Raw genomic sequence first — 121896 nt, forward strand, 5'->3', positions numbered from 1 at the left:
TCTCATATCTATAAAATAAAATATTCTTTCACAGTAAACAGTGTTGAATAGATCGGTCTTATTAGAGATTCATGGGCTCGGACATATGATTTTTGACTTCTGGGCTCGGTAGCTCGACACTTGATCCCAACGAGGCCTGTGTCTTATTGCGCTAGGGTCAATTCTGAGATGGGTTTGGATCCGTTCAGACGTAGCAATTTCACGGAAATCACACTACATAGTTGCAATAATGCTTTTGAACAAATAGCTTGATGAGGACCAAAAGTAAAAGTTATTACTATTATTCATGATGAAGATTAAAAACTATGATAAGTTTAAAGCAAGAACTAGACTCAAGAAGCTTACCCTACAGACAAGAATTGTTCTGGTAAGCATGTAATGTGATTATGACAATGTAATAGAAGCGTGATGCTTCAAAAAACAAAAAAACAAAAAAGGCAAGTATGGTGTTGAGTTCAAATAGTAAGTTTGAATTATATGTTTCCCATTGCAAGGTATGAGATGTATTTTGTTTAACAACAAAACAAGTAAGATCGTATGAAACTGTAAAGTTGCGTTTATCAGAATTAAGTGTTATGCTTAATGTTACAACATTTCAGACAACATACAGTAGAATATATAAGTTTGTAACACAAATTGTCTTCAAATAAAATGGTTGTCTCCATTAACCCATTTTACATAGTATGACAACACAATAGCTCGCAAGTCACTCTATTTGTCGTCTTTCTCATATGTTTAAGCGAAACGAAGGTGTTAGATTTCACAAGAGTTTGAATTTCCAGCGCTAGTACATTGATGGCGTCAATTGCTTGAGTAGAGTGAGAGTATGCATATACATATAAAACTATGTTGCAAGTAAAAATTCATACCATATATAATAGCAGTTAACTCCGCTCCTTTCACCGATCCTGAGTGCCTAATTATGCACACCTGGACTGAGCCTTGAGAATCTTGAACTACTCTCAAAAACAAAAATTTAATTATGAATTAGACATAATTAACCAGAAAAATATGTTTGAGTATGCTCAGTAAATTAATGACCGAAATTTCCACTTATATATGGAATTTTATGGCTCCTTGTAAATTCATTACTAACAATATATCTCCTAATCATGTAGTAAATTTACAAATTTATAATTTTGGTGTCTTTTGATTTATATAGAATAAGGTTCTTGTCATATTTTATGATAAAAAAACGTTACTCTTCGTCCGCATTTTTATAAATATAACAATAGCAATAATATATAGATTATACATAGATATAGATTAAAGGCTTCTAGTAATCTAATTTAAAGTATGTCTCTTGTAAGACGGTCTCACGAATCTTTATATATGAGACGGGTCAACCATACCGATATTCATAATAAAAAGCAATACTCTTAGCATAAAAAGTAATATTTTTTCATAGATGACCCAAATAAGATATATGTCTCCAAATTACGACCCGTGAGACCGTCTCACACAAATTTTTGTCTCTAATTTGAGAATACATAGATGTTATCTTCAGGACATTACCTCAAAAATCCATCTAAAAGTAAACGTTTATCAATATATATGTGATTATATTGAATCTCATATATATTATTAAATATTCATTTGACTCGTTCGTCCGAATCAAGAATTGAAACCCGACCCAATTACAATCCCACGTCAACCCTATTTCAAAAGAACTATACAGGCTTCGGCCCAATATGCGAATTCATCAAGTAAGCCCAATAATTAAAATGAAAGCAAGCCCGAACACAAGAAACTCCCGCCAATATCTGTTACCGGCTACACCCGGTCTATTCAACTCTCGCCGGTAACCACTATAAAAGCTACCAAGAACGCAACGAAATACCCCAAAAAACTGCGAGCATTTTCCCTTCGGTGCTATTTCCTAAAATCCCGTACGGTTCTTCTCATTCGAACCTTTCTACTCCTTCGAAATCTTGGTGCTTTCGCTCATCTCACTTCTCACCATCTGCTGTTCCATTAAGTTTTCGTTCCCTGCGGTTCCCTCTTAGTATTTGAGGAGCTCTAGCCCTTATGACTAAAGTGGAATCTCCAGTTTTGGTATAATGAGTGCGGTGAACATCACGAACGTGGCGGTGCTGGACAATCCGGCGTCGTTTTTGACCCCTTTCAGCTTCGAGATCTCCTACGAATGTGTCACGGCTCTCAAAGACGGTAATAATACCTCGATTAACCCTTCTTCGCGTTTCTTACTGCCTCGGCGGCCTGGTGATTTATCCGTAGATTTTTTGTTCTGTTAGTATTTAGGGTTTAGTTTGTTATTTCGGTATTGGGTTTCATGGCATTGGTGTTTCTGGAGCTTTTTGGATTAGAAATGAATTACCTTTCTTCTTGTAATTACGAATGTAACTGAAAATGGTGTAAACCTGTTTATAATTTATAAAGAAATTGCATTACGAGGGTTACGCAGGTAAATATTGTGTTCTAGGGTTTGTTCAAACCAAGTGCTCCTAATGAATTTTGAATTGAAATCACAGTTGTGGGTTGATGACTTTAGTCAGAGGTCTATGGAGCTTGAATTTTGGCTTGTAGACCCAATGGTTCACATTGAGAGTAAGAATGGGTGGATTGATGTTGAATTGATCCTTGGGGCAGTAATAATTCTCTTCCAGCATACGTCCTGCTGATGGGATACGTGCTAACCACCTTACCATGAATACTGTTTTGTGGTGATTTCAATTTATTTGACGGTGCAAAATTGAGATTGCTGCCTTTACTCCTTGGGGAATGAATTGCAAACAGAATCCGGCAGTGTGTACTACAGTACTCTTGTGCATTTAGATTTTTTTGAATGGCAAGAAAGCGGGTTTTGTGAGACTGAAAACTATATTTGGTTAATCCTGGATAGAGTAAGAGAATTTATTTCTTGTTTTATGCTAGGCAGTCGATCTTGAATATCATTTTGCTAGTCTTATCACTTATGGAGGTAAACAGAATGGCGGACTTCGTAGTTTTTTGTGTTACAGATTTACTGCTGTTTAAATTTATGTCTAGAGTGAGGGCCCAATGTGACCCCACACCTGTCCAGTTAATAATGACTTATGATTAGAAAATCGGGTCACAACTGCTGTTATTGGCGGCTTGTGAACAACTTTAACTTTCTATTTACTGCTGACCACGCTCCCATGTGGTACATGAAGACACTTGTATTTGTCCAAATTGATAGTAATACTAATATTGAGCTGCTTCTGTCTTTCACAAACTATGTACTACACGTGCACACACAATTAGGGTTTGTGAATGGCATTTCTCTTAGGTTGTGAGCGGGACATTAATCCAAGCGCAACCTAAGAGAATTTGGTTCTTGTTTTATGCTAGGCAATCAAACTTAAATATTATTTTACTAGTCTTATCAACTACGTAAGTAAACAGAATGGTGATTTTTTTTTATGTTGCGGAATCACCGATGTTTAAATTTATGTCTAGGGTGGGGGACCTATGTGACTCACGCCTGTTCAGTTAATATTAATATTTATGAGTTATGATAAGAAAATTGGGTCGTAACTGCTTTTATTGGCGGCTTGTGAACGACTTCAACTTTCTAGTTACTGTCGAGCACACTCCCATGTCGTACGTGAATGACACATATCTCCAATTTGGTGGTGATATTGAGCTGCTTGTCCCATTCGCGAACTATGTACTGCACATGCACAGACAATTATGGTGCATGAATGACATTTCTCTAAGTATGTGAGTGGGACATTACTGTTGGCTGTGATTTGATTCTGTTAATGCAATCGAGACTTGCATCATCCCCAGATTACCTGAAGTTGTGGTGGTATCCATAGCAGTCTAGTTTCTGACTAAATTTTTTGACAAACATGTAGATCGATGAAGAAAAATCATGGCACAGAAATCTGAACATGTGACAGGGACTTAGGAATTAATGTGTGGATCATGTGGTGAACATGGAAGGATCTCATCGTGTTTCTTTGTCAATTTGTTTTCATAGTCTATTGTGGTGGGAAATTTATATTATGAATTTATTACTTTATTCATTGCCTTGTGCTCCTTTTCTTGTGTTTCAATTATTAGCACAGAGAACCGTGTTTCATTTTTTCAGGGACTATGTTGGAGATGAAAATAATCTTCTCTTTTTTGTCCTCGAGGAAGAAAAATAGTAATAATTGCTTATGGATACAGTAATTAGCTTTCAGAACAATGAATCCTTTTTCATAAGGTAACATCTGTGGTTTGTTAGTTAGCCACATAAGGCAAAAATTTAGTGGATGGTATTGCAGTTGTGATTAGTTATCCAATCATAAAAAAATGATTTGTCAAAGTTACAAGTGTGCCTCTTCTCGATTCTCCTTTGTTCTGAAATAGGCGATGAATTTTCCATTGATAATTTGTCCAAACATTTTGAATTTATTTGATTAGATTTGTTTCATCAAGGCTAAAGCATAACAGGACATTCCTCTAGATTGAAGAACTAAATAATAGCCCATGACAACCTTAATGATTTAAATGTTTTTAATTCATGTGACAATCATTAGTACCAAGTGTTTTTCATGATTAGGATCACTCACAAAGGATTGAGGTACATGCATAGTACAATGATTACTTCACCCTATCATCTCCTTTTTAATTTTGTTTTCTTTACCTATGTAAGATTCTTTTCATGTCTTCAATTCCCATAAATATGCATACGTTCATGGTTCAACAGTACAATCCTAATCATCAAAAGATCTAACAGATTTGGAGTGGAAACTCATTTATGTCGGATCTGCCGAGGATGAAACATATGACCAGCTTTTAGAGAGTGTTCTTGTCGGCCCAGTCAATGTAGGAAACTATCGTTTTATTTTGCAGGTAAGGACATTTAACAATAATTTCAAAGATCCTCTACTTTTCTGTAGCTCACTAGGATCTTGCTCTTTTTTCGATACCAGGCAGACCCCCCAGACCCTTCCAAGATCCGTGAAGAAGACATAATAGGCGTGACAGTGCTTCTCTTGACCTGCTCTTATATGGGTCAAGAATTTGTTCGAGTGGGCTATTACGTCAATAACGATTATGATGATGAGCAGCTGCGAGAAGAGCCTCCCCAAAAAATCATGATTGACAGAGTCCAAAGAAATATACTCACTGACAAACCTAGAGTTACCAAATTTCCCATAAATTTTCACCCCGAAAATGGTGAAACTGGAGAACAATCCCCTGCACTTGATTCTACTGCTGCTGAAGCATACGAATTCGAAGAACAGAAGCGTCCTTCACCCGATCATGTCACCGATGTGCAAGTACCTGACGCATAAGTAAATTATTTTCCTGCATTTTGTGCTCCTATATTTGTTGTGTGCTGCGCTACGCTGCACAGCCATATTTGTTAGTGTTATACATTGTGAACTAGTTTCTTTCATGTGTCAACCGAGGATCTTTAATGAAGCAGCGGCTGCTATATAATCTCGATTTTTGGTGATATATTCTTTATGAGTGGCCGCTTGTTTTTTACAGCCACACCACGGTAACATGCTTGAATCTATTTGCGTCTTTTTTATTAGCTTGATCTTTCTAGTGCTAGGGATATGATTTTTTAAAATTTTAAATTTCATATATACTAGGGATGTGATATTTCCAAAACTAAAGCAACTTGATCTTTAATATAAATTCGTTTTTTTTTTTGGGGGTATTGTTATTTTAGCGGAATACGATAATCCCTACGAGTGGCATGCATGTTTCTGAATTCGCATGGTATTGGAGAAAATGCATATTTTATTGTAAATACTAATATGAGATTTGTACACAAGTTAATTTTGTAAGATGATTTTTCTACTCAATTCAGATATATTTTTCATGTTAAAAATATCATTTTTGATGTTATGTATAGAACAGATCGATATATAATATGAATATAGGTACGTGAAACCATTTGATACAATGTTTACTCCTATTTGATTTATGTTTCCGAGTTTACTATAACCACCAAATCATAAAAGTTTTGTAGCAGTTAATTATTTTAAAAATTTATTTTGTTCTTTTTGTATAATCAATTATCAAAGAATATGTCATTGAAAGGGGCGAAAAATTGAATTGAAAATAGCGATGATGCTAGGACAAGCAAATGCATAGTTTTTTAGAAAAGGGGGGATGCGTTACAATCATAACAATGATATTATTATTAATTTGTATGTTTTTATTGTCGCAGCACCTCTCGCGAGTTGAGTCGATGATGTCGGTGGGCCATCTCGGCGAACTGGCTCTCTCTGGTGCCGCCATCGTCACCTCTTTTACGAAAGTCTCCAGCCTCAGCCTGCTTTAAATGGCCTACTACGGTTTATGTTATCGTCGCTAATTAGCGACGGTTTGTCATGATTTTCATCTCAGCTAATCTACTTTCTTTGCTCGATTGCGTTCAATACTAATTGAAAGTTCCCTTAATTTGTGAAGATTAAAATTGTTAGAAAAGCTAGTAAATGTAAATGCAATATTATGAAGGAAGAATAAGCTGCAAGATTTTTCCATTGAGTTGGTATCTGATTTTAGTCACTTGAGCTGTTAAAAATCGGTATATCTTGATTTATTTCGGAAATTTTAGTTGTTTTTTCACTGAAGCCATCCTATAACTTGATCACAATAATACCGAATTTTGATTATTTAGTGACTAAAAGTCTGGAAAGAACTTACAAAGCAATTTTACTCTGGCATGAATAAAATTATTTACAATGACATGATTGCTTCGAAGTACAAAATGATTGTTTTAAATCTTGAACTTTCATTCAAACAGTTTGGGATGGCTAGTGCATTGGAGACTTTGTTTGGCCAAGCTTTTGGAGCAGAGCAATACCAAAAGCTTGGAACCTGTAAGCCAGGTTGTGCTTGGTTGCATTACTTCATTCCATATTCGATTGTGCTGCTTCAAGGTCCGTGCCCGACTTCCATTCTCATTGCATTCCCTTTCCCTTTTCCACCCCATCTCGAGTTTCGAATGAGCTAGGATCAGGATGTCCAGACAGGGCTCGATCATTTACCTGGTCAGCAATGGTTCTTTCACTATCCGAGGCCGTTATTGCTTGCTCGATTCTCCTTAGCTTCAGCCATGTCTTGGGGTATGCTTTCAGTAACGAATAGGAAGTCCTGGATTATCTCCAAGAAATCACTCCTTTTGTCCGTCTCTTGTTATTCATGGACTGCATACAAGCAGTACTTAAGCCAACTCTGCAATAATATAGATGGATTTCGATTCAAAATCAAACAATATTTCTGGAGAAATCTATATCCCACGTTCATAAACTAGCTAGTACTTAAAATCTACTTCGTTTTTCGTGTTCTAGGGGTGGCACGAGGAAGCGGGTGGCAGCATTTGGGGGGCGTATATGAATCTCGGGGCATATTATATCGCCGGACTTCCCACAGCAGCGGTTCTTGGTTTCGCCCTTCTGTTATTTATTCTAACATGCTCCACGGATAGGAAACGACAGGTTTCTGCTGAATCAGTATTCTTCAAATATTTTGATCCACGTTAAATTAATGTTCAAGAAATTTAAACGAGGACATAATTTGCAGGCATTATTGGCGAGAGAGAGGATATTTGAAGGCACAATGGCTGAAGCTGGAAGGAAATGAAAGGCTTAAATCCAGCCGGCCATTCGCCCCCATAAAACTTCAATGCTCTCTTCAAGAACAACCGTGTGTATCAAAGCTTCATTGTATTTATAAACTTATTACATCCATAAAATCTTTACACATGAAAAGTTTAAGTATTAAATTTTCAGTTGCTGATATGCAAAATTTTGCACGAGTTTTTTTTAAGATAAATCAAATTTTGTAATACAAGAAAACTAACGATAATGACAATTTTGTCTAATAACTGAATTCTTGCATTTATTATAAAAAAAATAAATTAAATTGTTAGGGTGTGTTTGGTTGAGTGGATTAAATAAGGATAGATTAATAGTCAAATATTTATCGTTAAAATTTTAAGATGTTTTAATAATCATTTTGACCCGGTTTAAGATCCAATTTTATTAATCAAATAGTTATCCATAAAATTGGATCTTAAACCGGGTCAAAATGATTATTAAAACAACTTAAAATTTTAACGATAAATATTTGACTATTAATCTATCTTATTTAGTCCACTCAACCAAACACACCATTAATGATTCATCAGATGTGGCGGATGTCGAACATTGATCCATATTTAATACTATTTTGTAGATAAAAACAAAAAAAAATTATTTGGTACACACATGAGCAGTTCTAGAACAAAAAAAAAAATGGATAACGAGGATTAAATCATAAATCCATAAAAAAAAAAAAAAAAAATCTATTTCACCAAACTGTAATTTCTCAAAGTTTATAGAATTTGGCCCAAACAAATATGACTGTTCCATTATCTAACCTAATGTAGCAGAGAATTATAACTAAGCATTAACACAGGAAAAATTACAATTTTGCTCTGGTAATTTATTTATTTTCTATTTTAGTTTTGCGGTATGGAAATCGCTGACGTGACGTACATCAGCATTTTAGTGAAAAAGGATTAAAAATAAAAGAAAGACCGGTTTATTTGGATTAAAACTGCAAATCGAAATTTTTTTGGACTAAAATGGAAAATGGACAAATTATATGACCAAGATTATATTTTTCCCGTTAACACGATACCGGAGAAACCCTATGAAGAGGGGCTTAAAGTGTGATGACAGAAGACTAGAAAGCACAAAGGAGTGAGGTGCCAACTTGGTGCACTTTCATCATCATCTGTGCTCTCTATCTTCTGTCAACAATCCCCAACCTCCCTTAAGATGCAAACATATATATACACACAGAAAATACTTACCATAATCTTGAAATATAGCAAAGAAATAAATATGCACATATTTTTCATAAATATTTTCACGTGACTCTAATTAGTCTACGAAAATCTTGATTACAATAGGATAAAGGGAAAGAAGGTGCATGATGACAGAAGCACAGAGAGCACAAAGAGAGAGATACAGTACTATATGTATTCTCCTCATCTGTGCTCTCTATCTTCTGTCAACACGTCACCGTCTCCTCTTCACCCTATCATCTCATGTAATGCACTCGAGATATGTTCGTTCTAGATCGAACTTAATTTAGTTCACCTGCACGACTCACGTTAAAGTAAAAAACTCGTTTAAAAATGTGTCATGCATGCATGCAAGTGCGTGAGCGAGGTATACGAAATGTTACAGTTTTGCCCTTGAACTCGAGGAAGTTGGACGAGTATTCCTCACCTACAAGACTCCGAACATATGGAAAAAAATGGGTTCTTTGCGAAAGAAGAAGAAGAGGGAACTAAAAGGATTTGAGAGAAAGTTTTGTATGATTTGAAGGCAACCTTAGAACATCTATATATAGTGCAAGAAGTACATTATACATTTGTATGCTTACAATAATGTCCAAGATTACTGGAAATAAAGGCGGCATTAAGGGGTTCTAAGCATCAGAACATACATTAAGCTTACTTAGTTTACATCTGATTAACAGAATTTTGTGAACATGGAATCAAAAGGTGATAGATCCAGAATTTGGATGAATAAAATAATGTTATTTACTGTTTGCATGCAAGAAAATTCTAAAATTCCATGCAGTAGGATTGGGAATAAGAACCTTAGAAACTAATAATTGGTGCAGGAAAGAATAACTTTCCTTCTGTAGCTGTAAGCTCCTAATTGAGCACAATTGACGTAATGGTAAGCCGACATATTCCAGCACCCAATAATTGTAATTTTATATTAATATTTATCTTATCATCTATGCATCTATATATGCACTTCCTTTTACATATAAAAATAAGGGAAAACCCATATAAAAATAAGGGAAAATTGCAGCTTATGTGATCTTATGTTTTTCTCTGTGATTTTAGTCTTTTATATCTTAAAATTGGATCTTGATTATATATCTTTCATTCGTTTGTGAATGTGATAGTGCAATGAAATGAATATTTTATTCTTTTATTATTTTGCTAAATTGATATTATCAATTTAAGATTTTGTCCTTTCTAAATTATCAAATCTTACTTGATTTAATTCTAAATGATAATATCTTGGTTTATTTATTTCTAGATTATGATATCTTACTTGATTTATTTCTAGATGATAAGAACTTGATTAATTTATATCTAGATATTATATTATTTGTTTTTAATATGATTTTTATCTCCAAGATATTTTATCCATGTTTAAAAGAGTGTTATCTCTAATGAAAATATTATTTCTATATTTTCTATGACTATTTTAAGGAATGAATTTTAGGTCAAGCAAAGGTGATATATATGAAGAACTTCATAGCCGCATGAGAGTTTTTGGAGAAGAGAGAATTGGACTAGAGAGATTTTCACATAGAAGAAATTATAACAGTCCAACATATATTTGCTCTGTAGTTTTTCTGTGATCTGTGATCACTTTTGCAGGAGCTTTTCGTGTGAGACTTTTGGTGTGAGCTTTTGAGAGGATCGGCTGAGGAGTTCTTGCATAGAAGAAAAAAATACAAGAGCCGAGCCTAATTTGATGAGACGTTTTTGTGTGATCGGGTGATCACTTTGCAGCACAGGAGAGCTGCTGGAGTTTTGCTGAACATACACAAGTTCAGTATTGAAGATTTTGTGTGAAGACTTTGTGTGATTGATTCACAGACCTACCGTATTGCTGATTGGTGTTGGCAACACTCAAGAACAACACCGACGCAGAGTGTTGATTGAAGAGTGTTCTTTTGTTTGGTTTTAAGCAACACGCTTTTTGTTTCATGCATCTAGTATTTACTTTGAGTGTTTGATGCATGTTAATTCCTTGGAGTGTTAAGAAATTTAGTTTTGTTAATCTTACTAGTATTGTTTTAGTGTAAACGATTTACATATTTTTCTAGTGAATTTTTTGCTATGAGGCATCGCACAAGTATTCGTACTTGTGCATCATTTAAATCTGGTCTTAATTTATTAAAGTTATATTTGTGTGTTAATAATTAATTTCCGCTGCATGTTGTGCCCTCGTGTTGAAAACACCAGAGCACAATACTAACTTCTGATACATACATTATAATATTTTAATTAATTTCATGTACATTTATGAGCAACATCCCTTTCATGCAAAAATTAAAGCAACATTACTATAAACTATTTTGAAAATAATTCCCCTTGTTCAGTTTTGAGTAATTATTTATATTATTGAAAATGCATGGGCTAGCTGCTACAATCGTCCAACTTTGACTAATATCAAGTATTAATTAACATCAAATCCAACGAACTTGAAAATAATATCTCTGGATTCTGGATTATGTTTAGTTTGACAATTTTCAAATGTATTTTTATTGTTTAGAGAAGTAAGATTATAAACTTCAAATATTTTAACATGTTTATATAATATTTCATGTTAATTAGGATTTCAAAACCACCCAATAATATTTGATTTATTGTTTCATTATAAACAATAAAATTATAATCAAAATCCATGGATTCCAAATCTATCTATCCAAGTTCACTCCTGGTTCGGTGGACCCTACCCTTGCGGGCAGTGCCCGCAGGGATCGATCCAAGGGCTCGGATTTTTCCGAGTCATTTTTTTTTTACAGGGAGGTGGGCCCGGATCACTCCTACCGTTATTGCCCGTGCAGGCAGTGCCTGCACGGGCAGGTTGAAACAAACCCAAAACTTCACTCCTAGAGATTTTTTTTTGACACATTTGAAAATATTTTGCTCTCGTCCTCACGGCGAAATTTTCAAAATTTTCGATGATGATGTAGATCTTTCATATCTAACAAGGAGATTCTCCCATATTTTGAAGCTTGAAATTTCATAATAATTTCGTCACGTTATATACAACACGAACATAAATAAAAACCCTTGCATGTTAACATGTAGTTTTCAAGAAAATGTAAAAAGAGTTGAACAATTTCGATTGATCTGAGTAACTACAATTTTCTTAGGTAACTTTTTAAGGAAAAAAACTTCTTTTTAGGGTTTATTGTAGCCAGCTTTTACTCATAATTTTAGAAAGAGTACATGGATTCTTTCTGGTCCTAAAAGTCTAGATTGGGAAAACATAGATTTATGCGATTTTGACAAGTCTCAAGCACCCAAACATGTAGTCAAAAATAATATCGAATTTTTTTTTTTTTTGAAATAAAATGACATAGTTAACAGGGAAAGGTTGATTAATTTGTTTTATTTGTATCAATTTTTTATTTGTTTCATGTTATTAGATCAAGTGGGAAAAAGAAGAGAGAGATGTGCGTGGTCCTAAACATGGGAAGAAAAAGTTCCCAATACACAAAATACCTTATCATCTAGCACAATTGGACTTGTGGGGATTCCACTTGTCATTCCCCCATAGCTTCATATATATCTATAAATTTAGAATCTTTGCAAGATATATGCATCATCACCTATTTAAATTATTGTTATTATTATTAGCGTAGGTCTTTTTCGAGACAGTCTCACGAATCTTTATCTGTGAGACGGGTGAACCTTACCGATTTTCACAATAAAAAGTAATGTTCTTAGTATAAAAAGTAATATTTTTTCATGGATGACCCAAATAAGATATATGTCCAACAAAATACGACCTGTGAGACCGTCTCACACAAGTTTTTATCTTATTATTAATATTGGTTTTTGAGTTTCAAGAAATTAATTAATCGATCATGCATGGTTTGGAGATAATAAAATTGGAGTTGTGAAGATGTATCTGATCTATTTGATGTGTCAAATCGATCTCATCAATTATTCTACTATTGAAAATGTAAGAAATATATAGTTGTTACATGATAAAAATTTTTTTTAACCCAATTTATAATTAAAAAAAATAGAGTTAATATATAAATTTTTATTCCTAAAATGGTATGTATAGCATAAAATAAGGCCCAAATAACATTAGACAAGGGGAATCTTAAGTAACATCTTTCCAATTAGTGACTTCACAAAGGTGTGGGGAATACAGCTAAATTCCAATGCAAAGATTTTGAAAAAGTATACATTTTAGCACATGATCGGCTGTGATAGCTTAAGACTTTCCTAAAAGGGACATTCACATAAGTTTGTTTTGGCCTGATATTTTATGCTTTTTCTTTTCTACTTTTGAATAATGTTAAATCCTCCTTCATTGCCATACTAATCCAAGTTTCTTATTATAAATGATGTTTAAATCTTTTGTTTTTGTATTTAGAATGTGAGAACATTATACAGGGTAGATCCAGAAATTTTGTCGAGGAAGACAAAGATCCGGAGCTGAGACGATCTCATGTGTAGTATTTTGTGAGACGAATATCTTATTTGGGTCATCCATGAAAAAGTATTATGCTAAGAGTATTATTTTTTATTGTGAATATCGGTAGGGTTGATCCGTCTCACAGATAAAGATTCGTGAGACCGTCTCACAAGAGATCTACTCAAAAGTTGATGGGTGGTTTTCTTTCGTTCACACAATTCTTTAGTGTACGTTACCATTCTATTTTGTGTTAATTACATAAAACTCTACTTAATGAGTACAATTTACATATTAAGTTACGACTTGACTCGTTCGATGTGATAATAAATTATCTCTTATATAAATAATGATTTGAAATATACATGTAACATAATTGTTTTTTTTAAGTCCAATTATTAGAGAAATCAAACCAAACGTTAGATATAACAAGAATAAATGTGTCTTAATCTTCGTACATGCTTAGTGTTTGCTTGCCATGGTGTTTTGGCTGACTTTGGTCTAAAAAGTGCTAGTTTTCCTATTTGACATAAATTCCATTCCAATGGGGACATATACCATTTTTGACTTCTTTTGGACTGCAAAAATATTCATTGGCATCGATCCATTTAAATCCATGAGTTTTCACTTCCCACTCAATCTCATCTTGTCTAATCTAGATCAAGAATAAATTTAAAGCATTTTTCTTCTAGATATGAACAATACTGATCATCTAAATTATTGAACTGCGAAAACTTGTGTGAGGCGGTTTCACGGGTCGTATTTTGTGAGACGAGTCTCTTATTTGGGTCATCCATGAAAAAATATTAATTTTTATGCTAAGAGTATTACTTTTTATTGTGAATATCGGTAGGATTGACCCGTCTTACAGATAAGATTCGTGAGACCGTCTCACACGAGACCTACTCATTATTTAAAAGTAAAATTTTGAAGTTAGTTTAAACAATATTTGACGTGGATTACATATTTCAGTCGAATCTAGTGAAAGATTTTTATCTTATATTTTTATCTTGTATATTTATTTATTCCGGTGTTTGGACCAATTTCTAGTTCATATGAAAATGACAAATTGCACACTATATTAATGGAGTTCGATGAGTCGATTGCTAAGCTATAACGATGAATTTTTATGATAATATAATTGAATTTATTTTATTTTTGTTAGAGAAGAGTTATTACTCTTTGATTACTTAATTTTGATGCTAATGACTTTTAAGTTTATTCACATGGGCTATCATCAGTGTCACCTTTCAAACTACCTCAAAAAGAATAATAATAAATAACAAGAAGAAAAAACTTCAAATAGGTCTTACCCATCGTTTTAAAATATATGTGTTTGTTTCTTTATAATTTTGATCATTTGTATTTTCAAAATTGAGTTTCGGTCATATACTTTTCTTTTTTTTTGACAATTTTGATCATTTTTTTTAATTTCACACATGAATGTCACGTCCGAATCAGGTTGTAATGACCCGACACCACTCACTCGTGATCATTACGCATAGGACTTCTACAGCCCAGGCAGTGGAGCTTTTACCTTCCCAGGATTCGAACTCACCTCCTGGATATATAGGTCTTGGCAAAGCAATCTTGGTACCAATTGAGCTATCAGCATGGGAAAGTCCGTGAGGAAAAAAACCCCAGTGAAAACCCAAGACGAGAAAAGGCCCCCGAGAGAGCCCAATATCGGGATAGCCCATTATCGTTACACAAGTCGACATCATATCGGAAACCTATAAATACACGTAAAAAAAAAGGGACCAAAATTACAAAATAATGAAATTAGTAGACAAAAATTGAAATCCGATAAATATATGATCAAAATTACTAAAAGACACACACATGTATATATACAAATCAAACTTGCAATTTATTTTTTGTTTTAATATATAAATACGACAACACCACTAAAGTTTACTATCTTTTCAAAAACAAATTGATTAGAAAAAAGTGCTGCTAAAACTTGCTGAGAGCTACAAATACCAAAGATCTTATTTGTTGAGTTAAGTTGAAATTTACAGTGAAACATTATCTAATAATAATTCAGTTTTTATTTTTAATACTTGAGAAACGAGGGAAAGTGATTTGTTAATATATTATTATTATTATTATTGTTGTTGTTGTTATTGTTGTTATTATTAATATTATTATTATTATTATTACTTAACTTTGTTGTCGAACAAATTATTAGTAAAAGTTTCACATACACAAAATAATTCGATGATTAAAAATACAGCTCCGCGGGCTATTCCAACTTATTCCTTAGTATTTAACAAGATGTAAACTTTTGAGCAAGTTTCTTGTGAGATGGTCTTACGAATCTTTATATGTGAGACGGATCAACCCTACCGATATTCACAATAAAAAGTAATACTCTTAATATAAAAAGTAATACTTTTTCATGGATTCATGACCCATGAATTACATTTGCTCTGTTTCACTGCCTAGAGCCTCCCAATTGGAGTGGCCTTTAAATTTTTTTTATATATTCTTAAAAAATATTTCTTCCATCATTAAATTGCTCAACTCAGATAGGTTAGGTTTATCAAATCGGGTGAATTATATATCGTGCCGTTTTATTTTTATTGAATGTAATTTTCTTGTCTATTTGTGCGTTGTTTTTAATTGATTTGGTTTTTGGTCTCGATATTCTACATGTTAAACTGATAACCGCTATTGGGAAAAGATTGATTCAATTCAAAATCATTGTAATGTTCTGTACATGAATTTATAATACGAGGGAGAAAACGTGTTCCCAAAGCTAAAAACGTAAAGCTAAAATAGCGATACACCAACTTGGGCTGGACACCAACTTTAGTATATGGGCTGCCCAACATATATTAATACAGCCCATATACTAACACCCCCCCTTCAAGCTTGGAATAAGTTGTGGACATCAAGCTTGGATAAGAGAAAATGATGTTGATCAGCACTTAAGCCTTTGGTGAAGATATCCGCGAGTTGCTGCGAAGAGGCAATATATGCTGTCTTGAAGCATCCATCTTTGATCTTGTCGCAGATGAGGTGACAATCGATGTCAATATGTTTGGTGCGTTCATGGAACATAGGATTAGCGGCAATGTGTAGAGCAGTATTGTTATCACAGTACAAGACAGTAGGACTAGTGAACTGCACCCCCATATCAGATAGCAAACCTTGGATCCAAATAATCTCACATGAGGTAGTGGCCATGGCTCTATATTCTGCCTCAGCTGAGGATCTGGAAACGACACTTTGTTTCTTTGTACGCCATGACACTAGGGAATCGCCCAATTTAATGCAAAAGCCAGTAAGTGAACGACGAGACATGGGACAAGATGCCCAATCCGAGTCACAATAGGCAGATAAGTGTAATGAACTGTTAGCAGACAAAAGAATGCCCATACCAGGAGTGCCTTTGAGATACTTGACAACGCGGATGGCAGCGTCCATATGAGATCGTTTGGGGGCATGCATAAATTGACTCAACCGTTGAACATCATAGCAGATGTCGGGCCTGGTAATGGTCAGATAAATCAATCTGCCAACTAAGCGCTTATAGGCGTCGAGATCATCAAGCATGCCATCCGAGGCATTGATTGATTGAGAAGTGAACAAAAGATCAAACTCATGAAAAGTAAGTTTGAGATGTTGTTCAGTAGGGGTATCAAATGATTTAGCTCCCAGAATTCCAGCTGCTAGCAATGAGATCCAAGGCATACTTACGCTGATTTAAAAATATCCCAGCGGTTGAGCGTGCTATTTCAATGCCCAAGAAATATTTCAATGGTCCAAGGTCCCGAAGCTCAAGCTTAGAATGTAAAAATGTCTTCAAAGTATTAATGGCATCTATGCTACTACCCGTAATGACGATATCATCAACGTAAACCACTAGAAGAGTGGTGGCATGATCATCATGATGAATGAATAAGGAATGATCATGGTGTGATTGTGCAAAACCAGCTTCACTCATTACAGCAGCGAATTTTTGATTCCATTGGCGGGAGGCCTGCTTCAATCCATAGAGTGACTTGCGCAGACGGCATACCTGGTTCTTCCCTTGAACATGATAGCCAGGGGGAAGGTGTATAAAAATCTCTTCATCCAAATCACCTTGAAGAAAAGCATTGGCAACATCCATTTGAAACAAATTCCAACCACGGATAGCAGCTGTACTCAACAAACAACGGATGGTAGTGATCTTAGCCGTAGGAGAGAATGTGTCATGAAAGTCAAGTCCCGCTTGTTGTGTATAGCCCTTAGCAACAAGACGCGCTTTAAACTTATCAACTTTCCCATTAGGTAAAAATTTCAGTTTGTATACCCATCGACACCCAATAGGCTTGGCATAAGGAGGTAAATCAACGACATCCCATGTATGGTTAGAGTCAAGAGCTGTGAGTTCTAAATCCATTGCATGCTTCCACCTAGGATCTGAGATTGCCTCGTGATAAGAACGTGGCTCAGTGATAGAAGAAATTTCTGTGAGAAAACTTTGATAGGATGAAGAAAATCGAGAGTAATTGATATGGTTGGAAATGGGGTATGTACAGGAAGTGGTGGGGACTTGAGACAAAGTAGGACAAGAAAAATCCTTTGTCCAACTTGGTGGTTTAGTAAACCGTGATGATCTTCGTAAGGGAGGAAAAGATGTATCAGCTGGGACGGTAATATTAGACAAGTTAAGGTCTTCTAGTGGAGAGCATTCAATAATCAGACTGGACTCAGGGAAAATGGAGCTGGGCTGAAAAGTTGTGGCAAATGGAAAAAAGGATTCATGAAACACAACATCTCTGGAAATAAAGAATCTTTGGGTGTCAAGGTCCATAACCTTGTATCCCTTTTGAAGAACAGAATATCCTAAGAATACGCAAGCCTTTGCTCGAGGTGAGAATTTGTGATTGACAGGTAGAGACGTCGCATAACATAGGCAACCAAATACTCTTAAGAAATCATAGGAAGGGAGCTTGCTAAAAATGACTTCAAAAGGAGTTTTGTTGGCAATAAGTGGGCTGGGAGTGCGGTTTATAAGATACACCGCAGTGAGAACACAATCTCCCCAGAAACGAAGAGGAATGGATGATTGGAAAAATAAAGCTCGGGCTAAATCGAGTATATGACGATGCTTTCTTTCAACCACCCCATTTTGTTGAAGAGTATATGGACATGAGCTTTGGTGCACAATCCCAAGTGACATAAACAATGAACCACATTCATGCTTAAAGAAATTAGAAGCATTATCCGTACGAATTGTTTTGATTTTGGAAGAAAATTGTGTGGTAACCATAGCAACAAACTGGCTTAAAACCCGAAGAATGTCCATCTTAGATTGCATAAGATAAATCCATGTTCCTCGAGAAAAATCATCCACAATTGTGAGGAAATATTTTTCTCCATTATAGGTTGGTGTTCTAAAAGGGCCCCAAATGTCCATATGGACTAATTCGAACAAACCAAACGATTTAGACAAACTAGCCTTAGGAAAACTTAACCGTGTTTGTTTCGACTTTGGACAAATCCCACAGTGAGACAAATCTAATCGCTTCGACAAAAAAGGTAACAAATGCATTCTAGATAAAGACATGTGTCCTAGTCTTTGATGCCACAAATCATGACTTACAGAAGTACAAGAAATGAAGGTGTTACACTGTGGTGTATTATGGTGGATGAAGGAAGGCTGGGACAATGCTGTAGAGAAGTAATAAAGTCCATGGCTCTCCTTACCAGTCCAAATTATCTTCCCACTTGTGCGGTCCTGAAATGTGCAACAATGGGGATAAAATGTGACACAATAGCTATAGGATTTAGTAAACTTGGAAACGGAGAGGAGGTTGTATCGAAAGTTAGGAACAAATAGCACGTCATGGACAAAAAGGTTTTCTTAAATAGCCACAGATCCTTTATAACTAACGAGGAGTTGATCACCATTTGGCAACCTCACGGAACTAGGAGAAGCACACAAAGACTTAACACCATGTAAGAGGGAATAATTACCAGTCATATGCTCATTAGCTCCTGTATCGATGATCCAATCTGCTTGAGTTTCCTCATTGACATGGCCGGCCATGTTAGCAATATTGGTGCTCAATGATGACATATTATTTACAGCATTAGAGTTTGAAGAATTCATGCTGGTACTGCCCAGTAACTTCAGTATTTCAGCATATTGAGCTGGTGTAAAATTAGATTTAGCCCCTGCAGTGGTTTGTGGCGGTGATTCATTATCATTTCCAGCAGCATTGTGAGCCATGGCACCAACTTTGGGCCTATCAAAATCTCTATTAGGACGCTTAAAATTTTCTTTCCCTTGCTGTGGTTTATGTAACCTGTGTCCTGGTGGATATCCTACCAATTTAAAGCAATTGGCTTTAACATGACCATTCCATCCACAGTGTTCACATATAAGCACATCTCTCCTTCGCTCATCACCCCGCCCCTGTCTTGAGTAGAAAACGGCAGCAGGGTGTTCAACTGAAGATAGCAAGCGATGAGATTCTTCTTGAGACAGCAAGGAAAAAGCCTGGCCAACTGTTGGTAGAGGCACCATCATCAAAATTTGGCTTCGAACATGCATATAACTATCATTAAGCCCCATCAAAAATTGCAATAAACGTTGTTGTTGATCATGCTCAACGTACTGTCGTGCTGCAGCGCATTCACATGATGGTAAGGTCACCAAAGAGCTATACTCATCCCACAGCTGTTTCAACTTACAAAAATACACCGAGATGGTTTTATTTCCTTGAGTCAATCGTCCAAGTTCTCGATGAAGAGAAAAGATCCTGGAGCCATTAATTTTGTCGAATTGTTCTTTTAAATCAGACCAAACCACAGAAGCATCACTGGAGTACACAATTCCACCAAATATATCTTTTGAAACCGAATTTATGATCCATGACAACACCAATGCATTACATCTTTCCCACTGATGTAATGTAACATGCCCGATAGCTGGACGTTTACACGTACCATCAATAAATGCTATCTAATTTTTAGCTCGGAGTGCTATCAGCATAGCGCGACTCCATACGCTATAATTTTCTACCCCTGTTAATTGCTCAGTAACAATAGTCATACCTGGAGCATCCGACGGGTGCAAGAACAATGGATAATTGAAATTCGTGTTTTCGCCATGAACACAGCTGCTCGGAGGAAATCAAATCACTCGAATTTACAAAGAGAAGAGGAAATACGCATCGACCTCAACCGATTGAGCACAAATTCAGCTGTGAACTTGAACTACGGACGGGGAATTTTCGGTGAAGATCACGACCAGAATTCCCGTTCTGTCTCTGATACCATGTTAAACTGATAACCGCTATTGGGAAAAGATTGATTCAATTCAAAATCATTGTAATGTTCTGTACATGGATTTATAATACGAGGGAGAAAACGTGTTCCCAAAGCTAAATACGTAAAACTAAAATAGCAATACACCAACTTGGGCTGGACACCAATTTTAGTATATGGGCTGCCCAACATATATTAATACAGCCCATATACTAACACTACAATCTTATAATTTTCTTATTTTGCTCGTGGATTAATTTTTACTCAATCCACCCATGGTTATTCATTACATATGTTAGTATTTAAATTATAATTGATTTTTTTTTACAAAAATCAATTATATATGCGTCCTTATTTTAATGATTTTTATTTTGTTTCTATTATATACATTTATGACTCGTGAAATTAATCATAAAGAGTTAATTCATTGAGTTTTTCTTAAGTTTATATATGTCATTTTTGTAATTTAATAATTTACCTAAGTATTTGTGATAATTATATGTATTTAATATGAGTTCTCATTTAATATTTATTTCTTTATCTATAAATTATTACGACACAGTAATATTAAGTGCCTAAAGCAAATTTATATGTCGCATCTGGTGCAGAGAAAGATCAGAGTACCATCTTCAGCTTCTATTGAAAGGTATTCAAATTTTGTTTTACATTATTCCGTGTTAATATTGTATCATTTTTCATATGTTAGTTTAATATGATCATATAAATAACATTTAATTATTTGACTATACCACCAAGAGTATCGAATAAGGAGATATTGGATAAACGGCTATTATGTTTTTCGCAGTGATAATAGCGTTGGAAGTGCAGCTCAACCATCAAAAACTGGATTTTCTCAAAAGTCACTTGTACATGGTCTTTAGCATATATCTATGTACACTGTAAAGTATTAATATTATTGAATTCAATGAAGAAGTGGAAGTGAAACTGTGAAACCACTGTTTTTGTCAATGTTTTATTACCTTAACTGTTGAGGGAAGTGTCTCCCAAATGATCGGCACGTGAGGGCCCGGTGACTGAGATGAGCCAAGGATGTGGAAAGGAGTTATTGACGGTTGCAACCACTCAACAATCAAGGAGTACCAGAAGTAAAGGAGGAAAAGCTTGAGTTGGGTCAATATATATATACATATCATAGTGGCTCTCGGAGAGAAAAAAAAAGAGAAGAGAGGTATTCAAGAGTGAACGGTCCTACAGTCATAAAGAGGGAAGAAGACTAAGTGTAGATACACGAGAATAGAGACTTGTATAAAGAAGTGTCTGTGAGAGTGTGTGAAAAGGGTTCCTCTGTAATTTCCATTCTTGTATCTTGGCTGTGATAAATAAAAAGCAACAGGTTGTTCTCCCGTGGACGTAAGCCGAAAGGCCGAACCACGTAATCTTCGGTGTATTCCAAGCTTTCTTGAATTGCTGCATGTGTGCTAGATATCGAAATCATCTTGAGTAAATTGTTAATTCTGGTTAAACAACAATTGGCGCCGTCTGTGGGAATTTGTGATTGACAGGTAGAGACGTCGCATAACATAGGCAACCAAATACTCTTAAGAAATCATAGGAAGGGAGCTTGCTAAAAATGACTTCAAAAGGAGTTTTGTTGGCAATAAGTGGGCTGGGAGTGCGGTTTATAAGATACACCGCAGTGAGAACACAATCTCCCCAGAAACGAAGAGGAATGGATGATTGGAAAAATAAAGCTCGGGCTAAATCGAGTATATGACGATGCTTTCTTTCAACCACCCCATTTTGTTGAGGAGTATATGGACATGAGCTTTGGTGCACAATCCCAAGTGACATAAACAATGAACCACATTCATGCTTAAAGAAATTAGAAGCATTATCCATACGAATTGTTTTGATTTTGGAAGAAAATTGTGTGGTAACCATAGCAACAAACTGGCTTAAAACCCGAAGAATGTCCATCTTAGATTGCATAAGATAAATCCATGTTCCTCGAGAAAAATCATCCACAATTGTGAGGAAATATTTTTCTCCATTATAGGTTGGTGTTCTAAAAGGGCCCCAAATGTCCATATGGACTAATTCGAACAAACCAAACGATTTAGACAAACTAGCCTTAGGAAAACTTAACCGTGTTTGTTTCGACTTTGGACAAATCCCACAGTGAGACAAATCTAATCGCTTCGACAAAAAAGGTAACAAATGCATTCTAGATAAAGACATGTGTCCTAGTCTTTGATGCCACAAATCATGACTTACAGAAGTACAAGAAATGAAGGTGTTGCACTGTGGTGTATTATGGTGGATGAAGGAAGGCTGGGACAATGCTGTAGAGAAGTAATAAAGTCCATGGCTCTCCTTACCAGTCCAAATTATCTTCCCACTTGTGCGGTCCTGAAATGTGCAACAATGGGGATAAAATGTGACACAACAGTTATAGGATTTAGTAAACTTGGAAACGAAGAGGAGGTTGTATCGAAAGTTAGGAACAAATAGCACGTCATGGACAAAAAGGTTTTCTGAAATAGCCACAGATCCTTTATCACTAACGAGGAGTTGATCACCATTTGGCAACCTCACGGAACTAGGAGAAGCACACAAAGACTTAACACCATGTAAGAGGGAATAATTACCAGTCATATGCTCATTAGCTCCTATATCGATGATCCAATCTGCTTGAGTTTCCTCATTGACATGGCCGGCCATGTTAGCAATATTGGTGCTCAATGATGACATATTATTTACAGCATTAGAGTTTGAAGAATTCATGCTGGTACTGTCCAGTAACTTCAGTATTTCAGCATATTGAGCTGGTGTAAAATTAGATTTAGCCCCTGCAGTGGTTTGTGGCGGTGATTCATTATCATTTCCAGCAGCATTGTGAGCCATGGCACCAACTTTGGGCCTATCAAAATCTCTATTAGGACGCTTAAAATTTTCTTTCCCTTGCTGTGGTTTATGTAACCTGTGTCCTGGTGGATATCCTACCAATTTAAAGCAATTGGCTTTAACATGACCATTCCATCCACAGTGTTCACATATAAGCACATCTCTCCTTCGCTCATCACCCCGCCCCTGTCTTGAGTAGAAAACGGCAGCAGGGTGTTCAACTGAAGATAGCAAGCGATGAGATTCTTCTTGAGACAGCAAGGAAAAAGCCTGGCCAACTGTTGGTAGAGGCACCATCATCAAAATTTGGCTTCGAACATGCATATAACTATCATTAAGCCCCATCAAAAATTGCAATAAACGTTGTTGTTGATCATGCTCAACGTACTGTCGTGCTGCAGCGCATTCACATGATGGTAAGGTCACCAAAGAGCTATACTCATCCCACAGCTGTTTCAACTTACAAAAATACACCGAGATGGTTTTATTTCCTTGAGTCATTCGTCCAAGTTCTCGATGAAGAGAAAAGATCCTGGAGCCATTAATTTTGTCGAATTGTTCTTTTAAATCAGACCAAACCACAGAAGCATCACTGGAGTACACAATTCCACCAAATATATCTTTTGAAACCGAATTTATGATCCATGACAACACCAATGCATTACATCTTTCCCACTGATGTAATGTAACATGCCCGATAGCTGGACGTTTACACGTACCATCAATAAATGCTATCTAATTTTTAGCTCGGAGTGCTATCAGCATAGCGCGACTCCATACGCTATAATTTTCTACCCCTGTTAATTGCTCAGTAACAATAGTCATACCTGGAGCATCCGACGGGTGCAAGAACAATGGATAATTGAAATTCGTGTTTTCGCCATGAACACAGCTGCTCGGAGGAAATCAAATCACTCGAATTTACAAAGAGAAGAGGAAATACGCATCGACCTCAACCGATTGAGCACAAATTCAGCTGTGAACTTGAACTACGGACGGGGAATTTTCGGTGAAGATCACGACCAGAATTCCCGTTCTGTCTCTGATACCATGTTAAACTGATAACCGCTATTGGGAAAAGATTGATTCAATTCAAAATCATTGTAATGTTCTGTACATGGATTTATAATACGAGGGAGAAAACGTGTTCCCAAAGCTAAATACGTAAAACTAAAATAGCGATACACCAACTTGGGCTGGACACCAATTTTAGTATATGGGCTGCCCAACATATATTAATACAGCCCATATACTAACACTACAATCTTATAATTTTCTTATTTTGCTCGTGGATTAATTTTTACTCAATCCACCCATGGTTATTCATTACATATGTTAGTATTTAAATTATAATTGATTTTTTTTTACAAAAATCAATTATATATGCGTCCTTATTTTAATGATTTTTATTTTGTTTCTATTATATACATTTATGACTCGTGAAATTAATCATAAAGAGTTAATTCATTGAGTTTTTCTTAAGTTTATATATGTCATTTTTGTAATTTAATAATTTACCTAAGTATTTGTGATAATTATATGTATTTAATATGAGTTCTCATTTAATATTTATTTCTTTATCTATAAATTATTACGACACAGTAATATTAAGTGCCTAAAGCAAATTTATATGTCGCATCTGGTGCAGAGAAAGATCAGAGTACCATCTTCAGCTTCTATTGAAAGGTATTCAAATTTTGTTTTACATTATTCCGTGTTAATATTGTATCCTTTTTCATATGTTAGTTTAATATGATCATATAAATAACATTTAATTATTTGACTATACCACCAAGAGTATCGAATAAGGAGATATTGGATAAACGGCGATTATGTTTTTCGCAGTGATAATAGCGTTGGAAGTGCAGCTCAACCATCAAAAACTGGATTTTCTCAAAAGTCACTTGTACATGGTCTTTAGCATATATCTATGTACACTGTAAAGTATTAATATTATTGAATTCAATGAAGAAGTGGAAGTGAAACTGTGAAACCACTGTTTTTGTCAATGTTTTATTACCTTAACTGTTGAGGGAAGTGTCTCCCAAATGATCGGCACGTGAGGGCCCGGTGACTGAGATGAGCCAAGGATGTGGAAAGGAGTTATTGACGGTTGCAACCACTCAACAACCAAGGAGTACCAGAAGTAAAGGAGGAAAAGCTTGAGTTGGGTCAATATATATATACATATCATAGTGGCTCTCGGAGAGAAAAAAAAAGAGAAGAGAGGTAGTCAAGAGTGAACGGTCCTACAGTCATAAAGAGGGAAGAAGACTAAGTGTAGATACACGAGAATAGAGACTTGTATAAAGAAGTGTCTGTGAGAGTGTGTGAAAAGGGTTCCTCTGTAATTTCCATTCTTGTATCTTGGCTGTGATAAATAAAAAGCAACAGGTTGTTCTCCCGTGGACGTAAGCCGAAAGGCCGAACCACGTAATCTTCGGTGTATTCCAAGCTTTCTTGAATTGCTGCATGTGTGCTAGATATCGAAATCATCTTGAGTAAATTGTTAATTCTGGTTAAACAACAATTGACGCCGTCTGTGGGAAGCGAAGCCACGACACGACACAAATAACAATCAAGAAGATGGGCTCTACGAAATTTGATATCGAGAAGTTCACAGGGAAGAATGATTTTGGCCTGTGGAGAATCAAAATGCGAGCAATCCTAATACAACAAGGACTGGAGGAAGCATTAAAAGGAACAGAAGCCATGATGGGTGATCCGAAAGAAAAGGTGCAAAATCTTGCAAAGGCACAAAGCGCAATCATTCTCTATCTTGGAGACAAACCCCTGCGTGAGGTCTCTTGGGAAGTATCAGCAGCAGCTATGTGGACCAAACTCGAATCACTCTACATGACTAAATCCCTTGCCAACAGGTTGTACATGAAACAAAAGTTATATTCATTCAAGATCACTGACGAGAAGAACATCTCTGAGCAGATTGATGAATTCATCAAAATCTTGGATGACTTGGAAAATATTGAAGTTAAATTGGAAGGAGAGGACAAGGCACTAATCTTGTTAAACTCTCTCCCAACTTCATATGAAAAATTCAAGGATGCACTTCTCTACGGCAGGGAGCAATCAATCTCATTGGAGGAAGTCCAATCAGCTATAAGGGCCAAAGAACTACAGAAGGGAATGAACTCTCATGGTCATGGGCAAGGAGAAAGTCTAAATACACGAGGGAGACCTGCTAAAAGACAGCAAAGGAGGAACACTTCACGATCAAGATCCAAGAGTCAAATCAAATATAGGTGTTTCTTATGTCACAAGGAAGGACATTTCAAAAGAAATTGTCCAGAAAGAAGAAAGAATCATCAAGGAAAAGGCTATGAAGATGGTGAAGCCTCTGTGACATCTGATGGATATGACACGGCAGAGGCATTGGCCATATCAGATCAAGGGACATCAACTGAATGGATTTTAGACTCTGGATGTACATTCCATATGTGTCCCACAAATTCATGGTTCGAAACTCTTCATGAAACAGATTTGGGAGTGGTCATCCTAGGGAACGACAGATCATGCAAAGTAAAAGGTATAAGCTCCATAAGACTTGGAATGGATGATGGCTCATATAAAATCTTACAGCAAGTCAGATATGTACCAGACCTCAAAAGGAATCTAATCTCCCTGGGTACACTTGAATCAAATGGTTGCTCCTTTAAATCAGAAAATGGAAAAATTAAAAGTACTCAAGGGATCATTGGTGATTATGAAGGCTGAAAGGAAGAACTCTCTGTACATCTTGCTGGGGAATACAGTCTTGGGAAGATCAGCTGTGGCAGAAGATAAGACTAATAGAACATGGCTTTGGCATAAAAGGCTAGGCCATGTAAGTGAAAGAGGTCTAATGGAACTATCTAAACAAAAACTACTTTGTGGAGACAGCATCAAAGGAATGGATACTTGTGAATTCTGTATACTAGGGAAAGCAAAGAGAGTGAACTTTGAGCCTGGCAAACACACTACCTCAAGGCCATTCGAGTATGTTCACTCGGACATTTGGGGCCCCTCAAGGACAGCCACTCATGCGGGAGGGAGGTATTTTATGTCAATCATAGATGATTACTCCCGAAGGCTATGGGTCTATGTACTCAAAACTAAGAATGAAGCATATACAAAGTTCAAGGAATGGCTAGTATTGTATGAAAATCAAATGGATACAAAACTGAAGCACCTTCGAACTGATAATGGATTAGAATTCTGCTCTGATATGTTTAATCAATTCTGTGCAAAGAAGGGTATCGTGAGGCATAAGACAGTTGCTGGGACACCCCAACAAAACAGGGTAGCTGAACGTATGAATAGAACTCTATTGGAAAGAACAAGATCCATGCTATTAGATGCAGGTCTACCAAAGGCCTTTTGGGGGGAAGCTGTGACTACAGCCTGTTACTTGATTAACAGGTGTCCTTCAAGTGCAGTAAACTTCAAGACCCCTATGGAGATGTGGAAAGGTGCCCCCATAGACTACTCAAATCTAAGGGTGTTTGGTTGCATGGCCTATGCTCACATCAAAAGAGACAAGCTTGAGCCTCGAGCAGTAAAATGCATCTTCATTGGATATCCTAATGCAGTGAAAGGATATAAGATGTGGAATCTAGAAGATAAAGGTCCCAGGTGCTTTATTTCGAGGGATATAATATTTGATGAAGGAAAAATGGGATATATCCAACATAAAGAAACATCAAATCCTTCAAGTGAACTTTCCTTGGAAACACAGATTGAGGTGGAGAATTCTGAAAATACAAATGAAGTTCCTCAAGATTCTACGAATACTGATCATGGAGAAGATCCAATACAGACTGAATTAATCACTGGTAAAGACAATGACTCTTATATGCTCACAAGGGACAGAAAGAAACGAGAAATAAAACCACATCAGCGATTTGGACATGCAGATATGATTTCATTTGCACTAAATATAGCAGAGCGGATAGATTACTCAGAGCCAACCTCCTATAGAGAAGCTATAACCTGTCAACAGAAGAACAAGTGGCTTGAAGCTATGAATGAAGAATTGAACTCATTAAACAAGAACAAAACATGGGAGCTAGTTAACAGACCTAAGGGACAAAGAGTGGTGGGATGCAAGTGGATATTCAAGCTTAAAGACTCTGGATTAAGACAGGAAGGAGTACAATATAAAGCCAGGTTAGTGGCAAAAGGATACACACAGGTGGAAGGCATTGATTTCAACGAAATCTATTCACCTGTTGTCAAACATGCTTCCATCAGAATCTTGCTGGCATTGGTCACTCAATTTGATATGGAATTAGAGCAACTTGATGTTAAAACATCATTCCTGCACGGAAATTTGGAAGAAACCATATTCATGGAACAACCGGAGGGTTTTAGTACCTCTGAAAATGAAGGAAAGGTGTGTCTGTTAAAGAAATCTCTATATGGTCTCAAGCAAAGTCCCAGGCAATGGTATAAACGGTTTGATGAGTTCATGATACAAATACACTTTGTGAGAAGTAACTTTGATAGCTGTGTGTACATGAGAAGTGACAGAAATCAACCCAAGATCTTCCTGCTCCTCTATGTGGATGACATGCTTGTAGCAAGTAAAAGCCGAACTGATTTACAAGCACTCAAGAAAACATTAAGCTCTGAGTTTGAAATGAAGGAACTAGGAGAAGCAAGAAGAATACTTGGGATGAATATCGATAGGGACAGGGGAAATGCAACCTTGTTCCTAAACCAAAGCTAATATATAAAGAAGGTACTTCAAAGAGCTAGGATTCTGGAATCAAAACAAGTAAGTACACCGATTGGCCAACACTTCAAATTATCTACTGATCACTCTCCAAGCAGTAAGGAAGAGGAGGAAAACATGAAGAATAAACCCTATGCCAATGGGGTAGGGAGCATAATGTATAGCATGGTATGCAGCAGACCAGATCTCGCATATGCTATGAGCGTGGAATCACGGTTTATGGCTAACCCAGGAGAATTACATTGGGAGGCATTGAAGTGGACCATGAGATATTTGAAAGGAACTTCAAACTTGGGACTGATGTTCAGACAGCAGACGAATGAGAAACAACCACTTGTTGGATTCGTGGACTCAGATTATGCTGGAAACTTGGATACGAGGAAGTCACTCACTGGATTCATCTTCACGCTCCATGGAACTGCTATCAGGTGGAAAGCTACTCTCCAACCAGTTGTTGCCTTGTCTACAACCGAAGCAGAGTATGTAGCACTTACAGAAGGAATAAAAGAGGCTATGTGGCTCAAAGGAATACTAGAAGAACTTGGGATTACACAACAGTGGGTAGCAGTCCACTGTGATAACCAAGGAGCTATACACCTTACAAAACACCAAGTTTTTCATGACAGATGCAAGCAAATTGACATCAAACTACACTTTGTAAGGGACATCACGACAAAGGGCCTGGTTAAAGTAGAGAAAATCTCAACACATGAGAACCCTGCTGATATGATGACAAAGGCGATGCCACAAGCTAAGTTTAAGCATTGCTTGAACTTGGTTAATGTGGTGGAGTCTAAATAACCCAAGGAGTATTGGAGAACAGCCTGTATTTGGAAGACAAGGTGGAGATTGTTGAGGGAAGTGTCTCCCAAATGATCGGCACGTGAGGGCCCGGTGACTGAGATGAGCCAAGGATGTGGAAAGGAGTTATTGACGGTTGCAACCACTCAACAACCAAGAAGTACCAGAAGTAAAGGAGGGAAAGCTTGAGTTGGGTCAATATATATATACATATCATAGTGGCTCTCGGAGAGAAAAAAAAAGAGAAGAGAGGTAGTCAAGAGTGAACGGTCCTACAGTCATAAAGAGGGAAGAAGACTAAGTGTAGATACACGAGAATAGAGACTTGTATAAAGAAGTGTCTGTGAGAGTGTGTGGAAAAGGGTTCCTTTGTAATTTCCATTTTTGTATCTTGGCTGTGATAAATAAAAAGCAACAGGTTGTTCTCCCGTGGACGTAAGCCGAACCACGTAATCTTCGGTGTATTCCAAGCTTTCTTGAATTGCTGCATGTGTGCTAGATATCGAAATCATCTTGAGTAAATTGTTAATTCTGGTTAAACAACATTAACTTTTGTTGAAAGACATGTTATGTATCCTCGACTTTTGGCCAATTCCTGCCAGACATTAATATCAGATTATCCGTCCAATCTAGAGCAAGAAACATATTTTATTGACTGAAATTTGTGCAAGTTAGTTAAAAACAGGCTCAATCTGGTAAAATCCCTTCTATACTAAACTACCTGGAACTGATATCTATTGAATATTTGCAAAGCTTATTAGCAGTCAACACGACTTGCTAATTAAAAACACACATCTTTACACAGAGGTCGACTATTACTTCAAATGTTGCTCTTTCCGCCAAAGAACTTGGTTAGATTTGGTATAATCTGTTTTCTCCTCTTTACTCTGAAAGATGGCACTCTAGAAGCATTATGATCGGTTGTAGCTGATATTCTTCGAGACTTCACTGAAGCATTATGATCTTTTGTAGCTGATATTCTTCGAGGCGTCACCGAAGCATTATGATCTGCTGTAGCTGATATTCTTCCAGACATTGCTTTTTTTCCAGGTGACATTCTAAAGCTTCGGTTCATTGATTTCCTTCGAAGAGCATTCGCAGGCCGCAAGATTTCAGGTTCCATACTTTTTGCAGACTTTTGCCTTATGTGCCCCAATTCTTTCTCCACAACTTTCTTTGCACTCAATAACCGCTCTGTTTTGCGAACCTCCCGTTCTTCCTGTACTTTAAGCTCCCTAGATTCTCTTCGTGATAGCTCGGTTTTAATCATGATCTCTTTCTCACATGCTTTTAGAGCTTCAATCCAAGCATGAGCTGCCGAAACTTTCTTGTCTGCAATTTCCTTGGCCCCAATGGCGCTCCCTATGAGGTACTCGTATTCAAATTTGGAAATTGTGATGGTTGAGCCTCGTTTTGAGGCTGAAGCACGATTTCTAATTGTAATCTCAATTTGTGCTTCTAGATTATCGAGGGCCTTGGATTCTGATGCTTTGATGGCTTTAAGATCTTGAAGGGCCGCCTGTAGCCTTTCCTCTGCTAACTCTATCTCCATTTCAGTTTTCTGAACATCTGCTTTTATGATCTCTGTTTCTTCGCTGATTAGCGATAGTTCATTCTTGGCCTTTTCGGATTCAGATTTAAGCTGTTCAAGGGTAAGTGATAGATTCGATACAATAGAGTTCGCCTTATATTCGGCCACGGATGTTGCTTCTAGCTTTGTTTTAGCTTTTAGAAGCTTTGAATGGAGATTCGGAATTATCACTTCTGTTTTCTGCTCGCTTTTCTTTACTCGAGCTGTTTCTTCCATAACATGCCTTAGCTCATTCCTCACAACATCCATGGAAGTCATAAACCGAAAACTATCATCTCTAACAGAAGCCAATTCCTTCTTTGTAGCCTCTAACTCTTTTGTGATGGAAAATAGCATAGATTGATCAGCTGTTTGGTCACCTTCTTCCAGAAAGTTACTTCCAATGTTCTCTACTCTCCTCTCCATTTTCTTCACAAGATTTAGCCCGCCCTGTAACAGGGTGATATCTGATAGTGTAATAGCTAGCTTATTCTCCAGTTCTTTAGCATTTTCAATTTCCTTTATGATTTTCTTCTTTTTCTTCACTGTATCCTCCTTTGCAGCCTTAAATCTTTCACTGCTTTCTTTTCTCTGAGCTTCAACCTCCCCACAATCCTTAATGGCCTCAATTGTAGCCAACTCAACCAGTACATGCTCTACTTCAATTTCCTCAATCTCCCTCTTAACCGTTTCTAACGTGCTCGAATGGTGCTGCATACTCACCGTGGAGGAGTCTATTTCTTGTTCAGCCCTTCTCCTTTCTTGCAAAAGGGAAGTCATATCCAGCTTAAGCGTGCTCAATTCTCGTTTGATCGACTCCAATTCACTCATCACATCGGTATACCGAGAATTTCCGGTGCTCCATTCCCCTTCCCTTATTTTGTCCATCCTTAGCTTCTCCGCTTCTCGAACATCCGTTTTGGCTCTTGCATTTGACTCCTCAACTCTTCGACTTATTTCGTTCGCCGTAGCCTTTGCAGCAGAAAGCTCGGATTCTGCTTCTTGTATTACTGATTCTGCATGTTTTCTACTTTGATTGTATTCGATACTTCTCCTTCTTGCCTGGTGAAGTTCTCTTGTTTCAGCTTTAAGACTCTATACACACAAACACACATAGTTTACCATCAGAACTCACACATAAAACAGAACCCACAATCTAAACCCCAAAAATTTCGCAAAGAAACGCATTTGAAAACAACTCATTGAAAAAGGGAAAAATTTTTGAAAACGATATGGATACCTCTGGGTAATTCGCCCTGATATTTTTGAGTGCCAGAGTTGCTTCTAGACCCCTTCCTCCATTAGAACCAATACCTGCTCTAATCCCACTATCCATAACTCCTCACTACGTTGCTCCGCCGACTGAAAATATACGAACCCTTTTCTCGAATTTTGCACCTAGCTAGAAATTGGCGGTGTTTCTTGCTCCCAAGTCTGCAAGTTTAATAAAGCGATGGTGAATGGGAATGAGATAAAAGGCTGTCAATCGATTGCATCACCAACCATTGGAATCTTCCCTTCGTGGACCCCGATGGATGCTTAAAACAGGTTGCATCTTTTCCACCGCTGGGCTTTGTACTTTTATAGCTTGTCATATTTTGCAATCAATCGTCCACTGTTCTATGATAAACGCCATTGTCTTGGATGGTTTATATCACACTCCCAATCAATTGCCTATTATGTATACTTAAATGTCGTGTTGCTTGCATCAATCAAAGTTGATATTTTTTGGAGTTGGTAATTTATAAATCCAAACCGGGGTTGAGTTCAGGATATCTTAAAGACAAAAACTTGTGTGAGATGGTCTCACGGATGTATTTTATGAGACGAATATCTTATTTGAATCATCAATAAAAAATTATTATTTTTTATACTAAAAGTATTATTTTTTATTGTAAATATCGGTAGGTTGACCTGTCTCACATATAAAGATTCGCAACACCATCTCGAAAGAGACATACTCTATCTTAAATCTAATAAACATCTAGAATTTAACATCTAGAATTTATACGAAATTAGTTTAGTATATATGCATACAAGAATCAATACCATGTTTATATATATTAGATAAAAAAATTTGTAACAAATCATTTTGTACTATAGATCTTTATTTCTGATCTGATTAATAAAAAATAATATTTTTAGATCGGATTAATAGATAATGTAAATAGGTGAGTTATTAAACTTACATGAATTTTTATTATTCGAGTAGACAGTGACGTAGAGATACATATGGTCCGTAAACGAAATAAACCACTCGAAACACATGCAAATTAGGAGTACACGTGACCGATTTCTAAATACCAAGACTAAGGCCGCCAACTGGCAACATTTGCATGAATGATATTAATATTATTTGTTTTTTTAACTAAAAATATGATTCAGCCCTTTTATTGAGATTCATCTCGACTCCTCCACGGTGCATGTTCCGACGCGCAAGTCTTTGGATTTTCTGAACTATTTGTCGACTGTCTACTTAAATACATCATTTTTGTCATATTTTTTATGAACGCGTGTCTGTTATTTTTTGATACGCAACAGATAAATTTATCACGGTATCTTATTGTTGGACCAAAAATCAAGTACAAGCCCATGTTATATTTTGGTACGCAATAAATAAACTTATTACGGTATCTTATTGTTGAACCCAAAGTCAAATACAAGCCCATCAATTTTAAAAAAATCTAGCGATTGGAGGAAAGAACTTGATCGTATGTACATTGCTCGTCGAGAAAGTCGAGACATTATGGCTGATCTAGGAAGATGGGTGGTCAAGCAAGTGGAGGAATGCAAACAAAAACATATAAAACCATCAAAATGGGGGACACACGATTCAACGACAAACAACATAAAACATGATCTTCACATTTCGTTAATTCTATTTTATCTTCGTTTACTCATTTTTGAGTTTCTATGAATTTAATTTTCTTTATCTTTATCAGATTTCTTCATATTTTATTTTCAATTTCTAGTTATAAAAAGGTTTATTCATAAAAAATTAATTTATTTTGTTGTTGTTGATTGTTATTCTTTTCAAATTTTTTTCGTTTCTCTAAATTAATTTATGGTTTCTGGCGCTTACCGAGAGAGTAGAACTAACGACCGATTCGAGACTCATTTCGTTTGGGTTAGAATTCGGGCCTCACTTCGTTTATGTTAGAACTAAATATCTAGAAATCACGTTGATAAGGTAAACTGAAATGAACAAATCATGTGTAACATGTTCGTCTACTCGATCACCTCGGACCTCTAAGGGGCATTTTGTAATAAATTTTTTGTTTCTTTTATAAAACTAGGAAAATGTAATTTTTTAAAAGTAATTCTTTTGGTGTTTGTATGATAAAAATGTAAATTTTTTAGAGCAAAATCCAAAATTTGTTAACGATATGATCGAAATGTAACTAGTAAATATATTTAACAGTGTTTTCGAAAATTATGGGTTAAGTAGTGGCCCAAGTGGTTGGTAACTATCTGCCCGAATAATTTGGGCCGATGGCCCACTTGTCCATCAGCCCAATTAACATTTGGGCTTTACACTAATAAAGTTCGGTCTAAAAATAAAATCATTTGGGGATCCAAACTTTGGGTCTAAAACAAAAATTTTTTCGTATTTTAATCATTCTAATTACTAATCATTTACTTAAAATTAAAATTAAGTGTATTGAGTTTAAATTTTAAACAATTCGTTTCTAATTTTTTTTTTTAATTTTAATTATATCAATAATATAATGAATATATTTAATAATAAATTAAAAAATAGATTTAAGAAAAAATAATAGCGGATGATAACTTTAATTTTTTAATTAAAGGAGTTTTATAGGTAACGAAGAAAGAGGAATGATATTTAATCGCACATTTTATTTGAGGTTCTTGATTAGGTTTTTATTAGATTAAATTTTTTATATTTATTAATATTGTAAATTCAATTTAATCGTAAAATTATATCTTTTATTGTGTACTTGCATGTTTAATACGGTCAACCTCTTTTTTTCTTAACCTATTCAGTTTAGTTCAAATCCAGAAACCAAAAATAAAAATGATTATGATATTTCGGTAAATAAATTAAATTTTTTTATCCCTAATATTTTCATCTAATCCAAAATTTCTCTTTACACTCATTTATAGTTTACAATACATCATCGATCCCTACTTTTTGTGAATATTACAATAAGTGAATTTTTGGTATTTTACTAAAAATTTAATATTAATACACTTGTTCACCAAACATTATAACAAAATTTGTAATGTTTTAAAAAATTTCAAATACTTACTACTTCTTTACTATCTATAAATTTAATCATTTTTTCCTAAAAACATCACATTATTATATACATTACAATATGACCATTGGGACTTTAGCCATGCTTGAGTGTTCGAGATTCCGATTGTGGCCTTGCTCCGAAATCATCGATTTCGAGCTGGTTATGATTTCAAAATACTTACTTTTGAACCAATCCATTACGTTACCCGAACCGCACGAACCGGTAGTGTATGGACCAGTTCCAATTGGTGGTGGAGGACCGTGGATGGACCATTTCAAGATAAGTTTTATTTCAAACAAAAAGTAATTGGTTCTAGTTCCATAGTGATTAAATCGCTCTGAGCCATATACTGATAGATTCGGGATGGTTCGACATCCCGGTCGAACCGGATCCTTAGACATATCCAATGAGAATTCACATATTTTTATTTTCTGAATTGTTTTCTAAATAAAATTTTATATTCTATATAAATAAAATAAGACAAAAAAATTGTTTGAAACGGTCTAACGGGTCATATTTTGTGAGACATATCTTTTATTTGGTCATTAATGAAAAATATTACTTTTTGTGCTAAGAGTATTACTTTTTATTGTAAATATCGGTAGGATTGACCCGTCTCACAAATAAAAATTCGCGAGACCGTCTTACAAAAGGTCTACTCATAAAATAAATAACATTTTATAAAACATAACATTAACTCGCAATGATATAAAAAAAAATGACATGTCGTTCATTACATACATAAAATACACTATTAAAACGTCATTTGAAGAATTTTAAAATTTTTAAAAGTATATACCCACCTTTCAAAAAAAAAAAAAACTCTTGTAAAATTTATACTAATTTTTTAATTTATTTTTTCTTATCCAGCTTTCTCGTATATATTTTTTTCAAATGCGAAAAATAACATTTTTCTATTACATTTATTTATTTTTGTAAAGAATATTATAAGGAAAAGGCCCCCAATTTTTACTTATTTTTTTCATAATATAATTTTAAGTAGAATTATTGCCATATTATTTGCTGGTAATAATAATAATAATAATAATTTTCTTTATAAAATAATTTTTGAAAAATATTAATAAAGGATCCAATATATCAGAAATGGTAGAACAATTTAGGAAAAAGAAATATGAAGAAATGGTAAAATTTGCGTTCTCTCACAGTCACGACCGCCGAGTACAAATTCACAGCCAAAAATATCGAACATCATTAATTCTCCTGAATTTACGCTCCACAGATCTTACCAAGAGCTTCACTACAAAATGAGATACGATTCGCCGCTGCATAGGCTTTGATCCGATACGCGGCGATCGAATTGATATCAGGAATTCGGTATGGACGTGGAGAGCTCGTCGCTGTGCAATTGCGTGGTGAATTTCTTACTGGAAGAGAACTACCTTCTGTCGGCGTTCGAGCTTCTCCACGAGCTCCTCGAAGATGGACGCCACGACCATGCGATTCGCCTCAAGCAATTCTTTTCCGATCCATCTCGTTTTCCTCCCGATCAGATCTCCCGTTTCAACTCCCTACGAGGTTAGTTTCGTGCGTATACATAACAAAACGTGGACGCACGGAAAAGTGTGCGGTTTTTTTGGCGGTGCCACTGTGTATATATGATACTCGTGTGAGCAAAATACCAGGAAGAGTGATGGCATTGTAACTTTGTCTTCTTGCAATTTGCTTGCAATTCGATGGACATCATCTTAAGAAAATATGAAATCAAGACAACAATTAATTTGGTGTCTTGAAAGCTGTTTTGTGCTTCAGTTACTATATAGATATAGATGAAATATTTTTTATGTCTCTAATTTATTACTGAAGTTGGTGAAGAATGCACACATCCAATTAGGTCTTAATCTTTTTACAAAGCTTGAGTTTTGAAATCTGTGTTGAGGATAATCAGTTGTAAGTCAAAGATCAGATTTTGATGTTTTGGGATGACTCATCCTTCAGCACTCACATCTTTAAGAGTCTGATGGCATGTGTAGAAGCTCAATAGGATGATTACGTTGTTTGTAGTTTAGATTACAGTTGATAGTTTGCTGCATTTTTCAAATGACATGTCAAGAGCTTGCAATCAAAGTTTCACAAAAACTGCGGAAGGCAAAGAAGCACAATAAGATAGCTATTATTTTTGTAGCATAATTTCAGCTGATAATTTGCTACTGTTATGATCTCATACTGGCTCGAAAATCAATTGTCGAACGACCAACAAGTGTAAGAGACTCTCCGATAGATATGTCTCATGAGCTTGGGTTCTTCTCTTTGACAGTTGGATTTATGGCCTAGTCTTTGTGCCCTTGTTAGGAGTTGACATGGCAGAAGAAGAGATTCTGGAAAAGAACTACCATCGGGTTAGTATCGATTGGATTAAAGGTAAATGAAAGCCATTTAGAGTGAGCCACCATGGCTGTTGGTTTCTCGAGGTTTGGATGATTTTTTTATCCCACATTGGCTCCAGAATCGCTGTCAATGAGCTTTAGAGACTATTCCACCTAAAAACATAGTTTGTTGAATCTGGGCTCTACTCTTGGTCTCATGGCTGACAGCTATAGTTTAACATGTTAAGATCCCGTATAGTCTTATATAGCTATTTGCTTTTGCATTTTTTCCCTTTCAAATACGAGGTATGGGTTTGTAGTTTTTATGGCCCCAAGTTCTCTGATAAGCTTTCAAAAAAAATTTTGATTAAAGAAACCATTGGTAATGAAAATAAAATTTTCTGGGCCATAAAGAACATCATAATCTTGTAAGTATTATACGATGTTCTTATGCTACTAGTGACATATATTGTGGCACAAGCCTATTCGGCCAAGTTCTGGTGCTATTTTTAGCAATTTAATTGTTCGTTGTGATTCTGTTTAATTAATGTGTATGATGATGCTATTAGGGCAATAATAGATGAGCTAATGAATGAATGTATCAGAACTTTTGTATCCTTATGTGTGTGCACAAAAATACTCGCATAAAATCACATTTTGGTATCATACATGTTATTTTATGGCAACCATAATTCGTTGTTGCTAGTTACACCTGCATAACTATACTCTGTGAATTTATTATTGTATATTAATTTGGCACTAATTGTCTGGGTCTTGTGTTTTATCTCAGATTTACATGTGATTTGACCTCAACTTATTTTCTTTGCTTATATTGGCCATGCAAACAGTTGCAGACCCCCAGAATCTACTTGAAGAAAAGGAATCACTAGAAGAAAAAATGGCAGTCAGTGATTATGAGCTTCGATTAGCTCAAGAAGATATTCTTAAGCTGAAGGCTGAGTTGCAGAGGAAATTTGAGTCTAACTTGATTGAATCAAGCAGTAATTACTGAAACTGAATTAAATTTAAATTCCAACTTATTGTTTAACCGATATTAAAACATACTTGGGGCAGTAAAAGAGAGGTGGCCTATCACTCGTGTTTTTTCCAGAATGAAATTATGTTATAGGTTCTCTAGGTTTTTCCAATACCTACACTCCTACAGTTTTTTAAGCATATGCAGGAATTTATGCCATTCTTATGTAGTATTTCTTGTGAATTTAGATGTTTTTTTTTATCTTTAATAGATCCGAATGTCAGTGCTTCTGGAAATAATGGATCTACTGTTCAACCTGTGAAGAAGGATGTGTCTTTCTCGGAGTTGGGCTCCCTCAAGGATAACGAGCGCTTGGATATTAACTGTGCAGTTAAAGAATATTTACTTTTGGCAGGCTATCGCTTGACTGCGATGACATTTTATGAGGAGGTAATTAGTCTAATTCCTTCTGATTAGTATTCTATGCAAGGGAAAGGCTTAGAACTTATTGAGAGACATTAGTATGCAAAAAAACAATGTTAACCAAGATGCTGAAGAATCTCATTTTTACTAGCACATAGACCATTTCAAACTTCTTCCTAGAACCTATGTTGTGCAACACTTGTGTGCTCATTAATTTCACGATTCAGAAGAATATCAATTTTTTTTAAAAAAATTCTAATGTAAGCTTGTAAATACATCAAATTGATTGATTAAAAAGTGAATTTGGTTGAAGAATTTGTACATCTAGTCCTTCTATTTAGATCAACCTTTTTCAGATCATTTGATGAATGTTTGTGATTCTTTTTCGTAAATTTAAATCCTATCATGAAAAGGATACTTTGTTGGGACGTCCACAATCAGAAACATATTAATCAATCTAATCATATATTTATGATAGATTTATAGTATGTTGAATAGTGTATAGTTAACTGCAGAGTTTATTTTGATTTTTTTAAAGACAAATGGCAAGGACATGGATTTCATTTGCGAGTCGTAATTTATTCTAACATTTAGTTAACATATTTAGTTGGAACTAGTCAGGATGCTTGAACTTTTAACCCTCTTCTCCACTGGGCTCATTCATAACAATCTCTAACTCATATAAAAGCTTAAAAGGATCTCTAAAAAGTTGAGGGGGACATAATGACCCTCCTCAACTTAGCATGGATGCAGCCACTGGTGTAAGTATGAGGCCTATTATTAAGAGAGTTCCATTTTCCTTTCTATCATCACAATGATAAATAATTCCTTTAACATGAATCTATCGATGTTTTCAACAATTGAAAATTTTGGAAGATGCTGAACATAGTTGCCATCCGTTTATCTTATCTAATCAATTGTCATTTTGTGTATGTGTGTGTATGTGTTTCATCTGAGTTACTATCAATTTCCGTAACCTCCACAACAGGTAACCGACCAGAATCTGGATCAATGGCAACACTCACCTGCGTGCGTTCCGGATGCCCTACGACATTATTACTACCAATATCTTTCTTCTGGTGCTGAGGCTGCTGAGGTACATCTTGACTGTTGAATGAATTAATCTTCTTACTGCTTAAAGTGATAAAAAACCAGTGCTTTTAGTTTTCAGGCCTCAAGATTGGCTTTCAAACTTATTAGCCAATCCGTATTTTGGTATAGGACCAATGTGGGACACAATATTGTCTTGAGAAGCCAGTGTCCATGGCTGCTCGCTTTGGATTTTTTTTACTCACCTATCAGTATTCAGTATTTGCGCCTTAGTACAACCTGTAATATAAAAACTGATCACATTACTGACATTGGTCCAACAGCAGCCCCTTTTCAAATCGCTCTTCCACCATTTGTGTCTATTTTCAACAAGAGAGCTAATTTAGGCCATAGGTCCAAGAGGGAAATCCAAACCTAGATGAATAGCCTCTAGATAGGAAGTCGCTAAAGCTTATTGGCCATTCCTCATTTGTAATGGAACTGATGCTGGACAAACAACCACTTATAATGGAATTGACTAATAGTTGTGCACTTTTAGTTGCAGATCTCATATTATCCAACTTTGAAAGGTCAACAATCCGAAGCCAGTGGTTTTAGCATGATGTTTCCATCCAGGACTGTAGGTCATTATTAGGTTTCTGAGTAAACACATTATCATTATTTCCAGCTATACTGATCTACAGATCACATCGTTTAGGCAGCATTAGAGTTCCAAATGGGTTTAAAAGTTTAAGGCTATAATTTTTTTGCTTAGCTGTGCGTCTTCAAACAATGTGATGTGATTACAGTTGTTAATATATCACGAATTAATCAGTTGTATTCACGTAAGATATTTCATTTGAAGAATATCTAAAAAGTCGATACATGGTTGAAGGTTTTACTAGATTATCAAATTTTTGTCTTGAATGAGTTCACCTGCTATATGATGATCTTTTTGTATGTGAATGTGTTTTCTTTTGTTGAACCTGTCATTCTAATCTTTGCCATATACTTCAGGAGAAAATAGCTATGCTCCGAGAAAATGAGTCTTTTCATAAAGAAAATGACAGACTGAAAAAGGATAGGCAATCTTTGCTAAAAAGCAAGGAAATGTCTGACACACAAGTTGCAGTGTTGACCAAATCATTGGAGATGCTGCAGAAAGATATCAAAGACAGAGAAAACCTGGTAAATCTAGCACATTCTGTGTCTATATATTTATTTCCTCATGTTTATTTCATTCATTACATGTAGCGATGAATTTGTATCAGGTTCAAGATTTGAAGAAGACTTTGGAAAGCCAAAGAACAGAACTCAATGATTGTAGAGCTGAAATAACTTCCCTGAAAATGCACATTGAAGGAGCTCAATCCGGGAAGTTTTTGTTGGCATCTGATAAAGCACTCTTGCCATCTCTATCCTTCACAAGGCCTGATAAAGAAAAAGAAATACTTCAGAATGAAATGGAGATGTCAAAAGCTAAAATTTTGATGAATATGGAGTCCATGGAATTAGTCAAATCAGAAAAAGCGAGTGATGGGGCAGCTCATAATGTTGAGGATCCCCAATGGGTAAATAATAATATAGGTCCTATAGTTGGTCAATTAGCAGATTTAGACAGTGAAAATACTCAACTACTGACAGCACATGATTCTGATGATGCAAACAGCAAATCTGAGAAATTGCTGCAAGAGTTTCTAAGTTCTTCTGGTGGTAATGAACATATTGAGAAACGAGAAAATTCTATAGGGGACAATGGAAAATCTGCCTTAGAGACCGAGGGCCTACTCACAAATTCAGACAACCTTGATCCTGAATTAAATGCTGAAAAAATGGCAAGTTCTTGTTCCATTCTGAACGTGCCAATTTCAGTGGCCTCATTATTTTCTTACTAGGCTAACACCTTGAACTAATTTCTGGTGTCAGGGTTTGGAAACCATTCGGATACTTTCAAATTCATTGCCTAAAATTGTGCCTTATGTTCTTATCAACCATCGAGAGGTGCGCTGTGTATTTTTCTGTATGCACTTCAAGAACTCTGGATTATTGTTCCTAAAATTTCTGTGATACTATCTGCACCATCGAGAAGTGCAAATTTATATTTCTGTATGTTCTTCAAAAGGTTTTGGTTATTGTTCCTAAATTGTAGCGATATTATATGCACTTTTAGATTTTTCTTGTCATCAAATTAATTGAAGTTCGCCTTTCTTAGGAGCTACTTCCTTTGATTATGTGCGCAATTGAGCGTCATCCAGAGAGTGATACGCGAGATTCCTTGACCCACACATTGTTCAATCTTATAAAGCGTCCAGATGAGCAGCAAAGACGAATTATAATGAGTGTAAGTATCTGAAAGTTAGTAATGGCGGCTTCGTAGGTCTTGAAGGTCACACTGATGAATTTGTTTATCGTTACAGGCTTGTGTTACTCTTGCCAAAAATGTTGGGGAGTTGAGAACAGAAACAGAACTGCTACCCCAGTGTTGGGAACAAGTTAGAACCATTTTAAATTTGCCAGCATCATCTTTTTTTTTAAAACTTATATTTATAGAGCCTATACTTTTTTCTGACAATTGATGATTTTATTCATATAGATTAATCACATGTATGAGGAACGTAGGTTGCTTGTCGCCCAATCATGTGGGGAGCTTGCAGAATTTGTGCGGCCAGAGATCCGCGATTCCCTCATCTTGTCCATTGTACAACAGCTAATTGAGGATTCTGCTACAGTTGTCAGGGAGGCTGCTGCTCATAATCTGGCTTTATTGCTGCCGCTCTTCCCAAATACAGATAAATATTTCAAGGTCAGCCTCACTAAACATGCTTCAAGGCAATCATGGAGAAGATATCTGACTTGACAGGATTTCCTACAAATGTAAGCTCCATGATGCCTACGGAATGGAGCATTTCCCTGGTCATATGATTTGAAGCCTAACACGAAAAAAAGCGCAATAGATCAAGACAAAAGGCTTCCTCTAATTCCCTCACTTTTGTTTGCTGATAGGTTGAGGAGATGATGTTTCAATTAGTTTGTGATTCATCTGGTATAGTAGTTGAAACTACAATGAAGGAATTAGTTCCTGCTCTGATACAGTGGGGTAATATGTTGGATCATATTCTAAGAGTTTTACTCTCTCACATCTTGGGTTCTGCTCAGGTACAGTTGCGTATTGCACAAAATTACCATTTGAGCCTCTTCTTCCATGTTACATTCATCTGATACATTGTGTCTGCCAGCGTTGTCCGCCTCTATCAGGGGTTGAAGGTTCCGTTGAGTCACATCTTCATGTTTTAGGTGAAAGAGAACATTGGAATGTCGATGTTCTGTTGCGGCTGCTAGCTGAAATGCTCCCGTATGTGCATCGGAAAGCTTTGGAGACTTGTCCATTTTCTTCAGTTTTAGATTCTGCGGGAAAGTCCATCACTCCATCTTTGCTCGAGCTTTATGCTGGGTAAACGTGTTACACAGGCTTCTTTCCTTAACTTCCTGTTTTACCATATCCTTTTTTGCTAAGCTATCATTGTATGGATCAAGAATCTCCACAATTGTCTTGGTGCTTACATTTTTTTTTTCTCAGGGAAAATGTTGAATGGCCTGCATTTGAGTGGCTTCATACTGAGTGCTTTCCCTGTTTGATTCAGTTGTCTTCTCTATTGCCTCAGAAGGAAGATCATATAAGAAATCGAATCATGAGGGTACTTTACTTTCTTTTTGAATTTGAGTTTGTGGTGGCATTTCTCCATTTTCTCTTGTCTGTAGTTTTCTTCTTTCTTTTTATTCAAATATATAATTTTGGAATGAAATGCAGTTTCTTCTGGCAGTGGCTGCGCAATTTGGGGAATTTTATTTGACATGCATAATGCTACCGGTGTTCTTAGTAGCCATAGGTGATATCGCTGATTTAAAGTACTTCCCCTTTACAGTCCAGTCAAAAATCAAAGGTAATGTTTGTTGGATCTTAAAAATTATTTATACATTTAGCTGCTAGCTTTACTTACAAATTGCATGTCTTCTCTCATTACAGGTTTGATGCCTCAAACTGCAATGGCTCAGAGACTTGCCACGATGTGTGTCCTACCACTTCTTCTTGCAGGTGTACTAGGGCACCCAAGTGAGCGTGATCACTTGACTGAGTACTTGAGGAATCTGTTGATTCAAAGTTGTGGACAGGATGGTCAACCAGCGAAGCAAGATATTGCCAATTCTGTCCGCTTTATCTGGTACTTTTACCTGCAGAGAAATCGTCAGTTCACGTGATTCATAGATGAGTAGTTCATTGGCTGACTCGTGGCAATATTTATGATGCAGTACCTTCGAAGACCACCACAGTATGATATTAAAAATCCTATGGGAAATGGTTGTGAGTTCTGATGTAAATTTAAAAATAAGTGCTGCAAACCTTCTGAAAGTCCTTGTGAGTTTCTCTTCTTTCTGAAGGAACGTTGTTTTTCTTAACACGGTGGTTGTGCTCAGAAGTTTATGATATCTTGGTTCCTAGGTGCCACATATTGACGCTAAGGTTGCCTCCACTCACATTTTACCTGCACTCGTGACTCTTGGCTCTGACCAAAACCTGAATGTGAAGTATGCGAGCATAGATGCTTTTGGAGCTGTGGCACAACATTTTAAGAATGACATGGTATGCACTCTATTAGGCATTATGGTCTAGCCAACTTCATGGAGCGGATTAATATAATTGACTGACCAAGTTGCATTGTAGATTGTTGACAAGATACGGATACAGATGGATGCATTTCTTGAAGATGGATCACATGAAGCCACCATTGCCGTGGTTCGTGCATTGGTGGTCTCTGTACCTCATACAACCGACAGGCTTCGAGATTATATCCTTCAGTACCCTTCTTGGGCACATATTTTCCATCATATTTCAAGAACTTTTGGCCTTTCTTAACAGTTCATAATCCCAATATACTATTTTTTCTTTAACTCTCTTCACATCTCCTGTCCAAGATTTTTCAGTTCACTTCATCGCCGCCCCCTTCTGGTGATATAACACGTCGACGGGAAAGAGCTAATGCCTTTTGTGAATCAATTCGTGCTCTTGATGCAACAGGTCTGTTGCTCTTCCCATTAATTGAAATTGCTTATAATGTAGATGTTTACTCGTAATGATTAATTTTATTTTTAGCCCAAACAGTAGAATTGCCAATATTTAACATCAAGATCATGTTGTCATCACGAATATTGCTTGTCATGTTAAATATTCTGCAAACTTCAACTGGATGGTCGCTGAGTCCCATATGCTGAATATTGTTTGCTTTGTACAAGGATATCATGCCAAATGTTGCATATGATTTGCAGTTTCTCCATATAATTTGTCGTTCCATTTTTTGATACAGATCTCCCATCTTCTAGCGTTCGCGATTTCCTCCTTCCAGCAATTCAGAATCTATTAAAAGACATGGATGCTCTTGATCCAGCACACAAGGAAGCTCTAGAAATCATACTAAAAGAAAGGTCGGGTGGAACATTCGATGCTTTGAGTAAGGTGATGGGTGCTCATCTCGGATTACCGTCCTCTGTCACCAGTTTTTTCGGTGAAAGCGGGCTCCTCGGGAAAAAGGAAGTCGGTGACACCGTAGCTCCCCCACCAGATCCGACGGATCCCCATCCAAAACCCTTAACACAACCACAACCACAACCACCAGTCGAGGACACGAGATTCAGGCGTATTATGAGGGGCGGTTTTTCAGATATGCTTCGGGGCAAGAATAAGATCAGTGAGGATATTCAGCAAAGCCAATGAGTGCGCATTCTTTTTGCCGTGAGATTTTTGGTATGTCGATGTTCTTTTATATCTGGAATTTTATTATAGGACAACAATGTAATCAAGGATACTATAATTTATTTGAACTCAATCATGACTGTAGTCAAAGATGAGTTCCTTTCAGAGTTGCACGAGTCTTGCAGACCCACCAGCAACGGTGCTTCTTTGAGTAAATTATAGATCCAAATGCCAAAACTTGCGGTGTTCCACTTCTCAGATGTTGACTGATTTTCAATCTTCATCCACGAAAGACTGAAGGAAGAAAAGATTGAAAGTTGAGTAAATTTTTTCAAGGACCGTTGAAGTCCTATTCTTTCATATCGATAGCAATATAACAAAGACAGATGAGGATGACACATTTGCTTCTCAAGAATAAAATTTTAATTTTTATGTGTGTAATTTGGAAAAGTGATCTGAAATGACTCCATATTGGTATTATTTTGAAATCCACGACTAAAAAAAATGATTCATTGGATTTATCAAAACAACTAATGTATTTGTTGTTCTGGGTTTGAAATCAATTTATCCAAATAAAGCCTAAAGATTTTATTGCGTCAAATTTTAAGTAAAGTTTTGAAACTCCTTTGAAAGTAATATATGTTTTAAATGGGTTGGTTTTCGTCATTTCCGCTCCAATTTTCAAGTATCAGACAATAAATTACTTGCCCAATTTAAATTAAAACATCGAATGTTACAGTGGCAAAATTTATATTTTAATCTTGTGAGGCTTTCCTTGCTTGGTGAAGAATATTTATTTGCTGCGGTTATCAGAATATAATGACAACCATTATGGTCAAAAGTTCAAGTTGGAACCTTTATCGAATTTTGTCGAAGCAAAATCACAAAATGGGACCTATAGGTTTTTTTTTAAAAAAAATAATATTTTTATAAACATTATTTCTCAATATTGAGTTATTTGTACATGATACGTTTGCTTTCATGCCAAACCGATGCCCGTGGACCGTGGGGTTCCCAACCATATGGTGATTTTTAGGTTTGGAATCTAATCTTTACAATGCTTAAATTATGGAAAATACATTTATAATTTCGTTCGATTATTTTTTTAAAAAATATATATGTTTATACAATATCCAACCATTGTTGGATCCAGAGACGAAATAGATCGACCTATCGAAACGTTGAATTATCCGAACATATGTTTCGTGAAATGATTATGCATGAAGGAGACAGAGCCCACCCTTCCATCCGTATTCTTTGTTATTATTATTCCACTGCCCACATTTTCTCTCTTTTGGTTCCCTTTCCCTTCCTCGTGCTCACACATTCGCTTTACATGAATATCCTAACTTTAATCTATCCATTATTCTTCCTCTGTAAAACCACTAATGGCACCTCTGCAGAGAATCAAGATGTTAGCCACCACGTGTACGGTCGCTAGAAGCCCCACAAGAAGCCCAATTACCAGCCAAGTGATCCCCCTCCGCAGAAGGACGACTCTCCGGATGCTTCTCGGTCACGGCGATGGAGACGGTGGAAGAACTCCGCCGAAGCTTCGGTATGGAAGATCTCCGGATCGGATGCGTGACAGCGGCGAAGGGAGGTCACGTGAGAAGGGAAAGTCGTTTTCTGTGAGTCGCAAGCTCAAGGATTTTTTCGTGTCTTCGCCACCGGGACCCGAGGACAGGGTTGCGGGAAATGCCAGGAAGCGGTCGTCGCCGACCTCTGGCGGTGGTTTCGGAGGCGGCATAAGCAGATGTGGGGCACGAACTCGGCGTCCGCCAGCGGCTACGTTCCGGCAGCGATTGCTGAGGAGAGCTTGGCGACCTTTGCTCGTCGCTATACCTGAATAATATCAGTGCTCAAAAATTTGTTTGCCATTTGTAATGATAGGCTATTGTGTGATTTTCTCACTATATTTCTTTAACTGAATATATATATATATATATATATATGATATTTGATCTTTTTTGATTATCTAGGTAAACATAATTGACGTTCACCTATTGGATCTGTAATATATATTTTTATGATATTAAATTGATGAATATCATCACGTCACAACATAGTAGGTTATGTGTCAAAAATTGTAATTTAAATTCTATGTTCAAATCCAACTATCCAATTTCATGGAACATTTAATTGACATTTATTTATAATAATTATGTAGAATTCATTCAAATGCGTAAAATATTATATCGTGCCCACATACTCATAATAGAGAATCTCGAAGAAGTCAATTTTGATTCCCAAATTCATTCATATTCATAATAATAGAGTGGGCAACCAACCTATATTCACTCGTTAATTAATTTAGGTTCCCTAATCGTTAAGAGTGCACGTAGTATTAGCCACCTCATAGATTTTATACATGATATAACCCAAAACTCTTATAAAATCGTTTTATGATTTAAATTTGTAAGATATAGTTTCAAATCAAAAATTTGTGTGAGACGGTCTCACAAGTCATTTTTTGTGAGATCGATCTCTAATTTAGGTCATCCGTGAAAAAATATTATTTTTTATATTAAAATAAGAATATTACTTTTTATTGTGAAAATCGTAAGATTGACCCGTCTCACAAATAAAGATTCGTGAGATCGTCTCACAAGATATCTATTCCAGTTTCAATTATATTTGGTTCATAAAAATTATTATTTTTTATATCAAAATTATTATTTATCTATCCATATATCTCTAACTTTTTATTAATATCATTCTCAATCATGATGTATGTTTCTTCTTCTTTTTTGACAATCTAAATTTGTTTTGTAATTTTGACTTTTTTTCGTTGGAGTAATTAAATGAACGTGGATACTTCGATATTATGTCTTAAAAAAAATTAAAATTATTAAAAAAATAGGGAAAGTTGGTGAAAAATTCTCAATCAAAACATTTCTTTGGGTTCACTTCTTACCCACAAAATTGTGGTACTATGTCATATAAAATGTGGTACACTTCATGTGGAAATGTGGTACTAAAAAAGTACACATGGACTGAATACAAAAAAAATCGACGGCTGGGGACTGAAGGCCAATTTCCCGTAAAAAATACGACACATTGAGATTGAGATTTGACATTATAAAATATCAAAATCGTAAAAATTATATAAATTTTGTCGTTATATATTTATAATTTTGATAATTTATGTTATTGAATTTAGTGTTCCTATTGTATATTCTTATTTTTGACAATTATGTCAATAATAATTGATTGATAATTGGTACAAAGTAAAATCCCCAACGTTCTAAATTCCCAAACCCCCTTTAGATCCGGACCAGATTCCATCCTAAATCTGCTCATTTTCCCCACTCTCAACCATCGTACCCTCTTCCCACGCGCCGCCTCTCGCCATCGCTTCTCTCTGTTTCCCAATCGCATATCCCTTCCGAATTCGAGATCTAAATAGTGGGAGGTAAAAAGTAAGAAGAGATTATCAAGAAAAACAACAGCTTCCTTTATGAATTGTGCAATTCAGTTGCTGGACCACCACAGAGAAGGGAATTATCGCATAGCCGCTGAAGAACGCAATGGGTGGGGTTACTTCGTCGATCGCTGCTAAGTTCGCTTTCTTCCCGCCGACCCCGCCGTCGTACACGGTCGTGGCGGACGAGTCGTGTGGAGGGGTGCTGTGTATTCCGGAGGTGCCTCGAAGGGACGCCGTTGACGTTTTGAGGCTGAGGACGCGTAAAGGGAATGATGTGGTGGCGGTTCACATCAGCCACCCTAAGGCGACTGCGACTGTCCTCTATTCCCACGGTAACGCCGCCGATTTAGGTCAGATGTTTGAGCTTTTCGTCGAGCTCAGCCTCCGTCTTCGCATCAATATGATGGGGTAATATTTCGAATTTTGTCCTCTGTTGTTTAGGTTTGCTTCGCTAATTGGTGATTGCCTTCGTGTTTACATTGATTTTTGGTTTTGCCCCAATATTGAAAACTGATGCTGCAAAGCTTTTGGGTTTACTTTTTTTCGTAATCAATTTATTTATTTTTGTTGGAAATTTGGAATTATTCTCATCCACTTATTCTAACGATAAACGAGAATAAATACTTTTTGAAGAATAATTCGTCTCGGAGAATATATTTGGATTGATAAAATCTGGGAATAAAGAATGACTATTTCATAGTGGATTAATTTTAATTATCTGTCACATACTAGTATGCCCAGTTTAATTCAATTCGTTGGAGTATTTATAGATGCGTCCCACGTAAATTTTATCTGAGATTTGTGTAATTACTGGATAATTCAACGATGACCCCCACATAAGGTGTGAATTGCTCGGTGTACCACAACTTTGGCCTATCTACCATGGGCAGGAGTAAAAAATGACCCGTGAAAAGTAACAGACTGAACTTCATCATGCATAGCAATTGACGTTTACCATGTTTTATCAGTTAATACCTTCCAAGCAAGTTGTGATTATGTAATATCAGGTCCCACATCCTGCTTGGGAAAGCCTGTGTTCTACTGTTGGGTGCCAAATTACTAGTGCTCAAAATTAATGCATGCAATAAAAAGATAAAGAATGGAATCAGGAGAAATATATGCTCCTGTAAAGATACTCTTCCCTGAAAAATGCCTGCGATAGAATTTACAGCAATGCTTTTCAAGATCTTGTCTTTATTTAGTTGCAAACTTGAATTTTCAAATAAATATTCCCATAGGCGCAACGTTAGGTTTATCTCCGCTGTTGAAAATTCGTATTTTCATGATGTAGCATTCAACCTTGTAGCTGGATGCAAATGGTGGATAGTTTCACGTGTTGAACTTTTCGATCATGTCCACCATACCAGTGAATGTATTAAGAAAAACTTCTGAATCAATATGTGTAATTATAATATGGAGTGTAGTTCTTGATGTCCCTACTTTGTGAGTCGTAATGGATGATTGAAGATGACAACCTTGATTTAGGAAGCATGTCTTTTGACCAATTAAAGAAATTTTTTTGGTGGACTGATCTTTCATCAGTTAATTGCATCATCTACGGAATTTCTTGATTGATAGACTTGGATTTGATTTGTTAGTGTTGGATTGGTGATGGCATTTTGGAATTGAATGGAGGACAGTGTTATTGTGAAACAGTTTTAATAATTTGATATAAGCAAAATGTAAATGACTCTGAATTCAGAACTGAACTCTTTGTTTCATAAGTATTCTTTCTACCAAGTCAATCTTTCATCTTTCTGATGGTGGATGAAGGGCAATCTTTCTTTTTTTGTATCACTCGTACCTTTTCAGTGATAGTTGTCATAAAAACATTTTTTTCTGATGGTGGATGAAGGGTAATCTTTCTTTTTTGTATCGTACCTTTTCTTGATAGTTGTCATAAATTTTTTTCCCTAATTTTGTACTGAGAAAAAGAACATCTAACTCCTCCAGATGTTGGTGTTTATTCATTACCATCAACATCAATTATAATAATACTTGAAGAAGCAAAAAGGTGTACATTGAATGTCACATGCCACTTGTGTTAGTTTGGTTACCTTTTTTCTCACGAAGTTACCTTTTCTTTGAAACTAAATGATTTCCTTCACTAATTTTTATAGTCACTATATGATATTGCTTTGGTATTCTCCATTTGGCTGGCCTTTTAGAGCGGCTAGTTTTTTTTTTTGCTAATTTCTTCATCATATTCAGGTATGATTACTCAGGCTATGGACAGTCCACTGGAAAGGTCAGATGCATGCTTTCATCACAATATAAATCTATATTTGTTCTCACTAGATTGGCAGCAGTATGTCCATCATCAAATGTTTGCTACTGAAATATTTCCCCACCTTTTTTTAGTTAAATTCGTTTTGAAAGGTGATTGTATAATACGATGATGGTTTTCGGTGCTTTCTTTGATTACTTTTTTTTTTCCTTTTTCTCTGTTCGTTTCATTGAAAATTTATTATTTTAATTACTCCACTTGTAATATCATTGGCATTATGTAAGCTAGCTAGGTGCAATTTGCCGAAGGTAGTATCGTTGGCTTCGATAGGAGCCTTGAATGAAATCTTATTTCTTGTTGGGCCGTTTCCAGATGGTAGAAAGAGATACTTTTTTGCCTTTGCATCACACTTTTTTCGTGCTTTTTGTTAATTAGGATTCTGGATAACAAGTCAAAAGATTTTACCTATAAATTTAGCATTACCTGTCAAGTGTTTGCATGTTTGGTCCTGTCAAATTTGACCTATCCATCCCTTTTCTTTGAAACAGCCAACTGAATGTAATACATACGCAGACATTGATGCTGTATACAAGTGCCTCAAGGAAAAATATGGGGTTAAAGACGACCAATTAATACTGTACGGTCAATCTGTTGGTAGTGGTCCCACCATTGATCTTGCAGCACGAATACCTGACTTGAGAGGGGTTGTTCTCCACAGTCCAATTTTATCTGGGTTACGGGTGTTGTACCCTGTAAAACGGACATATTGGTTCGATATTTACAAGGTACTAGCTGTGCAACTATAATTCAATGACCTAATTTGCAAACTGAAACTTGTTTGATTAGCACTCAAAAGGTTTTTTGTTAATTACAGAATATTGACAAAATTGGTGGAATAAATTGTCCAATTCTTGTTATTCATGTAAGTTTTCCTATTTCCGTTTAAAAGAAACTCCCTTACCCTGCCTTTTTGTCTCTCTCTCGTGAAATGTCTAAAGATTCTCAAGATCATTATCATATGGACTTGCCTCCGATTTTTTTTTCAAAAAATTGTATTATATGTATTGCTCAATTTGTTGTCAATATTTAGGGAACAGCAGATGACGTCGTTGATTGCTCACATGGCAAGCAGCTTTGGGAGCTTTGCAATGTAAAGTATGATCCTATATGGATAAATGGTGGTGGACATTGCAATCTCGAACTGTATCCTGAGTTCATCAAACATCTGAAAAAGTTTGTATTGGCTCTTGGAAAATTAAAACGAGCACCGAATGGTTCAGCAACAGCTTCATTAGAGCCAGAGAATAAGTGCAAATCAGTAGAAAGCAACACTGCAGACACGATTGAGTTACCACCAGATCTTCCAGAAATTTCAAGAAACAGTTTGGATAGCCGACTGGACAAATCTAAGAAATCGAGCATTCCTGAAAAATCAAGGATGAGTACTGATCGTGTCGATAGATTTAGGAGGAGAAAAGGCCTGATATGGTGAACGGTTGAAATCCACAAAAATTCATGCTGCTGGCATCATTTAAGAAGGTATATTGCAGCAACCCATTATTTCCATGTTGGACGGTCTCCGAGTCCCAGTTATGTACCATTTAGAACATGCTTATAAAAGTAAGTTATCTGAATGATATATAAGCTGACCTGAGAAAACATAAAAACTCCGTGTTTTGTTTTCGTGTAAAATATCATGCATCGTCTGATGGTGTTCAGTTTGCAGTTTCAGCTCTCTCTCATCTTAAAACATGTATATTTTAATTGTCATAGGTTGCCCTCCATGTTTGCGGGTCAAAGATGAACTGAAACTAAGATCAAGAATTGTATACTGTTTTGGATATTCGTCCATATGAACTCTTGCTCTATATTTTTGCAAAGTATTTATGTCTATCAAAACTAAGGTACACGAATACAAATGAATTGAATCTTATCTAATCGATTTCATATCCGAGATGTATAATGAAAGTTCATAGAGTCTTGTTGCAGCTTTTCGGGAACTCCAGTAAAATGGGTGAACACACTGCATGGATGAAGTTGCTAACTGAAGTTTGCGAGGCGACCGTGCGGTAGCTCGAATGTTTGAGTAAGAGATGAAAAATGTAGTGGCAGTCTTGCACCCACGGCTTAAAAAAGGAAAGAACGCCACTCTCCCTTGGGTTGGGGGGTGGGGAGGGTAGTTTTGTAGGTCTCAAACCCGAGACCCATCTCATGTTTTGGAGAATGTGCTACTGGACTGGCATGCTTGTGTCTGAAAGAAAGTGATTCCTTGGACCGGATCCTACCACGATTTCATTCAAATAGACTCGTGGAAACATTTAGGAACCAAAACGATGATAATATAGAATGGAGACCAAAGGTGTAAATTAATCTCGAACCTTAATGTCTCGAAATAAAATTTAAATATTTTAATCCACCCACTGCAGGGCCGAAGTTCCCCTATATCAAACTCCAATTTTTTCTTTTAAAAAATAAAGTACGAAAGCTTTGTAATGTAATTCTTTTATAATTAAATTTAATTAATTGGATAAAATAATTTAAAAAGTTTTAACTCGAATTAAGATCACACGGAACAGTTTGATTCTAGCTAGTTCCACTTTATATTGGAATCAAAACAATAGATTTCTTGAGTCTAGTTTTGTCTGTCTAATGACTTTGCCCAAATGACTAGTTATCATCCATTAATTTTGCATGAAGACTGGCACCACAAAGTAATTTAGGTGACTAGTCTCATGCAGACTGGAAAACAAGTTCTACTCAAAGTTGCTCACTGGAGTCTTTTGCTTGATCATACAAAACTATTGCTCTTATGCTAAATCTAATGATCACAATATATTTGGGGTATCTGAGACCTTAAATGCATGGATTGTGTGTAGGATCGTGTTATCGATACACAAACTTTTTGGAGATTCATTGGTCTCTCTCCATGCTTCCACAAAACTCTCGACCAAAATCTTCCCTCTTCAGCCTCATAACAAGCCTATGCTTGATCCGTTCTTCTGCTTCATCTTCCCTGCCTAATAACACAAACTACACAAAGTGTTGCGAACTGTTTCAATGCGCGAATTTAGGAAACATAAGCTATCCCTTCTGGGGAGGCGATCGTCCCATTTCTTGTGGGTATCCAGGCTTCAAGCTCATCTGTGTAGCCGACAGATTCCCACTTCTCAACATATCATCAATGATCTACAGTGTTTTACAAATCGATTACGCAACAGACTCTCAAGATTGCAAGACAAGACTTATAAGACACAGTATGCCCAAAGTTCTTCTTCAACACAACCTTAGATGTCAAAATTTTCCAGTTTTCTCCGACTTCTAACGACCAGAACATCACCATGTACTATGGTTGCGACATGAATCACCGGCCCTTGAATCAGTTCAGCTGCACTGTGAATGGAACAAACAGATGGAACAATGCATGTATGATAAGAGAGACAGAATTATCGGGTTCTTTGAGCACTGATATGTTATGTGACAGTAGTATTTCTGTTCCTATTAGCCAAAATGCCTCTCAGACTTTACGAAATGCTACAAGTTCTTGGACACCGATTTTGCAGGAGGCTTTTGATGATGGATTTTCGATACAGTGGTCGGCAAATAATGATCTCTGCGAGAGGTGTGTCATATCTGGTGGAGTGTGTGGGTATAATCAAGATTCGAGGTCCTTCACCTGCTACTGCATCGATCGTCCTCATGCCTTTGTTTGCAATAGCACTCGAACTGGAAATGGTACTGGACATCATGTTTGAAATATAGTACTAATTGTACGATCAAAACTTCCCCTGTTAATCTGTTTCTGTTTCAGGGTCGAGAAAAGTAATTTCTGGTGATCACAAGATCAAGTATATAATTCTAGGTAAACTAACTGTACATTTTTTCCTTAGTTATTCAACTTCGTTACCATATAATGCAGTCAAATTGTTGTCTGAATATGCAGGGGTGTCACTTGGAATTTCTATCATAGTTATATCATCCATGATCAAAATACAACGCAATCTGCGCAAGACGGACAAGCAAAGTAGAAGTCAATGCCTCGACAATTATATACAGAACCATGGATCGATGGCTCCAAAGCGCTATAGATTTAATGAAATCAAGAAAATATCAAAATCTTTCACCGATAAGCTAGGACAAGGAGGTCACGGCAGTGTATACCGAGGAACTCTGCCTGATGGCCGTTATGTTGCTTTCAAGGTTTTGGTCGAGACAAACAGTGGTTATGGTGAAGAATTTATTAACGAAGTCATGAGTATCAGTAGAACTTCCCATGTAAATATTGTCACTCTCTTGGGTTTTTGCCTTGACAAGAATAAAAGAGCTCTAGTCTATGAATTTATGCCTAATAAATCTTTGGACAAGTTCATTTCAATTGTCCATTTGCAGTGGGAAAAGTTGTACAAGATCGCGGTTGGCGTAGCGAGAGGTCTAGAATATCTACATCGAGGTTGCAAATACTAGGATTGTTCACTTCGACATCAAGCCTCAAAATATTCTTTTAGACGAAGAGTTTTGTCCGAAAATTTCGGATTTTGGGCTAGCTAAACTCTGCCAAAAGCAGGAGAGTATTTTATCGATATTCGGTGCAAGAGGGACGGCTGGATATATTGCTCCCGAAGTTTTCTTTAGAAACATTGGAGGAGTTTCTCATAAATCTGATGTATATAGCTACGGTATGATGGTTCTTGAAATGGTTGGAGCGAGAAAATTTTCCCAAGTCGGTGATCAACCCGAGGCTAGTGAAAATTATTTTCCTGACAAAATATACGAGGACATGATGGTTTTCCAAGAGAAGAAACTAGAGGAAATTATGGGTGAAGAGGAACACGAAACTATAAGGAAAATGTTTTTGGTTGGTTTTTGGTGCATTCAGACAAGTCCATCGGATAGGCCATCAATGACTAAGGTTGTGGAGATGTTAGAAGGAAGTGTTCAGTGCATACATATCCCACCAAAGCCAGTCTTGTTTTCACCGACGTTTCTGGGGCGAGAACTTCCCTCGTCGTCCCAAGTAAATAATGTGACAGATTATTCGAATTAAACTCAGATACATTTTGAATCTTTTGGTGTCAGTAATCGTGGATTTAAGCTGTTTCACATCTTAATTACTGATGGTGCAATATAGATGGAAAAAATGCAACATTATCAGTCTTTTTCCAGTTCTTCATTTGAAATAGTGCGTCGTCTCTCACGACTTTAGCAAAAAGTGGTTGAGGAAATTCATTTAATTATGATTAGGACACGGATCGGACCATAATTTATAGAGTGCTTGCAAGAAAAATGAGTTGATTTCGTCAAATTTGTGGTGTGCTCCTCAACAATCATTTTATGAATAATTGGATTTCTTGCGATCCATGAGTAACAAATACGTGATTTTAATTATGATATCAATTGTAGAATTGAACGCTTGTCGTTTTATCAAAAGTTATATCAGCGTTTTATGAATAATTATACTTATTGCAATCCATGAGTAACAAATACGTGATTTTAGTTATGATATCAATTGTAGAATCGAACGCTTGTCGTTTTATCAAAAGTTATATTCGTAGGTACTGAGGCGATTATTGAATCCTAAACGTTTGCTATAAAAATCTGAAAGGCTAAATTTAAAATAGTAATAAGATAGAAGAGAATGGAGGCAAGAGAAACTGAGATGGCATCAAGGATCAAAACCTAGAACCGAGGGAGCAATCTTTAACAAGGGTCCCAACGTGTTGGGCAGAAATTTCCTAGCAAAAAGGTAGCATACGTTGGTGGTGTGTCCATTGTACATGCATTCCGAATCGAACCGGAGCCAATGCAACAATTCAATTCTGACGTCAACCCATCCGAATCTTCTCGGGTGAGGCCCGCCCCGAGACCAATCGACCCGAGTAATGCTCCTATTGGCATTCATCATCTCCAAACCAAGAATGTTCACCAAAGTTGGGAAATAGTGCTCATCATTGTAGCATGGTGGGAGGCAGAAATCTTGAAAAACCTTGTGGTATTTTTGGTCGGATACGAGTTTCAAGGCGAGTTCGCGGTGGAGCTCGAACCATTGGGACCCCTTCCGCCACTGCTGGATGGTGATCGTGGGCCACATTTGGCGGTTGTATCGGCCACGGCCAGGCTTTCGAGGGTCGTCGACAGATGCCAAGAAACTATGGCTTGAGCTTATTAGGTAGTCGTAGATTGTGGAGAAGTTGTAGAGTGGAATGCATGAATCGGAGAGCAGCACAAATCTTTGGTTAGAGGGATCGAGTAGAGCATTTGCAAGAAGTCTTCTTTCTGCGTCAATCATCGATATGGTACCCCATTGGACTGGCTGCACCAAAAGAAAGAAATGTTACGGATGAATTTGACGAGGATGAATTAGTAGAGAGTCTAATCGAGAAACCTGGCTAGGAATCCTCGTTCCATGAAAAACAGAATCCTGAGGCGCAGACTCATTGTAAGAAGGATGAGCATAAACATAAATGGAGTACTTCCCTTGATATCCCCTGAAAAACACATCCCACAATGGAGCGAGAGGCAATGGCCCCGGTGTTAAAAACATGAACGCCACTCTAGGAACAAGGATCACCCTCTTCCCATCTCCGAATTCTTGAATATTTGCCGAAACTGTAGAAGCTCTCCACAATAATTCATCATCTCTCATGTTGTTCTGAGGAGCTGGCGGTGGTAGTGCCACTGCAAGTGGCGGAGGCGGAGGCGGAGGCGGAGGGGGAGGGGGAGGCGGAGGCGGTGCATGTGGTGGCGGAGGTTCTAGGGGCGATGGAGGAGGTGTTTGATTGATGGGGAGGAAGAAGCTTTTGAGTGATAAAGCGGAGATGATACCGATTGATATACCTACGGATAGGAGAAACAGATGAAATAATCTGTCGAAAAGAGAATAAGATTTGAAAAGATTAAGGTTCATAATTGTTTTAGTTAATTAACAACGTTTGTCTTCCTCATCAATATCAGTTGGATGTTAGAATTATTTCTGAGTACATGCAATGATCTTCGTTTTTTAATTATTATTATTATTTATTACAGAATGATCTTGAGAAAAGCTATGAAGAAATCTTCGTAATGAAGTTTTAAGAATATTTTAATTACCTTCATAAAAAATACAGATCAGTAACGTAAGAACGTATAGCGTGATTGCATTTCGCATGATTATTATTCTGTCTTGTTGTTAAGTCTACGTTAAATTTGGTTGAATATGTTCACAAATATTTTTATATCGGTTTGCCTTAATTATTAACAAATATTATTTTGATGTATCTCATTTACTTACTTCATTAATTAAATACTTATAAAAGACAGTTTTTGTCGTATAAAAAATATATCAGAATACAATATTACAAAAATCCACTCGTTCATCGCTAATGTTTTTGACGATTTAGAGCGTGGATTGCTAGATTAAATATCTAGAGTATATTAAGAAAGTTTTGTGAATTTTTAGTCATTTAAATGTTTGAAAATTGTATAGTGGTGATACCCCATAAGTGCCGAAGTAATGGATTACTCGAGAAATTAAATGGATAGTCCAAATTAGATTCAATATGCAGATTACTTTCTTCATCAGCCGGGCATGGGGTTACTCGGGATATTTTCTTCTCGGACAGTCGGGAGCCCAGGCTCACATACAAGCTCCCGGGAACTATCTACCCGGACTGCCTCGAGAAGCGCAACACACTCGAGTGTATATCTTATTTGTCAGAACAACATGAGTGTGGCGTGTCAGAGAAGCCATCAGAAGTAGGAAATGGGCAATCATCCTACCATACTTAACATTAGGGCACTGAAAACAAGGTAATCAAGAGATTTTTTCCTATAAATAACATGTATTAATTTCATTTACAGATTCTAGAATTTTGAATACTTGAGCATTCTCACGTATATTCACATATATACAAGTCATTTCACTTTTCTTCTTCACCTGCTGACCTTAAGCATCGGAGTAGATATGCCGGACACTCGTCCGGCGTCCATTCACGAGTTCATTTCATAGTTTGCAGGTCACGGTAGAAGTCCAAAGTTACAGAGATATATTTTCTCACAAGATATATCATTTACATACTCATTTTCCTTAAATACTATATCAACATTCGATGGATCGCTCCGATTTTGCTCACCCGATTTATCCGGATCACATCATATATAAAAACTAAAAAAATACTTGAAATAAATTCTTGCTCACGCCATTAGAAAATCAAACTTCGCAACATAAAAGTTTATCGAAAACCCAAGTTTAATATATTTTAGATTTTCCAACCTAATGTTTAATATATACTAGTAAAAGATGCACATGCATTGCATATGCTATTATTATTTTTAATTTGATAATTTGATCAAATAATATTAAATAATTAACACAAAATTATTTTCGATTTAGAAAGTTGTTCGGTTTAAAAGGGAAGTTTTGTTTTGATTTTTTTCTATTTAAAATATGGAGTGAGTTGGAAAATTTTTTTATTAGAATAAGAAGGATAATTATGGAATTAAATATTTTGGTGTCCTCAAAGTAGTTATTCTAAGGCCCTCACACTTAATATAATAGTATATATATATATATATATATATATATATATATATATTAAAATCAACTAGGTGAAGAAGTCAAAGGGTATGTAAAATTATATATCGGAAAGCGTAGAGCACAAAACAAGCGTGCAATGCTCAACGTTGTCTTGTCGTTTAGCCAGCAAAGTTTTCGGTTGTAGCTAACGTGTATCAAAGTCAAAATAAATTAAATTGTCATCCAACGTAATGGGTTTTTTAAACTAAATAATATAAAATTTTAAAATATATGTAAATTTTTTGAATTAATCCATAGTAAATAAATTGCAGTGCAGTTGACATTTACTGAAGTAATGGGATATATATCATTAATTTTGGTATCAATTTGAACGGATAATAAAAAACTATATTATTATTTTTATTATTGTTGTTGATTTTGTTGATACGGCTATTTTAATATTTCTAATGTTATTATATTAATTTATGTCACATTATCTATTGTTATTCAGATTATTAATATTATTATTCTTAGTTTATTCTTATTATTAATCATAATTTAATTGATAATATTTAATGTGTATAAATTAATAATAGTACTTAAAAAATGGACAACAATTTACATTGTGAATGAGGGTTTAAGGATGTTACATTTGATTGAAAGGAACCACAAATGCTAACACTGTTAAAATCAAACCATCCAAAAGAAACGAAACATTCACAGTTATGAAGATATTCATAAATTTGTTCAATCAATACAACAACCTGTTTAGAACTTGTCAAGATTAGAAAATCAATTTGTGACAAGAAGGATCCATTCAGCCTTCAAGGATCAACCACAATCTCTTCCACCAAATTTTGAAGCAAGTGCCTACTGATCTCCACAGCTGTCTCGAATCGCTCCGTCCCAAATCGTGTCCATTCCGTGGCAGAACAACTCATCTCCCTCTCTATCAAATCGTCGAAAGCAAACCTGCTCGATTCCTCCCATTTTCTCATATCCTCAACTATGTCCGAAAAAACCGTTTCAGTGTTCAGGCAAAGTGGCAATTGTCGGGACAGTGTGGTTCCCAGCTCAAAGTATTTACCAAACCTTGAATCAAGATACTCTATGATCGAATCCAGCGCAAATGTTCGAAGCTGATTCGCCTCTTTACTATCCTCAACGCCAAGGGAGCAACCAAAATTCATCCAAAGAACGGTTGCAAGTGTTTCGAGATCCTCCACTAGCAAATGTTTGATAGAAAAATTTATTTGTACAACTGAACCCGTAGGAGCTACATTTCCAATTGCCAACTCAGCATTCAAGATAACATCATTCGCATGGTCGAGCTTCGTACCTTTCAATCCACAGTTAGCAAGGTTCAAGCATCGAAAAATTTCTGAAACATTGTTGGTGATATTGGCAACCAGTTGTTTACTTGTATTTGATGTGTTTGTGGAGGCCAAAGAATCCAAATTCTCTGCCAACATGATTAAGATCGTTCGTTGAAGGAGTCATTAATAGATTCAGGGTATTATAGCATTAGAAAATGAAAATTGTATCAAAAAACTACACTGACAGGACAAAAAAAATAGGCATCCTCACCAAAAGTATCGCCTTGACTGCTGGAAAGACTCATATCAGAAGAATATGCTTCAAGCACGGATCCCGGACTTAGGCGGTCACTTTCAACTAGTTGATCGACCGATCTCTTCCCTGTGTTAGCCTGAGTAAATAGATCGAACGAAACACGTGGAGTATAAGTTGACAAAATATGTGATTAAAATTACAACAAAATCAATTGAGGTTCTTGCATATGTTCCAAAATTAAAGGCCCATGCAAAAGTTAAGCTCTATTTCTTTAGTCAGAGACACACTTCTGTTTAGGGGTGCACTTTCTCAAGGCCAACTTATGTCATGAAGAATTTTAAATGAAAGAAGAAACCTGAATTACATTTAAAAAAAGTTTGAGAACTTATGGCCCATTGTTTTTTTGCTCGAACTTAAAGTATTTATGCTTACCTGATAACTAGTAGAAGACTTTGAGCAATGACCTAGAGAACTAGTTTCCCTCTCGGACATAACTGGAGATTTATCCTGCTGGAACGGTATTTCCGAGGTTAAGGCAGTTATTAGCTCCTGCAAAATCATAGCAGTGGTTTTCTTAGCTTCATTGCCTCCAACATTGTCACTTTGGCATGTCAATTCCTTCAATTTTTGTTCAAGAAGGACGCCTAAGGCATCTCCACATAGAGGGAGCGGCTTTTCAAACCTTTTCTTTAAATCATTTTCATTTAATCCTAATGAATCGTAACCATTAGCAGAATCGTTTTGAACCCTTCTTTTTGTAACTGCAGGAAATCCAGGTTTCGGCTTTGATGGAGAATTAAATCGAAAAGAAACAGCAGTATGGTCCCTCTGGCCACTGCCAACTCTTCTTTCCTGCATGCCAAGCAATTCAGTTCTACTTCTTTGGCAGTTAACAGAGTGAACATTTGCTCCCATGTCATTCCCAGAGATTGAATGAGGAAAAAGATAAGTGTGCTTATTAATGGTAGAGCTCAAACCTGAGCAGTTTTCGCCCTGTCTAAAGATATTATTAGGTCTCCTCTTTCGTTCTTGTAATACCATATCATTCTGTCTGTTTTCAATACACCTTTCGATTTGAAATTTCTCATTGCCCATTCCAGCACGTGATCGCGACCTAGTAAGACCGCTTGAACTTTGATTCAATGGAGTAAAATTCCTTGTCTCACTGCTGGAATATGACGATGAGACCTTATCACGTGACAGACTGTCTAGTTTTGACCTGGCAGGGACTGAATTCCTTAGCCACGAAATCTGATTTTGGTTTTGAGTCATGTGGTTAGAACTACATGAGAGGGGCTCATCCATCCGAGGCTCACACGCCGGTCCACTGAATGAAATTTTCTCTGGTTTATGCCTAACACAAGGTCGTTCATAGCCCGTGAATGGAGCCGTGGCTGATGGGTAATCTTCTGGCAACTCGTCTTCTAGTTGTTGATAAAATGTTGGCTCCCCTAGCTTAGTTTTTTCTGATCCTTGACCAGAGAGACCTACACAATGGGATGGCGGTGAGTTAAAAATGAGTGGCTGTTTGATGACACATGTTCTAGAACCCAAATTATCCATACAACGGCCACAGTTTGGGCAAGACTGATGCCCCCTCGAAGCAACACTTGAGAATCCGGCGGAATCCTCTTGTTGGCTTGATAACGCTTCTGGTACTTGTCCAAAACACTTTTTGTCCAAAACACTCTGGCGTCTAGGAGAATGGTGCCAGGTGTTGGAATAAATGAGAGAAGATTTAGACCTGCTGTTTTGTAGACCGGGTTCCAGAATTCTAGTCGCTGCACCAATCAACTTAGATGCATTTTTCTTGGAAAGATTTATGGGACTTTTGACTGGAGTAGGGAGCTTGGGATGATGCTTTTTCGATTTCAATAAAACATTCTTAAATGGCTGTGTCTCAGCCCCGAATGGATTCAAAGGCAGCCGCTCATTAAAGCTTGTCTTTTGAAGCTTTTGAGGCCTCAACTCAGACTTACTTCCACTTATCTCTGCATTCAAAATTCCCCCCTCATGTTCACGCTCATTATCCACGAAGTTCTCTGGTTTATAACTTCCATATCCAGATACTTGAACGATTTTTGACTTCTGCCTCTGTAATACTGGCATGGATTCCAGACCCATGAGCCTGGCAACCAAACCAGGAGCTCTCATATCATGCTTTCGTTCAAGGTCAGCAATGGTCGATCCACGATTCTTCTTCATATTTGGGAAACCGCCGCTATTCTCATCAGCAATCTAAATCATTGCACGCAGCAAAAAGAATACTTGAGCTAATTTTTCTAACAGATCATAACTATGTAAGCAGTATATAACATTGCAAAACATTCAGCATTAACAAACTATGCATACCAATCTATGTTTAGAGTGATTCTCATCTCCCCCGTTTTTCTTCGAACCTTGTTTCAACCGAACTGAACATCAATTCAACACGAAGAACGAGTGATAAATAAATAAATAACTTTAAAGAGTTTCGACATTGAAACAGACGACATATGCGGAATATCTGTCAACAATGTGCCAAAACACGAACCTGGAGGAAGCAATTTCTTGGAAAAATGCTTCTTCTTTGAAAACCTGCGGTTCCAATCAAATAGTTGGAAGAAAATGCCCACGCATCCTCCCGTTCCCTGAGGCTTCTTCTCCACAATAGCCAAAGATGAAGTCGTCTTCTCCATGCTATCATCCATCTCTCCCTCTCAACTCTAAGAATAATCAAGAAACCTGTTTCTCACAAATCCAGACCATTATTCTCAACAAAAAAACCAGCCGGAAAATAATCAACCATCCAAAATCCCTTTAAACGAATCCTCAAACGAAAAAAGAAAAGGAAAAAAAATCAATCGGCCACCTTTTTTCCTTTTTTTTAAAGGCTCACATTTTTTCCCTCTCCCAGAAAAGTGTTCGAAAGGCAGTGAAAGAGTTACCCAATTTGAACAAAGCTGTAAGAAAGACAAGTTCCATCCCTCGAAATCACACACTAGAAAACAACACAAAAAAAGAATCGGTAAATGAACAGTGGAACTCCAATTATTCACCTCATTTCACGCGACGAGTGACTGTAAAAACCCATCTCTGAGACTGCATCAAACGCACAGGGTGCTAAAAAGAAGGCAAAAAGATTGGCCGGTTCGTACACATGAGAGGTGAAAGCATAAACATCATCCGTAATACAGAATGCCTAATAGATAATAGCTACAAGGAGAGATTCTAGATAGTACACAAATGTTTTTCCATGTCTTTGGTGAACCCGAGAAAAAGCAAATGAGATTGAAGGGATTTTGTTTCTTTGTTCTTCTGAGCAGCTGGAAAAGGTGTGCTGTGAAAACGGCTGTTCTGTGTATTTTCAGTGGAGTGGGGGGGTGGGGGGTGGGAGTAGGATAAGGGGAAGATGGCGCAGGGTGAACCCCCCATGCGCACTGTTCCATTTAGGTAGTCCCCTCCCCTGTTATAGACGGCAAACTTGTAATTTTGTAGCAATTATCTTTTAGATAAAATTTGTTCGAAGATATAATTTTAAGATAAATATTTTGTTTGCTTTATTAAAAGTGTTTTTTTTAATAAACATGGACCGAATTTCCTGAGTAAGTACGTTGAAACGATCTCACGAATCTTTATCTGTGAGATGGATCAACCCTACCGATATTCACAATAAAAATAATAATACTCTTATGCATAGTTTGGTACACATGATAGGATAAACATGTGATATATAATATAAGGATAAATTAATGATAAATAAGATGTAAGATATTATATTTAATGTTTGGTATTATTTTAGTAAGAGTGATTAATTTTATATATTATATTGTAATGACAAAATTAACATTATCATAATAAATTTTATAAGTCGAGTCAAATATCAATTTTTAAGGTTGATCGAGTGATACTAATAATTTTATTGAGATTTATAAAAATTATTTATATAATTATCTCGAATTCATTTATATAATTATCATATTATATAATATATAAAAATAAATAAAAATATGTATTTGATTTTAATTTTTACCTACTAGCATAGATTTATAAAAATCATTTATAAATTGATGGTAATTAAGTCATTTGTAGTGTAGTTTATCATTAAATTAAAATTATCACATCTAATAGAAGTGACATTTTATTTTTCTAAAAAATTATTTATCAAGGGCCCATAATATTATCATGAGCTTTTTAAAAAGATACCAAACATTGGATAAGGAAGATTATTTATCAATCACTTTAATATTTTTCGGGATCCCATTTTTTAAAAGCATTGAATAAAATGTATATGTTTATGTATTAAGTTAATTTTGTGTGAAATTAAAGATGTTAAAAGATTTCGTGATCCAAAATTAATGTTTAAAGTTCTATTTTATTATATTATGTTTTCTTCCAAAGGTAATGCAAATTTCAAGTCTTTGTCCAATCAAATCTATTATACAAAAATCTTTCTATTCATTCTATGCTTTCAAAGAGTTTTAATAATTTTTTTTAAATGATGGACTTTTGTGGAGTTGATAGATTTTTATTGACTTTTATGAAATCTCATAGAATTGTAAAACAAATTTCATAAACTCTTATAGACTTTTTTTCAATATTTTTGTAGACTTTTGTAAACTTTTTCATAGAATTATGTGAATTTTGTAGTTTATAATTGTGATTTATTTTTTATTAATTTTTTTAAAATAATTATTGGACATAGATAACCTCTTCAATTTTAAATTATTTTTTTTATTTATGAATGTAAATGAATTTTACTTACTTAAAAGTTAAATCAATTTAATTTGTGAAAAACGACAAATGAACTATCCAACTTATTGAAATCAAATTTTCAATTCTTTATGTCAATTCAACATATTAATGAATAATTTTTTATAAGTTCATAATAAAATTTTATTAAAAGAATACTCAAAATAATAAGTAGTCTTTTATAAAAAAAATATAATCATTACTGACAATTTGATCAGCATCGTTCTACATTCCATTGGCTATGATATCCCTCCATGCATTAGCATTTGCTCGTTGTTGTTTTTGAGTATTAAATAACTGATCAAAGTCGTTACCTTCATAAACTTGTGCTGATGAAGACAATTGAGCTTCATTATCTAGTTCAATTTGAAATTCATCAAATTGACACTTCTTTCAAATAAAATTGGGTAATATAACACATGCCAATACAAGCCCTGTTAGGTGAGAAAAAATACGGAATTTTCGGTATACCGAGATTACCATGACAAAAAAATATTGAATTTACCGAATTTTAAGTATACCGAAGATTTCGATACAGTACGGTAACAATACCGAATTTTTCGAGACGGTAACGATATCCAATTTGAAAATTTTGGTATATACCGAAATACCGGAAAAATATACAAAAATTTTAAAATATATAATATTTTAAAACAATAAATTATAAATTTTTTTAAAATGTAAGGTTTTTTTGGTTCGGTATACCGAAAATTTTGGTATAGTATCGGTATGAATTTGCTTATACAATAATTTAATATATAGATTAACTAAAATTAAAGAAAATAATTAAAAATAAAATGTTATATAATAATTAATAAAAAAATTAAAATTTAATTATGTTTTTAAAAAGTACAAATAAAAGGAAAAATAAATAGATGAGAAAAGAATGAAAGTTTGTATTGAATTTGGGAGATTTCTCAATTAAATGTACATCCAAATCTTTAGGTTGAATCAAAGATTTTTGTTGACATTTTATTGTTGTACCTTAGGCTATAATTCTTGTACTTAATAGAATTCCATAGAGTCATGAAAAGTCTATTGACGTTTTGAATACATATAGACTTTTGTAGAGTTTTTAAAAGTCAAGTTTGAATACCACATGACTTTTTAAAATTTTACAAAAGTTTACATTGAATACCACTAAACTTTTATGGAATATATAAAGTCTAGTTTGAATAACTCTAGACTTTTAAACTCCATAAAAGTCATTAAAACTCTATAATTAATACACCCCTAAGTACTTCTCTCAATTCATATATAATCAGCTTCTACGTCTTTCATCATATTTAATAAATAAATATCATATCATAAGTAAACTCGAAAATAATTATGATATACATCTTATCAAAACTATATATTCATGTAAATCAAATTAAATCAGAAACCTGTGTTGAAATTTTGAGCCTACGTGGCATATATGCTCGATTGTTACCTCGAACTTTCACGTAAAATATTAAAAGTAATTATAATTTTCAGTCAAATTTTAGAAAAAATAGTAAGAAGAATCTGAGTGTGTGTGTGTGTGTATATATATATATAACTGACAGATAGATTAGATATTTATTTATAAAAAAAATATATAATATATAAAAATGGTGGGGAAGTGGGAAACTGGGGGGGAAATTGAGTGTGGTTTTGAGCAAACGTTAAGTCTACGTCTGTCTGCTAACTTGCGCTGTCGCCATGTGAATTTGTAATTTATGGAAATGTGGAGAACACCGGCGAGTGTGACGTACGCTCCATCTCGGATCGGCTTCGATGTTCTAGGAACAGGATTTTCAAATATCAACCTGTCTAAAGTACATGTTTTAAAGGAAAATTGTCTTTGACCTATAAAACCGACTGCCGGTTGATTTTTGCATAGATTTTAATGTTAAGCCGGACTAGTGACTTTCCCCTTGTTGTAAATCCAAATACAACTATCTAAAAAAAATCCAAATTCCGCAATAACATAATCCATACACTATTAATATCTATCGTATATTGATATTTACTACAATTATGATTTCTTGTTATCTCTTTTTTTCTCTTTGAAAGTGTATAGGTGTATTTTCACAGCTTCATCACCTCGTTCCGGCCCTCGGAGGGTCTCCTCCGTCTTACGGATTAATTAGACAACATCTTGCTTCGATCACCCTAAAGAATCCGCGGTCAATGCCTAAATATACATGTATGTGTATGTGTGCGTGTCCATTCAACAATTATCCTTAATTCTCAATGTTCCTTCTAAAGTAAATCCTCCCTTCTTCCACGAGATGTTTGTGGGTAATACCATTATATTTTTATGAAAGTACACTTCATGTATTGTGACTTGAAGGATGAGTATATGTTACAGTCATATATAGGAGGAGACATTCCATGTGTTGAATAAAGAAAGTTTGTACATTAAATTAATTATGGACAATAGGGGATAGCGACACATCGTGTGTGTTCCGTAAATAAAAGTTAATTTGAAATGATAGGAGATGATATTAAATATTTAAAAAATGTTATTATAATATAGTGGATAAACGTTTGCTTATTTTTTTAAAAAAAAATATTTAAATTATATATATCTTCAAAAACTATAAAATAATTTAAAAAAATTAGTAGGTCTTTTGTGAGACGTTTTCAAGAATCTTTATTCCTGAGACGATCAACTTTGCTCATATTTATAATAATAAGTAATATGTTTGACATAATAAAAAGTCATAGTTTTTCATGGGTGTCATAAATCAGATATTTGTATCTCAAAATTGAATCGTGAGATGGTTTAACAATTTTTTTATGAATAATAATAATAATAATAGTATACCGTGAAAATTTTGAAAATTAAAAAGGATGAAAGAGAAATGTAGACATGTTAATCCAAACAGTGGATGAAGACCGGAGCGCTACCAAATAACAAGGCCAAATATGTACCTAATAAGGCCCAATCAAATCACAGATATTGTATGGGCCGAAGTTCGTATTCAATCGTGGGCTACTGAGATTGCCTACCAGATCAGTGGAAGAAATACTAAATAATAAAGTTTATATTCATGTTTTTTTAAAAAATATTAAAAAAAAAAACCTCTAATTTTTAACTCATTAAATCTCATCTTATACTTATACTATGTACAAGAATCCGCATGGTCAATTTGTTATTTTTGTCATTTGTTCTCTGTCAAGTTTCGATTGTTCTAATATTGCCACCGATTTTTATAATTATCATATTGCTCAAATTATATTATAAATATATTATATTTTGTTCCATGACGATTTACAAAACTACTCATACCACACGAACTAGTCACAAACTTGATGAAAATAACAGAACAATTTTTTTCAAAAACTGAGTATAAACATGAAACGCGTGCATGGCGACGACGTCAGATAAAAATTACATGCATCGTGGGACGAGAGTGGAGGGATTTCTGCATACATGTAGTATATATTACAAGCTTTGTCAATAAGGACAAGTATTCAAGATAACAACAACAACAATAATAAACTTGTTCTATTTTATTTTATTTTATTTAAAAAAAATATCTATATCTGACTAATTATTTCTTAAAATGTCATGAGGTTATCTGTCGCAATTCCCTCGGTAAACAAATCGTCGTGGGCCTATGAGAAATACCCTTGCTTTTGGACCGAGTTGTTCATATTTTACGAGTGACCAATATCATCATGTGTGGGGGCCGGATCAAGAGTGTAGCTTTATCCATGTTAATAAATAGTAAAAAAAATTACCTCATTAGATATTCTTTGATTAATATTTGGTAAACTTCAAAATAAAACAACAATTTACAAATCACGTTAACAAAATAAACCACAATTATCGATTTTCATGCAAGATGCAGTATGATTATATGAAAAAGTGTTAGCATGGAGAATTAAACTTTTAACTATTAGCCAGACGTTCAACTCTGTCCGTAACTTGGACACCTAAGGCGGATTAACAGTGAGTGTGATGACATAATGACGGGAAAGAACATATGCAAAAAAATATTACATCAACAAAACAATATTACAAGTGCAAATATTCAGCAAGAAAAGACAACTATTGAAAGAAAATTTCACTTTATTTTTTGTTTTTGATTGTTTGTTTTTGTTTTTGTTTTTCCCAATTCTTTCTCTAAACATGTGGATTGTGTTGCTTCACAGAATCGAGAAGTTGGGCCAGATTCAGAATATCTGACAGTAGAAATGGAAATCAATTCAAAGTATCGAACATGAAAATTACCCATGAATTTAATCACTTTTTATTCCTCTTATTGGTGCCACTTTTATTAAAGATTGAACCCAAACCAAAGAGATTCGCCGGAGGAACGTTCAGGACAGGATGGATTTTAACCCCATAGCAATACGAAGCATGGTTACTCTTCTTCAATGGCAGCTTCTGCTGGCTACAAGACGATGATCTGACCAAGCTCTGCTTCATATTGCTCGGTCGTTTAACGTTAGTATTGGAGCCTGTCGACTTGCTTCGAGACAGGAACGGCAACGAGCACAAACCCCGCCCGTTGTGCCCGCTGCCGCCGTTCAAACTCGTTCTGCACTTGAACCCCCAGAACGATGATTTGCTTCTGTGTTTCTCTTCAGATTCCGGGATGGGTTTTCTTGTTTCCAAGTAGGGAGTTGTGTGCTTGCCGTCAGGCGGCTGAGGTGGCGGCGCCGCGGCTGTCTTCACCGGCGGATGAGGTGGAGGCAGTGGTTTCTTGATTTGGATGGGGAGGATTTTTCCGTCGGAGAAAAGCTCGTCGGCGGGGGAGGAATTCTGGCCAAAGCTTTCGTTGAAAACGCAGAAATCGAAATCGATGCTGGAATGGTTTGATCGAAGGTATCGTTCGATGGGTACCACGTTGTTTGCTGAGAGATCGTGTGAAAATGAGATCCGGGGACTTATTACCAGGTTGGGGCTGTCGGGGAAAACTTCGAGCGCCATGTAAATTTTTTACCTGGAGTTTGATTGATTGATGGGGTGGGATGTTTTTGGGACCAGGGGTCAAGATTTTGAAGCCAGTTGGAATTTGAAAGGCCAACAGAGATTGGATTCTTTGCATGGAAATGGAAATGGAAATGGATAACTATCAAGTGTGTATTTTCTTGGGATTAAATAAGAGGGTTACAAATTTAATTTTGAAGAATAAAAATACTGATATTTACGTTCCAAAATTTTATAATCACACGTTATTTTCGACAATTGACGTAACTCGAACCTAATTATTCAAACACTATGACTCTTGTCTCACGAATTTTTCTTGTGAGACGAGTTCAACTTTACCGATATTCACAATAAAAAGTAATACTTTTGACATATAAAGTAACACTTTTTCATGGAAGACCCTTCGGATTGAGCTGACATCCGTTACGGTCGACATTCGATTAAAAGAATCTCCGTTCCAAAACCGTACGCGAGATTTTCATCTCATACGGCTCCTTCCTTAATGTGCATAAGAAGAATAATACACGATGAATATGTTCTCATTATGGACTGACCAGGGCTAGTGTTTTTACTATAAATCTCTAGGATCCGTCTCACAAAATACGATCTATGAGACCGTTTCACACAAATTTTTGTCTTATTTTCCAAAAAATTTAAGACTTGTTGTATGCATGTCTTTTTAAATGAGTTCACTTCATATTTTAATTGAATTTATGCATAAAACAAACAAAATTAATTAGAGTCGCGGTAATCTTAATAGCGTGTGAATATATATTTTCGTGGACCTGTAATACAAACAAACGAACAAAAATATATATGACTTATTTAGCATTGAATATTTTATCACATGTTAATTGAAATTTTTTTTTTATGACAAATCTATGAAGTTGAGAATATCTACTCTAATATTTACATTGAAGATTTTATTACGATCGACAAAATCTCAAATTTGAATAATATTATTCTTTTCCATTGTGAAGGAAAGCAAAAGAAGATCAAATAAATTAAAAGCTTGAAATGATATAAATAAAATAAATGAAATAGAATGGGAAAAATTACTAAATAATAGGATTGATTATGAAAATGCATATAGTCTAATAAGAACATGAAATAATTAAGTGAGAACAAGTTAGATGATATCCACGTACTAGATGTAAAATTTCATCATATCAAAATTGTACATCAAATATATGATTGTTATATCAGCGGTGCTCATATAGTTGAAAACGATAGATTGATAACATATCGAAACTATATATGTGTGAGATGGTCTCACAGGTCATATTTTGTGAGACGGATCTCTTATTTGGGTCATCCATGTAAAATTATTACTTTTTATGCTAAGAGTATTAGTTTTTATTTTGAATATCAGTAGGATTGACTCATCTCACAGATAAAGATTCGTGAGACCGTCTCATAAGAGACATACTCTACATTCAATAGTTCTTGAATATAGGACGAATAATTAATATAGATAGTTGAAATTCCACATGTTAGACATTGATCAAAAGAATGACTTCCTTCTTAAATAGATCAACTACTTTCCAAGAATCAGTGGCGTTGCATAAAATTAAAGAACTTAATTGAATGTATCATTTAAATGTGGGTCTGAAAATTGTAAAGTAAATTATTTCTTACAACCAATGGATTTGAAATGAATACACCATAATTGAAAGCCACGTGGTTGTATTTATGTATAACACAAATAACTTGACGTAATGTAGGGTTTTGGGGTTTGTTTCAACCTACCCGTGCAGGCAGTGCCTGCACGGGCAATGAACGGCCCGGATCACTCCACATGAGTGATCCGGGCCCACCTCTCTGTAAAAAAAAAAAAAAAAATTGGCTCGAAAAAATTCGAGCCGTTGGATCGACCCCTGCAGGCAGTGCCCGCAGGGGTAGGGTCGACCGAACCGGGTTTTGGGAAGATTAATAAAGAGGAAAGCATGTTTCTGCTTAATGCATGAATGGAGGATATTCATGTGATAAAATAGGGAGACACGATGGGTCATATAAACAAACAAAAATCATTTGTTGGAAGGATTATGCGACCACATTTCGGAATTTGAACTCTAGACAAAAATAAACCCAGACTCAAAGCCACGTCACATCAAATAAAATAAGTCTTATCACCCTTGAAAATGATTTTATGGTAGAATATGTAAATATTTGATTGAATTTAATTTTTTAACCAATATCACATACGAACTGCTCACAAATGATTTGTTCAATATTTTATTTGACCAATGTTATTTGCAAGTTATTACATTAACTCAAAATTTTATCCACTGCACATTAAATAATAGCAAATATAAGTTGTCGTGTCATATAAAATATATCTTATTATATATATTTTTTATTGTTAAAGTACAAAATATTGATTAAGCATCGCTGATTAATTTCTTACATTAACTACCAACAAAATCTTGTACATCAAACACTAAAAATAAGAGTAGGTTTCTTGTGAGACGGTCTCACGAATTTTTATTTGTGTGACGGGTCAATCCTACCGATATTCACAATAAAAAATTAATACTCTTAGCATAAAAAGTAATACTTTTTTCATGGATAACCCAAATAAGATATATGTCTCACAAAATACAATCCATAAGACCGTCTCACGTAAATTTTTGCTTGAAAACAATATCAACACCTAGGATGATAAATGATTTAAAGGATGAGTACTCACGTGTTAGAACCTCCAGTGTTGCAATCATTACCAACACTAAACGCTGATGAAAAACCATAAAAAAAAATGGATATATAAAATATATTTATGCTATATTTATCGAAAAATTTTCTTCAATTCATTTTCTTAAAGAGCATTAATTATAAGCTTTTCATTTTTAGTATCTTACACATGCGATATACGATATATTGTTTTATAAAATTAGTTACTAAAATCAATAAGTACATGTGTTTGAATAATTATTTATTATTATATAAAAATGTTTATAACATTTGAGATAAAACTAAAAAGAGTATTGATACCCCATGGATGAGCCCATTACCCTTGGCCCATCCCTAGCTCAAAAGGAAGACAAGCCCATCAAGGGCCCATGTATTCTCATATAAATACCAGGTTTGAGTGTTCAGTTATTGGATTCACTATATTATTTTCAGCAGCGCCCTTAGCTGCTCCCCCATATATCCTCAGTCTCTGACTTGAGCGTCGGAGGGGCTACGCCAGGATACCCTCCTGGCCCCCTCCTAACGGTCTTATTTGTGATTTCAGGCCCAGGGTAATTTTGGAGCCCGTGTCTGGATTAGTGACGCTTGCGTGGATCGGACCCTAAATTTCCCGTGAGTATCACTTGGCGCCGTCCGTGGGAACACTTGAGTTGAGACGTAGAGATGGTAGGCAAGAAAGGAAGTAGAAGAGTTACCTCGGCATCATCGCGTCCTCAGAGGGGACCCGAACAATCTCATGTTGAGACAAGACAAGAACAACCGCATCTTGAGACGAGACATGAACAACCTCGTCAAGAGGCCAGAACTGAGCAGCCCATCCACGAGACGAGGGTCGAGCAAACCCATCCCAATGAGAATGTGGGAAACTTGACCCTGGAACAGCTGGGCCAATTTATCACTCGAACAGTGGATGAGGCCATGAAGAGGAATCAAGAGTCTATGTTTGCAGAAGAGCAGGCCGCTCGCCAGGAGCGAGAGGAGAATGTGAAGGGCAGTCAGAGTAGGGTGGAGGAGACGCGACCCCTCCCAAGTGAGGAGAATCCGGAGATGGAGGAGATGTGGAGGGAGATACAGATGTTGAGGCAGCAGTTGGGAAGCAGAGCACCGGCACCCAAGAGAGGAAGTCCCTTTTCACTAGCCATTTTAGAAGAAGAACTTCCTCCAACTTTTCGACAGTCGAATGTGGGAGAGTACGATGGACATACTGACCCCGAGGAACACTTGGGGAGATTTGAGAATGCGGCCATGTTACATCAATATTCAGATGGAGTCAGGTGCAGGGTGTTCCTGGGCACGTTGGTGAGGTCAGCCCAGCAATGGTTTAATACCCTGCAGCCCAACTCCATACAGTCTTTTGACGATTTTGCTACAGCTTTCTTGCACAGATTTGCCAGCAGCAAGAGGCACCAGAAAAATTATTTGACCCTGTTCGTGATGAAACAGCAAGAGAATGAAACTTTGCGAGAATTTGTCCAGCGTTTCAACAGTGCAGCGCTGGAAATACCAGCGGCTACCCCTGACATCATGATAAGTGCCTTCACACAAGGACTGAGGGGAGGGGAGTTTTTCAAGTCGTTGGTCAAGAAGCCTCCGTTGAGCTATGATGATCTGTTGGCTCGAGCTGAGAAATATGTAAACTTGGAAGATGCCCAACGGTACAGAAGGATGGAGAGCCGGCCCGGAGGAAGTAGAGTTGAGGGAGCGGAGAAAGGAGGAAGGAAGAGGGGTGCGGGGGAAAGAGAGGAAGACAGAACTAGTAGTAGAAGACAATTCTCATCCCATGTTCCCCTAGATAGGAGTCGGGACGAGGTGATGGAGGTGAGGGAGCCCGCGGGGAGGTGGGAGAAGTCGCGAAGGGTTGGGTACAGTGCTAGATTATCTTCACGGGATAGACGAGAAGGATCCTCATTAAGGAGTCGACAAAGGTCTCGCTCGCCCCCTAGGCGTGGTCAAGGCCCTCCATGGATAAATCAGAGGATGGGTGAGCAGAGAGGGGAAGGTGGATGTCAAGATGTCCCTCAGGAGCTCGTGGAACCGAGGAGGGGAATGAATGAGGATAACCACCCTACGAGAGGAATGATTCATATGATCTCGGGGGGTGCTACTGATGGAGACTCTGGGCGAGCTCGGAAAGCACATGGGAGAAAATTGGAAAACTTTGAGATATATAGTGGTGCAGACTTACCATAAGACCCCGTCATCAGCTTTGGGCCGGAAGACCTCCGGGGCGTTGTGCCTCCACATAACGATGCCTTGGTGGTGACGGCCACCATTGCCAATTATGATGTGACAAGGATATTTATTGATAATGGAAGCTCCGTGAACGTCTTGTTCAAGAGCACGTTGGATCAAATGAAGATGAGAGGATTTGAGTTTGAGCCGGTATCCACCCCGCTGTATGGGTTTGCAGAACACGTCATCTTGCCTTTGGGTCAGATTGTACTTCCCCTATCCTTGGGGACTGATCCTCGGCGGGTAACAAAGGTGATAGCCTTCACTGTAGTAGATACCCAGTCAGCGTATAGTGGAATTCTAGGACGACCAGCCCTGAAGGATTTTAGAGCAGTAGCTTCCAGTTATCATCAGAAGCTTAAGTTTCCTGTGGGAAGAGGAGTTGGAGTCCTGTGCGGGGACCAAAAAATCGCACGTCGTTGTTATGAAAGAATCGTGAAGGAAGAAGAAAAGAGAAGTCACGAGCATTCGCATGGAAGCTTGAGCTCAGTCTTGCAGTTGTAGAGTCATTCGGAGAAGCTTCAAAATGGGTAACTTTGTCCTGTGGAGGTACAAGAGGAGCTGAGAGGAAAGTTGGAGAATGCGCTGGGTAAGGCTCTAAAGAGGCATGGGAACGCTTACCACCTTAGAGAACATCTTTACTTCATTTTTGATGTATTTCGTTCCTGAATTTGTCTTACGTTATCAGTTGATATTTAATAAAGCCAAGTTCTTATATTAAGTTCGTGGTTGTTCTTGTATTATGAGGATTATATGAATTTTATTTTACCTGCTTAGGCTGCGCCTAGTAGAGGAGAAGAGTGGGGGGGGAGAAAAGTTAAATTTTTCCTGCTAAGGCATCGCCTAGCAGAGGAGTAGAGGCTGAGGTGGAGAATATTTATTTTCCTGCTAAGGCATCGCCTAGCAGAGGAGCAGAGTCGGCGATGAGAGGAGCAGAGTGGAAGAGAAGAATTTTTATTTTCCTGCTAAGGTATCTCGTAGCAGAGGAGTTAGAGGGTGGGGGCGTTGAATTTTATTTTCCTGCTAAGGCCCGGCTTAGCAGAGGAGTTAAAGGGTGGAGGTGTTGATTCTATTTTCCTGCTAAGGCCCGGCTTAGCAGAGGAGTTAGGAGATGATGAGGTGAGAGTTTGATTTTTCCTGCTAAGGCCCGGCTTAGCAGAGGAGTTAGAGGGTGGAGGTGTTGACTTTATTTTCCTGCTAAGGCATCGCCTAGCAGAGGAGTTAGAGGGTGGAGGTGTTGATTTTATTTTCCTGCTAAGGCCCGGCTTAGCAGAGGAGTTATGAGATGATGAGGTGAGAGTTTGATTTTTCCTGCTAAGCCCCGGCTTAGCAGAGGAGTTAGAGGGTGGAGGTGTTGACTTTATTTTCCTGCTAAGGTCCGGCTTAGCAGAGGAGTTAGAGGGTGGAGGTGTTGACTTTATTTTCCTGCTAAGGCATCGCCTAGCAGAGGAGTTAGAGGATGGAGGTGTTGATTTTATTTTCCTGCTAAGGCCTGGCTTAGCTGGCTTGGCAGAGGAGTTAGAGGATGGAGGTGTTGATTTTATTTTCCTGCTAAGGTATCACCTAGCAGAGGAATTAGATGGAGGAGTTGAATTTTATTTTCCTGCTAGGGCCCGGCCTAGCAGAGGAGTTAGAGGGTGGAGGTGTTGAATTTAAATTTTCCTGCTAAGGTATCACCTAGCAGAGGAGTTAGATGGAGGAGTTGAATTTTATTTTCCTGCTAAGACCCGGCTTAGCAGAGAAGCTAGAGGGTGGGGGTAGTGAATTTTTATTTTCCTGCTAAGGCATCACCTAGCAGAGGAGCGGAGTTTGAGAGGAGAAAAATGTTATTTTCCTGCTAAGGCATCGCCTAGCAGAGGAGAAGAGTGGATGAGGAGAATTAAATTTATTTTTCCTGCTAAGGTGTCACCTAGCAGAGGAGTTAGAGGGTGGAGATGTTGAGTTTTTATTTTCCTGCTAAGACATCGCCTAGCAGAGGAGCAAAGTTTGGGAAGAGAAAAATTTATTTGGTTAGTCGATAACAAAAGATGTTTACGGGGAGCAGAGTTTACGGGGATCGACCTGCCCGGTCAGGTCGCGGGGATCGACCTGCCCGGTCAGGTCGTGGGGGTGTGGGGGCAACGCCCCCATAATTTTTTCAGAAATCACACAACCATTCGCAAGGGAATATATCAAAATTCTCAACGTACTGGACGAGCGCTCGATGCGTTGGGCGAGCGTGAAGAGGCGAGCGAGTGGCTGCGGGCTGAGCGGGTGTGCGAGGCGAGATGGGGGGCGCTGGACGAGCAGGCGCACTTGGGCGAGGGTGGAGCGGCGTGAGGCGTGCTAGGGGCGTCGGGCGAGCGCTTGGCTGGGCGAGCGTGGCGCTCGGAGGGGACGAGCTCTTGGCTGGGTGAGCAGGCGTGCTGGGGGCGCCGGGCGAGAGCTTGGCTGGGCGAGCAGGCATGCTGGGGGCGCCGGGCGAGAGCTTGGCTGGGCGAGCGTGGCGCTCGACGAGGGCGAGTGCTTGGCTAGGCGAGCGTGGGCGCTCGGCTGGGCGAGCTTAGGCGAGGGGGCGAGGTGGCGAGGGCGAAGCTTGGGCGAGGTGCTGGCAGGCGAGGGGGGCGAGGGGCGAGGGGCGAGCGTGGCGAGGAGCTGGCGCGTGGGCTTGGGCGAGCTCGGCTGGGCAGGGAGACGGCGAGGCAGGCGAGGCGGGCGTGTGGGCCTGGGCGAGGGGCTAGCATGGCACCCAGCAGGGCGAGCGGGAGGATGGCGAGGCGCGACGCGCGGGGCTGGGTGCCTGGGCGAGCGAGGGGCTCGGATGGGCGCTCGGCAGGAGACGAGGGGCAGGGGGCTCGGCTGGGCGAGCTCGGCAGGGCGAGCGGGAGGATGGCGAAGCGCGGCGCACGGGGCTGGGCGCTTGGATGCGTGGGGCTGGGCGAGCTTGAATGGGGTTTCGGCGAGGGTAGCGAGGCGAGGACTCGGGCATGGGGGGGGAGAGCTGGTGAACGAATTGAAGAGAAAACTATAACAAGATTGCGATATGATTTAATTTGTTTCCAAATCTTTGGAGACTGACAAACGACCGGAAGAAAATACACAACTCGTACCCGGTGACCCGAGGACAACACATCTAATCGAACTTTGAACCTACGATTCAGTTCGACTCGGGAGGGGAGACTGGTGATACCCCATGGATGAGCCCATTACCCTTGGCCCATCCCTAGCTCAAAAGGAAGACAAGCCCATCAAGGGCCCATGTATTCTCATATAAATACCAGGTTTGAGTGTTCAGTTATTGGATTCACTATATTATTTTCAGCAGCGCCCTTAGCTGCTCCCCCATATATCCTCAGTCTCTGACTTGAGCGTCGGAGGGGCTACGCCAGGATACCCTCCTGGCCCCCTCCTAACGGTCTTATTTGTGATTTCAGGCCCAGGGTAATTTTGGAGCCCGTGTCTGGATTAGTGACGCTTGCGTGGATCGGACCCTAAATTTCCCGTGAGTATCAAGTATGATCATCGTTTACAGTAAAATTGATTTATTTACCGTTATCTTGCTATCTTGGTTGATGAGAACTCTTAATAAATAAATAAAAAAGAAAATAAAATTTAAATTTATATATTATTTTATCAATCCAAATTTTAAATAATAAGTAGATATTTTTCAATAGTAAATGAAGTTTTAACATCGCATCCATTTGCATTCTCAATCCAAACGGAAGTTAGTTTTCAACATAATTATTATGACAACGAATGATATTCTAAGCCATACTTTGATACACATGATAGGATAAACATGTTATATATAATATAAAGATAATTTAAGGATACATAAGATGTATGATATTATATTTAATGTTTGGTATGATTTTGATAAGAGTTATTAACTTTATATATTAGATTGTAATGACAAAATTAACTTTATTATAATAAATTTTATAATTTCAAAGTTGTTGGTTGAGTTCATATTTCTTATCTATTCATGTGCCGACAAAACTTGCATGATTTATTTATTTTTACCTAATTTTATATATTATATAATATGATAATTGACTCCTTGATTTTGTGAGTCAACTCAAATATCAATGTTTAAGGGTAACGAGTGACACTAATAATTTTATTGATATTTATAAAAATAATCAATATAATTATCTCGAGTTCATTTATATAATTATCATATTATATTATATATAAAAATAAATAAAAAATTATTTGATTTTAATTTCTACAGATATTTATAAAAATCACTTATATAATTATCATCTAATGATACTAATTTAGAACTTGATCATATATAGGGTTTATGTTTTTTATATATTGAGGGCAATTAAGTCATTTGTTGTGTTTTTAATCATTAAATTAAAATTATCACATCTCATAAAAATGATATTGTATCTTTGTATAAAATATTTATCACATGCCCATGATAATATCATGAACTTTCTAAAAAGGTAACAAACGTGGGATAAGGAGAATTATTAAGCAATATCTCTCTTATCCAGTGTACCAAACTATACTTAACATATTAAAGTGACTAATTTTCATTCTATCGCATAAAAAACTATTTTAATATATCAAAATAATATATTTGTTATCAACTTTTTTCATTTATTTCGTAATATCTTTTTTTTTTGTGAGTCAGAGAAGAATCGATTTCGAACATGATATCTCATCTTTAATTTAAAACATTGATATCAGATGGAGTATATATCATCTCTGCTTTGGATTTTGATCCATCTTTATTCAACCAATGACAAGATATGTGTTGTGCAAGTGTTTCATTTGATGGCCCATAAAAAAACTTGTCTTTTGAACTTATTGATAAATTGATCAAAATGAAATGAAACACCAAAGCACAAATTCCTCAATATTGACCTCAAAATCTAATTTCAAGCTTTTTCCCAACATAATTTGGTGGCTGGGTCCATTTATTCTTGAGGCCGTATTTCTACATGGCCATGCTTTGTTTCCTCGTCTATATCATACATGGAGATATTAATTTCCAAACATATTTATTAATTTTTTTTGCCGATATTAGAATATTATTTTGATTTACTTATATTTAACTATTTTTTGGAATTGTTATTTTGTTAATATTAACTTCGAATTTTAATTATTAAACTTGTTTGTTAGTTATTTGTATTTTATTTTAACGGTTATTTTTATAAAAAAAAAACATATAGTGTTGAGTTATTTTCATTCCTTAACAGACAAAAACTTGTGTTAAACGGTCTCACGAGCCGTATTTTGTGAGACGAATCTCTTATTTGGGTCATCCATGAAAAAGTATTACTTTTTATGTTAAGAGTATTACTTTTTATGTTAAGAGTATTACTTTTTATTGTAAATATCGGCAGTGTTGACCCGTCTCACAGATAAAGATTCGTGAGACCGTCTTACAAGAGACATACTCTCATTAACAAATACAATTAAACTATTCTATTTTATAAAATTTGTGGACATGATAGAAACCGTCGAGGAAATACAACAAAATATGTATATTCATTTTTGCCCCTCCATTATGGACAAATTCACCAAAATTGTAATGTAATATCTCACCATTTCTTATAATTATATTTTGATTCTCATTTAAATACAAAATCAAATTAATTATAAAAATATTGTACAAACACGCAACGTGTCCATCGGTGTACTAGTTTTGATTATTCTTCTCAAACGGAGACTTGTTTTTTATTTCTATTAAAAATATTATTAATTTCAAGAGACATGATTTTTACCTATTTTTTTTATCAAAAATAAAATTATCACCCGATAAAAATTTCAACTTCTCTCAAAAGATACAATGCATTTACTTTTTCCTTCGATTTCTCTCTCTTTTTAAAAATAAAATAAAATAAACAATATCTTAATTTGACCAGAGGTACCTCTTTCGACGGGCTCAAACAACAAGGACCAACCCACGGAGCCCAGTCCGCCAGTACCCAACTAGCCCGGTCCGCTTGCATCGACCTATCCTATGATCTACACGACGATTATATTTTAAAATCAATATTCCTCACCTTCTGGAGTAATTGACTTGGTGAGATCCTTGGTTATGTTTTCCTTCGTGCATATGCAAATTTTATTATGTTTCGAGTTATAGGCTTAAGTTCAAGCTACTATGATCCATGTTTTTTATAGTCGAAACGATGATCGAATTAGTCTATCTTAAAATAATAGTTCAACTAATCGAACCGAAACATTGTTATGTTATATAAAATAATAATGTAATACAATGATAATATATTTAAAATTCTAAAAATCTTAAATTTATATATATGAATAATAATAAAATATATATTTACCAAATTTTAAAGTCTAAACAACAGCATACATATAATCAAATATAAAATGTAATTACATATATATCTTAAACAAAAATTACAAATATAAAAAACTTAATAATAATAAAATTAGTATTTTTAACAAAGTTCAAGATAACAGTGTATGACAAAAAATTAATTGTAAATATAAGAAAAAAATGAACTCTAAAAAAGATTAATTTTTTTAAAAATTATGAACCAATTTGAATGATTTTGACTGATTTGACCGTTAAAACGATTTTTAAGTATAGTCTGGATCGGACCAATGATCGGTTCCCGAATGAACCTATAGAACGAAATGGTTCGATCCGATTTGAAAACATTGCATCCAATGTCGTGACTCGTTGACCTATTACTTATTTGTTTCTTTAAATTTATATTAAATAGCTTATAAATTTGTTTTAGCTTTTACGAGCTTATAATTTATAACGTATTTTTTTAAAAAAAATAACATGTTAAAATATTTGAATAATTTTTTTAAAAATTATAAAAACTCTCAAGACCGTCTCATGTTCAATTTAGGAGAATATCGTTTATCCGACCCGACACATAAAAAATATTATTTTTATGTAAAAAATATTAATTTTCACTTCAGACATACATGTTTACTGCATAACACATATATAAATTCCTGAAATCGTCTCACACAAGATCTACTCGAAAAATATTCATGTGTTTGATATTATAAAATATTTTTATCAACAAAATCACCAAGAAAAACATAAGGTGATGATGATACATATGGGGTGTTATATAATTTATGGGGATTAGGGATTGATACTCACGGAAAATTTAGGGTCCGATTTCAGCAAGCGTCACTAGTACAGACACAGGGTTTTGAAATTGTCCTGAGCCTGAAATCACGAAGAAGACCGTTAGAAGGGGGCCAGGAGGGTGTCCTGGCGTAGCCCCTCCGACGCTCAAGTCAGTGACTGAGGATATATGGGGGGAGCAGCTAAGGGTGCTGCTGAAAACAATATATTGAATTCTCAACTAAACGCTCAAATCTGGTATTTATAGGAGAATACCTGGGTCCTTGATGAGTCTGTCTTCTATTTGGGCTGGGATGAGCCAAGGGTAGAGGGCCCATCCATGGGATATCAGGGATATATTGATTGTTTTAAAAATATTAAAATAAGATCTTGTTTATCCATTTTATTTCGACAGAATCCAATTTTTTTTTTTAAAAAAAAAACACCATGTAAATTGAAATTCTTTTCCTGACAGAGAATCTGAGCTTATTCATTTCTTCTCGACATAAAATTTATGCATTTATTTTAAAATTTATTACGTTATATATTATTTGGTTCGACTTAATTAAAATTATATTAAAAATTAAATATGCTTTTTTATGCTTAAGCTTTGATCAAGCACTTTTCAAGTTGTAATTCTGAATGATCTTCTATAAGTCTTTGGTTCTATATTAATGCTTCATTCAAGCCTTCGTTTGACCTTAATGCTTCAATTAACCTTGGTTTTTATCTTATTGCAATTAAAAATATCCATGCTTACAGATAAGCCTTCTAATTCCATATATATTAAGCTTACAAATCCTTGTGGACTTGATGTCCCTTTAAGGGCATCTGATAAGATAGAAAAAATATTTGTGGATCGAAATTTAGTTGCTTGAGGAGGGTAACCCCATAATTATTGAAGTGGTGGGCAGTGCATATGCAGAGGAAATATTACAAGCAAGTGAACAAGATGGAGAGAAGAGGTTAAAAGAAATCTTGCAATCCCTATTTACTGGACTTATGTCAGTCAGAAATATTGTGATATCTGAAGTAATATCCAAGTTGACAAGTCGACTGAATTTGAAACGGGAGGTATGTGGAAATTTTTCTTGTGCTGTTTTTTCAATGTATTTCTATACACTTGGAAATGATATCTGACAACATGATTATATTTTCATCTTTTGGCCTAAATTTGTAGTCATCAATAGAATTTATTTTCTCATAGGTGAGGGAGTTAACAGAGAAGGAGGAGCTTGTCTCACGGCTTGAGAAGCAATATCCTGGAGACATAGGTGTCATATCTGCCTTCTTGTTTAATTATGTGAAACTTAATGCCGGTGAAGACTTATACTTGGGAGCTAATGAACCTCAAGCATACATAGCTGGTGAATGTGTTGAGTGCATGGCAACATCAGACAATGTTGTCCGTGTTAGAAAATTTTCTCAAAATTTCATGTTTTTTACGTATACATGAACATGATAAAACTATATGCGGAAATAAATCGAGTATTATCTCCGGCCATTGAAAATTATTGATTTATCTGCTTTTCCTCTCGGTTGAAGCCTTCTAAGCACTCCACCCTCTCTATAGATGGTGTATATTTCTTATGAGGTGTGTGTGCTTAGGGACCTCAATCTTCTCTATTTATAGGTATCTCATACCATCAACGAGAAAAATCGGGAGTCTGAATGTCAAAAGAAGAAACATGTACGCATCTCAATTTTCTAAAGTTGAGGTTGCGTATGCAAGTGTCGTCAAAATATGTAGGCAATGGCCGTCGCTAATTCCTACACGATACTTCTTTTAACATGTGTCATATTTTTCTTACATTCTCCCACTTGACACATGTATCTCATTTACTATAGGAGAAAACACAATACATGAATCATGGCGATAAGTCATCTTAAAACGAATATTATCTTCCATGTATTACAATGTATTATATCTCTCAAATAACTTAATGAATAAATCATATATTTATTCGAGGTCCAACTTTATTGATATTTCTCAAATCAATGAATGTGTACACAACAAATATGAGAAAATATCACATCATAGTTTCATTAAATTTGTTCTTACAACAAAATTACATAAAAGAACCAAGTCTCATTCTTTCTGTATGATCCTTAAATTTCAATGGTGGCATGCCTTTAGTCAAAGGATCTGCAATCATCAATTCAGTGCTAATGTGCTCGATAAGTAACTTCTTATCTTTAACACGTTCTCGTATGGCTAAATACTTAATGTCGATGTGCTTGCTTCGACTACCATTTTTGTTATTTTTAGCCATAAAAACAGCAGCTGAATTGTCACAATATATTCTTAATGGCCTAGATATTGAATCCATAACTCTAAGCCCCAAAATGAAACTCTTCAACCATACAGCATGTGAGGTTGCCTCAAAACAAGATACGAACTCAGCTTCCATAGTGGAAGTAGCAGTCAATGTCTGCTTTGCACTTCTCCAAGATACAGCTCCACCAGCTAGCATGAAAATATATCCTGAAGTGGATTTTCTTGAATCAATGCAGCCAGCGTAGTCTGAATCAGAGTAGCCAATCACTTCCAAATTCTCAGTCCGTCTGAACATAAGCATATAATCTTTGGTCCCTTGAAGGTACCTCATTACTTTCTTTGCAGCTTTCCAGTGATCTAAACCTGGATTACTCTGATATCTTCCCAACATCCCAACAACAAATGCAATGTCAGGTCTAGTGCAAACCTGAGCATACATTAAGCTTCCGACAGCAGAAGCATAAGGAATGTTTTTCATTTGTTCCCGCTCTAGATCATTCTTTGGGCATTGGCTCAAATTGAATTTATCGCCATTCACAATGGGAGCTATACTTGGTGAACAATCTTTCATCCGATATCTCTCTAAAACTTTGTTGATATAGGTTTCTTGAGACAGACCTATAATACCTTGAATTCTGTCTCTATGTATCTTAATGCCAATGATATAAGATGCCTCACCCATATCCTTCATATCAAAGTTTTTAGAGAGAAATTGTTTCAACTCATATAACAAACCCTTATCATCGGTTGCAAGTAATATATCATCCACATATAGAATAAGGAAACAAATCTTGCTCCCACTGACCTTCTGGTATATACATTGATCCATTGAGTTCTCAACGAATCCGAATGAAGAGATAACATCATGAAATTTTAAATACCATTGACGGGAAGCTTGTTTCAATCCATATATAGATTTCTTAAGCTTACAAACCAATTGCTCACCATTACTAGAGAAGAATCATTCAGGTTGTTTCATATAAACCTATTCCTCTAGTTCTCCATTGAGAAAAGCTGTTTTCACATCCATTTGTTGTAAATCTGAGTCAAAATGTGCAACTAATGCTAGAATGATACGAAGAGAATCTTTCTTAGATACAGGAGAAAAAGTCTCCTTGCAGTCGATTCCTTCCTGCTGAGTGAATCCTTTAGCTACGAGTCTTGCTTTATACCTTTCAATGTTGCCTAATGAGTCTTTCTTTGTTTTGAAGATCCATTTACATCCAATGGCTTTTACACCATCAGGCAACTAAACAAGATCCCAGACTCCATTAACTGCCATAGAATTCATCTCTTCTTTCATAGCATTAAACCATAGTTTTGACTCATTACAACTCATGGCTTGTGAAAACGTTTCAGGATCATTTTCGGCTCCGATGTTAAAATCCGATTCTTGTAAATACACAACATAATCACTAGATATAGCTGATCTTTTTATTCTAGTAGATCTCCTAAGGTTGTTCGATTGATCAACATTTTCTTGTTGTTCTTCATTAACAACTTGATCTACTAGATTTTCATCAGCGATTTGTGGAACTTCAGTAATCGGTTGCCTAACACCCATTTGGTCTTGAGGGGTGTGAATAACAATCAATCTGTCATTTGAATAAGAGGGTTGTGCGTTAATGTGATCATTCTCAAAAATTATGTCATGATCACTCCTACTGATCAAGTCATTTTCAAGAAATTTTGCATTTCTTGATTCCACAATTCTAGTGTTGTGAGATGGACAATAGAATCTGTACTCTTTGGATTTTTCGACATACCCAATGAAATATCCACTTATAGTTCTTGGGTCCAGTTTCTTTTCATGTGGGTTGTAAACTCTTATTTTTGAAGGACAACCCCAAACACGTATATGTTGCAAACTCGGTTTTCAACCTTTAAATAACTCAAATGGCGTCTGTGGGACAACCTTAGTTGGAACTCGGTTTAATATATACACAGCTGTCTTAAGAGCTTCAATCCACAAGGATTTAGGAAGTTTAGTACTACTAAACATGCTCCTCACCATGTCCAATAATGTTCGGTTTCTCCTCTCAGCTACGCCATTTTGGTCCGGAGAACCAGGCATAGTATGTTGGGCAACAAACCCATGTTCCTGGAGAAAATTCGCAAACGGACCAGGTGCCTGTCCATTCTCAGTGTATCTACCTTAATATTCTCCACCTCTATCATTTCTCACGATCTTAATATGTTTTCCACATTGCTTCTCCACTTCAGCCTTAAAAACCTTAAAGGCTTCAAGTGCTTCGTTTTTATTATGAAGCATGTAGATATACATGTATCGTGAGTAATCATCAATAAAAGAGATGAAGTATTTCGGACTTTGCATGTCCATATCTGGACAACAAATATCTGAATATATGATTTCTAATATTTCTGTATTCCTCTTCACACCCTTTTTAGACTTATTGGTTTGCTTTTCCTTAATGCAGCCCACACAAGTCTCAAAATCATTAAAATCTAAAGTACTAAGTACTCCATCATTCACTAATCTTTTAATCCTCTCTATGGAGATATGTCCCAATCTCCTGTGCCATAATATAGAGGAATCTTCATTTATAACACATTTTTTAATACCTCCTTGAACATGCATAGTGGTGTTATTATTTTGTAAAAAAATAGAGAAAAGATCATCAATCATTATACCATTTCCAATAAGATTTGATTTATAAAACAAATTTATTGATTTATCCAAAAACTGAAATGAATAACCAAGGGATACAAGTTTTGAAACTGAAATTAAATTCCTAGAAAAATTAGGAACATAAAAGGTCTTTTCCAATTTTAAAATATAACCACTATTCAACACTAGGCAGCAAGTCCCAATAGCCTCTACATGCGAAGACATCTTGTTTCCTGAATAGATGCCCCGCTCATTTTCTATTGGTTTTCTTAGGTTTTGCATACCCTGCAAGGTATTTGTAACATAGATTGTAGAACCAGAATCAATCTATCATGTGTTATAAATCATATCAACCATATTAGATTCATAACAAACAAATGAAGTAGGAATACCTTTCTTTTCAAGCCAGTCCTTAAATTTATTGCAATCCTTCTTAATGTGTCCCGTCTTTTTACAGAAGAAACACTTGGATTCTTTCTTAATGTCAGGTTGAGGTGGAATTATTACTTTCCCTTTTCCCTTGACTTTGACTTGCTTCTTATACTTTTCTTGTGTAGTCATAAATACATTATCAGTCGTTTCCATCAACAGCTTTCCTTCCTCTTGAACACACATGGTCATTAATTCATTAATTGACCATTTATCCTTATGTGTGTTGCAGAAATTTTGAAGGGTCCATATTGCTGTGGAAAATTGCGTAAAATGTAGTGCACAAGAAAAGTCTCAGACATTTCCACTTCAAATGTCTTGAGCTGAGTCGCTATGTCCCGCATCTTCATGATGTGCTCTCGCACACCTCTCACACTGGTGAGCCTTGATGAAGATTATTCTATAATTAGGGTGCTTGCAAGTGCTTTATCTGAAGACTGAAACTGTTCATCAATAGCCTTCAGTAATTCTTTGACATTATTATGCTGATCGACAGAACCACGCATACCAGCAGAGATTTTGGTCTTTATGAACATTACGCGGAGTCGATTAAATCGCTCCCATTTTTCATAATGATCAACATCATCTGGAATGCTGTTTTCAGTAATAGCAGATGGTTCGTCTTTCCTTATAGCATAATCAATATCCATCCACCCTAATTGAAGAAGAATTCTTTCTTTCCATATTTTATAGTTGTCGCTCTTTAGTTCGGAAATATCACATTTCATATCAGAAAAACTCGCAGATTGCATAACTGCACAAAATATCACATGCTTAAAGTTTTGAGACAATATCATGTTTTACCAATGTAATTCATGTTTTAAAAATCTAGTGACATAAAATTTGCCTGTGGGCTAAAATTTTAATTCAATAAGATTTTTCTGTAACTTTATGATAAAACTATCAAAATGTATTTTCCTTAACTCCTGTGGGTAAATTAAGAAAAATATAATTTGATATTTTAACCTAATTAGTTATATAAATATAATAAAAATCCATGTGGGGTAAAATTTATTATATTTATATAATTAATTACAATTGATGTCCATTATGTGAACCAAATCCACTTAATGCATAATTTTTCATAATTAAGGATGTTGTGGCTATTCCTCAATTATTTAAAATTATACGGTTCACGGGACAAAATTTTGGCTTTACTTAATGCTTTATATAATAATTATTTCGCAATCAACACTTTTCAAGAGTGTTCTCAGGAAAGATAGGTAGGGCTAAGGCCCTTTAAATACCTAATTCCTAGACAGAGCAACGTTCCTCAGGGAGACCAGTGGCTAGTCAAGGCAGTTTAAACCGATCTATAAAGAACTCCCTCAGATCATGTTTTCTCATGTTACCTTATAATTATTATTCAACTTAATTATCCACATTTATGTGAATCTTTATAAGCCAAAATTTTTTAATTAAATAACTATATATTCACATTTTTTACTTAATATGAACAAATATGTTCCTCATCAGTTTTTCTCTTCAATCAGAGTAGTGATAAAGTGAGAATCACATTTACATGAAAATGTGGGCTCCTCATCAGTTTTTCTCTTTTATCAGAGTAATGATAAAGTGAGGATTATTTGTTCATTTGTGAATATCTGAAATATTTTATTTTGTAATATTATATTCACATCTTGATATGTTCATTTCAAATTATAAACAACTTAATATAATTTAATATGAACATACTGTGAATATTGATTTACCAAAATATTTTTCAATACAATTTGCATTAAAAAAAGCTTAAAAATAAATGCAAACATAATATTAAATTTGCATGTACACATCAAACACTTATCCATAATATTTGACATTATATCTAACATGCAAAAATAATTTCTAAACATGTATTAGAAATTATATCGAACTTGGAATTATTTTTAATGTGCACAAATTATTTAACCAAATGCTATATGTATACTAAATTATACATATAACTTAATAACACATTAATCATTTTTATTTATTTATTATTATTAATAGAAATAATAATAATCGGATTATTATAACATGTGGGTCTCGAATAATTATTATTATTATAACATGTGGGTCCCGCATAATTATTATTATTATTTTTATTATTATTTTTTATATATAAAAATAATAATAATAATTGAGTAATTTAATGAATACACTCAATTATCAAATTCAACCGACAGTATGCATTTAATTGACTTCACGTGATATGTTTGATTGAAATTAAATGGTTCAAATAAGGCATCTGCATCGCCTTCTTCCTCAAGTAAAATTTTCAAAATTCAGAAAACTGTATATTTTTATCTTCAAGGTACAACCGAGAACAAATTCTCAGGTAAATTTCTTAATATTGTATGTTCGTCCTTTAAATTTTAATTTTCTTACGTAAAACTTAAAATTCTTTTCCCAAAATTTCATGATACGAAAACAAATATTTTCAAGACAGAGGTATCACGGCTCTGATACCAAATGTTAGAAAATTTTCTCAAAATTTCATGTTTTTTACGTATACATGAACATGATAAAACTATATGTGGAAATAAATCGAGTGTTACTTCCGGCCATTGAAAATTATTGATTTATCTGCTTTTCCTCTCTGTTGAAGCCTTCTACGCACTCCACCCTCTCTATAAATGGTGTATATTTCTTATGAGGTGTGTGTGCTTAGGGACCTCAATCTTCTCTATTTATAGGCATCTCATACCATCAACGAGAAAAATCGGGAGTCTGAATGTCAAAAGAAAAAACGTGTACGCATCTCAATTTTCTAAAGTTGAGGTTGCGTATGCAAGTTTCGTCAAAATATGTAGGCAATGGCCGTCGCTAATTCCTACACGAGACTTCTTTTAACATGTGTCATATTTTTCTTACAGTCTATGCTGGCCTTACACCAAAGAACCGGGATGTCCAAACTCTATGTTCCATGCTCACATACAAACAGGTCTACATATATTCGTGCACGTAAGTTTTTTAAAAACGTTTTTTTTACAGAAAATTTAATATTTGATTTTTGTATAGTGGTTTATTTATTAATTTTAGCGTAGTAGATTATTAATTTTGTAAATCATTGTTTTTTATTAGGTTTATCTAAACCGTCGCTTCATTAAGTAACGGACCGTCGGTGAATAAAGCGACAATTTTTTAAATAAGCATCGCTAAATATAGTGACGGTGTTTGATAAAACGTCGCTATATATAGCGACATTGTTTGACAAAAACCGTCGCTTAATATAGCGACGGTTTTGTTTATAGCAACGGTTATATACGCTTAAGTGAGCGACGGTCACTGTGTAACCGTCGCTAATAGTAGCGACGACGTATCTAAACTGTCGCTAAATAGCGACGGTCTTTTTATCTTAACCGTCGCTTGGTGTTGTTCAAAAAAGCCGACGCTTTTTGTAACGGTTATTGAGAAACCATCGCTATATGAAGGCGACGCGACCTCCGGTTACGGACCACCAAACCGTCGTTACAACTGTCGCACCGTCGCTAACGCCCTTTTTTTTTTGTAGTGCCTGTCGCTACATTATTTACAGACTTTCCCGGTGGTGGAAGGAGGGGGAGGCAAGCCGGTGCTGTCAACCCCCTTCGTTTTAAGGTTTTGGTTAAACATAGAGTAAAATGTTATTTCGTTCCTCTGCCTTTGAAAATTTTGTAACTTTCTTGGTTTTGGTGCACATGTCGCCAATGGACATACCCCTCCTGAAGTAATATTGCTGGTGTGCCTGAAGTGATTAGTATTAGCATTTAGCACTCGGTCTATCACCAACTGTTCGTCTAAATCATTTTTCTCGCAGGATTTTCCAAAAATTCTATCTGGGGTCCCATCAAATCCTTATACCATGAAATATATTCCTCCTTTTGATGAATTTGAGGTCGATAGATGCATTCTTCCTCGAGAAACTTCAATCATCGTTCCTCCCTCCCCTGGTCCTTCCATTTTCATGGTAATTTCAGGTGACAGAAAAATGTCCACTGAATCATCTGAAGAACTAATTACCGAAGGTACTGTGCTGTTTACACCTGCAAACGCTGAGGTCAACATAGCAACTATTTCTGGTTTGCATTTATATCGAGCAGGAGTCAACAGTAGGTTTTTTGATGAACCGGTTATTTCTTCGTCCAACCAGCAACATGAGAAGTAAATGGGGATCTTTCTGTCCCATTTTGCTATATGAAAGCATTCTTCTGTATAATATGCTTGGTCGGGTCAGATGTGTTTCGGCTTGTTGTATGAATTCTTATATAGGGTATATAAAAATTAAATATGCTGTGTAATATATTTGCATATGCCAGATGAACTTCGTGAGATTTCTGGTCTGTACCGTGTTGCCGCGTTCTTGTAAGCTTTGAACTTTGTGGTCTTGTTTGATATGTGTTCCTAATCGTGAAAGTTACTAGTATATTTAAAATTAGGCTTAGTACATTCTATTTAAATGTCATGCTAACCCTAAAAAAAACATGCTAAAATAGACATATCTTTACATAATGACAAAAAATTGTGTGAGACGATATCACGGATCGTATTTTGTGATACGGATCTCTTATTTAGGTCATTTATGAAAAAAAATTACTTTTTATGCTAAGAATATTACTTTTTATTGTGAATATCGATAGGATTGACCCGTCTCACAGATAAAGATTCGTGAAACCGTCTCACAAGAGACATACTCCTGCGTAATACATCAAAGAAATGAAGATTATCTTAGAATTTCCATTATATACTATAGCTTATACACTTTCTAATTATACACACTTCACTTGGAGAATTTTACATTGTACAGAAAATCCAATCAACAGGCGCATTTTCATTCATTTCCTTCACATTTTTAAATTCACTCATAGAATCAATCATTATTTTAATTTAAATTTTCAGGAATCATCAAAAACAAATTTATTATCATTAAATCATATATATATATTTTTTGATGAAATATTTTCTAATGTTGACTTCTGTGTCATTCCACATCTATAAAAAATGATGATATATATATATATACACACACATAATCTAAACGATAAATTTTGCCACACAAACCAATCTACTTGAATAGGATTTCAGTATAATCCTAGCTCAAGGTTTCCCAACTATGGTGGCCCTCGGCGCTATCCTCATTGCCAACGGTCCACGCCTCGGGATTGTTACAATGCGCCGCGCAACCATAACGAACAGCACTAACAAAACACGGGTCCCTTATGAACTGAAGCAGGGACAGTCCCGCCATTTTCACAAGCTCCCCTCAGGTTTGAACATGGAGTTCATTTTTCAAAAGGGCTTCGATAAGAATCCGCAGAGCCCACCTCTGCTATTCATCCACGGAAGCTTCCACGCGGCTTGGTGTTGGGCTGAACACTGGTTCCCCTACTTTTCTGGGAATGGTTTTGATTGCTATGCTCTCAGCTTGCTGGCTCAGGTATAATTCTCTCTCTCTCTCTCTCTCTCTACTTTATCTCTGTGGTTTTGATATGTTGACCTTCTCAGTGATCTAGTGCCGCAATGTGCGGTAGCAGCAACCTCCTGCTTGCTCGTTTAAGTTAAAGGGAAAAATGGTACTACGACTGTTTGTTTTAGGGGGAAAAAAAAAGAAAAGACAATCTGAGTTTTTTGTGCTCTCTAAAATGAATTAAAAGTCACAATTACATTAGGACATTTACCCGAATTATTTTCAACTTTTTAGGTTGGCGAGCTTAACTTGTATTCCATTGCAGAACATGTTACATTAACCACCACTAGGAGCTGACACCCGCCGCAGCCCATTGTGGAACATGTTACATTAGCCATTAGCCATTAGCCACCCCTGCTGGTTCGGCGATTACTTGTACTCTATTGTGGAACATGTGACGCCAACCACCACTAGGAGCTGACACCCGCCTCAGCCTGTTGTGGAACATGTTACATTAGCCATTAGCCACCCCTGCTGGTTCCGCGATCACTTGTACTCCATTGTGGAAGAACATGTTACATTAGGAGCTGACACCTGCCACATCCTATTGTACGACTTTCATACGTCTTTCTTTTGTGGACCTTGATTCCATCTGTAAAATCAATATGGATCACCTTAGAGACACTGAGCCATCCTAGTTTGCCTGTTGCCCTGATAATTTCTCAAAGACAACATCAATATTAGGTGCCACGCCCAAGAAGATAATTCAATCCAAATGTCTAGTGCATTCAGTGTATACACCTTAATCCAATCCCTAATATGAATATAGACCACAGTAGTTACACTGAACAAATTCCTAGCTTGCCTTTTGGTTGTGAAGATTCTCAATGAGCATCAGTAATACTTGGCGGCCCTAAGATTGGAGAAGACAGGCCAAATCCCTGGTGTGGGCAAGCCACTCAAACTAATTAAAAGTTGCACTATTATTTATGAACCATGACATATGTTACATTTTAGGCGAGTCTGCACGACATTTAATTGTGTGCTTTTATAAGAAAAAAAATATTAAATTTTTTCTGTGTCGGTGGGGCACAAAAAGAGTTCGGCAAACAGTTGGAGTAGTCCTCACCTGCAGTCACCAATAAAGTCGGTGGACACTACATCATCTTCTGTGTATCCTAGGATACCCTTCAACTTACCCTCAGATTCCTCCCTATAAAACAGTAAACAAGTCGGGCAGCATTCAGCAAAATGAGTCGAGTCTGTCTTCGAAAGGGGAGAGGAATTGTCGTGGTTTGGTTTTTTATTTGATCGCAGCTTTGATTTCATCATATGAAGCTGCCTTCTCGAGCCTTGCAGTTAGGTCAACAACTGAAACATTGACGGTCGGAACACGAAAAGCCATGCCAGTGAGCTTTCCATTCAGAGCAGGAAGCACTTTTCCTACAGCCTGTATATTTCCATTATCCAAAAGAACGTTGCATTAATCTTCACTAACATTTAGCAACACTGAAAAGGAGAAATGGATTATATATTACAGTAATCAAATTCGGATTGAACAATCATGTCCCGAGATAATCATAGTTTACAATGTAAGGTTCTAAAACTCGTGGTGCACATGTACCTTTGCAGCTCCTGTGCTACTAGGAATGATGTTGAATGAAGCAGCTCTTCCACCTCTCCAGTCCTTCATCGATGGACCATCAACGGTCTTCTGTGTTGCTGAATGAAAGTGATCCACATCAAGCACCATCCACGCAAACTAAAGAAAGAAAACTCAGAGAAATGCAGAGCTACACATACCTGTAATGGAGTGGACAGTGGTCATCAACCCCTCAACGATCCCAAATTTGTCATTGAGAACCTGTAAATTTTTTCAAAACAAAAGGCGGTAGAAGATAAGTGTCAAGTCTTTTAATCTATGTGGATGGAACTTATCATTACCAACTTAGTAGAGAACATATAGACCTTAGCCAATGGGGCAAGGCAGTTGGTAGTGCAGCTAGGAGCTGCACACCCGCCTCAGCCTGTTGTGGAACATGTTACATTAGCCATTAGCCACCCCTGCTGGTTCCGCGATCACTTGTACTCCATTGTGGAAGAACATGTTACATTAGGAGCTGACACCTGCCACATCCTATTGTACGACTTTCATACGTCTTTCTTTTGTGGACCTTGATTCCATCTGTAAAATCAATATGGATCACCTTAGAGACACTGAGCCATCCTAGTTTGCCTGTTGCCCTGATAATTTCTCAAAGACAACATCAATATTAGGTGCCACGCCCAAGAAGATAATTCAATCCAAATGTCTAGTGCATTCAGTGTATACACCTTAATCCAATCCCTAATATGAATATAGACCACAGTAGTTACACTGAACAAATTCCTAGCTTGCCTTTTGGTTGTGAAGATTCTCAATGAGCATCATTAATACTTGGCGGCCCTAAGATTGGAGAAGACAGGCCAAATCCCTGGTGTGGGCAAGCCACTCAAACTAATTAAAAGTTGCACTATTATTTATGAACCATGACATATGTTACATTTTAGGCGAGTCTGCACGACATTTAATTGTGTGCTTTTATAAGAAAAAAAATATTAAATTTTTTCTTCCATTAAACGTTAGTTCACATCACCAAATCTGAGCCTTGTTCTAATCCTAAAACACATTGAGATTTTGAATTCCCTGATATAGCCGTGGTTTTGGATTTTGAGGCATTGTGTATTATCAAAATTTTCAGGGAGAAAGTGAGTCTCCGGCTGGTGCAGTTGCAGGTTCTCTCCAGGTATCTTTTCCTTTTAGGTGGATAGTGAACCTCTTGATTAGATGAATTTGATTGTGACATTGAACTTAATATTCTTGTTACTTTCTTAACCCAAACACTGCTTAATTGCAGTAGACACATGCAGCTGACATTGCTGATTTCATTGGAAAGGAGATTCAATTACCACCAGTGTTGGTGGGGCATTCTTTCGGTGGGCTTATTGTTCAATACTATATTGCTGGTGTAGAAAATGGTCTTGTACAAGGTAAGTAACATTTTTAGGATGGAAACTATGAAGTTTAGTTTCTTGTCATCTTTATGAAGATTGATCTAGAAACCACTACACGATTCATCTTACGGTTTGCTGACATTCCCATATCGTCTTGTTGTAGAATTCTTTATTGTCTTTCTGTGGAAGGAAAATTGGATGAAATATGTGTTGTTTTGTTTCAATAATCTTTGTTTATATCAAAATTAGCCAATAACATCAAAAAGAGTTTTATCTCAGATCATAAAACCAGCCCTTCGTGTGATCTTATGCATGAGATGAGACACTAACATTTTTGAGCTAGTTAAGATATTTTTTTATTTTAAATGGTCATTCTTTTAATGGTTTTGTTTTTGACTCTGCTTTTCCCAATCCTGCTCAATGTCAGAAAAGGGATCCTCGTGGTTATCTCTGGCTGGAGCTGTTCTTGTTTGTTCAGTGCCTCCTTCAGGAAATAGGTGACTCCCTGCATTTACAACTTGTGATTCTTTGCTTTGCCAAGCTGAGATATTTTCTTTGCGTTTATTTAGTGGGTTGGTTTGGCGTTATTTGTTCTCCAAGCCCATTGCTGCATTTAAGGTAATTGTCGTTTTAGGAATTAAGTACTCAATTTTCACTCGTATGGTGCAAGGGCTCTGACACTGGCACCTGCAAATTATTATACAGTTCTCCCTTCAAAACAATGTTTCAGTGATCAAGAAACTTTTGTACTGTCTTTAGTTCTTTTAAAGCTATTTGACTCGTGAGTTGTGCATTCCTGTGAATTTTACATGATTAAACTTTTCAATGGAGCAGGTGACACGCAGTTTGGCAGCCAAAGCTTTTCAAACTTCTCTGCCTCTTTGTAAAGAAACTTTCTTCTCTTCGTCCATGGACGATTACCTTGTCCAACGGTTAGTACATGAAAACCTACTCACTAGTTTCTAAATATTCAATTTAACACACCCTTGGATTTTAATAAAGTGTAAGCAACATGTTTTTAATGCCCACAATGGAAGAATATAGTTTTTTGAATATCTAAAGCTTGACAGATGAATTGTGTTCTGGTTCTCGTTGGAGATGAAAAGATTTACTTTAATACTTTACATGTGATGTTAGTAATTTTTAACTGTTAATTGGCAAAAAAATGAACATTAGTGATCTTAATCATGCTTTCCAAAAGCTTCAAATATATGATGTTATGTTAAATTGTATAGTGCTTCAATTTGGATGCGCTAAACGTGTACCAGTTAGCTTGAAGTTTGAATTATTATGACGATCATCTGTTGCGTTTAAATTGGAATTTTTTCTAAATGGATAATAGAAATAAGGATCTCACTGTGATTGCGCTGCAATCCATGAAAGTTATTCCAGATTTAGCTGTTATCGTTGATTGGCAGAATGAGGGTTTCCTAATTGGAAACATATTTAGATAATATAAAGATTGGATACTAGATACAACCACCCTCTCAAAATTATCCCTTGCTCAATGACCTCCTACTTTCTGCCTGCCCCAAACGGCCCACCTTAGATTAATTAAATAATTTAAAAGGAAAAGAAAAGGAAGCTTGCCGTTGTTTCATTTCTCTGGAAACAAAGTTTAAGCTTCTTTTTAAATGACCATTTGCAGATACCAGAAGCTGATGACAGAAAGTTCAAGATTGCCGCTGTTTGACCTCCGGAAGTTAAATGCATCACTTCCTGTTCCTAAAGTGAAGGATTCGTCTATCAAAATTCTTGTATTGGGAGCAAATGATGATTTCATAGTGGTAAAATAATTTATCTTCTGTATTTTTCCTGAATCTTCAAAGCAGAGTGTATGATTTAGTTGACATGGTTGCATTTTCCTTGACTTTATTGTACATTTTGTAACATTCTTCTTGTTTCTTCTTGCCCCTCAACTTATTTAAACCCAACTCTTCTGAAGCTTGGATATAAGGCGCTGCTATATTAATTACAATTTACAATCATATGATTTCTGTAGGATGCCGAGGGACTTAGTGAAACAGGCAAGTTTTATGGTGTGTCACCAGTTTGCATTGAAGGAGTTGCCCATGACATGATGCTGGATTGTTCGTGGGTAAAAGGTGCAGAAGTTATCCTTGCATGGCTGGGTGTTTGAAATTTAGAGCATACAAAATTGCTATATAATCTTCTAGACAATCCATTTTCAATCGAATTTCAACCGAAGTTTAGATGCGACTAGAATGTGAAATTTTATCTTGAACATTATTAGAATCGGAGTTCTGAGACGCTAGCACCTCAAAAATTTGAAAACAGAATCGACTTTCCATCTATTTAGACAATGATGCTGTAGATAGTTTGGAGAAAGCTTTTTTTTCAGTCCCAAAATGAAGAGCTGATTCCTTTACGTACACCTGCTACTGAATCACTGGTGTGATTTGTGCCTTATTTTTTGCCATCTTTGCTTAAAGGACTCGAATCCAGAACCTGTGTTACTGCATCAGGAAATACTTGATTTACCAACTGATGCAAGCTCAAGTCTTTGTTCAGCGTATCATCTGTCAGCAACAAAATCCCAAAACTGTGGACAACTACCTCAGTGGATACTTGCCCAACTAAATGGTATATTCTTGCCCATCTATATTTTGTAGTTAAAACCGACAGAATTATGGTTGCGTCACAAATTTACTAAAATATGTTTTTATGATAGTTTTTTAATCAAATAAAAATCTACAAATTTTATGATTTGATATTTAAAAAAATTAGATTATGACACCATAATTGGCTACTCAATTTACGAGTAGGTTTCTTGTTAGACGATCTCACGAATTTTATCTGTTAAACGGGTAACTCTATCGATCTTCACAATAAAAAATAATATTCTTAGCATAAAAAGTAATATTTTTTCATGGGTGATCCAAATAAGATATCGTCTCACAAAATATGACCCGTGAGACCGTTTCACACAAGTTTTTTTGCTTAATATAGTGTAGTATATATAATATGCTTCTTCGAGCAAGAGATTAAGTCCCATTTTATATTTTAAAGAACAAAGACAATCTTCTTTTCAGACTACTTAAATATTATTATTTGTAGATTGTTCATTAAATTGTCTTAAAACTACCAAGATTATATTAATAGAAAAACAAAGACTGGAAACAGAATTGACCAAAATTTAACATTATACAATTTTATGAGCATTTGAGAAAAGAATAATAATTTTATAAAGTTTGTAAAAAAAAAAATAATAATGAAATATTTGCATGCATACGAATTTTATTTCAATACTGGCCCAATTCACAAGGCCCAAACATTTGGCCCTGTAAGAAAACCCTATCCCTACTCTGGTTCTTCATTCGATCTCAGAAGCCGTCTTCCTCCAAAGCTACGCCCGCCGAAAACAAGGTGTCGGGGGATCGGTTGCAAGGTAGTAGAGTTATGTTTTTCGATAATTAGCGCCTTTAGCACTTGCTGAATTATTTTGTACGATGTTTTTGTATTGGAAGAATCTTAATTGTGTTCAAGTAAAAGATTTTGGCTAGCGCGTAGATGAATGATGAGTGTTGTGGCATCGAATTTTATGCGCTCTTTGTTGATTATATTATTTTATTGATTTTGACGTACTAGATATGATAATAGTAGTTTTTTTAAAATAGAAAAAAATTGGTATGGCAGAAAAGATTGATGTTTCTTTTTGTGACTTATAAAGCAACAAATTTTAACTGGAATTACATAGTTTTCGATCAAATATTCTTGTAGTTTCTTAAGTAACAGTTCTGATTATCTAAAATTTACTTATTGCGCTTGTTGAACTGATTAGAGATCGTTGTTAGTTCCATTTAGACATTATTTGTTAAGATGACACTGTTATTTCAGCCATGGTTGTTGAATACCATTAGACGTTGGTGGCAGAAACAGAGGTGGTGATGTGGGGGTGGGGATATAGGCATTTGTACAATTATCTGTATGCAACAAACACTCGGAAATAAGGAAGAAAATGCACCGTAAAAGTTGTGCTATTATACTTTCTGGCAGAGTCAGTTGTTGGGTATTTATTGCTTGTTTTGTTTGCTTGAAGTTCTTTCAAGATGTACACTGCATTGCAAAAGATTCACAAAGACAAGGATGCTGAGCCCACAGAGTTTGAGGAGACTGTTGCTCAGGTCGTTACCGCTGCTACTGAACCCACTACATTTTGTTGAATTTCGGAAATGTACTCCTTGTTGAACTATGTCTTATTGATCTAATCTGCAGGCTCTGTTTGATCTAGAGAACACAAATCAAGAAATTAAGAGTGACTTGAAAGACCTCTACGTCAACTCTGCCTTGTAGGTGTTACAAACTTAGCTTTTTTTTTGTGCAGTGCATATTTTTTAACAATAAGCAATCCATCACGCTCCCTGCAGGCAAGTTGATGTTTCTGGTGGGAAGAAGGCCATTGTGATCCATGTTCCTTACCGATTGAGAAAAGCTTTCCGTAAGATCCAACCTAGGCTGGTGAGGGAGCTTGAGAAGAAGTTCAGTGGAAAGGTACTGCCAACATGATGCTTCGCTTATGGTCACTCAAATTAGAAAGATTGTCATGGATGGTGGTGGTTTTGTTTTCATTTGTGATAATATAAAGGACCTGGACAGAAAAGCTTGTTACAAGAAACATAATTGCTTCCTTTTTTTACTTGCAGCTGTTGCATCTTTGTGTGACCTTGAACTTCGTTTCCACTGCATGTGGTGTTTGTTCAAGTGTATTTTGTTCTCGGTAGTGAGCATTGACGCATTTTTAATTGCTCGACAACTGCTTATGTGTTGATAGTAATTTTTGGACATGCAGGAAGTGGTTCTAATTGCTACCAGGAGAATTTTGCGTCCTCCAAAGAAAGGCTCTGCCGTCCAGAGACCACGCACACGTACCCTTACGGCTGTGCATGAGGCCATGATGGAGGATGTTGTTTATCCCGCCGAGATTGTTGGAAAACGCATCAGATACAGGCTTGATGGATCAAAGATTATGAAGGTGATGAATTATTGATATCATTTTTATCTCGATTTTTCTTTCTCTTGGCACCATTGTACATGGTTTTACAATCAATTTTCGATTTGTTGCAGGTTTTTTTGGATCCCAAATCTAGGAATGATACTGAGAGTAAGTTGGAGACATTTGCTGGAGTATACCGGAAGCTTTCAGGGAAAGACGTTATCTTTGAGTTTCCAGTAACAGAGGCATAATCATCTATGTGTACTCGTTGTAGACGTTTTGTCGGGATTTCAAGTTTTGACTTGGAGACCCTTTTTTGCTGAAACTGGAAGAATGTTTTGAACATCCGTGCTTTTGCTTTTTTCCTCTTGTGAAAAATTGAATTGTTTACTGCAATTTCAGAAAATGTGGATTCCTAATATTTAGACGATTTTTATTTTTGGTGTGTTAAGTAAGTGCCGTACCCTGCTTTCATGTTTGAACAAATTTTACTGTCTTGAAATATAGCAGCATTTGATGGTAATATTACATGTGTTCTTGTTTCAGTTGGCCTTTTTGTCTTCTGGAAATGATTGCAAAATTTTATAGAGGCAAAATATCAAATACTCGGCCACAATTTATATTTTTCACTAAATTATTTTTCAAATTTGAGAGCTTAGCCTTTCATGTACTATGTAAGACACTGCCATCCATTGTCATTGCGATCTACTCTACTATGAGTGGTTTGGTTTAAGATGTGGTGTGATCATTAGTTGTGTTAATATTCTTTTTAAGAGCGATAAATTTTGTTTTAACGTGGAATTGAACTCGTGTTTTTTCTCAAATTTTATTGTAAATATCGGTAGGATTGATCCGTCTCTCAGATAAAGATTTGTGAGAGCGTCACAAGATACATACTCTTTATAAAATTAGCCAATTTGGTGGGGGATTGGTAACTATCATAACATCAACTAGTTTTTCCTTAGTTTTTTTAACACATTTTTGTCTTCTACATTTTTTTAAATAATTATATTTCATATAAAAGTTTGTTACATAAAAATAAAATCTATAGTTTAGATAAAATTTAAATTTACATGAACATATGGTGTACGTATGGTTATTAGTTTTAATTAATCTTTCCCAGCTTTTATTCAATATTTCGTCCGAATTAAACTCCGACATTTCTATTCCAAGTTCACCTAGAAAAGAAATAATCATTTTCTCAGATTTATATACTTCGAATTTAACATTACTTTTTGCACATATAAAGTATGTTCTTCGAGTGATAGTATATTTTAATAATATTCACTAAAATATTATTATTAAAAAGGTAAAAAAAATCATTTGGTTTAATTTCAATATAACTTTTATATTCCAAAAGATTCAAAAAATTTAGACAAGTTCTCATATTTTTCTCCCAAAATAATTTTGATTATGCAAAATTGCATCAGATGTGAAGAATTGCTTGCATGATTTGTTGCGAAGATCCGATGGCAATGGGTCGGGTTGTTTGCTCCATGCCCTGCAGGGTCGGGCCATCCAACCTCAATTCCTCCCTAACGAAATTTAATAACGAATTATTTGAAATTTGATTTTGGTAATGTTTTACGGAAGTATTGATAAGACATTAAAAAATATTAACGTGACAGAAAAAATATTGATATATTTGATAATATATCAGTTATCAAACCAAAATAACAAAAAATCAAAAGTTAGTAAACAAATATCAAAATTTTAGATAAACAACGATAAAATAATTATTTTCTCCGACTAAGATATCAAATCATAGGATAAGAAGGAATCAATCAAATTATTAACATGTTTGACTCAATTGTCTTTAATTACATGTAAAACATGGCGTAGTAACGTATCGGCCTTTGTAATAATTCCAAATAACATTTAACAAAGGACAAAAAATTGTGTGAAACGTTCTCACGGATCGTATTTTATGAGACATATATCTTATTTGGGTCATTCATGAAAAAATATTACTTTTTGTGCTAAGAATATTACTTTTTATTGTGAATATCGGTATGATTGACCTCTTCACATATAAAAATTTGTGAAATCGTTAACAATGACGACTGATGGGTAATGACTCAATTTATTATTGAGGTCCAAATTAATTATAAAAGCACAAGCCCACAATTAATTATAAAAGCACAAGCCCACTATACACTACAAAAAAAAATATATAAATAAGATATGATTCCCATTATTCAAAGGGGGATGATTTTATGCTTAAATTTTTTAGCTTTCAATTAACTATTTTTGAATTATTTTCTGACTTGAGCGTCGGAGTTTCAACGCGACCGGACAAACCTCGGTGCCTCTGACGTTTGTTTGTGACGCAGGTGATAACCCACAAAGATTTCTCTCCATCAGCTACTTGGATCCGTTTACGAACTAGCAAAGTCATTCGGGTAATCACAATGTTTGGCTATATCAACGACGATGAAGGGAAAACAAATACACACAAATGCACTTAATATATACACACATACATACAACGTTATGATGTTTCTTTCATTAATTTTCGTAGTTTTTTATTAATTTGTAATTTCTTCATTTAAATATAAATTAAAATAATTATGCAAACGAACGAGTTCATATGATACTCGACTCTCCTGTTCAGTGTAAATCAATGCTATGTTTTCTGTAAAAAGCGGTATTGGCTACTATCATCAGCTTAAATATGGGTCCCGCTTTTCCTCGACCTCCACGATACGTGGCGATTCGGCCGCGCTCTGACATGCTCGCGTCGTATCCACGCCCCACACATTGTTTCCCACATCCCTTCCAACGCCATTCACGTGGCTGCCACCAAATCCTAAATTCCCCCCTTTGACTATTTTTTTTTTTTTTTAAGGAAATCATTTTGCATCATTATTTTATATCATACCAACTAAAAAAGTATATGGTTTTAAAAATGGACAAATTATGGCTGTTGGAGAGGAGATGTATAAAGACAAAACTACATACAAGATTATGGTACTACTTTGTTTCGTTTTCCTATAGCATTTTTATAATTTTTTTAAATGACAAAACAACTTACAATCATCATTTTGAGTAAACCTTCAAATAATATAATATCTTACGAATCACGTATTGGGTCCAAGTATTTTCCTGATAGTATTCAAATTTAGTGGCGGAGCCACAGTATTTATATACCCAAGCTTTAGTCCGGGTGACCGAATTTTTTTTAAAAAAATTTATATGTAAATTTTGTATAATTTTGAATAATATGATATTAGTCTGAATATATTAATTTAAAATATTAAAATATTTTATAGTTTAAGATTCTAGTCTCAGTAGAACCATATTTCTGGCTTCGTCACTGTTCAAACTATCGCGTGTGACATTTTATGTGCAACAAATTTAAATGAATGCGACTCATGTATGTGGCAACCAACTATTTTATTTACCGGTGATGACCATACCCTTCAAAGCCGAAACCATGCAATTGTTTGGAATTTTGTGACGCTCAACGCCAATATACATGTGTGTGTGTATATATATATATATAAAGTTAAATGATATTGTTGGATAGATTAGCGGTAGAAATGCGAATGATCAGTTGTAATGGATGCCGAGTGCTGCGGAAGGGCTGCAGTGAAGCCTGCAGCATAAAGCCCTGCCTGGAGTGGATCAAATGTCCCGACTCGCAAGCCAACGCCACCATCTTTCTGGCAAAGTTCTACGGCCGTGCCGGACTCTTGAACCTCATTGATGTCGGCCCACAAAACCTCCGCCCTGGTATGATGCTTTCATGGCGGAGAGTATCGATTCTTTATATATTCTGAGCTCAGAGATATTCATTACCTTTTTTTTATAGCCATTTTCAGGTCTTTGCTATACGACGCATGCGGCCGGATTGTGAACCCGATAGACGGGTCGGCTGGGCTTCTCTGGTCCGGTAGCTGGCAGCTCTGCGAGGACGCCGTTGGAGCGGTTCTCAGGGGAGCTCCGGTTACCCGAATGACCGCTCACGCGGTGGAGAACAAAAACCGGCCTGCTCTGAAGGCGGCGTGTGACATAAGGCATGTAAATAGAGAAGAAGACCAGTTTCCCGGGTCGAGTGATCTGCACAGGGTGAGGACGAGGCGGCGTTTCAAGAATTCCGGCAGGAGGACGAAGCAAAATGTGGAGGTGGAGAGTTGGGCCTCGAATGAGCCGGTTGAATGCGGTGAAATCGAGCTGGATCTCACTCTGGGTTTGGAACCGTCTAAAAGCGGCGCAAAGCCGACTGGAGTCGTTGATCTTGGGAGATTGATATGTTTCGACGGCTAGGATCATTTGTTTTATTTTTGAACTTGTGCTGTTTATTTAATTTTTCTTGTGTGTGTTTTACTTCACGATTTGGTAATCACCCGGGGGAATGAGAATCATCGTTATTACTAATTATTCTGCATATGCGATGCACAGTCTTTCTTATCATTATCGATGGACTAAAATGAAATTTGAAAAATTATGATGAGATTAAATTGATATTTGAATTTTTTAAATAAAAAAATAAAAATAAAAGTGTAATATTAATATAATGTAAAGGTAAAGTTGAAAGAAAAAGTTGGTGTCTTTCTTAGGTGGTTACTATAATACCCTCAATCTTAATATAATAGAATAGATTCAGAAAATTTAAAAATTTCAAGGGTAAAAAAAAGTTATGGATCTATATATAAGATTTGTCGATCTGGTTAATATCTACAATAAAAGGTAATACTTCGAATATATACATAAATCCATAAGACTTTTTTTTTTATTACCGAATTTGGGTTGAAAAACTATATCACAAAATTGATTCGTGTGACGAGTTGATATGATTCATATCTATAATGAAAAGTATAGGAATCTGTATCACAAAATTGACCTATTAGATGATCTCATATGAATTTACGAAATTAAAAAAATAGTGGTTTATAAACTTGTCCATTACATTTGACAAAATATAAAAATATCCTGATGAAACAAGAGTCATCAGCTAGTTAATTTGATTACGTTGGTTTTAGAGGAAAAAATTTAATTTGAACTTTTTAATCTAATTTAATTTTTTGTCATAGGTATACCAATTAAACAATTAAAATGTCAAGAAATATTATATATATAGATATATAATTATCCAAAATGTGCGAAATGAAAGTGTTGCTCGGAGCTAATCGAGATTAACAAAGATTTTGAGTGGGTCTTTGAAATTTACACAAAATAGGAAAAGAAACGAACCCAAAAGCCCTATTATTACTCTCTTCCGAACTCAAAACATCCACAAAACGCGAAAATGTCCCAAAACTCTCACTCTCATCTTCCGGTATGGTTCTACCTGGTATGTCTTTTCCTAAATTTCGACTTTTTTTTCTCACTCGTCCTTGCTATTTTGGCGTCAATTTCTTCTAAATGCCGCCCTATTAACTGTAGAGGAAAAATTGTGCGATTTTTTTTTTTACTTCGATAGGATGGTTCTGGTGATTTGAATACGTTGATTTTCGTATTTACAGTTCAAACTGAGCCTGAAAATAAAATGGGATTTTTCTCATCGGTGATGGTTGCTTTATTTTGAGCTGGGTCACAAGCATTTGTATGCATTATCTTGTTGAGACCGGCACCCCATTTTTTTCGTGAATGGTTATTTGAAATAGAGTTTTTGGAATTTTTTGTTTCAAGTTCTAGGCTGTGACGATGTTAGCTGAGCTTCTGAGTTGGTGATATTGTTTAGTTGATTTTTTTATCTAGTTCTTGCAAATTGTTAATGAGTTAAAGAAATTTTGGAATAAGATTTGTACAATGTTTCGTGGGTTGTGTGGCTTTTGATTGTGTCTTGAACTGAATATTGAATCGAAATGAGAGTGTTAATCCACCTAATGATGAGGAGCTCTTTGGATCAATAATGTTTTATTTCCCCAAAAATGTGTTTCTTAATGATAATGATCCTTGTAATCTTTATTTTTTGTGTCCAACAATGTACCAAATTATTTACCCATTTGCTAAATAGGTGGTTAACACTTTTATTATTTTTTGTAAAAGATGAGTATTGTGTTTGGTAATGTTTCAAATCCCATTTTGGTAATGTTTCAAATCCCATTTCATGTCCTTGTGTCGCAAGCTAGAGAGATGATTTTTAAAACATATCCCACAAAAAATGGATAATTACTTCAGATGTGGTAAAATGACATTTTTTGATGGCATGCAACAATATTTGTCGCTTATTCTCAAGAGAATGTGGTCAAATTTAAAGAACGGTTGATACTACATTAACAACTCTATCAAATCCAATTTTAATAATTGCTGCGTCATTAAATTGAATTCACTATGTTTCATGACTGTATTGCTAAAACTATGTTAGGACTTTGGAGTAAAAAAAATTTCCATATCAAATATGTAGTTATATCTTGTCTCTTTCCTCTATGGCTTCCTTAAGCAAATGCTGGATATTGTTTATCCCCATTTTCAATTATTTTTGTGATCTGTCGTAAATTTCTTGAATAATTTATTAATTTATTCTACTTAATGACTTCTGATTTTTCTGACATATGTTACTCTGCCCTGTGCAGGTGCCTTCTCTCAAAATTTAAGTTAAATAAATTAAAATAGCAATACGTACCGTGCTGAGCTAGTAGCTTCCATCAAGTCATGGAAGGAAATAGGAGAAAATTTATGAACAAACATTCTAATCCACAGTTCAAAAGAAAGGGTGTTCCCAGTGGGGAGAGACGTCATGATTTTCCTCTTGAACGATTATCTGGAAATTCTGATTTATTGGACACTGTCTATCGAATTCTTTGTTATTCAAAAAAGATTGGCAGTGTTATTGGTAAAGGTGGTAAAATAGTGAAAGCCCTCAGGGAAGAGACTCAAGCAACAATTACAGTTACTGATTCTATTCTAGGGTCTGATGAAAGGGTAATAACCATTTGCAGTCCTTCAGATAAACCCGCAAATATACAGAAAATAAAAAATGGCGACACTTCCGGGAAAGGAGATGATGTTATGGAACCATATTGTGCAGCCCAGGATGCCCTCCTAAGAGTTCATGACAGAATTGTCAAGGAAGACCTTGGTGGAGTAGAAAGCAGCAATAGAGATGACCTTGTGGTCACTGCTAGGCTTCTTGTGTCTAACAGTACTGTTGGATGCCTGTTAGGAATAAAAGGAGACGTCATCCAAAGATTACGCAGTGAAACTGGTGCAGATATACGTGTTTCTCCTGCAGATCATCTCCCAGTATGTGCTAATAGCAATGAAGAATTGGTTCAGGTAAAATGTTTATTCTGATTTGCCTGCTATTACTTTTAGTGGATTGAAACAAAAATATTCCCTTGCGCTACTTTAGGCACGCAATAGAATATTTATTAATTTTTTCTGATATGCATTCTATGTGGTAACTATTTCTCTTGTTCATGTCTGAAGAATTCGCTGGCAATGGAAATAAATACTAGCTCGGAAGAAGATTATGCTCTTGGTTTGAACTTAACTGAGATTATGACTTGGAAAGATAGTGAAACATGGGAAGAAATATCCTAAAATTTGTCACTTTGTCGGCTTCTAGTTCATTATTTTCTAGGAAGCTTCGTGTGGAAAGCAAGAAAGCTGCTTAACTTATTTTTATGCTATCGACTGTTGGGGCTTCTGTTTCATACTTCAATTAAATAATTGGATTATTTTGTCATAGAATTAAGTGAGTTGCGATATTGATACTTTTTTTGGTATGCTATAGATATCAGGTACACCTGACATAGCAAAGAAAGCTCTGTATGAAGTATCAACTCGTTTGCACCAGAATCCACGCAAGGATAAGCCTTCTTTGAGTTTTTCGAGTCCCTATGCTCGTCAAGGATTTCACCCTTCTGGTCTCGAAGAGAGAAATATGCTTCGTTCGGGAGATTTCTCTTGGTCAGAACGTAATGCTGATGTTTATAATTTGTCACCTATGCCATGGAGGGGAGGACATGTGACCAGGCCATCTAAATTTGAACATGAAGATTTTGATGGTATTAGCACTCCACTTGATCAAGAAACACTAAGTGAGTTCAGTATGAAAATTCTCTGCTCGGCTGAAAAGATTGGTGGTGTGATCGGAAAGGGAGGATTAAATGTTAAATTATTGGAACGGGAAACTGGAGCTAGTGTCTCTGTTGAAAATGTGTCTAAAGAGTCTGATGAAAGAGTTATTCGTGTTTTCTCGCTTGAGGTTGCTTTTCTCTGAAGTGTCAGATTAATTTCTTTTAGTGTTTTGTTGGCTTCTGCTGAGCTAAATATTGTTTTAGGCTCTTTCGGATCAAAGATCTCAGACTATTGACGCCATTATCCAGCTTCAAAATAAGACCTGCCAATTGTCTGAGAAGGGAACCGTCACCACAAGGCTTCTTGTTCCATCAAGTAAGGTTGGCTGCATTCTTGGACAAGGAGGTAGTATTATCAATGAGATGAGGAGGAGAACTCAAGCAGATATACGTGTTCTTTCCAAGGAAGATAAGCCTAAATGTGCATTTGATGATGAAGAGCTTGTGCAGGTGATGTCTTTTGCTTTAACTTTTTGTCATGTAAATCAATGTCTTAACAGTGCTGAAATCTTAATTGGGGTGGCATTGTTCTATTTTAATGCTTTTTTATACTTCTGATAATTAGATATGTGGAAGTTTTGGGGTTGCTAGAGATGCCTTAACAGAGATATCATTAAGACTTAGAACCAGATGTCTTCGTGATGCAGCTGCTTCAGTGGAACCTGCTCCTGTGAGACCGATCCCAAGATTCGATTCTGCCAGAAATCTACGTGGCGGCCTCCCTCGACCAACCCCCATCGGAGCTGGAAGTTCTGGAAGATACAAGCATATGACGGTATGTTTTTCTGTTCAACGTGCCTTCCCATGAAATTCCTTTGGCTGAACGAGTAGTCAATAGTCCATGATTTTTGTTTATGCATGCTTACAAGTATTAGTTTATTTTTTTTTAGTTTCTGTGATGCTGATGTAGGAAGGATTAAAATTTACCTTCTCCGATATGAGGTGTGAATATAATGTATTATTTAACGCTTTGATCTGGAACCCGAAGTAAGACACCACTCATGTTTGAATGGCGATTTGGGATTTAATATAAATGTTGAGGGAAACCGTTTCATCAGGTGAACAGCATGACTTTTGGAACACCAAGGGAATAAGGTTCTTAATGTCAACAAAATTGAAAAACACAGTGAAGGAAAAACTGAAGGGACCTGTTTTACATAAATACAAATGCTGTTTTTTTATAGAAAAAAATAATTAAATTGATGTTACTACTTCATGCAATTTTGAATATATCCTTGTTTTTTTCTGTGAGTGAGATAAAAATTTATAGCTACTCTAATGGACCTACTTCTCATAGTAAAATATCTTAAAGTTTGAATATTTAAATTTCAACTTGTGAAGCACAACAATCTTCACATAAATACGTTGTTTGTTTGTTTATCTCCCTGCAAGCTCATGTGAAGAGCACCGTATTATTTTGCTTTTCAAAATTAATATTACCTCAGTTTACACAATAAATAAGTCCTTCCAACTCATGAAAAAAATCGTGTTTGTCAAGATCTTGCAATTATGATCTATGTTTAAATAATGTAATAGTCGTGTTTGTGCTGATACCCAGGGTGGTTTTCGTGACCATGAATCTCCAAGTTATCCTGCTCCTCCACGGGCTTCTAGGTAATGGCTAAGGCCGTCTTATATTTACTATCTATACGAAGTTGTATACATGAACCGTCGGAGTCGATGACATCATGTTTTATGATCGGACTTTGTTTGGATTCTGCATTTCAGTTACTCTGTTATCAACGAGGACAATATCATTTTTGGAGGGAGGCATGATGTTGAGGTGAGTCTAGTATATATTTTTGTAGTTACATTGATCGAAAGATTTTAAATTAGTTAATGGTCGTTCCAAACTCCTGCACCTGCCTTGAGTTAGTTTGCAATTTAGATTCTTCTCTCTTTTTTGGACATACTTGTCTACTTATCGAACTGGTTGTAATATCTTAAGATGGATGTATCCATGACTCTGCGGTTTAGAATTAAAAAATCTGTAGCTGGGAATTTGATGTAGTGGTGAACAAGGCAGTCTAGTGGTCTATAATGCTCCGTCGCTTGAAAATCTTGGCATCAAACAGTTGCCATTTTATGTTAATCCAAGCACTTGGTTAATGTATCAACCACTTCTTTGCTAAAGAGGTTGATATAATATATCTATGATCTCCATCAGCAGCGAAGGCAAAACTACCAATTGGGAGTGTTTTTGGTTATTAGATTTAATTAGGAATTAGGAACTGCAGTTATTAATTATGTCTTGCTTCTATCATATTCAAAGTCATTTATTAGAACTTGTGTTAAATATCATAGGCTTAAAGCTTCGTGAAGGACTAAATTGAAGAGTTCTAACACTTGTTCTTTGAACTTTTAGTTTGGTGGGAGGACAAGAGCGAAGTTCCATGACCCATATTTTACCGGTCCTGATTTTGGCAGCCTGGAACAATTTAATGCTTCACGACATATTCCTGATTTTGGCAGTTCGGAACAATTTAATGCTTCACGACATATGCATCAGATGCACACATATTCTGCTGGACCAAATACCTATCCTCAATCAGGAGCCTATCAGAGCTATAACTCTCCTCATGGTGTGTATTCAAATTTTAATTCTCACATGCCATATCAGAACTCAAATCCTCCATCAGTTGCCTACCAAAACATCCATACACAGCAAGGTTCATACCAGAACACAAGTGCAGAAGGTTCTTACTATTATTAATGTTTATTTTGAGTAGTCTTTGTACAAATTAATTGGATTTCATATGATTATAATCACGGTTGGCTAATCAGCAGGTATCTTGAGCCTTTTTACTCTGTAGTTGACTAGAACATGTGCATCTCAATTCTAAACCTCGTTACTAAAATCCCAAATCAAAGCATTCTAATCCACTTTCAGTTCTTGTTGTACACCCGTGTGATAGTTGAAACCTTTCAGTCAAACCATAACAAGACATACGTGGTTGAACACAAGTAATTTGAGTTTTGACAATTCCTTGAGAAAAAGACAAGGATTTTAGTTATCTGTGCATCGTGTAGCATGAAATCTTTGGTTCTTTCTGTCCATCTTTTCAACAGCATTCCCACGGTTAGATTAGTTGGTGGCATATATCTATGATTATTCATTTGCACTCTATATAACTAAGTTGAATCTCGTTGCACACCTTCATGTTTCTCCCAGTCTATTACAGGAAATCTTCAGTTTTTTTGCAGTGCAACAGGTAGCGTCACTATCTTTTTTTGTTGTGAATTTCAAAGTATACTGGACCTAAGATATGAGATTACTAGTTTTAATATCCTTTATTATCAAAATTGGAATACGTTCTTTGGAGATGTATTAAAGAATATGTTATCACAATGACGTCATCATCATTCGAGTCTTCTAACTTAGCTGCATGAATCTCTAATATTTGTCGTGTTATATATGAAATTAAATGCGAACCTTTAATTTTGAGGAACTTTCTTTCTTCGAATCTATAATTATATATTTATACTTTATTATTAACTTTAAGACATTTATGATAACTAACTTTTGGTGTCACGGTCTTTTTTAATAATTATATATATTAATAAAATGTTATAATTTTAATGCAAGTCACATGTATTTCAACGGATCGAATCTTTGTTTCTTAAATATCAAGTCGTAGGTTCAATTCTTATCTTCTTTTTCTATTTATTTTTTTAATTTATATATCAAAATTACAGGGTAATCTCGTGTTATTTCGTTTAATTATATTTTGATCATTATATAAATATAAATCAAATGAATTATAAAAAATATTGTACAAGCATGTGCTCGTATGTGCACTAGTATATATAAAATCTTCTAATTCATTACCGGTGGCTTGGTAAGTGTTCTTGAAGAAACTCAAATTTACTTAAACTTGTTAAGCATTGAACTCTAATTTTACTTGTTCAACAGTGTCTTGTTTGGTTTCATCGATCATCCTTTTGGATAGTTGCGGTACTATTACCTCTTCCATAGAACAGGAAAAATAAGAAAGAAAGATCATATACTTGATCCCATTAATCGCCAATTCAACGTGGAAAAAGGGTCGACTTTGCTCAAAAATGGTAAAGGGTATGCGTATGCCTAAGGGCGTGAGTAAACCCTATCGAATCTAATATTAGTATATAATTTAAGATTTGAATTTAGTTCGATTAATGATCTGAATTCAAATAAAAATATTTTAAGGTACGTTTTTATATAAAATCATACATAGAATATCCATTATAACATAAGACTGACCCGAGAGCAGAGGCGGAGGCACATACATAAAGCCCGGGTGGTCCAATTTTTTTTTTAAAAAATTTATATGTAACTTTTGTATAATTTTGGAATAATATGATAGTAGCCCGGATAGATCAATTTAAAATGTTAAAAGATTTAGAGTTTAAAATCTTAACCCGGGCAGAACCATATTTCTGACTCCGCCACTGTCCGAGAGCATGTATCACGTTGAATATATTTCATTAAAGTTTCTTTTTATAAATGTGATAGTGGACAACTACTTTTTATCAAATGATAATTTTTTTTAAAAAAAATATATATATTATTTTTAAATTTTAGTTTTAGTGTTGTATAATAAAATCAACTAAAACTTGTTAGGCAAAAATTTGTGTGAGACAGTCTAACGGGTCGTATTTTGTGAGACGAATCTCTTATTTGGGTCATCCATGAAAAAATATTACTTTCTATGCTAAGAGTATTACTTTTTTGTGAATATCAGTAGGGTTGACTCGTCTCACAAATAAAGATTATGAAATCGTCTCACAAGAGACATACGTAACTTCTTAACAATAAGATTTGCGTCGTAATTTGAGCAATTTATAATTTTCTTTAGTTATATTTGTTTCTTCTTTTTTTTTGTTTTTTTTTTTTTGATTTAGTATTTTTCTATGTGAGGCCGATACTAAATTGATAAGTTCAGTGCCATAGTCAGCAATTTCATATAAAAATATTAAAATTGCAAAACAAATGATAATATTTACCAAAAAAAGAAAATTAAAGACACGATATTAAGACTCAATTCCAATAACATAACATACCAAAATCGCAAAACGTCAAATATATATGGCGAAATCTTTCGTGAGTCTATTGTTACCCTTTGTGCACACATCAACGTCTTAGCTAGCTGTAATATCGTTAATTTTTCTTCAACTTAGTTGGAGATCGTATTTAGTGTGGTAGACCCCATGAAAAAGCCGACGAGAACATGCAAAACCCTAATTTCCACAAAATGTGAAAGCCCACCACAAATTAATTGGGATCGGAATTCAATCTTTACCCATTCAACAAAAATTCGTGATCTCTAAATATCATCGCCATAATCATGAATTCTCCAATCTACTTCCAGCTACAATTGTTGATTTTGACACATATAACTTATTTACATCACAAACTTAAAGGTAAATCATGTGATGGGAGCTTGATAAAGCTACCATCCTCGACAATTCTTTCAAATATGGGAGTGTTGTCGGAAAATAACAGAGTCTCATACAACGAACTGATTGGTGATTCAAATATTGTACGATTTAAAATATTTGAATTATTATTTTTTGACCGGGAAACATGGTGGATTACTGTAACTTTGAAAAATAAACATGTACACTTCTCCAAGGATGTCAGCAAATGGAACGATGCTTTTGTCAATATTGGATGTGATTTTGTTTGACCAGAGAAGATTATAATTATACAAAGTCGTGACTATTAAGAGGCAAGAGAGTAGTCTGATTACTCAAGATATTCTTGGGGTCATAATTTTGAAAATAGAGAAAATTTTGACTAGCCAAAAAATAAATTCTCATCGTCTTTTTTATTACAGACAATTCACACACTACTACTCAAGATATTCTTGGAGTCGTTTAAAATTATTGTAACTGAGGGTGTTGTTGAAAGTGCGATAAAGGACAACGGTTTAAAACCGTTGTTTTTTCTATCATTTGCGACAGATCAATGCATTAATGACGGATTTTACCGTCACTAATTAGTGACGGTTTTTCTCATAAACCATCGCTAAATGTAGCGACGGACATCATAAAAAACTGTCGCTAATTAGCGACGGTTTAAATTAGCTACGGATTTTTATTAAGTTCGTCGCTACATTTAGCGACTGTTTAACATGATTTCCCTCGCTAATTTATTAAGTAAAATAAAAAAAATACCTCTAATAATTTAATAAATCTAAAAAAAAACTTACAATCTGACTATGCTAACAATATTCATGATCTTAACTAACACTTAAAAATTTTAAAAAAATTGAAGCGAAAAAATTTACCCTAAATCGAGACTAAAATAGTCTAAGAGAGAAAAATTTAAGTGTTGTGAAGTGGTGTGGTTGGAAATGAACCGAAAATGTGAACATTTATAGAAATTTTGCTACGATTTTTGGTAAAATAGCGACTGTAATTCGATAATAGCGGCGGTTAAATAAATAACGTCGCTATTAGTGACGGTTGTTTTATCCGTCGCAATTAGCGATAAATAAGCAAATACTGTCGCGATTAGCGAATGTTAAGCAATAGCGACAGTTTTTATTCAACCATCGTTAATTTTAAAAATGCGACGGTTTTGTTTTGAACCGTCACTATATATAAAACCGTCGCTAATTTAAAATTTAACAACGATTTTAGCTAAACCGTCGCTAAATATGGGAACAGTTCAATAAAATCGTTGTTTTTTGTCCAAAAAACACGTTAATCGACAATAGTTTTATAAAACCGTTGTTGATTGTCCAAAAAAAGACGCTAATATTGACCTTCAAAAGACAACGGTTTTCTAAAAACCAGTTACCATTTGCTTAAAAAAACGCTATACGACAACTGTTTTAACTAAAATCGTTGTAAAAAATCTACGACAACGGTTTTAGCGAAAAACCGTTATCGTAGGTGCGTTGTGGAATGTGTTTTTTCTTGTAGTGACATAACAAAAAATGTCCACATAACAAAGAATGACCTAGCCTCATTCATATTTCATAAATCCCCCATTTTGTTTTTTATTTCTTCACGAATAACGACATTGACTATAGAGTTTTTCATCCCATCCGACGATTGTGAATTACTTGAAGAAAATAGATGGATGTTTCTCAAATGCTCACACTGTTTATAAATCTTATCAACTATTTCGGTTACAGTAGCAAGTGTAGAATAAAGTTTTTTAAAGTTAAAGTTTATCAAAGCTTTTCTCCGATCAACCATGTGACAAGAAAAAATTGTATGAATTGATTATGTTATCAATTGAGAAATAAATTAATGAACAACTTGATTATACATATTTTATTACTATTTTTAGCTCTAAAGCTATGATAAAGTTGTTTTTTAGCGATCAATTTAGACATGTTTGATTTGATTATTCAATTTGAAAATATTTTGAATATTATACATTTGTTATTGTCTTTAATTCGAAAAAGTCGTTATGCAACTAAATGACTATGAATGCACAATATGATTTAGGGGTTTTTTAAAAGTTGGTTGAGTAGGTCTCTTATGAGACGATCTCACGAATCTTTATCTGTGAGACGAGTTAATCTTATCGATATTCACAATAAAAAGTAATACTCTTAGCATAAAAAGTAATACTTTTTCATGAATGACTCAAATAAAAGATACGTCTCAACAAATAAGACTCGTGAGACCGTATCACACAAGTTTTTGCCAAGTTAGAGACCCAATAATTATTAGTATCTATCTTTGTAATTGTACAACTGAATTTTATTTAAAATTACCACAAGATCATTATTAAATTAAGGAGAATATTATGTACACTCAATTATGACGCTTTTATTCATAATAAAATTAAATATATTTAATATAAAGTAAAGGGTGAATAGTATCGTTTTATTCATTAATATACACTAAATTTAAACTTGACTCAACTAATAACTAAGAACATGATGTAATGTGGTTTCATTTAAATCGTTACATCATATTTAACCGATTATTGGTTTCTCAGTGTTTCCGAATAAAATAAATTACAGACCATTTACCTCGTACTAGTAAACTTTTAAAAATAAAATAAAATCCATGCAGAGTATTTTAGACAATTCAAGAGGTGTGTATATATATATATATGGTTGATTCAGAGCTTCACGATTTCTGGAATATGCACGGGATACCTGTCGATGCAATTTTTCCATGGCCCGTCTGTTGGGGTTTTGATGGTCCGGTTACATTTCCAGACGGCGCTGTTACACTTGAATCCACTCCCGAATGCAATCTGCCATACCCTGTCGCCCTTCTTCATCCTCCCTTTAGCTTCGATGTAACTCATTTCGTACCAAAGTGAAGAAGAAGAAGTGTTCCCGAATCTGTGTAGGGTCATTCTTGAAGCCTCCACGTGCTCAGCAGACAGCTGGAGGTTCTTCTGAAGCTCGTCGATGACCGCCCGACCGCCAGCGTGTATGCAGAAATGATCGAAAGCTTGTTTGAAGTCTGGAATGTAGGGTTTCCATTTGGGGTTGAAGATTTTCCGGCCGATCAGGGTGAAGAGGAAGAGTAGTTGTTCGGAAGCGGGGAGGACTAGTGGACCGATGGTGGTTATGTTCGATTTCAGGGCTTCTCCGGCGATGACCATCAAATCTTTTGACAGTTTTATGCCAACTTTTCCTTGTGGATCCTCCTGTTCGAACACGCATTGGTAGGCCTTGTCGTCGGACCCTTTGTGGGTCCGAACAACGTGCACGAGTTTGTACTTGGCACGTTGGCTGTCTCGGCTTTTGTTAGAGAGGAGGATGGCGGCGGACCCCATCCGGAAGAGGCAATTCGGGAGGAGCATGGCTCGTTCGGAACCTTGGTAGTAATTCGGGGTGATGATTTCCGTGCTGATCACTAAAGCGTAGGAATTCGGATGAACCTGGAGCAAGTCCCTGGCCAAATCAATGGAGATCAATCCAGCGCTGCACCCCATTCCAGAAAGATTGTAGCTCTTGATATTGCTTCTCAGCTTGTATTTATTCACAATCATGGCGGATAGGGACGGTGTAGGCGAAAACAGGCTGCAATTTACTATCAGAACATCGATATCCTTCGGCTTAATCCCGTTTTCTGCATCAGATCATCTATGGCGGAGAAGATAACTATCTCGGCTTCTCCTCTCGCAGATTCCATCGTCGGCGTCGGCGGGATGTAGTGTGCAGCAGGCGGTAGACAGGTTTCTTCACCAAGGCCTGATCTCTCAAGAATCCGCATCTGGAAATCGACACTTTTCGGATTATCTTTGAGAATCAACCGGGAATGCTCCATGAACGTGGAGAATGGAACCCGGAAATTGATCGGAGGCTTGTAACAGGCGTAATCAACCAAGTAAATCGATCCGGGCTTCGACATGAAGTAAACAGTGGCAATAAAAATGATCAAGAAGGAAGAACACAGGACTTGGATGAGATTAAAGTGGAGGGATTTCCAAATGTTCAGCAGCTCATGGGGGCCCAAACGGAGTATTTCGATTAGGACTCCAAGCATGATTGGGATAAGTAAAAAGGTGAGAATGTGATTGACTAGGTACTGGTAACCCAGTTTCACGTACTTGAGCCTGACGGAACCGGAGAAATTTGGCACAGTTTGCGGCATTTTTTCCGAAAGGGGCGGTGGAGGAAGGATTTTGAGGTGGAGGAAGGTGGCTGAGAGGAGGAATTTAAAGAGTAAGTTGCGAAGAGGGAGCGAGCGAGCAATCAATGAAGGCAGGTAGGAAGAATTAATTATCAGCGTGACGTCACCACGCTCGCTTATAGCCGTGATATGTCAACTTTTTCATATTATTATTATTTTAAAAAGTATGTTTCCCTTATGTATAAATGCAAAAGTTTAATCTTTAATTGGCAGTATATAAATCTAGTGATAATAATTCATTTAATGATGTCATATAATAAGATAAATCTCTTTTTTTAACATAGACTAGAATAAATCTTTTTCAATGGTTTATATTGGTACATCATATATATCATAAAAATATTTAGATTTTACTACAGTTCTGAAAGTTGATTGTGCTACTGATATTCAATTGATTAGGCCTCTTATGAAACGATCTCACGAATCTTTATCTGCTGAGACAGGTTAACCCTACCGATATTCACAATAAAAAGTAATTTTTTTTCTTGGATGACCCAAATAAGATATATGTCTCACAAAATATGACCAGTGAGACCGTCTCACACAAGTTTTTGTCATTTTTTTGCAACGACGTGGAATTTTACGTCATAAGTATTGTTGTCTCATATATACGTAATTAAGTTAGTATATACATATGAGTAGACGTTGAAAATTATTATTGTTAATATATAAATGCAAATGTGTGAAAGAAGTTTTGAATTGAAATGGAAATAGTAAGGGAAATTGAGCAAAATGGCAAAGTGGAAAGTTATTAAGGGTAAGAAGAATTGAGAAGTTAAAAGAAGTAAGTGTCAACGTAATTTGGAATTATTTCTCTTTCTTTATTTTACGTGTGAAGGAATAATTAAAAAGGCTTTAAAAAAACAGTTTTTATTAGAGATTATATTTATATATATATATATATATAATAGATATACATATCAATATATAATATTGGAGCACGCAGCATTGCCTGCATTTAGACTATATTTTTTCAATGTAGTAAACATTTACACAAAATGAATATGTTTTAAACATCTCACAATGAATAATATTTGTATTAACAAAAATACACATGTGAGACGGTTTCACGAGACAATTTTGTGAGATATGTATTTTATTTGGGTCATCTATGAAAAAATATTATTTTTTATGTCAAAAGTATTACTTTTTATTGTAAATATGAGCAGACTTGATCCGTCTCACGAATAAAGATCCGCGAGACTATCTCTATTGTACTAAAATGTCTTGAAATACTCAGCACAAAAAATATTGAAATTTCTTGTTATATGCTCGTTTCAAAATTTTATTTTTCCTCAAAACTCTACAAATATACCTTTTTTCAAATTCGAAAAATTATAAGTTTGTTCTTTATATTTGTTTTTTTTATAGTTTTGATAATCTAGTAACAGATTTAATGTATTTTCTTAATGTGAAACTGACTTAAATTGTGAAGATAAGGACCAAAATTTTCAAAAAAAAAAAAAGATAATGTCAAGATTGATCAGAATCGTAGAGATGTGAACCTAGAAGATTAAAAATATTCACTGGCATTTAATTTAGGGGCAAAAAACTTGTGTGAGACGGTCTCACATGTCATATTTGTGAGACGGATCTCTTATTTGGGTCATCCATGAAAAAGTATTATTTTTTATGTTAAGAGTATTACTTTTTATTGTGAATATTGGTAGGGTTGACCCGTCTCCCAGATAAAAATCCGTGAAACCGTTTAACAAGAGACCTACTCTTTATTTAGATGCAACAAAAAGTTTATGGTGATTTTAATTTTGAGACAAATGCATTCATTGTTGCGGATTTTTTTAAAAAGAAATTAAGGTGAATGTCTTCTACAAGTGTGTGTGTGTCTATACATCTATATCTATATATATATAAAAGCAGAGTTTTTGCCAAAAATAGTAATTTTCTGCCAAAATGTCATTTCTAAAAAAGGAAATACATATCATGAATATTGAAATGTGTACTGCAATAAATGATAATTTCATTTATTATTTGCATTGATTATATCAATTCATTTAGTTCAAATTTGAATTTAATTCATTTTTATATTAATTCAAATATAATTTATGTATTATATGTCTTTTATTATTTTTTATTTAAAATGAAACTAAA

At 35.8% G+C, this 121896-nt stretch overlaps 13 protein-coding genes and 2 pseudogenes across 25 annotated transcripts; 9 read left to right on the forward strand and 6 right to left on the reverse strand.

Annotated features, from left to right (window-relative positions):
- Positions 1-1858: 1858 nt before the first annotated feature.
- On the forward strand, positions 1859-5448 carry LOC142539684 (histone chaperone ASF1B-like). Its single transcript, XM_075645298.1, has 3 exons — positions 1859-2169; positions 4712-4827; positions 4908-5448. Exons 1-3 carry the CDS (start codon positions 2061-2063, stop codon positions 5271-5273), a joined length of 591 nt encoding a protein of 196 aa, XP_075501413.1. The 5' UTR covers positions 1859-2060; the 3' UTR covers positions 5274-5448.
- A 25029-nt stretch (positions 5449-30477) lies between these two features.
- Positions 30478-33039, reverse strand: LOC142539685 (protein PLASTID MOVEMENT IMPAIRED 2-like). The gene is made up of 2 exons (XM_075645299.1): positions 32658-33039; positions 30478-32512 (listed from the first exon to the last, which is right to left on the reverse strand). Exons 1-2 carry the CDS (start codon positions 32751-32753, stop codon positions 30668-30670), a joined length of 1941 nt encoding a protein of 646 aa, XP_075501414.1. The 5' UTR covers positions 32754-33039; the 3' UTR covers positions 30478-30667.
- A 3768-nt stretch (positions 33040-36807) lies between these two features.
- Positions 36808-46612, forward strand: LOC142539686 (uncharacterized). 4 transcript variants are annotated; one of them, XM_075645304.1, is made up of 21 exons: positions 36808-37215; positions 38852-39004; positions 39251-39429; positions 40391-40498; positions 41449-41619; positions 41703-42266; positions 42358-42432; positions 42644-42772; positions 42849-42923; positions 43025-43234; positions 43435-43587; positions 43668-43882; positions 44009-44126; positions 44240-44372; positions 44456-44651; positions 44740-44845; positions 44930-45070; positions 45152-45275; positions 45389-45505; positions 45792-46232; positions 46329-46612. In XM_075645304.1, the coding sequence occupies exons 1-20, from the start codon at positions 37017-37019 to the stop codon at positions 46196-46198; spliced, it is 3573 nt and encodes a 1190-aa protein (XP_075501419.1). In that variant the 5' UTR covers positions 36808-37016; the 3' UTR covers positions 46199-46232; positions 46329-46612. The 4 variants fall into 4 exon arrangements, with proteins under 4 accessions (XP_075501419.1, XP_075501417.1, XP_075501418.1 ...); XM_075645302.1 differs by having other exon boundaries at positions 45792-46228; positions 46323-46612; XM_075645303.1 differs by having other exon boundaries at positions 45792-46228; positions 46344-46612.
- A 953-nt stretch (positions 46613-47565) lies between these two features.
- On the forward strand, positions 47566-48030 carry LOC142538336 (uncharacterized). Its single transcript, XM_075643678.1, has one exon. It carries the CDS (start codon positions 47566-47568, stop codon positions 48028-48030), a length of 465 nt encoding a protein of 154 aa, XP_075499793.1.
- Positions 48031-49396: 1366 nt separating this feature from the next.
- Positions 49397-54211, forward strand: LOC142539687 (uncharacterized). Of its 3 annotated transcripts, none has more exons than XM_075645307.1 (6): positions 49397-50012; positions 51816-51852; positions 52380-52616; positions 52706-52753; positions 52922-53370; positions 53821-54211. In XM_075645307.1, exons 1-5 carry the CDS (start codon positions 49708-49710, stop codon positions 53321-53323), a joined length of 1029 nt encoding a protein of 342 aa, XP_075501422.1. In that variant the 5' UTR covers positions 49397-49707; the 3' UTR covers positions 53324-53370; positions 53821-54211. The 3 variants fall into 3 exon arrangements, with proteins under 3 accessions (XP_075501422.1, XP_075501421.1, XP_075501420.1); XM_075645306.1 differs by lacking the exon at positions 53821-54211 and adding an exon at positions 53605-53699; XM_075645305.1 differs by lacking the exon at positions 53821-54211 and having other exon boundaries at positions 49398-50012; positions 52922-53699.
- Positions 54212-54564: 353 nt separating this feature from the next.
- On the forward strand, positions 54565-57135 carry LOC142538892 (LEAF RUST 10 DISEASE-RESISTANCE LOCUS RECEPTOR-LIKE PROTEIN KINASE-like 2.3; annotated as a pseudogene).
- Positions 57136-57490: 355 nt separating this feature from the next.
- LOC142538337 (glycosyltransferase BC10) lies at positions 57491-58732 on the reverse strand. Its single transcript, XM_075643679.1, has 2 exons — positions 58211-58732; positions 57491-58138 (listed from the first exon to the last, which is right to left on the reverse strand). Exons 1-2 carry the CDS (start codon positions 58730-58732, stop codon positions 57491-57493), a joined length of 1170 nt encoding a protein of 389 aa, XP_075499794.1.
- A 2204-nt stretch (positions 58733-60936) lies between these two features.
- On the reverse strand, positions 60937-65318 carry LOC142539688 (uncharacterized). Of its 3 annotated transcripts, none has more exons than XM_075645308.1 (6): positions 64930-65318; positions 64425-64615; positions 64244-64305; positions 62324-64129; positions 61907-62027; positions 60937-61781 (listed from the first exon to the last, which is right to left on the reverse strand). In XM_075645308.1, exons 2-6 carry the CDS (start codon positions 64579-64581, stop codon positions 61144-61146), a joined length of 2784 nt encoding a protein of 927 aa, XP_075501423.1. In that variant the 5' UTR covers positions 64582-64615; positions 64930-65318; the 3' UTR covers positions 60937-61143. The 3 variants fall into 3 exon arrangements, with proteins under 3 accessions (XP_075501423.1, XP_075501425.1, XP_075501424.1); XM_075645310.1 differs by lacking the exon at positions 64930-65318 and adding an exon at positions 64819-64833; XM_075645309.1 differs by lacking the exon at positions 64930-65318 and adding an exon at positions 64743-64833.
- Positions 65319-70841: 5523 nt separating this feature from the next.
- Positions 70842-71531, reverse strand: LOC142538338 (uncharacterized). The gene has a single exon (XM_075643680.1). The coding sequence runs from the start codon at positions 71529-71531 to the stop codon at positions 70842-70844; it is 690 nt and encodes a 229-aa protein (XP_075499795.1).
- Positions 71532-93851: 22320 nt separating this feature from the next.
- Positions 93852-99964, forward strand: LOC142539689 (uncharacterized). 2 transcript variants are annotated; one of them, XM_075645312.1, is made up of 9 exons: positions 93852-94242; positions 96954-96998; positions 97113-97242; positions 97634-97703; positions 97776-97824; positions 98041-98138; positions 98855-98993; positions 99209-99311; positions 99660-99964. In XM_075645312.1, exons 1-9 carry the CDS (start codon positions 93919-93921, stop codon positions 99701-99703), a joined length of 1002 nt encoding a protein of 333 aa, XP_075501427.1. In that variant the 5' UTR covers positions 93852-93918; the 3' UTR covers positions 99704-99964. The 2 variants fall into 2 exon arrangements, with proteins under 2 accessions (XP_075501427.1, XP_075501428.1); XM_075645313.1 differs by lacking the exon at positions 99660-99964 and having other exon boundaries at positions 99209-99627.
- Positions 95329-96212, reverse strand: LOC142538893 (glyceraldehyde-3-phosphate dehydrogenase, cytosolic-like). Its single transcript, XM_075644184.1, has 5 exons — positions 96181-96212; positions 96016-96076; positions 95837-95934; positions 95520-95662; positions 95329-95425 (listed from the first exon to the last, which is right to left on the reverse strand). The coding sequence occupies exons 2-5, from the start codon at positions 96038-96040 to the stop codon at positions 95338-95340; spliced, it is 354 nt and encodes a 117-aa protein (XP_075500299.1). The 5' UTR covers positions 96041-96076; positions 96181-96212; the 3' UTR covers positions 95329-95337.
- Positions 99965-100463: 499 nt separating the features above from the next.
- Positions 100464-102597, forward strand: LOC142539690 (small ribosomal subunit protein eS7). The gene is made up of 6 exons (XM_075645314.1): positions 100464-100615; positions 101267-101351; positions 101443-101516; positions 101595-101718; positions 102017-102199; positions 102292-102597. The coding sequence occupies exons 2-6, from the start codon at positions 101277-101279 to the stop codon at positions 102409-102411; spliced, it is 576 nt and encodes a 191-aa protein (XP_075501429.1). The 5' UTR covers positions 100464-100615; positions 101267-101276; the 3' UTR covers positions 102412-102597.
- Positions 102598-105702: 3105 nt separating this feature from the next.
- Positions 105703-106509, forward strand: LOC142538894 (LOB domain-containing protein 40-like). The gene is made up of 2 exons (XM_075644185.1): positions 105703-105895; positions 105975-106509. Exons 1-2 carry the CDS (start codon positions 105703-105705, stop codon positions 106427-106429), a joined length of 648 nt encoding a protein of 215 aa, XP_075500300.1. The 3' UTR covers positions 106430-106509.
- Positions 106510-107284: 775 nt separating this feature from the next.
- Positions 107285-113293, forward strand: LOC142539691 (KH domain-containing protein At4g18375-like). 5 transcript variants are annotated; one of them, XM_075645318.1, is made up of 9 exons: positions 107285-107456; positions 108682-109384; positions 109845-110318; positions 110395-110640; positions 110756-110965; positions 111749-111804; positions 111919-111973; positions 112556-112602; positions 112648-113293. In XM_075645318.1, the coding sequence occupies exons 2-9, from the start codon at positions 108761-108763 to the stop codon at positions 112901-112903; spliced, it is 1968 nt and encodes a 655-aa protein (XP_075501433.1). In that variant the 5' UTR covers positions 107285-107456; positions 108682-108760; the 3' UTR covers positions 112904-113293. The 5 variants fall into 5 exon arrangements, with proteins under 5 accessions (XP_075501433.1, XP_075501434.1, XP_075501431.1 ...); XM_075645316.1 differs by adding an exon at positions 107629-107708 and having other exon boundaries at positions 107286-107456; positions 112556-113290; XM_075645317.1 differs by having other exon boundaries at positions 107287-107441; positions 112556-113290.
- Positions 113294-117984: 4691 nt separating this feature from the next.
- Positions 117985-119791, reverse strand: LOC142539692 (3-ketoacyl-CoA synthase 6-like; annotated as a pseudogene).
- Positions 119792-121896: the final 2105 nt, after the last annotated feature.

The sequence above is a fragment of the Primulina tabacum genome, chromosome 3, assembly GCF_025594145.1.
Source record: "Primulina tabacum isolate GXHZ01 chromosome 3, ASM2559414v2, whole genome shotgun sequence".
NCBI lineage: Eukaryota > Viridiplantae > Streptophyta > Magnoliopsida > Lamiales > Gesneriaceae > Primulina > Primulina tabacum.

Coding starts and splice junctions, on each gene's coding strand:
- LOC142539684 (XM_075645298.1), top strand. CDS start 2,061: ATGAGTGCGGTGAACATCACGAACGTGGCGGTGCTGGACAATCCGGCG. Junction 2,170..4,711: donor TGTCACGGCTCTCAAAGACG/GTAATAATACCT, acceptor AAGATCTAACAG/ATTTGGAGTGGAAACTCATT. Junction 4,828..4,907: donor ACTATCGTTTTATTTTGCAG/GTAAGGACATTT, acceptor TTTCGATACCAG/GCAGACCCCCCAGACCCTTC.
- LOC142539685 (XM_075645299.1), bottom strand. CDS start 32,753: ATGGATAGTGGGATTAGAGCAGGTATTGGTTCTAATGGAGGAAGGGGT. Junction 32,513..32,657: donor TCAGGGCGAATTACCCAGAG/GTATCCATATCG, acceptor TTGTGTGTATAG/AGTCTTAAAGCTGAAACAAG.
- LOC142539686 (XM_075645300.1), top strand. CDS start 37,017: ATGGACGTGGAGAGCTCGTCGCTGTGCAATTGCGTGGTGAATTTCTTA. Junction 42,267..42,357: donor AATTAAATGCTGAAAAAATG/GCAAGTTCTTGT, acceptor TTCTGGTGTCAG/GGTTTGGAAACCATTCGGAT. Junction 45,276..45,388: donor AACCGACAGGCTTCGAGATT/ATATCCTTCAGT, acceptor AACTCTCTTCAC/ATCTCCTGTCCAAGATTTTT.
- LOC142538336 (XM_075643678.1), top strand. CDS start 47,566: ATGGCACCTCTGCAGAGAATCAAGATGTTAGCCACCACGTGTACGGTC.
- LOC142539687 (XM_075645307.1), top strand. CDS start 49,708: ATGGGTGGGGTTACTTCGTCGATCGCTGCTAAGTTCGCTTTCTTCCCG. Junction 50,013..51,815: donor CTTCGCATCAATATGATGGG/GTAATATTTCGA, acceptor CATCATATTCAG/GTATGATTACTCAGGCTATG. Junction 52,617..52,705: donor ATTGGTTCGATATTTACAAG/GTACTAGCTGTG, acceptor TGTTAATTACAG/AATATTGACAAAATTGGTGG.
- LOC142538337 (XM_075643679.1), bottom strand. CDS start 58,732: ATGAACCTTAATCTTTTCAAATCTTATTCTCTTTTCGACAGATTATTT. Junction 58,139..58,210: donor GAACGAGGATTCCTAGCCAG/GTTTCTCGATTA, acceptor CTTTTGGTGCAG/CCAGTCCAATGGGGTACCAT.
- LOC142539688 (XM_075645308.1), bottom strand. CDS start 64,581: ATGGATGATAGCATGGAGAAGACGACTTCATCTTTGGCTATTGTGGAG. Junction 64,306..64,424: donor CAAGAAATTGCTTCCTCCAG/GTTCGTGTTTTG, acceptor ATTGATGTTCAG/TTCGGTTGAAACAAGGTTCG. Junction 62,028..62,323: donor AGTCTTCTACTAGTTATCAG/GTAAGCATAAAT, acceptor CTATTTACTCAG/GCTAACACAGGGAAGAGATC.
- LOC142538338 (XM_075643680.1), bottom strand. CDS start 71,531: ATGGCGCTCGAAGTTTTCCCCGACAGCCCCAACCTGGTAATAAGTCCC.
- LOC142539689 (XM_075645312.1), top strand. CDS start 93,919: ATGGTGGCCCTCGGCGCTATCCTCATTGCCAACGGTCCACGCCTCGGG. Junction 94,243..96,953: donor CTCTCAGCTTGCTGGCTCAG/GTATAATTCTCT, acceptor CAAAATTTTCAG/GGAGAAAGTGAGTCTCCGGC. Junction 96,999..97,112: donor CAGTTGCAGGTTCTCTCCAG/GTATCTTTTCCT, acceptor TAATTGCAGTAG/ACACATGCAGCTGACATTGC.
- LOC142538893 (XM_075644184.1), bottom strand. CDS start 96,040: ATGACCACTGTCCACTCCATTACAG. Junction 95,663..95,836: donor GTAGCACAGGAGCTGCAAAG/GTACATGTGCAC, acceptor GGAAATATACAG/GCTGTAGGAAAAGTGCTTCC. Junction 95,426..95,519: donor GAAATCAAAGCTGCGATCAA/ATAAAAAACCAA, acceptor ACTGTTTTATAG/GGAGGAATCTGAGGGTAAGT.
- LOC142539690 (XM_075645314.1), top strand. CDS start 101,277: ATGTACACTGCATTGCAAAAGATTCACAAAGACAAGGATGCTGAGCCC. Junction 101,517..101,594: donor CTCTACGTCAACTCTGCCTT/GTAGGTGTTACA, acceptor CGCTCCCTGCAG/GCAAGTTGATGTTTCTGGTG. Junction 102,200..102,291: donor ATGGATCAAAGATTATGAAG/GTGATGAATTAT, acceptor GATTTGTTGCAG/GTTTTTTTGGATCCCAAATC.
- LOC142538894 (XM_075644185.1), top strand. CDS start 105,703: ATGCGAATGATCAGTTGTAATGGATGCCGAGTGCTGCGGAAGGGCTGC. Junction 105,896..105,974: donor CCCACAAAACCTCCGCCCTG/GTATGATGCTTT, acceptor TTTTTTTTATAG/CCATTTTCAGGTCTTTGCTA.
- LOC142539691 (XM_075645316.1), top strand. CDS start 108,761: ATGGAAGGAAATAGGAGAAAATTTATGAACAAACATTCTAATCCACAG. Junction 110,641..110,755: donor ATGATGAAGAGCTTGTGCAG/GTGATGTCTTTT, acceptor TCTGATAATTAG/ATATGTGGAAGTTTTGGGGT. Junction 111,974..112,555: donor GAGGGAGGCATGATGTTGAG/GTGAGTCTAGTA, acceptor TTGAACTTTTAG/TTTGGTGGGAGGACAAGAGC.